The sequence below is a fragment of the Macaca fascicularis genome, chromosome 3 (assembly GCF_037993035.2).
Source record: "Macaca fascicularis isolate 582-1 chromosome 3, T2T-MFA8v1.1".
Taxonomy (NCBI): domain Eukaryota; kingdom Metazoa; phylum Chordata; class Mammalia; order Primates; family Cercopithecidae; genus Macaca; species Macaca fascicularis.
The window spans coordinates 74968824-75113002 of record NC_088377.1 but is presented as its reverse complement, the minus strand read 5'-3'; the positions used below and the strand labels follow the sequence as shown (position 1 = coordinate 75113002).

At 43.3% G+C, this 144179-nt stretch overlaps 1 protein-coding gene and 2 long non-coding RNA genes across 4 annotated transcripts in view; 2 read left to right on the top strand and 1 right to left on the bottom strand.

Annotated features, from left to right (window-relative positions):
* Nucleotides 1-4559, bottom strand: part of LOC123572381 (uncharacterized) — a 19771-nt gene extending 15212 nt beyond the window's left edge. The window contains exon 1 of the long non-coding RNA XR_010585244.2: nucleotides 4225-4559. This is a non-coding gene — a long non-coding RNA (uncharacterized lncRNA). The remainder of the gene's footprint in view (nucleotides 1-4224) is intronic.
* Nucleotides 4560-44956: 40397 nt separating this feature from the next.
* LOC141409857 (uncharacterized) lies at nucleotides 44957-53282 on the top strand. Its single transcript, XR_012432455.1, has 2 exons — nucleotides 44957-45197; nucleotides 53119-53282. It is a non-coding gene; the product is annotated as an uncharacterized lncRNA (long non-coding RNA).
* Nucleotides 53283-76057: 22775 nt separating this feature from the next.
* Nucleotides 76058-141622, top strand: LANCL2 (LanC like glutathione S-transferase 2). 2 transcript variants are annotated; one of them, XM_005549557.4, is made up of 9 exons: nucleotides 76058-76265; nucleotides 101794-101911; nucleotides 107916-108123; nucleotides 109442-109589; nucleotides 110702-110848; nucleotides 119468-119650; nucleotides 133269-133445; nucleotides 136311-136383; nucleotides 139122-141622. In XM_005549557.4, the coding sequence occupies exons 1-9, from the start codon at nucleotides 76062-76064 to the stop codon at nucleotides 139214-139216; spliced, it is 1353 nt and encodes a 450-aa protein (XP_005549614.1). In that variant the 5' UTR covers nucleotides 76058-76061; the 3' UTR covers nucleotides 139217-141622. The 2 variants fall into 2 exon arrangements, with proteins under 2 accessions (XP_005549614.1, XP_065398012.1); XM_065541940.2 differs by lacking the exon at nucleotides 76058-76265 and adding an exon at nucleotides 89700-89886.
* Nucleotides 141623-144179: the final 2557 nt, after the last annotated feature.

The following is a 144179-nucleotide window of genomic DNA, read 5'->3' as shown; positions in this document are numbered from 1 at the left end:
CCCAGCACTTTGTGATGCCGAGGCAGGCAGATCACAAGGTCAAGAGTTTGAGACCAACTTGGCCAATATGGTGAAACCCCATCTCTACTGAAACTACAAAAATTAGCCAGGTGTGGTGGCAGACGCCTGTAATCCCAGCTACTCGGGAGGCTGAGGCAGGAGAATCACTTGAACCCGGAAGGCAGAGGTTGCAGTTAGCTGAGATCATGCCACTGCACTCCAGCCTGGGCAAAAGAGTAAAACTCTCAGAGGGAAAAAAAAAAAAAAAAAACCTCAAATGGGGTACTTAAAGCCCAAAACAATTTGTAACTGAGTCCTTGAGCTGGTTGCTGGGGCCCACTCTCACCCTGTGGAGTGCTTTCTCACTTTAATAAATTCCTGCTTTCACTGCTGTGTTGCTGCGTTTCATTCCTCTGCTACCTTGTGAGTTTTGTTCAATTCTTTGTTCAAAATGTCAAGGACCTGGACAACTTGTAGCTAAGACCCTCCACCCGTAACAGTATTAGGCATAGCAGTAGAAGTACATTTTATAGATTCATAAGACCTTCCCCCCCCCATCTTAGACTTGCAAACTCTTGATAACCTGTTTCATTACTCTGGCAGTTGTCAGCCAAATAGCTGTAAGTCTGCATATTGAAGGAAATAATTCGTAGGTGAAAAATCAGCAAAATTTACATCTCAAGGTACAGAGAGAAAAAGTCTGGTGGTGCTAGAGGAAGATTACAGATGGATGCCAAATCAAACAAAATTATAGAAATCTATCATAGGATTGTCTAAGGAGACTAATTTATTTAGATACAGACTACGTATATTTTAAGGATCTCTGAGCTCTGGGCAGAGCCGATACTGGAATCCTGAGTCTCCAAAAAGGGAGAATTGTTATGAGTCTAGACTACATGATGCTTTTACGGTACACTTAAAAATCTTTTAAAACAAAAACATTTATAAGTGTCTAAACTACACTATTCCTTAAAAACACAACAGTAGTCTCTGTTGCAATAACTATTTTAGTAAAAATCAGGTAACACAATACAAAAGCAAGCTGTTTAAGAGCTGAGATGAACTTGTCTATTTACACTCTTGGGGTTCCATAAGGAAAAACAGAGATTTCTCCCCAAAAGGGAGTCTGGCACCTTTTCTATTTTCTTTAAGGAATCCCAGTCTACTAAAACTATTTTAGGTCCCTCATGCAACAGAGGGTGCAAAAGAAAGGGAAGTAAACGAAGAAAACAGAATTCATTCAACTGAGAAGAAAAAACTTCTGCTGAAAAAAAACAAGGTCCTAGGAGAAAAGAACAAAAACAAAAACATGGAAGTCTTTTAAGTACAAACACCACACACACACACACACACACACACACACACACACACACGAATCTTGGATGTTAGCTTTTAATTAAGCTGAACTTTTGTCCAATTGAGCTCCTTTAAAGAAATCTTTTAAAATCTCATTACCATATTTCTGCTAGGACAAATTGCTGCTATTTCAGAAGTACCAAGTATCAAATGAGAAAGGGCTTAATTTGGGAACCAAATCCAGGCTCCTGTGCTGAAAACAGAAGGCAGAACTTTAGCTATGGAACTGCAGTGCAGGGCGACAGCCACTGCTCTTTCTGTTTGGCCTGGCTAGCAAAAAGGTGGCCTTGTCACATGAATAAAGACCCTTAAGTATTCAAATTTAAAAATCTTTCCTTTTTTTTTTTTTTTTGCCTTTACTGGCCATCTTTCTCCCCCCACCTCACTACCTTTTTGTGTGTGTGAATGGGAATTTAGCCACTTTGGAGGCCTCATTCCCATAATTTGGAACTTTCCTTCAGATTTGATCAAGTCAAATAGAGTTGGTCAAACCCAATGGGAGAAAGACTGAAACAACAGCAACAGGAAACCACCAACCAACAACAACAACAAAAAACAGTTAAGCAAAACAAACAATCACACAACTTATGCTATTACTGAGCACTCTAACAGTAAGGAGAAATTAAACTTTAGCCAAGATAAACCCCAATTCAGTTACTTACCTAGGGACAGGTCTCAGGCGGAAGACTGCTCTCCACCATCGTAGATGCAGCAAAAAACTTAAACTTGTCTTCCCTGTTGGACGAGAGCTCAAACTCCACAAAGGAGTCCAGAAGAAGCTTTCCTTCAATATCAAAGCAGGAAAACTTGCCTTCCTTGTGTTAGAAGCAAGTAAAACTCAAAGAAGTGGGAGTCGTACGGCAAAATGAACTTTAGATCTTGACTAAATTTTGGGAAATCAGGAATTCTCCAGAGGGGGTACTTCCAGGCCTCAGCAAATTGTCTTATTGGTTTGAGCCATAAAGATAACTCAAATTGATACCAAGAACCCACAGGAGATTTGTCAAAGGCCAGGGGCACCTCCACTCAGAATCCCTCAGTGGTTACCAAAATGTGAACCCCAAATATCCAAATATCTGACACAGGTCTCAGGTAATTTAGAAAGTTTATTTTGCCAAGGTTGAGGATGCGCACCTGTGACACAGCCTCAAGAGGTCCTGACAACATGTGCCCAAGGTGGTTGGGGTACAGCTTGGTTTTATACATTTTAGGGAGACATGAGACATCAATAAATATACGTAAGAAGTAGATTGGTTCCATCTGGAAAGACAGGACAACTGGAAGTTGGGAAGAGGCTTCCAGGTTACAGGTAGGTGAAAGACAAAGGGTAGCATTCTTTTGAGTTTCTAATTAGCCTTTCAAAAGGAAGCAATCAAATATGCATTTACTCAATAAGCAGAGGGTTGACTTTGAATAGAATGAGGCGCAGGTTTGCCCTAAGAAGTTCCCAGCTTGACTTTTCCATTTACCTTAGTGATTTTTGGAGTACCAAGATTTATTTTCCTTTCACACTGTAAATGAGCCAAATGTACCAATTAAAAAGCAAAGGTTTTCCGACTGAATTTTTAAAAAGGCAGACATAACCGTGTGAAGCCTATGAAAAACCTATGCTAAATATAAAGAGAGTAAAACGATGGAAATAGATACAGTAAGAGTAATCAAATGAAAGCTGTAGAGGCTCTGTCATTTTAAAAATATTATCTGAGAACTTCCAGGGGAAATAATAATGCAAAGAACAAAGAGTGACTTATAATGACAAAAGTGTGAATTCAACAAGAGGAGGGCTAGGTGTGGTGGCTCACGCCTGCAATGCCAGCACTTTGGGAGGCTAACGCGAGTGGATCACTTGAGGCCAGGAGTTCAAGACCAGCCCAGCCAACATGGCAAAATCCCGTCTCTACTAAAAATATAAAATTCAGGCAGGCATTGTGGTGCACGCCTGTAATCTCAGCTATTCAGGTGGCTGAGGCACAATAATCACTTGATCTGGGAGACGGAGTTTGCAGTGAGGCGAAATCATGCCACTGCACTCCAGTCTGGGCGACAGAGCAAGTCTCTGTCTCAAAAAACATAATAAAAACATTGCCGGGTGTGGTGGCTCACACCTGTAATCCCAGCACTTTGGGAGACCGTGGTGGGCGGATCACCTGAGGTCAGGAATTCAAGACCAGCCCGACCAACATGGAGAAACCTTGTCTCTACTAAAAATACAAAATTAGCCAGGCGTGGTGGCACATGCCTGTAATCCCAGCTACTCGGGAGGCTGAGGCAGGAGAATCCTTGAACCCAGGAGGCGGAGGCTATGGTAAACCAAGATCCCGCCGTTGCTCTCCAGCCTGGGCAACAAGAGCGAAACTCCATCTCAAAAAAAAAAAAAAAAAAAAAAAAAAACCTAAAAAAATAACAAAAACTAAAACCAAAAAAGGGGCCATAACGATCTTAATGTTTATGTTCCTAGAATTTCAAATTACATGAAGCAAAAACTGATAACACATAAAGAATAGGCAAAACAGTAATTACAGTCAGAAACGTCAACACCATTCTCTCAATAATCAAAAGGACAAATGGTAGTAATCAATAGGAATGTAAAAAAACTTGAACAGCATTTTTATCCAATCTGACCTAATTGACATTTATAGACCTCTCCATGCAACAACAGCAAAATATACACTCTTTCGAAGTATACCCAGAATAAACCATATTCTGGGTCATAAAGCAACTACTGGTAAATGTTTATAAACCCAAATTCTATCAAATACGTCATTCAAATACAATCGAATTAAACTAGAAATCAACAATATATTAAAGATTAAAACATAACATACAAAGAAACAAAAGATTTTTGAAAGTGATGAATATGTTTAGTACCTTTTGTGTCCAGAATTGGTGGGTTCTTGGACTCGCTGACTTCAAGAATAAAGCCGCGGACCCTCCCCCTGAGTGTTACAGCTCTTAAAGATGGTGTCCAGAGTTCGTTGCTTCTGATATTCAGACGTGTGAGGAGTTTCTTCCTTCTGGTGGGTTCGTGGTCTCGCTGACTTCAGGAATGGAGCCGGAGCTGCAGCCACAGCCACACACCTTGGCAGGGAATATTACAGCTTTTAAAAGTGGCACCCACCCAAACAGTGAACAGCAACAATATTTACTGCAAAGAGCAAAAGCACAAACACCACACAGCATACAACGAACCACAACTGGTTGCCGCTGCTAGCGCCAGCAGCCTGCTTTTATTCCTTTATCTGACCCCACCCACATCCTGCCGATTGGTCCACTTTACCAAGAGCTGATTGGCCCATCTTACAGAGAGCTGATTGGTCCATTTTGACTTGATGCTGATTGGTGCATTTACCAACCTTGAGCTAGACACAGAGTGCTGATTGGTGCATTTACAATCCTTTAGCCAGACAGAAAAGTTCTGCAAGTCCCCACCAGATCCAGAAACCCAGCCGGCTTCACCGCTTAATGGCACTCCCTGCGGGACTTTGCAGCACCTAGCCCGGCCACTCTGGCAGCCCAGAGGGAGCTCCTACCCCGATCGAGCTTAGCAGGTGCCAGCTGGCTGCGCCGAGTGCGGGGCTCACCAAGTGCACCTACCCGGAACCACGCCAGCCAGAGAGTGCCACGCAGCCCTGGCTCCTGCCGGCGCCTCCCCACCCTCCCTGCGAACAGAGGGAGCTGGCTGCGGCCTCGGCCAGCCCCAAAGGGGGGTTCCGCAGAGCGCAGCGGCGGGCTGAAGGGCTCCTCGAGCACGGCCAGAGCGGACACTTAGGCAGAGGAGGCTCTGAGAGCGAGCGAGAGCTGCTAGCACGTTGTCACCTCTCAGCTTGATTATGGTGATGGTATTATGGGTTTGAACACGTCTGTTTGAACACGTATGTTCAAACTCATCAAAGTGTTTACATTAAATATGTGCAATTATCTGTATATCTAAACATATTCGGTAAAGCTTAAAAGTAATAAAATCTCAAATAATGAAAGTTACCTAGATAATCTCCAAATATTTGGAAGTAAAATAGCACATTTCTTTCTTTTTTCTTTTTATTTTTTTTTAATTTACTTTTTTTAATTTGGGACAGAGCCTTGCTCTGTGGCCCAGCCTGGAGTGCAGTGGCATGATCTTGGCTCACCGCGACCTCTGCTTCCCAGGTTCAAGCAATTCTCGTGCCTCAGCCTCCCTAGTAGCTGGGATTTACAGGCATGCACCACCACGCACGGCGAATTTTTGTATTTGTTAGTAGAAACGGGGTTTCACCATGTTGGCCAGGCTAGTCTTGAATTCCTGACCTCAGGTGATCCACCCGCCTTGTCCTCCCAAAGTGCTGGGATTACAGGCCTGAGCCACTGCACATGGCTAAATAGCACAAGTCTAAATAACACATAAGATTAAAGAATAAATAAAAGAAGAAATTAGAAATAATTCTAAGTGAAAATTTAAAGAAAACACAAAAATTGTGGGATGCTCTTAAAGTAGCATTGCCCTCTAGGGCACGTTCATAACATTAAACACCTATATTAGAGGAAATCATGGGTCCAACTCACTTTAAGATCCTAGGGAAAAAAGAACAAATTAAACCCAAAACTAAGCAGAAGAAAGAAAATAATAAAAATTAGAGTGGAAATCAATGGAATAGACAGAAAAAAATATAGTCAATGAGATCATGTGCTTTAAAAAATTCTCATGTGCTTTTTTAAAGCACATGAATAAAATTAATAAACCTCTAACCAGACTGATCAGGGGAAAGTAGAGAAGACATAAGTTACCAATATTAGGAATAAGCAATATATCATCATTACAAATTCAGATATTAAAAGAAAGTATTACGAGTGATAATGGAAGAGCCAAACTCTGTAAAATATTTTGAAGAGGGAATTCTGCACCAACACCAGTGACCACAACCGGGGGAAACACAATCTCAAAGAGTCCTGAAAAAGTGTGTCCACAGTAATTGGATTACAGTTTGGTTTTATACATTTCAGGGAAGCAGGAGTTATAGGCAAAGATACACATCAACTCATGGAAGATATACATTGGTTCAGCCGAAGAGGCAGGATTCAGAGATTCCTTAGTTTGCAATTGATTAAAGAAGTAAGGTTCTGACTAAAAGTTGGAGTCAGCAGAAAGGAATGTTTTACATTAAGACAAGGATGCCATGTAGCAAGATTGACAGCCTGCAGATGACTTAACCCTTGCGTCACCTGGCCTTAGATCTTATTTTTAATTTGGTGTCTTATTCACACAAAGAGTGTGTTCTGTCAGTATTAAGATCTCTACTTTAACACTAATGCTGCTCAGGTGTTGTGCCTAAACTCCAGAAGGGATGGCAGGTAAAAAGGTGTGTTCGACTTCCCTTCCCATCGAGACTGGGAACTCAGTTTTCTGAGGTTTATCTGGAGTCTCCTTTGGCCAACAGGGGTGTCCATGCAGTCAGTGGGGGACATAGGATTTTATTTTTAGTGTACATGAGCAATAGTATAACAATCAATTTGACATATTTATATAAAGTGGACACAGTGCTTGAGAGACACAAACTATCAAAGCTCATTCAGTCAAGAAATGGGTAGCCTGAAAGCCCTTCCAGGAGAGAATTCTCCAGGGCTGTCTTGCGTTTCTGTATGTCTCGCAAGCAGAGGCTTTGTTCTGGATGGTCTTCTTGTGACCTACAAAAGGGTCGGGTTGCTAGCTGCTTGTACAAAGAAGTTAAAATAACAATGAGTTGTAGAGGGAATGCAGGGGTTTTTAAAGAAAGGGTTTGGAATGCAGAAGAGGTGAGGGGTAGGAGTTAGGGTTGGTGATTAGGAGGTGCCAGGCAGCAAGACCCACTCTAATGGCTCATCTTGAATTATTGTTCAATTTGGTAAAGGGACTGGCATCATCGTGGATCCTACCAGGTTGCAAATTAATCACAGTTCATCTTGTATCACTCTTCATCTGGGAGTGGGTTCCAACCTTGAAGTAATCTTTTGTTGGAGAGAGAATTCCAGAGGTGTCTAGTCCCTATGAGGATCCCACTCCTGAAGCCTCTAAGAAAATAGATGGCCAGATAGGTGAGCATGGTATGTGCTTAACAAGCATCTTGGTAAATAAGTGTGCATAAGGCATGAGGGCATAGAATGGAAAAGGATGGGAAGTAGAGGTTACAGCACATTCTGAGGCTGTGGTTCAAGATGAACATATACATAGCTCGTTTCAAAATCATATCTTGAGACAACAGGGTGGGGGAAGAGGAAAGGGGAAAAAAGAAAGTTTTAAAGTGTGGTTTAAGGCTCAGCTGCTAAGCTGCCCAGTTACATTCTCAAAGATGTTTGTATATGAACAGCCATGGAAGATAGTGATGGTGTCTCACTCTGGAGCACAGAATAGTCACTCTGTCCAGAATGATAATGTTTCCTTGAAGGCAAGGGTCAGATAGGTTTGCTAGCAGCCTGTATAATAAATCAAAAGAAAAGAAGGAGAGAGTGAGAGAGAGAAAAAAAGAAGAAGAAGAAAGGAAGAGGAGGAAAGAAAGAAAGAAAGAAAGAAAGAAAGAAAGAAAGAAAGAAAGAAAGAAAGAAAGAAAGAAAGAAAGAAAGAAAGAAAGAAAGAAAGAAAGGAAAGAAAGAAAGAAAGAGAAAGAAAGAAAAGAGAAGAGATTAATAAATAAAAGATTTTTGTTTGCTGAAGTAGAAGTTCTACAGCTGTGATGCAAATCTGGATGCCCTCGACATGGGGGTTCTGACCCCTCCTGTGATTTTCAGCTTGGTCTTTCTCACTATAGGGCCGTCTTAAGGGCATCTGAAGGTAGGTTTACCAAGGCTTTGTAAAGACAAGGAAGACACTCTTCTCCCTTCCCTTTCTCCTCTTTTTTCTTTTGTCATTCTCTTTCCTCCTCCTCATCTGACTGTCTTCTCTAAGTTTTTTAGCAGCCTTGCTGAAATATTTCCGTACCACAAAATTCCTCCATCTAAAGGGTTTTACATTTTAAGTCTAGTAGTTTTTAGTATATTCACAGAGTTGTCCAACCATCACCACAATCTAACTTTAGAACATTTTTATTACCTCCAAAGGGAACACTATATGCAGCAGTAGTCAGTTCTCATTCCCACCCCACAACCCCATCCCGGACAGCCACTACTTTACTTTCTGTCTCCTTGCCTATTCAGGAGATTTTGTGTAAATGGAATTATATAAAAGGTAATCTTTTGCATCTGTCTTCTGTAACTTAGCATAATATTTTCCATGTTTATGTTGTAGCATGCATCAGTCTTCATTATTTTTTATTGACAAGTAATATCATATTGGATGGATATTAAACATATTATTCATCTATTCAGCAGTTCCTGGATATTTGCCTTGTTTACACTGTTTTGCTATTGTAAGTAATGGTGCTGTGAATATTTGCATATGAGCCTTGGTGTGTGCGCATGCTTTTCATTTCCCTTGGGTACATACCTACGAGTAGAATTGTTGGGTCATATGGTAACTCCACAGGAACTGCCAGACTGTTTTCCAAAGTGGCTGCCCTATTTTATAGTCTCATCAGCAGTTCAGGAAGGTTCCAATTATTCCATATTCTCACCAACATTTGTTATCTATCTTTTTTGATTACAGTCCTAGAGGGTGTGAAATGGTATCTCTTTGTGATTTTGATTTGCATTTCCCTAATGACTAATGACATTAAGCATCTTTTCACGTGCTTAATGGCCATTTATATATATCCTTTGAAAAATATCTGTTCAAATCCTTGTCCATTTTTAGTTGAGTTACTTGTCTTTTTATAACTGAGTTGTAAAAATTCTTTATGTAGTCTGGATAAAAGTACCTAACCATATGTATAATTTGCAAATATTTCCTCCCATTCCAATTGGGAGAAAATGCAACAAAAACAAAAATAGACCCATGTGACATAATTAAACTAAAAGCCTACACAGCAAAATAAATAATCAACAAAGTAAACAGATAACCTATGGAATGGGAGAAAATATTTTCAAATTACACCTCTAACAAAGGACTATCTCCAGAATCTACAAGGAACTAAGATAACTCAACAAGAAAACAAATAAACAACCCCATTAAAAAGTGGGCAAAGTACGTAAACAGACATTTCTCAAAAGGGGACATACATGTGGCCAACAATCATGAAAAAATTCTCCACATAACTAACCATCAGAGAAACGCAAACTGAAACCACAATGAGAATGCAAATATACACTGTTGGTGGGAATGCAATTACAGCCTCTATGAAAAACAGTATGAAGATTTCTCAAATAGCTAAAAATAGAATTACTGTTTGACCCAGGAATCCCACTACTGGGTATCTACCAAAGTAAAAGAAATCATTATACAAAAAAGATACCTGCACTTGTTTATCACAGTACCATTCACAACAGCGAAGTCATGGAATCAGCCTAAGTATCCAATAATTGTGGACTGGATAAAGAAAATGTGATACATATATACCATATAATACTATGCAGCCATGAGAAAGAATGAATTCATGTCCTTCGCAGCAACATGAATGCAACTATAGGCCATCATCCTAAGTGAAATAACTCCAAAACAGAAAATCAAATGCCACATGTTCTCATTTATAAGTGGGAGGTAAACAATGAGTACACATGAACATAAAGATAGAAATAATAGACACTAGGGAAAAATAATAGGCAAAAAGTGGGGAAGGTAGAGAGATAAGGGTTGAAAAACTATTGGGTATAAGGTTCACCACTGGGGTGATGGGTACACTGGAAGCTCAAAGTCCCGGCATTACAAAATATACCCATGTAACAAGCCTGCACATGTACAAACCTTGAATCTAAAATAAAAATGTTTTTAAATGTCTGAGTGAGAAGGGATTGTAAAAGTCCCATAACCCCAAATTCCTCTGATGCCTGACCTGTGTTTATCGCATCCCAACCAAGTGGTCATCTGGCCAGTGCTTGAATATCTGCAATGACAGAGATACTCTCCACCTGCCAAAGCAGACAATTTCATTTTGGGGTCAGTTTGATTTGGGGGCAGGTCTTCCTTGAAGCTCTCGACAAATCATTTCAGTATCAACCTCTTAGGATCATACAAAAAAGTCTTCCGTGTGACATCTAGCCCTCTATAAACTTGAAGACATATTTTGTATCCCCCAAACCTTTCCTCCTGAAGGTGAAACATTCCCTAGTCCCTCAGTGAATTCTCACTTTGGCGTGTTTTTAGTTTCATCACCTGACTCATACTTTTGTGTTCCAGATTATTTTTAGCTTTCTAAACATGTGGCTTCCAGAAATGAATGCACTATTCCAGGTGTGGCTAGCCAGCACAAAGTAAAGTGGAGCTATCACTCTCTGCCTGCTGACTTCTATACTTGGATTAATGCAGTCTGAGCTCATTTTTTTTGGCAGGTACCTCACAAACCGATGACTCACACTGAGACAACTTTTTAATAAATGCACTAAAAATCTATACGTTGATTTAGCAAAAGATGCCACAATCCTCATTCTGCATTTGAGCAAGTGGGTCTATGGATTAAGATCAGGATTTTTTCTGCTAACTTCTACCTGTTACTGTCTTCATGAACCCTGGTTTTGTCCCATAGCTCAATATAATCTATAAGTGTGACAACCATGTAGATTTTGTCAGTCATATCTCAGAATTGGAGCATGAGGTGTGATGCTTCATTAGAGCACCCTGGAGCAGGCAGGGTCAAAGAGGAAGCCAGGACCTGAAATGATTTTTACCAGGAAAGGAGGTGAGGCCCAGAGGATGCAGAGCCAGGAGGAGCAAGTGAGATGCATAACCCAAAGAACATGGCCAATTTATCCATGGATTTGGCCACAGATGGCCCTGGTATTTCTCAAGGAAGACCATGGAATCCTGTTCTAGGGGATTGTGAGGGAAGGAACTGAGAATCTGGTGGACAAGAAGCCACGGCCCAGGAGAGCTCTCTTAGGGGTTACAGTTGTTTGAAATGTGGAAAGAAAGGGCTTAGTCTCTGGAAGAGGAGTTAGCGAGAACAGGATGGGAAGTACAGTGGAAACCAGTCCTAGCAAACTGGAGCCCAGAGAGCTTCCTCTGGACAAACTGGAGCCCAGAGAGCTCCCTCTGGGCAAGGCGATGGGATTACAGACTCCGCACTTTCTGATCAGAGTCCAGGAGCAAGCAGTTGCTGATGAGCTTGCCTGGAGGGGATTGGTCCGGAGGTTGGGAGGACAGGGCAGCCTCGAATCCAGCAGGAGGTAGTGCAAGGAGTGGAGAAGGCAGAAGCTAGGAAATGAGACTGGGCCTGAGATATACCATCGTTGAAGTCCCCAGTGAAAGTGTGGAAGAGGCCTTCACACACACTATTGAAAGTCCACCACACACCCATTCTCTTCTGTTTGAATTTCCCTTCTATGTAATTTTCTTCATTTTTTCTTTAAACTATTATTTTCTTGAGAGCAATTTCCCTGTACTGTTTTCCCTGAGGTTCTCTGGACCTTAGATTACCTTTTGAGAAAGACATGCACTTAGACTTTATTGCTCAACACTCATGCCCATTGCATCATTGTCTAACCTGCATTTCCCTCTCATCCAAAGGGGCAATGTGGACAAAACAAAGCAAAAAGATCAAATGCCGGCCGGGCACGGTGGCTCACACTGGTAATCCCAGCACTTTGGGAGGCCGAGGCAGGTGGATCACGAGGTCAGAAGATGGAGACCATCCTGGATACACAGGTGAAACCCCGTCTCTACTAAAAATACAAAAAATTAGCCGGGCATGGTGGTGGGCCCCTGTAGTCCCAGGTACACAGGAGGCTGAGGCAGGAGAATGGAGTGAATCCGGGAGGCGGAGCTTGCAGTGAGCCGAGATGGTGCCACTGCACTCCAGCTTGGGCAACAGAGCGAGACTCCATCTCAAAAAATAAAAATAAAAAATAAAAAATAAGATCAAATACCTTGCTGAACTTCAGTGTCAGTGTTGCTCACTCTACCAATCTTTTGATCTTAAAACTGGGTTCGAAAGGAAATAAGCTACTTTGGAGCCAGGTACAGTGGCTCACTCCTGTAATTCCAGCACTATGAAAGATTGAGGCAGACAGAGACTTGACCCCAGGAATTCGAGACCAGTCTGGGCAACATGGCAAAACCCTGTCTCTATAAAAAATACAAAACTTAGCTGAGTGTGGAGGTGCACACAGGCAGTCCCAAGTACTTGGGAGGCTGAGGCAGGAGAATCGCTTGAGCATGGGAGGCCGAGGCTTCAGTGATTCGTGATTGCATCACTGCACTCCAGCCTGGGTGACAGAGCAAGACCCTGTGTCCAAAAACAAAAAAGAAACAAACAAAAAAGCTGGTTTGGCATAGTTTTTCATCGAATCCAATGCCAAATTCCAGCCACTTCTTACTTTTCTAAGCACAGACAGGCACTTCATTGCTAAACTATTTTACAAACCTCCCAACTATATTATATAAAGTCTATCTTCCTCTCTTATCAAGGGAAACACTTGTTCATCTTTGAGCAACTCACATACTCCAAATACCTGCAGTGTTGAAAGCCGTCTGGTCATTAGTACATTCAGCTGCTCAGTGTCTGAAATTCCTTTGGGCCAGGCCTCTAGAGCAACCAGATAATCTCTCAGTGGCAGTCACGGGCTAGCAAGCCTTGTCCGTATCCTATCATGGTCTGGCAACCCTGCCAAAGTAGCAAAGCAACTTTTACTTTTACATCTTGCCAAAATAACAAGACAACTTTGAATTTATTGCCAACACTGAACATTGAGGACCTCATATAAAATCAGGATTCCCAGCTGCTTTTGAAAATTTGGAAGTTGTGACCCTGCTGGGCCCACATTCCCCAGAGTGTTGGGTCTCCTGGGCTCAGCAGCTGCTGCCCCTGAGGGAGGCACATATCTCTCCTGCGTAGGTTTCCACCGGGCCCACTGGCTTGGTCATATTGGCTTCCTGGCCTCTTTTTGCATGTAGTTTGTGATCCCTGATTGTAGGTTTCATCATTTATCCTGGGCTGTTTCATCCTGGGAGTTATAATCTTCCTAATCTGAAGCTGAAACTCCCCCAAATGCAAGCTAAACATGAGTTGACAGTAATGGCTAATGCCTAAATAGCACATACTGTGTACCAGGCCTGAACCACTAACTCATTTCATCTTCACAACAAGCCTATGCTGTGGGTGCTGGTTACTGCACCAGCCCTGAACCACCAGCTCATTTCCTCCTCACAAGCCCATGCGGTAGGCCCTCGTTACCACACCAGGCCTCAACCACCAACTCATTTCGTTACCACACCAGGCCTGAACCACCAGCTCATTTCCTCCTCACAAGTCCATGCGGTAGGCCCTCGTTACCACACCAGGCCTCAACCACCAGCTCATTTCCTCCTCACCAGCCCATGCGGTGGGCCCTCGTTACCACACTAGGCCTCAACAACTAGGTCATTTCATTACCACACCAGGCCTCAACCACCAGCTCATTTCATTACCACACCAGGCCTGAGCCACTAGCTCATTTCCTTCTCACAAGCCCATGAGGTGGGCACTCATTACCATACCAGGCCTCTACCACCAGCTCATTCCATTACCACGCCAAGCCTCAACCACCAACTCATTCCATTACCACACCAGGCCTCAACCACCAACTCATTCCATTACCACACCAGTCCTCTACCACCAGCTCATTCCATTACCACGCCAGGCCTCAACCACCAACTCATTCCATTACCACACCAGGCCTCAACCACCAGCTCATTCCATTACCACACCAGAGCTCAACCACCACCTCATTCCGTTACCATACCAGGCCTGAGCCACCAGCTCATTTCATCCTCACAAGCCCGTGCAGTGGGCGCTCATTAGCCCCATTTTACAGGTGAGGACACTGACACTCAGAGACTTCAGCCCACTTGTCTGGAGCTGACTGCCTCCACCACACCTTCTGTGTGATTCACACTGACACAACTGGACATTTCCTACCACGAACCTAATACTCACCCCAGTTTTCTGCCTTGACCTCTACATTTTTGGCCCCCGCATATTTGGGCCTCAACCTTCCAACACAGTTCCTCCAGTTCTGTTAGAGTCCTGTGCTCTTCCTCCCATGCCTTTGGTGCTCACACTAAGTCAGGGCTCAGAACACTCCTTCTGTGACTTGGCTGCTCTGCTTTGTGAGCTTAAGAAACCAGGAAGCCTGTTAAACACGCCACCAGGAATGCTGAAGAATTAAGATTGTCCAATAAAAGTCAGCGTCGAAAGAATGGAGAATGAAGTGTGGATAGGAACTGTTATTTCTCAGGAGTGAGGGAGCATCTAAATTTGCTGTCTGAAGTCAGAGCCATATAAAATGCCCAGCTGCACTCTGGTAGTAGTGGTTTTAGCACCTTTACTTGTCATTACAAATAAATTTGAAACCTAACGAAAGTGAAGAAACACCTCTCAGAAGAGCATGATGCTTTTGACCTGGTTTGCTAGGACAGGAACTGGACACAGATTCAGAAAATCTCATTCATTCAAGTTGAATAAAATGTAGACGCAAGGATGTTTACATAGTCAGCCATTCCTTAAGGAACGCCTACTGTACTACTGAGTGCCTACTGTGTACCAGAAGTGGTATTCGGTAGGTACCACATGTTTCATTCATTTGCTCATAGCCCTTTGAGGCCCGACTAGGTGGAAGCCCCACACTAGGCTCTGGGGATACAGCTCTGGGGATTCGCATAAGATTCAGACTTCCAACAACCAATTACACTACTAGTTAATTACAATTATAGTGCTGCAACTAGGTGTTCCCAGTCAGTCAGTCTGGGAAGTGAAGAAAGGCCTCCCTGGTGAGAAGGTCTCTGCAGTGAAATCTGTAGGAGCTGGAGGAGTAGGGTGAAGGGAGGTAAGGGAAAGTGAGAGCCTTCCAGGCAAAAGGAAGTGGAAGCGCCAATGACCTGCAGAGGGAGGGAGCCAGGGAACCGAAGGAGGCAGTCACTAGCACTCCTAAAGCACAGGCAGCCAGAGGAGAGAGCCACAGGCTGGACAGTGACCTTGGCAGGGGACACACCATGCAAGGCTAGTGAGCCACGTTCAGAATTTTGAGATTTATCTTGAAAGCACTGGGAAACCATTAGCATTTTAAGCAGAATGGTAATATGGTCAAATTAGCATTTATAAAGGCCCTGTGAAGGAAGGTCAGAGGTGTAGCAAGAATGGACGCAGTGTGTTGGTTATTGGGTGAATTCGCCAGGCAAGTAAGAAGGGATGGTGTAGAGCGAGGCTTCGCCACAGCCACACTGGTGACATTTGGCATTGCATTGATCTTTGCTGTGAGGGCTGTACTTTGCACAGCAGCGTGCTTTGCGTCCCTGGCTCTGCCTGCTGGATGCCAATAGCTCCCTCCCCCAGTCATGACAACCAAAAATATGTCCATTGGACATTGTCAAATGTCCCTTGTTGGGGGAAATCACCTATAGTGGAGAAGCACCAATTTAGAGTAAAGTGGGGACAAGGGATGTGAAGAGATACGGACAGATTCAGAATGTGTCTTGGAGCTGGAATCAAGAGATATTAGTGACATGTTTGAAAAGGGATGGAGGGCATGAAGTCAGGGCTGACTCTAGCTTGAGGTGCTAGGAGGATAACATGGCGACCATTGCTAGAAAATATGAACGAAGGCAGGATTCAAAGGAAAAGATAATGAGCTCCATCCTAGGTATTTAATTGGAAAGTTGAAAAAGCTGCCTGTGCCTCGTAAGACCTCCAAGAAATACACAGACACACACACACACACACACACACACACACACACACACACAAAACAAGGTGAGGAAGGCCCTAGAGTCTAGGAAGAGACTAGCCAATGCATTAACCATTGTAGTGTAATGGATTAGATGTTACTTTATGTTCACAAGTTGGACACACACACAGGGAACCAGATTAAATTGGAGGGGAAGGTCAAAGTCAGCTTCCCAAAGGAACTGAAGCTTAGATTGATTTTTAAAGGCTGAGTTAAAATAAACTGGGTAAAGATTAAGAAGGAAAGAGAGAGAGGGAATCCCTGTCTTGTATCAGGATGATGCCATCTCACACCAGTTAGAATGCAATCATTAAAAAGTCAGGAAACAACAGGTGTTGGAGAGCATGTGGAGAAATAGGAACACTTTTACACTATTGGTGGCACTGTAAACAGGTTCAGTCATTGTGGAAAACAGTGTGGCGATTCCTCAAGGATCTAGAACTAGAAATACCATTTGACCCAGCCATCCCATTACTGGGTATATACCCAAAGGATTATAAATCATGCTGCTATAAAGACACATGCACACATATGCTTATTGCAGCACTATTCACAATAGCAAAGACTTAGAATCAACCCAAATGTCCATCAGGGACAGACTGGATTAAGAAAATGTGGCACATATACACCATGGAATACTATGCAGCCATAAAAAAGGATGAGTTCGTGTCCTTTGTAGGGACATGGATGCAACTGGAAACCATCATTCTCAGCAAACTATCACAAGAACAGAAAACCAAACACCACATGTTCTTACTTACAGGTGGGAATTGAACAATGAGATCACTTGGACATAGAAAGGGAAACATCACACACTGGGGCCTATTGTGGGGATGGGGCAGGGATAGCATTAGGAGATATACCTAATGTAAATGACAAGTTAATAGATGCACATATATACATATGTAACAAACCTGCATGTTGTGCACATGTACCCTAGAACTGAAAGTATAGTTAAAAAAAAAAAAAGAAGGAAAGAAAAAAGCAAATGTAAAATATCTGTGCAGCATGAAGCAGCAAAATATATTCAAAGAATATAAGAAGCTGAAATGAGGGCCTCAGCTAAGAGTGGGAATGTAGACGGTGACATAGCAATGCTGAGGTAGGCTCCCCAAGACCGAGGCTGGCTTGTTGCGGGGAGAGGGGAGGGGTACTCTAGGATGATCTCTGGCATGAGCAACAGGTAATGCAGTGGCAGGACATGGTTGAGTTTTACATAACATTTGTTCAAGCAAATATGGGATCATTCACTGAAACGGAGAATTCAAAGTGAGGTCTAGATTTGGTGGGAAGATACAACTGATTCGAGGTTAGGAAAGGAGAGATGGAGAAACAGCAGGAAGCGGCCTCTCATCTGTGAAGCCTGAGTTCCTGAAACTCTTGTTTATTAGGGAGGGAAGTGTGGCGAAGCCATGGCCCTTTGAACATCTTCCTCTTCCATCCTCTGGGTTCTGCATTTCGTGCTGATCTTTAATACATTTCAGATTTTCCAGATACGTCCACACCTCACCCTGGTACACTACTGGCTGGAAGGTCACTTCCTTCAAGCAGGGGCTTGACATCTCCTTGTGAAACTAACTAGCCAAGCTCCAGAAATTGTAGCACCTGAAGATGACAGCAGCCTTCCTGGGTGCGGGGCAAGGCATTTCATCTGCCTGTCTGCAGTGGAGCAGTTTGAGCAGCTCCCCAACCTGGTGCCACACAGCAGCATCATGTCCAAAAGGTCTTATTCCAGGTGAGCCTTACATACCATGTTGTCAAAGGTGCCTACTGGGCCTTTCAGGGGTGCTGCAATTTCTCTCTGTGCCCATTTAGTGCAGGTTTCAGAGCATTCGCAGCTGGATCTAGGGGCCAGCGCTATTCTGAGGTTCCCGGGAACCTCTTACGTTGTAGACATCACTCACTGTGTTCCCAGGGACCAAAGAAATTGGTAAAACGGCACAAGCTGGCTACGTGTGAAATGGAGAGGAAACGGGTCAACTGGAAAACTTATAAAACTTCTAAGAAGGCTGGGCATGGTGGCTCACGCCTGTAATCCCAGCACTTTGGGAGGCCGAGGCATGCAGATCACAAAGTCATGAGTTTGAGACAAGACTGACCAACATGGTGAAACCCTATCTCTACCAAAAATACAAAAATTAGCCAGGTATGGTGGTGTGCACCTGTAATCCCAGCTATTCAGGAGGCTAAGGCAGGAAAATTGCTTGAACCCGGAGGCAGAGGTTGCTGTGAGCCAAGATCACGCCATTGCACTCCAACCAGGACGACAAAGCATGATACCATCTCAAAAAAAAAAAAAAAAAGGAAAAACTTCTAAGAGGCCCAGCATGGTGGCTCATGCCTGTAATCCCAGCACTTTGGGAGGCCAAGGTAGGGCAGATCATTTGAGGTCAGGAATTCAAGACCGGCATGGCCAACATGGTGAAACCCCGTTTCTACTGAAAATACAAAAAGTAGCCAGTCTTGGTGGTGCACACTTGTAATCCCAGCTACTGGGGAGGCTGAAGCAGGAGAATCTCTTGAGCCGGGAGGCGGAGATTGCAGTGAGCAGAGGTCACGCCACTGCATTCCAGCCTAGGCCACGGAGTAAGACTCTGTCTCAATTAATAAAAAAATATAAATACTTCTAAGAAGAGGCTGAGTGCAGTGGCTCACGCCTCTAATACCAGCACTTTGGGAGGCTGAGGTGGGCGGATCACAAGGTCAGGAGATCAAGACCATCCTGGCTAACACAGTGAAACCCCATATCTACTAAAAATACAAAAAATTAGCCGGGCGTGGTGTTGGGCGCCTGTAGTCCCAGCTACTCGGGAGGCTGAGGCAGGAGAATGGCTTGAACCCGGGAGGCGGAGCTTCAGTGAGCTGAGATCCTGCCACTGCACTCCAGCCTGGGCGACACAGCGAAACTCCTCTCAAAAAAAAAAAAAACACTTCTTCTAAGAAGAAAATGCAACTTGTTCTCCATCATTACTTAGCAACAGTGTATCCCATTCCTTTCATCAGCCCGAAAGACCACACAGCTCATAGGCTACCTGTCTTGTCTCTTGGTCACAATTTAATTGGAAAGTTGAAAAAGCTGAAAAGTTACATATGAAGTAGGGTGCCAGATAAAATACAGGCCATCCAGTTATGTTTAAATACCAGATAAGCAGCAAATAAGTTTTTAATGTAAATATGTTCCAAATATTGCATGAAACCTACTTACACAAAAACTTACCCATTGTTTATCAGAAATTCAACTGAGTGTCCTGTATTTTTATTTACTAAATCTTGTATAGAACAACCCTTGTATAGAACAGCCTGAAGTTTGACCTTCAGCTTCCTAAAAGGGATATTTTAAATGTCTTTATTAATGTATTTAACAGGTCCTTCCTTGTTCCATGAGGCATTTGAAGTAGCTGAATAAAGTTGTGCTCAATTTTGGCTCATATATTGACTCAGTTGCCAGTTTGGGCTCATTTATTCTGTATCACTGAAGGTGGTCCTCAGACAGTGATGAAGGGCCCTCCTCAGCCAGAAGCAGAGCCTGGCAGGAAAGGGCAAGTCAGCTCCTGTTGTGAGGCCCTGGGCACCACGCCACCTCCTCCTGAGCGTCCTCCCCCGCTCACCCCACAGGGTGTCCTCAGGGCATCGCCTTTCCCATCACAGCTGGAGGGGAATTTACAGCAAACAGGATGAGGGCAGGGAGATCTGTCTCACCTTGTAGCTTACCTGCTTGCCCCATTCTTGAATCCTAAGGAAAAAGCCAAACCCTTACTTATACACACACCTCCAGCTCACTTGGAACCCCGATGGCTGTCCAGCTGGTCACAAAGAGCTGTCCTTTGGGAGCCCTGCTGTCCTGCCACATGCATCAAATATAGTGTGGAGCCTGTGTCCTGAGCCAATGCCAGTTCAGCCTGAAGCGGCCCCTGGGACCAAATAAAAAAGGCATCCTTTTTATTTATTTATTTTATTTTTATTTTATTTTATTTTGAGACGTAGTCTCACTCTGTTGCCAGGTTGGAGTGCAGTGGCACAATCTCAGCACATGGCAATCTTCGACTCCTAGATTCAAGCAATTCTCCTACCCCAGTCTCCTAAGTAGCTGGGATTTCAGGTGCCCGCTACCTTTTTAGTAGAGATGAAGTTTCACCATGTTATCCAGGATGGTCTCGATCTCCTGACCTCGTGATCCACCTGCCTCAGCCTCCCAAAGTGCTGGGATTACAGGCATGAGCCACTGCGCCTGGCGAGGGTATCTTTTTTAAAGTGACATCATCACGACAGTAGGGTCAGCAATCACGAAGGCGCTGGAGAAGTCAGAAAGCAGTTGAGGGAGCGCAGTGCTTTTTGAATGTGCTCAGGTACTGAGCTGAGCCAACCGACAGATGACCCTTGCCTCAGCCTTTCAGGCCTCAGAAACTGGCTGGACGCCAGGTAAGAAATACCACTGCAACTAAAAGGGAATTTTTTTATATGTTTTATATATATATATGCATATTATATATATACCCTGTGCACATTAGTTTTTTGCATTGCCACATTTGCTCTCTTTTTCTCCTCAATAGAGATAAATAACAGATATCATGATATTCCTAAATAATACAGCATAAACCTCCTAAGAACACATACATAACCACAGTAAAATTATCATACAAAAGACGTTTAATATTAATATGATTATCTAATTAAGTCCATATTCAGATTACCCTGTTGTCCAAGTAATGTCCTTCATAGCTTTTTTTGTTGCTATTTATCCAAAATCTAATCAATTGCACTTAGTTTTTAATGTTCTTTTAGTTTCCTTTAATCCAGAACAGTTCTACAGCTTTGTGTTTGTGTTCTACAACGCTGACATTTTTTAAAAATTGAGGCCGATATTTTTGTGGAATATCCCCCAAGTTGAATTTGATTGTTTTCTCATGATTAGATTTAGGTGCAATATTTTGACAATCATACTAAGTAGATGATGCTGTGTCTTCAGTGCATGATATCAGGAGGCTCTTGATTTCAGTCAGTCCCACTATTTCTTTTTTATATATATACTTTAAGTTCTAGGGGATATGTGCACAACACGCAGGTTTGATACATAGGTATACATGTGCCATGTTGGTTTGCTGCACCCATCAACTCATCATTTATATTAGATATTTCTCCTAATGTTATCCCTCCCCCAGCCCCCGACCCCCAGACAGGCCCCGGTATGTGATGTTCCCCACCCTGTGCCTAAGTGATCTCATTGTTCAATTCCCACCTATGAGTGAGAACATGCAGTTTTTGGTTTTCTGTCCTTGTGATAGTTTACTGAGAATGATGGTTTCCAGCTTCATCCATGTCCTTGCAAAGGACATGAACTCATCCTTTTTTATGGCTACATAGTATTCCATGGTGTATGTGTCCCACATATTCTTAATCCAGTCTACCATTGATGGACATTTGGGTTGGTTTCAAGTCTTTGCTATTGTGAATAGTGCCACGATAAACATATGTGTGCTTGTGTCTTTATAATAGCATGATTTATAATCCTTTGGGTATATACCCAGTAATGGGATTGCAGGGTCAAATGGTAATTCTAGTTCTGGATCCTTGAGGAATTGCCACACTGTCTTCCACAATGGTTGAACTAATTTACACTCCCACCAACAGTGTAAAAGTGTTCCTATTTCTCTACATCCTCTCCATCGTCTGTTGTTTCCTGACTTTTTAACGATTGCCATTCTAACTGACGTGAAATGGTATCTCATTGTGGTTTTGATTGCATTTCTCTGATGACCAGTGATGATGAGCATTTTTTCATGTGTCTGTTGGCTGCATAGATGTCTTCTTTGGAGAAGTGTTTGTTCGTATCATTTGTCCACTTTTTGATGGTTTTTTTTTTTTTTTTTGTAAATTTGTTTGAGTTCTTTGTGGATTCTGGATATTAGCCCTTTGTCAGATGGGTAGATTGCAAAAAATTTCTCCCATTCTATAGGTTGCCTGTTCACTCTGATGGTTTCTTTTGTGGTGCAAAAGCTCTTTAGTTTAATTAGATCCCATTTGTTAATTTTGGCTTTTGTTGCCATTGCTTTTGGTGTTTTAGTCATGAAGTCCTTGCCCATGTCTATGCCCTGAATGGTATTGCCTAGGTTTTCTTCTAGGGTTTTTATGATTTTAGGTCTAATATTTAAGTCTTTAATTCATCTTGAATTAACTTTTGTATAAGGTGTGAGGAAGGGATCCAGTTTTAGCTTTCTACATATGGCTAGCCAGTTTTCCCAGCAAATAGGGAATCCTTTTCCCATTTCTTGTTTTTGTCAGGTTTGTCAAAGATCAGATGGTTGTAGATGTGTGGAGTTACTTCTGAGGCCTCTGTTCTGTTCTATTGGTCTATATGTCTGTTTTGGTACCAGTACCATGCTGTTTTGGTTACTGTAGCCTTGTAGTACAGTTTGAAGTCAAGTAGCTGATGCCTCCAGCTTTGTTCTTTTTGCTTAGGATTGACTTGGCAATGCGGGCTCTTTTTTAGTTCCATATGAACTTATAAAGTACTTTTTTTCCCATTCTGTGAAGAAAGTCATTGGTAGCTTGATGGGGATGGTGTTGAATCTATAAATTACTTTGGGGAGTATGGCAATTTTCACAATATTGATTCTTCCTATCCATGAGCTTGGAATATTCTTCCATTTGTTTGTGTCCTCTTTTATTTTGTTGAGCAGTGGTTTGTAGTTCTCCTTGAAGAGGTCCTTCACATCCCTTGTAAGCTAGATTCTTAGGTATTTTATTCTCTTTGTAGCAATTGTGAATGGGAATTCACTCATGATTTGGCTCTCTGATTGTCTGGTATTGGTGTAGAGGAATGCTTGTGATTTTTGCACATTGATTTTGTATCCTGAGACTTTGCTGAAGTTGCTTATCACCTTAAGAAGATTTTGGGCTGAGACGATGGGGTTTTCTAAATATACAATCATGTCGTCTGCAAACAGGGACAATTTTACTTCCTCATTTCCTATTTGAATACCCTTTATTTCTTTCTCTTGCCTGATTGCCCTGGCCAGAATTTCCAACACTATGCTGAATAGGAGTGGTGAGAGAGGGCATCCTTGTCTTGTGCTGGTTTTTAAAGGGAATGCTTCCAGTTTTTGCCCATTCAGTATGATATTGGCTGTGGGTTTGTCATAAATAGCTCTTATGATTTTGAGATACATTCCATTGATACCTAGTTTCATGAAAGTTTTTAGCTTGAAGGGCTGTTGGATTTTGTCAAAGGCCTTTTCTGTGTCTATTGAGATAATCATGTGGTTTTTGTCTTTGGTTCTGTTTATGTGATGGATTACATTTATTGATTTACATATATTGAACCAGCCTTGCATCCCAGGGGTGAAGCTGACTTGATTGTGGTGGATAAGCTTTTTGATGTGCTGCTGGATTTGGTTTGCTGGTATTTTATTGAGGATTTTTGCATCAATATTCATCAGGGGTATTGGTCTAAAATTCTCTTTTTCTGTTGTATCTCTGCCAGGCTTTGGTATCAGGATGATGTTGGCCTCATAAAATGAGTTAGGGAGGATTCCCTCTTTTTCTATTGATTGGAATAGTTTCAGAAGGAATGGTATCAGCTCCTCTTCATACCTCTGGTAGAATTTGGCTGTGAATCTGTCTGGTCCTGGACTTTTTTTGGTTGGTGGGCTATTAATTATTGCCTCAATTTCAGAGCCTATTATTAGTCTATTCAGAGATTCAACTACTTCCTGGTTTAGTCTTGGGAGGGTGCATGTGTCCAGGAATTTATCCATTTCTTCTAGATTTTAGTTTATTTGCATAGAATTGTTTATAGTCTTCTCTGATGGTAGTATTTCTGTGGGATCGGTTGTGATATCCCCTAAAAGGGAATCTTTTCTCAACTCCATTTGGTCTTGCTGGGAGGAAAGAGATACAGGGATATGAAAAGCAGACACGGGCAGGATCATCAGAGCTGCCCCTGAAGAGCCTGTCCCAAACACTTGGCCAACATGGAGAAACCCCCTCTGTACTAAAAATACAAAATTAGCCAGGCATGGTGGCACATACCTGTAATCCCAGCTACTTAGGAGGCTGAGGTAGGAGAATCACTTGAACCCAGGAGGTGGAGGTTGCAGTGAGCCGAGATTGCACCACTGCACTCCAGCCTGGGCAACAAGAGTGAAACTCTGTCTAAAAAAGAATGAAGGAAGGAAGGAAGGAAGGAAGGAAGGAAGGAAGGAAGGAAGGAAGGAAGAAAGGAGTGAGAGAGAGAGAGAAAGAAAGAAAGAAAGAAAGAAAGAAAGAAAGAAAGAAAGAAAGAAAGAAAGAAAGAAAGAAAGAAAGAAAGAAAGAAAGAAAGAAGGAAAGAAGGAAAGAAGGAAAGAAGGAAAGAAGGAAAGAAGGAAAGAAAGAAAGAAAGAAAGAAAGAAGGAAAGAAGGAAAGAAGGAAAGAAAGAAAGAAAGAAAGAAAGAAAGAAAGAAAGAAAGAAAGAAAGAAAGAAAGAAAGAAAGAGAGAAAGAAAGAAAAGTCTTGAATAGGCATGGAAATTACCTGCTGCCCTGCTGCAGATGGCTCAGGGCTCTTACAGGCCATTATCACATAAATAAAGCCCGACTCGAAGCAGCAATGCATGATAAGTGGGTTAACTATTATCCTTCTTTTTATAATATAGAAACAGAGGTACCAAGGATACTGAGGATCAAGCCAAAGACTAGTAGTAAGATCTCTAACACTGGCCAGGAGCGGTGGCTCATGCCCATAATACCAGCATTTTGGGAGGCCAAGGCAGGCGGATCACTTGATGTCAGGAGTTTGAGACCAGCCTGGCTAACATGGTGAAACCCATCTCTACTAAAAATACAAAAACTAGCTAGGGATGGTGGCCAATGCCTGTAGTCCCAGCTACTCAGGAGGCTGAGGCAGGAGAATCACTTGGACCCTGGAGGTGGAGATTGAGGTGAGCTACGATTTCGCCACTGCACTCCAGCTAGGTGACAAAGCGAGGCTCCATCTCAAAAAAAAAAAAGATCCCGATCAAATGATTTCCATTTCCCATTTGAAATAAGGATTATTAAAAAGCTTAAACATGGCCCAGTGCAGTGACTCATGCCTGTAATCCCAGCACTTTGGGAGGCCAAGACGGGTGGATCACCTGAGGTGAGGAGTTTGAGACCAGCCTAGCCAACATGGTGAAACCCTGTCTTTACTAAAAATACAAAAATTAGCCAGGTGTGGTGGTGGGTGCCTGTAATCTCAGCTACTCAGGAGGCTGAGGCAGGAGGCGGAGGTTGCAGTGAGCCGAGATCGTGCCACTGGACTCCAGCCTGGGTGACAGTGCGAGACTCCATCTTAAAACAAACAAACAAACAAAAAAAACCCTCAAACACAAATAGAGAAAAGAGTATAGTGAGCCCTCATGTACCCATCACTGAACTACAATTAACAACCCATAGCCAAGCTTATTTCATCACTCACTCTATCCTCTTCCATATTATCTTAAAGCAAATCCTAACCATTATGTCACTTCATCCAGAAATGGTTTAGTATGAACTCTGAAAGATTAAGGGCACTTTTCACAAAAAGAATAAAATACCTAGGAATACAGTTAACAAGGGAAGTGAAGGATCTCTTTAAGGAGAACTACAAACCACTGTTCAAAGAAATCAGAGAGGACACAAACAAATGGAAAAACATTCCATGCTCATGGATAGGAAGAATCAATATGGTAAAAATGGCCACATTGCACAAAGCAATTTATAGATTCAGTGCTATCCCCATTAAACTACCATTGACATTCTTCACAGAATTAGAAAAAAACTATTTTAAAATCCATATGGACCTAAAAAAAGAGCCTGAATAGTGAAGACAATCCTAAGCAAAAAGAACAAAACTGGAGGCATCACACTACCTGACTTCAAACTATACTACAAGGCTACAGTAACCAAAACAGCATGGTACTGGTACAAGAACAGACACATAGACCAATGGAATGGAATAGAGAATCCAGAAATAAGACCACATACCTACAACCAGCTGATCCTCAACAACCTGACAAAAACAAGCGATGGGGAAAGGATTCCCTATTCAGTAAGTGGTGCTGGGAGAATGGGCTAGCCATATGCAGAAAATTGAAACTGGATCCCTTCCTTACACTATATACAAAAATTAACTCAAGATGGATTAAAGACTTACGTGTAAAACCCAAAACTATAAAAATCCTAGAAGAAAATCTAGGCAATACCATTTGGGACATAGCCCCCAGCAAAGATTTCATGACGAAAATGCCAAAAGCAATTAAATGAAAGCAAAAATTGACAAATGGGATCTAGTTAAACTAAAGAGTTTCTGCATAGCAAAAGAAACTATCATCAGAGTGAACAGACAACCTACAGAGTGGGAGAAAATTTTTGCAATCTATCCATCTGACAAAGGCCTAATATTCAGAGTCTACAAGGAACTTAAACAAATGTATAAGAAAAAAACAAACATCTCCATTAAAAAGTGGGCAAAGGGGCCGGGCGTGGTGGCTCAAGCCTGTAATCCCAGCACTTTGGGAGGCCGAGACGGGTGGATCACGAGGTCAGGAGATTGAGACCATCCTGGCTAACACGGTGAAACCCCGTCTCTACTAAAAAATACAAAAAACTAGCCAGGCGCGGTGGCGGGCGCCTGTAGTCCCAACTACTCGGGAGGCTGAGGCAGGAGAAGGGCGTGAACCCGGGAGGCAGAGCTTGCAGTGAGCTGAGATCCGGCCATTGCACTCCAGCCTGGGCGGCAGAGCGAGACTCCGTCTCAAAAAAAAAAAAAAAAAAAGTGGGCAAAGGACATGAACAGACACTTCTCAAAAGAAGACATTCATGCGGCCAACAAACATAAAAAAAGTTCAACATCACTGATGATTCGAGAAATGAAAATCAAAACCACGAGATACCATCTCACACCAGCCAGAATGGCTATTAAGAAGTCAAAACAAAAAACAAACAAACAAACAAAAAAAACGATACTGACAAGGTTGTAGAGAAAAAGGGATGCTTTTACACTGTTGGTGGCATGTAAACTATTTCAACCAATGTGGAAGACAGTGTGGTGATTCCTCAAAGACCTAAAGACAGAAATACCATTTGACCCAATAATCCCATTACTGGGTATATACCCAAAGGAATATAAATCATTCTATTATAAAGACACATGCACATGTATGTTCATTGCAGCACTATTCACAATAGCAAAGACATGGAATCAACCCAAATGCCCATCAATGATAGACTGAATATAAAAAAAATGTGGTACATATATACCATGGAATACTATGCAGCCACTAAAAGGAATGAGATCATGTCCTTGGCAGGGATATGGTTGGAGCTGGAGGCCATTATCCTCAGCAAACTAACGCAGGAACAGAAAATCAAATACCCCATGTTCTCACTTATAAGTGGGAGCTGAATGGTGATAATACATGGATACACGGAGAGGAAAAACACACACTGAGGCCTGTTGGAGAGTGGGGGGTGGGAGGAGGGAGAGCATCAGGAAGAATAGCTAATGGATGCTAGGCTTAACACCTAGGCGATGGGATGATCTGTGCAGCAAACCACCATGGCACATGTTTACCTATGTACAAACTTGCATATCCTACACATGTACCCCTGAACTTACAATAAATAAGTAAATAAATTTTTAAAGCATTAAAAAATAAAATAAAAAGGGCACATTTTTTATAATGTAGTCATGTTACCAATGTCATACCTTAGAAAGAATTAATTTCTTCAGTAGCATCAAATATCCAATCAGTATTTAAATGTCCAGTTATCTCACAAATGTGATAAACATGTTTAAATTTGTTTGAATTAGGATCCAAATAAGGTTCAAATGTTCAGATTGATTAATATGTCTATTAAATCTATAAGGTTTCCCTTCATATTGTTTTTCTTTGACATTTACTTATTGAAGAAACCAAGTCTTTCATGTTGTCATGTTCACCTTAGTATGGATTTATCTGATTCAATCACTGAGGTGTCATTTAATATATTTCTCTCTCTTCTGTTATTTCCTGCAAATTGGTAATTGAAGGCTTGATCCACTCTTTTGCAAACTTCTTCATAGGTCGTGCTGTGTACTTCCAGGAGGAAGATATAATGTAGGGCTCTCTCTCTCTCTCTCTTTCTCTCTCTCTCTCTCTCTCTCTATATATATATATGTATGAAGTTATCTTCCATTAATATGCAAAGCCTAACTATCTTAATTCATTACTGGCATTACTGGTCATGAAAAGGTAACATTCTAATTCAGTCTTTCCTTTTTCTTTCTCTGTCACCCAGGCTGGAGTGCAGTGGCCCAACCTCAGCTCACTGCAAACTCTGCCTTCCAGGTTCAGGCCATTCTCCCACCTCAGCCTCCCAAGTAGGTAGGGATTACAGGCATGTGCCACCACTCCCAGCTAATTTTTGTATTTTTTGTAGGGGTGGGGTTTCACCGTGTTGCCCAGGCTGGTCTGGAACTCCTGACCTCAAGTGATCCACCTACCTCAGCCTCCCAAAGTGTTGGGATCACAGGAATGAGCCACCGTGCCTGGTCTCATTTTTCATCTATTAGCTGACATACATCCACAAAAAGAAAATGTTCTCTTTTGCTGTCTGGGTTGCCCATTGCTGTAGTACACAGAAAGAAGGTAAGTTAAGGATTTGATTATTTGATTCTTTTTTTTTTTTTTTTTTTTAAGACGGAGTCTCTCTCTGTTGCCCAGGCTGGACTGCAGTGGCGCTCTCTCGGCTAACTGCAAGCTCCATCTCCTGGGTTCACACCATTCTCCTGACTCAGCATCCCAGGTAGCTGGGACTACAGGCGCTCGCCACCACGCCCAGCTACTTTTTGGTATTTTTAGTAGAGACAGAGTTTCACTGTGTTAGCCAAGATGGTCTCGATCCCCTGACCTCGTGATCCGCCCGCCTCAGCCTCCCAGAGTGGTGGGATTACAGGTGTGAGCCACTGCGCCCAGCCAAAGGTTTGATTCTTTCATTTTTGTAACGCTTTTTAATGTGCCACTTTTCAAAATAATGAGTTTATTCACTAGCATTCTCCAATAGTAATTAAGTTTTTGTTTGTTTGTTTGTTTTTTGAGACAGAATCTTGTGATCTCAGCTCACTGCAACCTCCGCCTCCTGGGTTCAAGCGATTCTCCTGCCTCAACCTCCCGAGTAGCTGGGATTACAGGCACCCACCACCATGCTTGGCGTTTTTGTTTGTTTGTTTGTTTTGTTTTTAGTAGAGATGGGGTTTCACCATGTTGGCCAGTCTGCTATCCAACTCCTGACCTCAGGTGATCTGCCTGCCTCTGCCTCCTGAAGTGCTGGGATTACAGGGGTGAGCCACCGCACCCAGCCAGTTTCTTTTTCAATGTTGTCAAGACCATCAATTTAAACATATTTAATAGATGAAGGAGACATAAAATTAGAAAGATATAGAATACTTTAAACTTAATTAACATTTTCTCCTGTTTCTGGGGACAGAAGAAAAAAAATAACAAGCTTGCATCAATAATTGAAGAAAATATATTTTTAATTGAAAAATAATTCACATACGATAAAATTCATGCTTTTAAAAATGTTTTTTATGTACTCAGAAAGTTGTGCTCTCCAATTCCAGAACATTTTGTCACTCCTAAAAGAAATCCATATCCATTAGCAGTCATTCTTTGTTCTCTTCTCACCCCACCTGCACCCCGCCCCTGGCAATCACCGATCTATTAATACTTTCTGTTTCTATGGATTTGCCTGAAAAATACATTCTTTTTAAGCACATTTGTAACATTTGAGAAAATGTAAACTAAGTCTGTTTCTTTAAATGTAAAGGAAATAAAAGCCAGAAAGCAAATTCCAACAACATTCAAAGGATTATTATATTGTTCACATTATTTGACAAAAATACAAATAAATCTAAAATAAATAACAAATAAAATTATGCCGCAAAATAATAAAATAATACCACATTGGAAGATGAATAATACATTTATTTGACTCATGGATTAGAGACCATGGATCATAATGCCAATATCTGTACTCTGTAAGATATTCCCTCCTTTATAGTACCTATTTAAACCTAAATTTAAAAATATTAAGTGGCAACTTGACGGTATTCAAGAGCATTTAAAAATCTTGTTATGGAGTATGGAGTGTGAAAGGAAGAGAGGAAGAAAGGGAGGAGAGCTACTGGTCTAAAGAGTCCCTGAGAAGACTGCCGGGGCTGACCATGCTCAAGGAGACGACGCTCGCCTGCGCCCAGGTGGGCGGCAGGGAGAGGTGACATGTGGCAGAGCTGGAGTTTCAGAACAGTGGCCATGCTATGAGTGCTGGTACTGTCCATTAGGGCCAAGAGCTTTTCTGCTGGGAGTGAGAGGCCTCATGACTCGGAAATAGGAGCCCCCTCAGTCACGAGAACACAGGTGCATCTCCTTTGCATCAGATCCCTGCAGCGGTGAGGCACATCCCCGCTGCTCTTTCCATTTACATCCACCAATTGATGGTCACTCTGCCGGTTGAATGATGGATAAGAATCCCTCTCAAATGTTAAAGGACTTCTAGTCATCCAAATTTCTGATTTTACATCAACTTGTTCAGATGTCACAAACCCTGCATTTCAAGTCGCCCCAGCATTTTCACCCTGTAGTACCTTTGGCAACATCACTGCAGTGCTTTCTGCCGGCCAGTGTGGATCAAAACTGCCAGCAGAACATACTATTTTCTGCCTTGATTGGCAGAAAGCAGGAGCACAGGAATGGAGTAAACAGATTGGACGGCACTTGGCAAGCTGAGGAAACCACACTTACTTGGCCCTGTCTGGCCCCTGGGACACATCCAACTCTGCCATATTAGCGACTGTGATACTGTACTCTCCAGAATTCCAAAGTATGAGCTATTTCTGAGGGAAACGGGGCAAGCTGACTCAGCCTTTATGCAGTTGCTGAACAGAGCTCCAGTCAAGAGACGCCGCAGGGAAATGCAGCAGGAACATCCGGGCCTCGTGTTTTGCTAAGGCCGGTGGTCTTGCCAGAGTAGGAGGTACACACAGGGCACTACTTGGGGGCAGTGGCAGGAATTCAGCACCCACAGCAGGATGCAGACTCTGGCTCCCCACAGTATTGGCAGCAAATTCCAGAGACCCGTGATCAGTAGGCATCTAAGGCTGCTAAGGCACTCTTTGAGCAACAAGAATAGTTTGTGGGTCCTGTACCCACAAACCCAGATCCCTCTCCTCTCACTTTACCAGGAAACAAAGTGGAAGGAGGAGGGTGGCCTGGGCTTCCAATAGTGATTGGCTTTGTCACTAAGAAAAGCAATTCATTCCTCTTTTCGTTATTGTCTTTTCTTAGACTGGTGGCCAAGAAACAATAGTCACATATGAAACTTCAAGTTGTTTGAAAATTTAACGTGAAACAGTAGTTAGTGAGTTTTCCTTCATGCCAAACTGTCCCGCTAAAACAAACATCAGGTGGCCGTCACCTCAGCCAAGATGTAAGGGCTCACAGACAGCCAGCCATGAAGCCATTGGCCAAGGGCCCACAGGACATCTGTTCTGGGTCTGCCACTGAGTGTGAGCCAAGAAAGTCAGATCTGAGAATAAAATATTTCCAAATATTATTTTCCTCTGGACCTGATTTACAAAGTATAACACAAGCTGGGGAAGAGGGAGTTTTTCCAGGATAAACAACCTGGAGTAGGGGGAGGTTATGTTATTTTAAATGTGAAGCTCGTACAGGGGAGTTCCTGGTCCCCAAGATCAGGGAGCATTCGCCGTGATGGTAATTTTCATTATTTTATGCTAACTCTGATGCATAGCATTCCAACATAAGTCTAAAACAAGGCGCTCACTAGAGGAAAGTGAGCCAGCAAGCACCTGTCCTCCACGGACATTTGGCTCCGCCACAGTTAGAGGGAAGGACTCCTCCAAGAAGTCGGCTCCTGCTGTTGCCTTCTCTTCCATTTCTACTCTCCCACGATTTCTCCCCAGGAGAACATACACACAGGCATTGACAAGCAGATCTATTATGTGACATTATATGCAGACTTCAGGGTAAAATTGTTGGCACAGCTTGTATAAATTACAGATGCACATTTTCTTGATCAACCCAGGCTCTATACATTAATTGTATAGATCTTCCAATTCAGGCTCACCTCCTTTTTTCTTGAATAATGCAGCAGTTGTTCTTTAAAATATAATAATAATACATGCTGATTATCAAAAGCTTAAGAAATAAAAAATTCAAATTGACAACAATCCTACCACCAGCGAAACCTACTGTATTATAACACCAAGTATAATACACATGTACATAAATATACATACGCACACATGCACACTGAAATCTTGGCATTCATGGGGTAAACATTTGCAATTTCAGTTCTTCCTCGGTAACTCCAGCTTGCACCCCTGCAAGGCACAAATCTCAATCTGGTGTGTGGGAGAATATTGCTAAGCTAATGAGCAATCCTGCAGAAGTTCCTGCCATGATGCCTAGATCTCTGGATGTCATAGATAATGCACAAGTGGATTTGAATCCAATCCAAGTCAATAGATTTATTTGAAAATGCTACTGATAGTGACAGAGACCCGTTCACACTGAGCATGTAGAGGAAGTGGGTGGAGTTAATAAACAGGCTATCCATATATGTGGGTGGAAACAAAGGGAAATACATATGGAACATACAAGGAGTAGAAAGGAAAACCAGGGAGGCAGACCAGGACCACGTTGTCTCCCCACTGCCTGAGGGATTTCCTCACCTCTACTTGCTGCTTTCTGTGCCTTCCACCCCAGTTATCTCTGCTTCTTCCACTTTCGAATGCCTAAAAATGACCATTTCAGCCCCCCAGAATAAATGAATCTTAGTCCCATTTCCCCAAGAAACTGAGTTTCTCAGTCTGAATTTCAACATTACTGGGATATAATCAGATTGGCATGGCTCATGGTTGATTGCCAGGCCAAGGACTGCTAGCCAGGCTTTGGAAGGACTGTCCTGGAGGCCAAAATACACCCTGACCTCATCAGCTGGTCCTGTGGCTCTCAAAGAATAGCCTTTCTCAGACAGGGCATGAACTGGTTGGTATACAGAGCCTCAGACTGCTCAAATCTGGCACTTTGTCTTTAATGTGACAGGGCAACCTTCTTTCTTTGCCACTATAAAACAGATGCAACTTTATTTCTAGTATTTTCTACCCAAGTTTTCCACTTAGTGTTAACACTCTTAACACATTTTGTAAAAATTTAAATACATTTTAACACATTTTCTTAACACATACTTAACCAACCTCCTTGCTACACTCTTTGCCCACATTAGAGTTCAACTTAGTACAACATAGCTCATCTTTTCCTCCATATTCTGTACCTATTTGTGTACTAATGGTGGCCCATTCTAAAATCTTTATCACTGGGTGATATAGTTTGGATAATTGTCCCTTCCAAATCTCATATTGAAATATGATCCCCAATGTTGGAGGTGGCGCCTGGTGGAAGGTGTTTGGGCCATGAGAGCAGATCTCTCATGAATGGCTTGGTAACCTCCCTCCCTCCCTATGATAACAAGTGAGTTTGGGCTCTGTTAGTTCACACAAGAGCTGGTTGTTTAAAGGATCCTGGCACCTCTTCCTCTCTCTCTCTTGCTCCCTCCTCACCATGTGACATACTTACTCCCCATTTGCCTTCTCCCATGGCTGGAAGCTACCTGAGGCCTCACCAAAAGCAGATGCTGGTGCCATGCTTCTTCGTTTTTTGTTGTTGTTGTTTTTATTTTTCTGTTTGTTTTTGATACAGAGCCTTACTCTGTCACCTAGGCTAGGGTGCAGTAGCTTGATCTCAGCTCACTGCAACCTCCCCCTCCCAGGTTTAAGTAATTCTTGTGTCTCAGCCTCCCAAGTAGCTGGAATTACAGGCACGTGCCACCATGCCCGGCTATTTTTGTATTTTTAGCAGAGACTGGGTTTCACCTATGTTGGCCAGGCTGGCCTCAAACTCTTTACCTCAAGTGATCCACCTGCCCCGGCCTCCCAAAGCGCTGAGATTACAGGCAGGAGCCACCATGCCTGGCCTTCCATGCTTCTTGTACAACCTGCAGAACTGTGAGCCAAATAAACCTGTTTTCTTTATAAATTAGCCAGCCTCAGGTGTTCCTTTATGGCAACACAAAATGGGCTAATACACTGGGTGAGCCCAGTATCTCTGTATGTGCTGCTCTTGGTTTTATTCTCATTTCTAATGGTAGAAATGGTAGGATGGCATGGAGTTCAGAAAAGTAAGGATTTATGTTAACCTCTGTATAGATACAGGACATTTTGACACCACTATTTTCCAGCCTGATGGATTTTTGACTCTGTGATTATGAACACAAATATCTTATTGAAAATTATAGAACTATTGATAAATTTTACTTCAGAAAACATTTACCAAAGCAAAATCTATTGATCTATTTCATTGATAATTTATTTAACACATAAAATGTTTCCATCTCTTTGTTTTCATTTTTATTTCATGGAAAATATTTTATTTGGAATGGATTATTGTGAATAGTACATTTGTTTTTCTTCTGTACATCATATTTAATCTGCTTCAGTGCCTCATGCAGCCAAAATGGAAGTACCAATTGAGGGTTGTATGAGTTGGGGTCCTGATAGGGCACACATTGCCTCTCAGCCAAGATATTTTCCTTTTTTGCTTAAGAGATTGCTGCTTTGGATTTTATTATATATTATTCACAAAACAAACTAAAGTTACACGTCATTACTTGAATTTTAGTAGTTTCTGAGCTTTGACATGTAAAAGTGATTGTCTTAGTTCTTTGGATGGCTATAACAGAACACACAGACTGGGTAATCTATGATGAACAGATACGTATTTGGTTTACAGTTCTGGAGGTCGGGAAGTCCAAGAGCATGCTGCTGGCATTTGTCAAGGGCCTTCCTGTTGTGTCATTCCATGGTGGAAGGCAGAAGGGCAAGAGAGGGTGATGACAAGCTCAATTCACATCCATCACAAGCCCACTCTGGAGATAGTGAATCCACTCCCTGGATAATAACATTAATCCTTTCAGGAAGGCCCTCATGGCCTAATCATTTCTAAATGGTCCCACCTCTCAACACTATTTCATTGGGGATTGTGTCCAACACTTGAATTTCGGAGTACACATTCAAAGTATAACGGTGATGAAAAATCTTTTTTATTGTCTCAAATGTCACCAAAATCTCTAGCCTTTTCCTTTATAGTCAATAAAAGTGTAATTAAATACATGAAAAAAATCTCAAGTTTTGTTATTTCAAACTCCATTTAAATTTGACTGTTGGCTCATAATTCAGTGAGCTACCCTTTTATCAAATCACTGTCATTAGAGAATCCATGGTTAAATAAATACATCCAATATTTGTTGTCATTGACAGTAATGGTAAAATTTTGTTTGTGGGAATTTTGGCTAAATTAGGGTTCTTACATAAAGAGGCATTCAGAGGTCCAAACATCATGCCACTGCAATTCAGCTGGTTTCTCATTCCTTCCTTTCCTGAAATAACATTTATTTTTCCTAGAGAAACAGTTAATAAAATTTCTTTTCAATATGCTTCATAGAAATCAGAATGTTTTCCAATAAAAACAGCTTCTCTCTGTTTTTCACTCTGGTCATCTTAGCTCTGCATAGATACATTGAGTTTATTTTAGGTGTCTAAATGAATGTGCTGCATACTGTAGAGAAGGAATAAATGCCCTAGTTTTGAAGACATAATTTCCATTTTTGCTCCATTGCTTCTCCATGAGAAAGAAAGATTGCTTGCTTGGTACCAATTTCTACAGAGAAAGCACAAAGGATCATTGGTTTAGAGGAAGTCCTGTGATATGACAGCTCTCACAGATTCCCAAAATATCCTTTAGTTTTAAAGCAGGTAAAGGCAGGTAGACAACAGCCAAGCATACAAAGAATAATCATGCTTTGAAGATTTTTTCCTTAATGGCCAAGTTTCTTTCTAGCATAGCAGTGGTGCCATCAACGCAAGCTGATCCACTTGTGAGTGATGTGATCGTGCCCTTTAGAAGTCTCTTCAGGTGGAACCCAGTGATTTCACTCAGGGTTTATGCCAGTGATTCACAGTCATGTGGGATTTTTGAAGACGCTTTTAAATGAAGGGAATGATTACATAGACTGGGCAGAGTTAAGGGACACAGAGGGTATGGTATCGTGGGAAGCTTGATCATCCCAGGCAATGGTGTTACCAGACCCTGGGTGAAAGCTAAAGTTCTAGAAGAATCTACCCATAGAGGGTGCATTCCCTGCCAGAACCATGCCTAAACAGGAAGAAAGAAAAATACATACCCAACTTCCCTCTCCTCCCACTCTCTGACCCCCTGTTAGCCAGTGCCTCACCTCGGCCAAACCCTTTGGGAAACCCAAGGACATGAGAGCAGGAGGGACAATGTCTGCAGGAGGCAGCATCCCGAAGCACAGAGGAGAAAAACAGAGGGTGGAGAGTGGACTGAGGGGTTGGGTCGAGAAGAACAGAGTATCACCAGCACAGGTAGCATCCCCTCTACTCAGATAGCACAAATGACCCAGATCATTCCGGAAGAGCCCATTGGTTTACAGTCTACCCCCGTCACTCTGGCTCTGAGAAGGTGGGCGTTTCCTCTGCTTTCTCCGGTGCTATGGAGTTCTTGCTCAGGTGGGGCACCTTGACAGCTCTCCCACATCCATTCTCCCCATGTGCACCCTGTGAATGCTCCCCTCTGAGCTCCTGCCCATCGTTCAGGGAAAGAAAAGGCTTGGAAGACTGGCCCTGCTATTTAAGGGTCTACAAATAAAATAAAACTAATCCTTCTCAGTTATTTGGGGTATAAACTTTTTTTAAACCTGATCATGAAAAAGTTTATTTCCCACATGCTGTTGTTTAAATGCATCCCCCAGAAGTTTCTGTTTTGGAAACTTAATTGCCCTTGTAACAGGATTAAGAGGTAAGGCCTTTAAGGGGTGATTAGGCCATGAAGTCTCCATTCTCATTAATGGACTAATGCTGTTATCACAGGAGAGGGCTCCTGACAAAAGGATAAGCTTGGCCCCTGTTTTCTCTCTCTCTCACGGTGGGATGCCCTTATACCATGGCAAGACTCTTGCCAGATGCCGGTGCCATTCTCTTGGACTTCTCAGCCTCCAGAACCGTGAGTCAAACACACTCCTGTTCTTTATAAATTTTGTAGTTTGTAGTATTCTCTTACATCAACAGAAAACTGAAGACACATTTTAAAAGAAAGTGAGTCTTTGTGACAAAATCTAGAAATTCAGAGTTCACCTTTTGTTGCCAATTTCTACAAAGTCAAGACTTACAGAAAAATCACAATTCTTCCATCAGTTCTGGAAAATCTCTTTTTCTTTTCTTCCCCCCTCCCTCAGTTCTAGAAAATCTCTAACAACCATTTTTTATGTGCAGTTTTAATATTTGCCAGTAATTGTTGATTTTTTCTGCTGGTGACATTTGTAATTTGGATTTAAGACTGATACTTTGTATTTTTTTCTTGAATAATCTATGAGAAATTGTTCATGGTTTTGCCCAGGAATTCCAGAACTGCAATTACTAATGTTTGGTCTATTGTTTTGCTAGCTTAGTTCTTACATATTCTTCTCTTCTAAAAGAACTTATTACAACATATGGCAATGTTCTAATTATCTATCCAAAAAGCCCAAGGAGACAAAATGCTTACTTTTTGCTTTTGCTTCATCAAATCTTTTGTCCCTTCATCAAATGTTTAGCTTTTACCATTGTTTTGCAGCTATTATCTGCTTTTATAAAAATGAATATAGATGCATATCCTGACTTTTACTCATAAACATTTCACAATGAGCATTTTCCCAAGCTGGGCTAGTCTACCAAATGTGACTTTAGTCATTGTGTCATATTCCTTCTAATGAAAACACTTCAGAAGAATTTCCCAATTTTGGGGCCAGGCACGGTGGCTCATGCCTGTAATCCCAACACTTTGGGAGGTCAAGGTGGGCGGATCACCTGAAGTCAGGAGTTCAAGAACGGCCTAACCAACATGGTGAAACCCCATCTCTACTAAAAATACAAAACTTAGCTGGGTGTGGTGGCAGACGCCTGCAATCCCAGCTCCTTGGGAGGCTGAGGCAGGAGAATCATTTGAACCTGAGAGGCAGAGGTTGCAGTGAGCCAAGATGGCACCACTGCACTCCAGCCTGGGCAACAAGAGTGAAACTCAGTCTCAAAAAAAAAATAAATAAATAAAAATAAAAAGTAATTCCCAGTTTTTGGACTCTTTTCGTGTTATTACTAAAACTTGGAAAACATTATTTGTAACTCTTTTCCCGTCTAATTTTTCCTCTGTAAGTCTTCCTATAAGTACAATCAGTAGATCAAATAACATGAAATTTTAAAGGCTCTTGAGCCAGGCATGGTGGCTCATGTCTGTAATCCCAGCACTTTGGGGGGCTGAGGTGGGTGGATCACCTGAGGTCAGGAGTTGAAGATCAGCCTGCCCAACATGGTGAAATCCCGTCTCTACTAAAAATACAAAAAATTAGCCAGGCATGGTGGTGGGTACCTGTAATCCCAGCTACTCAGGAGGCTGAAGCAGGAGAATCACTTGAACTGGGAGGCGGAGGTTGCAGTGAGCAAAGGTTGCAGTGAGTCGAGATCACACCACTGCACTCCAGCCTGGGCAAAAAGAGGAAAACTCTGTCTCAAAAAAAAAAAAAGGCTCTTGAGTCATTTTTCCAGAAGATTTTCCTCAAGATATAATTATGCTTCTGCTCAAACACAGAAATAAAAAGAGAAAAAAACCCAAAGTCCTACCATAAGCTTTGTAGCTTGAAAAATGTTTAAAGCTGACGTACAAAAGTCTCACTTAAACCATTAAAAAATTAGTGTAAACATCACATCGAACAACACAAGTTTTTTTTTTTTTTACTTTTTAGATTGACACATTAAACCGCATGTATTTCTTGTGTACAACATGATATTTTGAAGTATATATACATTGTGGAATAACTAAACCTAGCTAATTGACATATAAAAAAATAAGGGAATCCTGTCACCCAAGACAGCATAGATGAACATGGAGGACATTGTATTAAGTGAAATAAGCCTGGCCCAGAAAGACAAACACTGCATGGTCTCATTCATATGTAGAATCTAAAAAGTTGAACTCACAGAAGTGAAAAATAGAATGATGGATACCCGGGGTTGGGTGGTTGAGGGGAATGGGCTGGAAAGATGTCTGTTCAAGGATATAAGGCTTCAGTTAGACAGGAGGAAAAATTTCAAGAGATTTACAGTCATTAAACCAGTTTCAATGTACGAACATGATTAGATCCAGGATTTTTTTCTTTAAAGCTTTAAATGATATATTTGAGACAACTGGGGAACCTGAATACGGTGTTGTGGTTATACAGAACATCATTCTTAAGAGAAGCATGTGAAGTGACATGACCTACACATTGTTCAGCAGTTTTTAACATATAATATAGATAGACACATATATGCATATAAACAAACACACTTTGAAATAAAAATAAATCTTGGGACCCCCAAATCACTAAGCCAAAGGGAAAAGTTAAAATGGGAACTGGTTAGGGCAAATCTGCCTCTCATTCTATTCAAAGTCACCCCTCAGCATACTGAGATAAATGCATATCTGATTGCTTCCTTTGGAAAGGCTATGCACTCAAAAGAATGCAAGCATTAGTCTCTTATCTACCTGTGTTCTGGAAGCCCCAACACAGCTTCAAGTTGTCCCACCTTTCCAGACCGAACCAATATCTTACATATATTGACTGATGTCTCATGTCACCTTGAAACATGTAAAACCAAGCTATGGCCCAACCACCTTGGGCGTATGCTGTCAGACCTCCTGAGACTGTGTCACACGCAGGTCCTTAACACTGGCAAAATAAACTTTATATATTAACTGAGACCTATCTCAGATATTTTGGGTTAACAATACATACAAACATACACACTTTCTGCTAGTGAAAAGGTGGTAAAATATTAACAGCAGGTGAAGTTAGGTAATTGTTATTTAGATGTTTAATGCTAGCTACAGAACATTTATGTTTTGAGCACTACTGGGAAATATAACTAGACCCACAGCAGCGGGGGCAGAATGTTCAGTCAGCAGTGTCTCACGTAAACATGAAGACTTCACATCCTCAACTTCAATCACAGCCTGTCACACAGCAGGCTCGTGTCCATGCGACTAGTTCCCTATGAGGACTCTGGACGGCAGGATTCAAGTGGATGTGCCTGGGTGGACACAGGTGTCTGTGGTTTGCCTCTGGAGAGCAAGCAGCAGAGGGAGGGTTTAGAAGCCTGTGCTGGCCTTCCCTAGTCTTCCTGCACTGGAAGCTGTGCTGCAACCCAGTTTAACCAACAATATAACTTTCTCTTGGGTCAGGTGAAGCCTTCAACAAGGCACCCAGCTAGGAATGGGACCCCAAAACAAAAGGGCCTGTGGGAGCCTTCTCAGGTTCTGGTGTAAGGGCAACGACAAATGTAAAAAAAGAAAACTTGAATTTTCTCCAGTACAAGAAACAAAAGAGACCCCCCTATTTCTTTCTTTAGAGGATTTACTTAATTTTTTTATTTTTTTACTTCAATAGCTTTTGGGGTATAAGTGGTTTTTGGTTATGTGAACCCAGAAAATCTGAGACAAGTCTCAGTTAATTTAGAAAGTTTATTTTGCGAAGGTTGAGGATATGCATGTGACACAGCCTCAGAAAGTCCTGACGACATGTGCCCAAGCTGGTTGGCGCACAGCTTAGTTTTGATATTGTTTTATATTGGATATAGTTGCAAAGCTCTATATGAGATATGAGGCATCAGTCAATACATGTAAGAAGTACACTGGTTCTGTCGGGAAAAGCGGGACATCTTGAAGCAAAGGTAGGAAGACTGGAAGCAGGGAGGGAGCTTCCAGGTCACAGATAGGTGATGCACAAACGGTTACATTCTTTTGAGTTTCTGATTAGCCTTTCCAAAGGGGGAAATCAGATATGCATCTATCTCAGTGAGCAGAGGGGTGACTTTGAGTAGAATGGGAGGCAGGTTTGCCCTAAGTCGTTTCCAGCTTGAGTTTTCCTTAGTGATTTTGGGGGCCCAAGATATTTTCCTTTCAGTTACATGAATGAATTCTGTAGTGGTGAAATCTGAGATTTTAGTGCAAAGGGCAACCAAGTTGTATTCACTGTACCCAATATGCAGTGTTTTAAGCTCACCCCCCACCTTCCTCCTTGAGTCTCCAAAGTCCATTATATCACTGTATTCATTTGTGTCTTCATAGCTTAGCTTCCACTTGGAAGCGAGAACATATGGTATTTGGTTTTCCATTCCTGAGTTACTTCTCTCAGAATAATGGCCTCCAGCTTAGAGGATTTATTTTAGAAAATGCCTCATCATAAGTTCTTTCTCTCTCCTTTTCAGATAGATTTATGCAAATCTTTGCCAGTCTTACAATCCAGGGATGCTTTTCTCAAGTACCTGGGAGCCATCTCTTTGAAATGTAAACATCAAGGAAGAGAACCAACCCCCTATCCCCAGAGTCCAGGGGAGGGCAGGAGTCCAACTTCAGCAGGCACCTGGCTACACATTTTATTTTCTTTTGGATAAAGGCAATTAGCAAGCACAAGTGACCACTCCAATTACCGGGTGAATATGAAACAGGAGAGTTTCCTGATCCCCCTCACAGGACCTGCAGCAGGGGTGTGGCTCATATGTTAGGCTACCACACCCTCAAACCCCTTATAGGAGGGGGAGCCCACAGACAGGCAGGTGCAGGAGCCAGGGTGAGCACTTTTGGGCTCCAGCCCCATGGTAGTGCCTAGGGGTGGGTGCCTGCAACTCCCGAAGTTCCAATGGGCATGTGACAGTGCTACTTTAGCTCTGCCGTCCACAGACGGCTTACATGTTAACCAGCTCAGTGCCCTCTTGGTACCCAGGTCCTTGTCCAGCATCCAGAAAGAGTCAGTTCACACGGACAAATTGAAGGATGCTAAATGAGGAGGATTTTGTTGCCAGATGGAGGTGTCTCTCAGTGGGATGAATGGGGAGTTGGAAAGGGGATGAAGTGGGAAGCTGATTTTCCCCTGGAGATCGTCCATCCTGCAACTGACCTCTCCAACCATCCCCAGCTGAACTCCTCTCAACCTTCAGAGGCTCCTTCTCTTCTCTCCTTCTCTGCAACTCTACCACTCTTCTGTTCCCCTGCTCTTCTGCTTACGGAGCCCGGTGTTTTGGGTTTATATGGATACAGGATAGGAGGGTGTGGTAGGCCAAAAGGCAATATTTGGACATGAAAACAGGAATGCCTGTTCCCATTTAGGGCTTTCAGTTTCCAGGCCTGAGGATGGGGCCCTTGCTGGGGAACCTCCCTCTTCTACCCAGTATTTCCCTGCCTCCTGTCCATATCAAATGTAGTATGAACTATATGTGACAAATGGTGCTGCCAAGTTCTCTTACATAAGGACTAGTTATTTTTCTTGAGAACAAGTATGCGATGAGTTGTATCTGCCAGGTTATATACATGGTTGATTTCTTTCTATCTTTGCAATCTCCTTCATGGATTGCCTGTGATATGTGTCACATGAGTTTAGTGTGTATTCAATGATGAAACTGTTTTCTTTCTCTTCTAAACTTGTGGAGAGGCTTTCTGGGTTAGCAGGAGAATTTGTTTTCAATTCCATTTCCTCAGTACTGGAAATGTCTGTAACTTGAGCTAGGTGGTAGTTACATGAGTATGAACGTACGTAAAACTTCTTTAACCTTTGTGTGTATCACTCTAGGTAAATTCCATGTCAATTTAAAAAGAAAGAAAGAAAAAAGACAAGAAAATGCCAATTCAGCCACTGCCTTTTGCCTTCCCACAGGTGAAGAAGGGACACAGGGCGTGCTGCACGGAAGCCTCTCATTTCCAACTCTGACCACCAGCACCTGAAAACACAGTGGCCTCCACCTCACTGCCTCCACCTCGCTGCCTCCACCTCGCTGTCTCCACCTCGCTGTCTCCACCCAGAGCGCGTGCCCAGAGCGCGTGCCACTTCCTACCCAGCAAGGGGTCCGAAGGATGTAATCTGAGCTTTGTAACTATATCCAATATAAACAGGATGCAATGAAGGTTGAGAGAACAAATCCAGCTATCTTCTGTGATGATTGTGCATACCTCGGGCCAAGTCACGTTGTTAGGCAGATTGCTGAGTTGGGTGAGTGCTTGCAGCAAAATATCAAACTAGCAGGTGGTGACGGGATATCACCCACTTATTAGAGAGGAGGAACTGCCTTTGCATGAAGAAAAAATTACAAATGATCAAAAAATATGAGAAAAAAGTTTCATCTTTTCAGGGTAAGAATATGGACAAAGACAGGTAGAATGGGTATTTATTGTCTTCAATTACAAGCAAACTACCAGGGATCAAGGAAATATAAAGATAGTTTCTTCCTCCACTTACAAAACTATCGGTAGGGCCCAACCAGACAAAACTATACAAGCTGGCCGGGCGTGGTGACCCACACCTGTAATCCCAGCACTTTGGGAGGCCAAGGCGGATGGATCATCTGAAGTCAGGAGTTCGAGACCAGCCTGGCTAATGAGGCAAAACCCCGTCTCTACTAAAAATACAAAAATTAGCCGGGTGTGGTGGTGCATGCCTGTAGTCCCAGCTACTCAGGAGGCTGAGGCAGGAGAATCACTTGAACCCGGGAGGTGGAGGTTTCAGTGAGCCGAGATCGCACCACTGCACTCCAGCCTGGGCAACAGAGAGACTCCGACTCAAAAAAAAAAAAAAAATTATACAAGCTTAGAAAATGCAGTTAGAGCCAACCTGCCAGGCATCCTTGCATACTTCAGACCAGGGACCCTTGTCTGCATGCTTTGCTTGGGCCCATCTCTACAGCACTCTTCTGTCTGCAGAGATTGGGGCAGGCACCTTGGGATGACTAATCACTGAGCGGGGCTTTTCCATGTGTCCCAGAGTTAGTGACAAAGTCCAAAGCTGCGGACGGAAAACACTCAGTACCCTCACCAAAATTAGAGAAAGATAGCAGTCCCAAAACCTTGGATTGAAGAAAGAGGCTCAACCACACCCCTCCACCTGCCTTACCAGAAGGAGTGGAATGAGGAAGGGTGGGGGTGGGGGGTCAGAGTTACCCTGTGGTTTTGCCCAGTTTGGTAGTGAGAGGCTTCTCTCTTCTCTTTCTATGGAAAAGAAAGAGGTGCTTCTCTCACCCACTTACTCAAAGCCAAGAGAGGAGAGGGGAGCTAGAGGAATCATTTATGGAGACTGCAGGTGCCTGGAAGAAGGACTGGCCTCTTTCTACCTGGCTGATCCTTTCTGCAAGTGGGAAAGTTCACTAGAGGAACCCAGGCCAGCATGATGAGAAGGGTCCGCTGTGGGGTGTGCCCAAGAGCAGGAGGGATTTGCTTCTTCGTCTGTCCCAGGTCTTGGAAGCTCTGAGGGCATAAGCCACCACAGTATGAAGAGCAGATGCTGGAGGAGGGCACAGGGCCAGACAGGGCAAGCCCCACAGTGAAGAGATGTTGTAGATGTGGATTACTGTGTGCCTAAAGGGAGACACAGCAGCCCCTTTTTGAGGGGATATTCTGTGATAAAGGGTAGGTTAGGGGGGAAGCTGAACACTGTCCCTCCCCACAAAACACATACACCATCTACATTTACACAGCAAAACACAGAAGCCACCAACCAGCACCAAACCGAAACAATCCAAGCCAAGTAGGCCCAGAAGGGGAGGGCAGAGGGTAATAAAGGAGCAGATGGTAGCCCTGTTCTCACTCCAGGGATTGCATCAAATATGACTGCAGCAGATTTCCTTCAGGCTTTTTTTTTTTTTAATAAATTTTTGTTGAAGGGAAACACAGAAAGTGCACAAATGGTAAGACCACAGTCCAACGAACCATCACAAAGTGAGCACAGCCCTGCACCTAAATGACTGAACGTTACCAAAGCCCCAGAGAGCTCTCATGCCCCTCCCGGTCGCTGCTCCTCTCTGGAAGGTGACCACCATCCTGACTTCTAATAACAAAGATGAGTTTGGACTACCTCGAACCTTGAGTCACAAAGATGAGTTTGGACTACTTCGAACCTTGAGTCACTGGAATCACATGGTAGGTTCTCTTTTGACTCTCCTTTCTTTCATTCAATGTGACTGTTTTCAGATTCATCTGCGCTGTGTGTAGAGTACTTCATTTATTTTTAGTTGATTTTTTATTTTTATTTTTTTATTTTTATTTTTTTTTTTTTGAGATGGAGTTTCGCTCTGTCACCCAGGCTGGAGTGCAGTGGCGCCATCTCGGCTCACTGCAACCTCCACCTCCCGGGTTCAAGTGATTCTCCTGCCTCAGCCTCCCAAGTAGCTGGGACTACAAGCGTGTGCCACCACGCCCGGCTAATTTTTTGTATTTTTAGTGGAGATGGGGTTTCACCATGTTAGCCAGGATGGTCTCAATCTCCTGACCTGGTGATCCACCCACCTCAGCCTCCCAAAGGGCTGGGGTTACAGGCGTGAGCCACCATGCCTGGCCTATTTATTATTTACACGCCACTGCATGGTGTATGTTTTCTATGTTTGCTATAACATATTACTACAACCTCAGCTGCTTAAAACAATGGAGATTTATTTTCTCACAGTTCTGGAGAGCAGAAACGTGAAGTCAGTATCACTGGGCCCTAACCAGGGTCCCAGCAGGGCCACAGTTGTCCAGGGGCTTTAAGAGAGAGTCCTCACTTCCAGGAGCTTCTGGGAGCTGCCAGCAGCCCTTGTCTTGTGGCCAATCTCTGCTTCCTTGGCCACATTGCCATCTCCTCTTCTGTATTAAATCTCCTTCCAGCTCCCTCTTATAAGGACACATGTGATTGCATTTTGGGCATTCAGGGCCCCTCTGGATAATCCAGGATCATCTCCCTCTCTCAGGATCTTTAGCTCAGTCACAGCTGTGAAGACCCTATGACTGAGGTTTAGAGTGAAAGTTTAACAGGCCAAGGAAAAAGAGCTCTCCCTGCTGCAGAGAGAGAGGTCCTGGAGAAATGGGCTGCCACTTCCAAGGTGAAATGCAGATGATTTTATAGGTGAGCTTGAGGAGGCGGTGTTTAATTTACATAGGGCATGAAAGATTGGTTGAACCAGGTGTGCCATTTGCATAGTGTGGGAAGAAGCTGGCTGCCCCACCCCAATATTTTATTATGCAATGGATTTTTTTTAACATGGTTGGTGCCATGTTGCCTGGTTTTTGTTTTGTTTTGCTTTTTTGAGACACAGTTTCACTCTTGGTGCCCACGACGGAGTGTAATGGCACGATCTAGGCTCACCACAACCTCCACCTCCCGGGTTCAAGCGATTCTCCTGCCTCAGCCTCCTGAGTAGCTGGGATTACAGGCATGTGCCACCACGCCCAGCTAATTTTGTATTTTTAGTAGAGACGGGCTTTCTCCATGTTGGGCAGGCTGGTCTCAACTCCCAACCTCAGGTGATTCACCCGCCTCGGCCTCCCAAAGTGCTGGGATTACAGGCATGAGCCACGGCGCCTGGCCGTTAACCTAGTTTTTGTGGTAACAAAAAAAAGGGTGGGGGGAAATGGAGCCTCCATGTTGAACACACCAAGCCCCAAGTCTATTGGCAAGCTGCTAGCCTTTATCCATGCAAGCTTTCAGCTTCCCTAGCTTAGTGTGCCCAAAATAGGGAAAGGAATATGCTCATTAAGGCCCACTGTTTTTACTGGGACTCATTGTGTTTAAGTGGAGTTTGGTGATTACTCAGAAAGCTCCCCCTCTGTGCCGAAGTGCTTATTCATGTTTTATAGCCCAATCTTCCAGACGGCTCTTTGTTAGAAAAAAAAGCAATTTCTTTAAACTGTGTGTTTTTTAAAAGAAAGTAATTTCTAAGCTGCTTTTTGTTAAAAGGTAAGTTTTTGTCAGGGACTCTTTCACCCTATCAACCTAAATAATTTATTTCCACCTCCTGTATCACAGGGATTAGGACCTCATGTCTTTGTGGGAATCATTTTCCAGCTACATCACACATGTTTATACTACAGTTTATTTACTGTCCTAAAATTGATGGATATTTTGGTGTTTTCAGTTTGAGGCTTTACAAATAATGATGCTGTGAATATTCCCACGTGTGTTTTTTGGTATGTGCATGCATTTTTGCTGCATCCATACTTAGAAATAGAACTGTGGATTATAAGATACGTGTAAATTTAGCTCTAGTAGCTACTGTCATACAGTTTACAAAATAAATTATGGGTCTGTGAGGCGCCGAGAGGCCGTGGGACAGACCACGCTCCTCTGCTCCACTGGCTTCTTCTGGACCATGAACTGTCCCTACTGCTCTGGGGCTCCTGGGGACCCTGCCCACTGTCCTACAGCCACTTCTGACATGGGTTATGACCCCTATAACCCCCAGCTGCCCAAGCCCCATCCCAACCTCGCCCAGAGGGAGAAAGGAGCCTGGGCCTGGGGGAGGGCCCTAGCCTGGACTGGAGCTGAGGCTGGAGCTGGGGCTGGAGCTGGAGATGGGGCTGGGGCTGGAGACGGGGCTGGGACTGGGGTTGGAGCTGGAGCTGGGGCTGGGGTTGGAGCTGAGTGCTGGGGATGGAGCTGGGGCTGAGGCTGGGGCGGGGGCTGGGGCTGGGGCTGGGGCTGGTCCATGGAGGCCATGCGCTGTGAGGGGAGCTGCTGAAGACAACTGCAAGAACGCTGGTGACACAGTGGGCCTGGGTCAGGACACCTTCCTGCTGGCCTGTGACTACAGCCCTGGCATCTGTGGCCTGTAAGTCCCTGCCGAGCCTGGCAGCAAGCACTTGCTGGCCTCCCTGAACAGGGGTCAAGGCAGAGGCACAGGGGATGCGATGCCATGGAGTGGGTCCTCAAGGCCATGAGCCAGCCCCCACAGCACAGCTGCCCTGTCCCCAGTGGCATCTAGGTGATAGACAACTCCGGGCCGCTCTCCAACTACTTGGCCTGGCACCTCAGCCCGGCCAGCTCTCGGGAGCAACGGGCCACCAGGCGGCCCTGGGCTCCCCCAGCAGTAAGCCCTCTACTCTGCTCTCAAAAAGCCCTGCCACCTCTCTGGTGGCTGCAATGCCGCCAAGGAGCCCACCATGGCCAGCCCTGCTCAAAGCCAGGGCCAGCCCCAAGAGCCAGGCCACCAGGCAGCCTTCCTCCAGGGAGGATCTGGAGGCTGAGGACAGGGCCTGCAGGAGAACAAGGAGACAGCCCTGCAGCTCCATGTGGGGGACCTCGGGCTGCTGGGGAGTCCCCGCCCACACGCGATTCCCCAGGCCTGGCCTGGCAGGATGGTGGCTGCCTCAAGGAAGGGAAACCCGAGGAAGAAAAGCGGGACCGCAGTCGTAAAGATGGTGCCCAAAAGGAGGACAAGACCAAGGACAAGGGTTGAGGGCGGCCCCGGGAGATGCCCGGTGTGGACAAGAAGGGCCTGCAGGCCAGCAGCCCCTGCTGCAAGGTAGAGCGGGGGAAGGGACCAAGAAGCAGCCATTTTCGGCCACTGAAGTCCATTTGCTCCCCCAACCCTCCCAGACAGGAAGTGCACGAAGGCCCCTGCTGGTGGAGTAGAAGGCCTGCTTGCTGGATGCCTCGAAAGATGCCCCAAGCTGAAGAAGCATGTCTTGAGCCACCATGATCTCCTTGGAGATGAGAGTGAGGACGAGGCCCCAGAATCTGTGGCGCTGAGGGTGTGGGCCCCTGCCCTCCCAGCCTCAGCTGGCTCTTAGACTCAGTCTCCAGCCTGGGCTTCGGGGAGGCTCAGGGACTGTCCAAGCGGCTCAAGGACTCCCTGCCCCACTCCCTGGCCCACCCTACTCTTCCTCTTTCTCCTCCATCATGGGCAGGATGTGGACTACTCAGCCCTAGAGAATGAGGTGGACTTCACTCGGACCCCCTGGTGGCGTGCCTGTGGATCTTCAACGAGTCCACTAGCATCAACACGGAGGACAAAGGTTGACTGGCCCTCAGCCCCCCAAGGAAGAGAACTTCGGGTCTGACCACTCTGTTCAGAAGAGGATGATCTCATCTTTCCCAGGAAGGCCCGAGGCAGAGCCCTAGACAAGGAGTCCTGTGGTGCCCCACCTGTGCACTGGCACAGGACTTAGTTGGTTACCTGCGGGCCCAGCAGGTGCAGGGGAAGTAGGTGAGCTGGCTGCTGGCTGCCCCCAGGCTGGCGGAGATGCCTTCCTCCCTCCAAGAGGATCATCCATGCCCCAAAACCAGCTTGGCTACAGCCCTTACAGGTGCCAAGAAGACCCTCGTGGTGAGCGGCAGCCAGAGCCCCTCAGCCAGCTGCTTGAGACCCGCAGGTGGTTGAGGATGGCATCCAAGACCACCACCACCATCACCCCTAAGTGACTCGCCCACAGTCTATCCTTACAGAATGTAAAGAGACCCATTATCCCTGAAGAGTTTAGGGGTGAAGTCGCCACTGTCATCCGCCAGTGCCATCTCAACCTGTTCATCCAGAAGTGTTTCAGGTTCTGCGCCTCCAACCAGGAGGCCGTGGAGAAGTCGCTGAATGAGGAAACAATGACCTGAGACCAGCAACCCCAGGGAGAACCTCTACCCAAACTGCCACGAACACCCTCCCCGAGCTCAGCCACCTGTGAAGCCCCGGAGCCGCAGGATGTGTCCCAGGAAGCGGAGTTGGTGGGCAGGCTGGCCCCCGGGGCCAGCTTCTCGTGCAGGTACTGGAGCAGCCCCCGGTAGGGAACCTGAACTGGGCCGCCCTGTGCAGCCCTTGGAAGAGCTCATGCTAACCCAGGCCCAGCTCCAGAACGGCTCCCCATCCCACACCAACTGCTCAGTCTTCTTCACGGCCCAAGGCCCAAGGACGACTCCTGCGGAACCTGCTGTCCCGAGGCACTGAGTCCCGAGTGTCCTCCTCCAGCGCTATGTCTGCAATGAGGAGTTGCTGCCACTGGGGGCGGCTGAGAGACCCATGGCTGCGTGGCACCATCAGGTCGCTGAGCTCACCTGCTGGCGGGAAGAGTGCCTGGAGGGCTTCGTGAGGAGGTTTGAGAAAGCTCTGGGGGACACCTCCCCACTGGGACCCACGCCCTGGACTGTTGGACGCCCTGCACCACCCAGGGCCTGGAGCTGGCCCGGTAACCATGGCCATACAGCCTTGCACGTGGTGCGTGACACCTTTGTCAAGACCCATGGCTTTCTCACCGACATTAGCGTCAGCTGCAGGCCGTCCCGCTGAACATGTTCCACTCGGCACCAACACCATTGTCACCCGCACTGCCTGGAGAGTGACCTGTGACCTCAAAGGGTTTCTGCAGCAGACAGGTGGATGAGTCCCCGCTCTCCTCAGTGCCTAGGTCTCCCCTACAAGTGCTCCCTGGAGAGCCTCACAGTCGACCACCTGGGACACATCACCCAGAGCTGCCTGTACAGCACAGCTCCCGTGGGGGCATGGTGCCTGCATGCATCAGGCGATCTGGAAGGTCCCAGAAGACCAAGCACTGGCACCCGTCCACCTGCCTACCTGCCTGCCCGCCTCTCCTCCCACCCTAGGCCTCTTCCAAAACAGCGCCATACATCTCCACTAGGCCAGGGCGCCAGGCAGCCCAGAGCAGCTGAGAACGTGACGCCCAGCAGACCCACCCAGCCCAGCCCAGCCTGCGCCCTGCCCTGGCCTCTGGCATGTGTCCCCGCCCCCAGCTCCACAGCCTCCAGCCCCGCAGCCCTAGGCCGTCTCCGCCCCTCAGCCCCACAACCTGCAGCCCTCTGCCTTCTCTGACCAGCGTTTAGAGTAGCCTGGAGACCCTTCCACCGGTCCCAGGCTCCAGCCAGGCCCTCACTTCCGCTCCAGTGCCTAAGACGCTTCAGACACTTATGCAACGTCTGCATGAGGCAGACACTCCCAGAGCAGCCATTTTAGAGGCCTGCCCCTGGGAATGTATTCTTTTCCCAGGGCTGCTGATTATTAATATTCCTTCCTGGAGAAAGAATTCAGCAATATTTCTCTTACCACTTTTTGGCAATAAGAGAAATATGACTCTGTCCTGCCCAGCTCCCAGGCAATCAGACCTAATGGTTATCTCCCTTGTTCCCTGAACATCACTGTTATCCCGTTCTTTTTTCAAGGTGCCCAGATTTCATATTGTTCAAACACACACGCTTTACGAACAATTTGTGCAGTTAATGCAATCACCACAGGGTCCTGAGGCAACATACGTCCTCAGCTTACAAAGATGATGGGATTAAGAGGTTAAAGACAGGCATAGGAAATTATAAGAGTATTGATTGGGGAAGTGATAAATGTCCATGAAATCTTCACAATTTATGTTTAGAGATTGCAGTAAAGACAGGCGTAACAAATTATAAAAGTATTAATTTGGGGAACTAATAAATATCCATGAAATCTTCACAAATTATGTTCTTCTGCCATAGCTGCAGCTGGTCCCTCTGTTCGGGGTCCCTGTCCTCCCACAACAGACAGGGATCTTCACAGTGCCTATTTTATGCAAATAACCGATTAGGTCAGGGGTCAATCTTTAACTACCAGGCCCAGGGTGTGGCCCTGAGCTGTCTGCTTGTGGATTTCATTTCTGCCTTTTAGTTTTTACTTATTCTTTCTTTGGAGGCAGAAATTGGGCATAAGACAATATGAGGGGTGGTCTCCTCCCTTAGAATCACTTCAGGACTCTTCCCCGTTTTTTTCCACTGTGTTGTTTTCTCCTCTTTAATAAGAGCAGTATACATTCTAGATAAAAGCCTTGGTCAGTATAAGGTGCTGCCAATATCTCCTCCCAGCCTGTGGCTCACCTTTACACTCAGAAGTGGTGTCTTTTTTAGTCCATAAACAAATTGTATTTTTATTCACTAGCAACAAACAATTACAAACAGCCTCAAAAATTCAAATGCCTGAGAGTAAATTTAATGCATGATATGCAAAACCGCTACACAGAAAGCCACAAAGCAGTATTGAAACAAAACTTAAAAGTTCTAAATAAACATATAATTGGAAGACTTAGTATTATAAGAATGCCAGTTTTCCCAAAAATGATCTGTAGAGTCAAAACAATCCCAGTCAGAATCCCAGAAGGTTTTTTTTTTTTTCCTCCCTTTTTTTTGGAAACTGACAAGTGGATTTGGACATGTATGTGGAATTGCAAATGACCTAGTATAGCCAAGATAATCTTGAAGGAAAAGAACCAAGTTGTGGGAATTTTCCACCCAACTTCAAGACTAAGTGTAAAAGTACAACAGTTGAAACAGTATTGGGGTAAGTGCAGACAAATGGACCAAAGGAAACAATTCAGAACAGAAACAGACTCCCCTGGGTACACATACTTGACTTATGAAAAAGTCGGCACTACAGAATGATGAGTAAAGGCAATAATGCTGGGCCAGTTGGATAGTCAACTAGAAAAAATGAAAATTATCCCCTCTTCATGCTGTGCACATAAATAATTCCTGGTAGGTTATAGATGTAAATGTGAAAGGTAAAATAATAAAGCTTCCTGAGGATAGCATGTGAAAATATTTTTATGGCTTTGAGATAGGCAACAATTCTTCATTGTTAAAGAGCACTAACCGTAATAGGACTACATTAAGATTTGGATTGCTTTTTGGGAGGCCAAGGCGGGCAGATCACCTGAGGTCAGGAGTTCGAGACCAGCCTGGCCAATATGTCAAACCCTGACTCTACTAAAAATACAAAAAATTAGCCGAGCGTGGTGGTGGGTGCCTGTAATCCCAGCTACTCAGGAGGCTAAGGCAGGAGAATCGCTTGAACTGGGGGGGCAGAGGTTGCAGTGATCCAAGATGGCGTCATTGCACTCTAGCCTAGGCAACAAGAGCAAAACTCTGCCTCAAAAAAAAAAAAGATTTGGATTGCTTTAATGTCTGAAAGTAGCAAAAAAAAAAAAAGTTGCGGGAAACAGTTTGCATAATATACTAATAATATCACTAACTATAATTTATTGAGCATTTGTGATATACTGAGCACCCTACTGGGTTTCAAATGTCTTATCTCATTTAACCATTACTAATATTATTATTTTACAGATAAAGAAACTGAGGTATGGAGTGTTGAAGTAACTTGCCCAAGGTTATTCACACCACTGGTAAGTGACAGAGCTGCTCTGCAGACCAGGCAGTCTGACTCCAGAGCCAACACTCTTAATGACTCCACCTGACCCCATGGGAGGCATTGGATTTTATATAATGAGGGCATTTAACTTATAGACTGATACTAGACCTGAAGAGGGCATGTAGGATGCCTTTTTGAAAACATACCAGGAGCCCCTGGTATGTTTCTCAGTGCTACATATCACAAAATGCAAAAGATAGCAAGAAGTAGTTATGGCTGAAGTTCCTAAGGATAAATATTTCAGGAATCAGGACAAAATCAAACTAGTAAGCTCAATCTTCATGTCTTTTAATTATGTTCCCACAGCTTGTCCAAAGGTGTAGGTTGTTATGGTGATGGGAAAAGGTTTTGCAAACTTATGGGAGTATTTTTTCAGATTTAAATAATGCCTTGTCATGATGTACAACCTTAGCTAGCCTTGCTCCTCCGTGCTACCCACTTCAGTGATATCAGCAGGTATTATGTTGGTGTTAGATGGTAAAATGTCTGAAGAATCTGTGAACCCAAAAAAGCCATGGGTACCCTCTTGGTGGTGGTAACAATAAATTTTATTTATTTTTTTTTTTGAGATGGAGTCTCACTTTGTCATCCAGGCTGGAGTGCAGTGGTGCAATCTCGGCTCACTGCAACCTCCACCTCCCAGGTTCAAGCTATTCTTCTGCCTCAGCCTCCTAAGTAGCTGGGATTACAGGTGCCCACCACCATGCCCAGCTAATTTTTGTATGTTTAGTAGAGACAGGGTTTTACCACGTTGGCCAGGCTGGTCTCGAACTCCTGATCACAGGTGATCTGCCCGCCTCAGCCTCCAAAAATATTGGGATTACAGGTGTGAGCCACCACCCCCGGCCACAATAAATTTTACATATGTGAGATCCATGGTGGCCAACCTATCACTTTTCTTTTGCATGTTACTTTATTAATCTGATTGGTTGTTTCAAGCTATTTCGCTATCTTTGATTTTGTTACCCAGGTACTAGAAGGAGGGTAAATCCACATTTGACAGGACCCAGTATAGATGAAGTCAATCTCAGTTAATCCTCAGTTCTTCCTAAAAACTCATTCTGGGTATGTAACATTTACTAAAAATAATAATAAAATGCCATAAAGAGAAACTTTTTGCCCAAGCAGATAGAATGTCTGTGGTGTTCATATTGCCAGGGAAATGACACAACACTAGAAGAAATTATCATCGTATGACTCACCACTACCCTTGCCAGTTCTTTTGCTGACAGATGGAGAGATAAAAGATCTAAAACTGTGTCTATGAGGGATTAACGTTCTAAAACTGTGGTCGCTCATAAGAATGCAATATCAACACTCATTCGAAAAGACAGCAGCACATCGAGGGTTTTTCTTATGGGACCCCAGCTGGCCCCACCCAGAAGACAGGGCTCAGTAACTCCAGGAGTCCATGGGAGTTACTTCCCTCCCTTCGTTTTTTCCTTCCCTTCTTTTCAGGCCTTCTTTTCTTCCTCTCCTTTCCCCTCATTCCTTCCTCCCTTCTCTCTTTTCTTTCTATTTCTCTTTCTGTTTTGTTTTCTTTCTTTCTCTTTATTTCTTTCCTTCCAACAGACAGGATTTTATTTTTATTTTTATAATCCTATGTATAAAATTTCAGTCAAAATGTTATCCTAGAAAGGAGTGTAAATAATTTTTTTTGTCTCATTATATCTAATGGGTTTTCAACCTAACTAAGAATCTCTAAAATATCCAGGTCAGCAAAGAAACTGTAACTATGTGATTTATTATGGAGATGCCTTCTCTTCTAACACGAGCTCTACCCAGCGGGAAGGTTTTCCTAAATTTAAATCAGCAGTAAAGCATATTCTCCTCTTCTAGGCAAGTTTTTGCAAACACCCTGTTGCCAAGCTGCCGTCTCTGTGCAGGGAGGCTTACACAATGTCTGCCAATTGACTGCAGCAAGTACTGAGAGCAGTGGAGGAAGAAGGGGCCAGTATGATCGGACATGGGAAAGGGATCAAAGGGACAAAAGCACTGAGCACTAAGCTCTGATTTTTTATCTTGCCCAAATTCCTGCCTAAGGGGCCTAGGGAGTCATGCCCTACAAACCATAAATTCTCATCAGATGGATTTTATTGGACCCTATATATTGTGACTTACTTTTCAGTCTGACTCTGGCATAACATTATGAGACAAGGAAAAAAACATTTAACCACGAAATATATTTCCTTGCCATACCTTAAAATTGCCCTGCAAAATGTCTTGTGGGAAGAATCCACATTCTATGCAGAAGCCCCTTCCCCCTTTGTTTTTCTTCCTTCCTTTCCAGATCCAGGAGATAATCAACTAAGAGCCAGGCACCCTTTTAAGTTCCATAAAAAACAATTTACAACCCTCTGTCTCTAAAGTCAGCTATGTAAGAGCCTCCTCTGCACAATAAAACTTGGTCTCCACAATCCTTTATCTTTAACCTGAACATTCCTTTCTATCTATCGCAGGTCTTCAGACAACCTCAACCAATTGTCAACCAGAAAATGTTTAAATTTACCTATAGCCTGGGAGCCCTAGCTTTTGTCCCACCTTTCTAAACCAAACCAATGTATTTCTTAAATGTATCTGATTGATGTCTCACACCTTCCTAAAACACATAAAACCAAGCTGTGCCCTGGCCACCTTGGGCACTTGTTCTCAGGACCTCCTGAGGGCTGTGTCGTGGGCCATGGTCCCTCATATTTGTCTCAGAATAAATCTCTTAAAATATTTTACAGAGTTTGACTCTTTTCATCAATAGCACCTAGGCACAAAGCAGAAATGAATAGAAAAAGAAATGCATGTAATCCATGCTTCCCTCAGCAACACCAGGTTTAGATAGACTATTTGTGACAAATAATTAGGGCATGACTAATAATTTCCATGTTAACAAGAAATTATTTGGTTCTGAGTCTTCAACTCACGTTTTCACTGGGATCCTATAAGTATCAGAGGTGTTTGAAACACAGTGACTCCATCTTGAACAGCGCTGGGTGAAATAAGGCTGAGACCTTTTGGTCTGCATTCCCAGAAAGTTAGGCATTCTAAGTCACAGGATGAGACAGGAGGTTGCCACAAGATACAGGTCCCAAAGACCTTGCTTATAAAACAGGTTGTGGTAAAGAAGCCAGCCAGACCCCACCAAAACCAAGAGTGACTTCTGGTCATTCCCCACTGCTCACTGCATGCTAATGATAATGCATTAGCATGCTACAAGACACTCTCTTCAGTGCCATGAAAGTTTACAGGTGCCATGATAGTTTACAGATGCCATGGCAACATCTGAAAGGTACCCTATATGGTCTGAAAAGGGGAGGAGCCCTCAGTTCCAGGAATTTCCCACCCCTTTCCTGGAAAACTCATGAATAATCCACCCTTTGTTTAGCATATAACCAAAAAATAACCATAAAAATGGCCATTCAGGCCAGGCTCAGTGGATAACGCCTGTAATCCCAGCATTTCAGGAGTCCAAGGCAGGCAGATCACCTGAGGTCAGGAGTTCGAGACCAGCCTGGCCAACATGGTGAAACTCTTTCTCTACTAAAAATACAAAATTAACCAGCTGGGCATGGTGGCACGTGCCTGTAGTCCCAGCTACTCAGGTGACTGAGGCGGAAGAATCGCTTGAACCCAGGAGGCGGCAGTTGTAGTGAGCCGAGATCGCACCACTGCACTCCAGCCTGGGCAACAGAGTGAGACTGTGGATAAAAGAAAGAAAGAAAGAAAAAAAAAAAGTCCAGAAGCCCTCGGGACTGCTCTGCCTATGAAGTAGCCATTGTTTTATTCCTCTACTTTCTTAATAAGCTTGCTTTCCCATTACTCTATAGACACACCTGGAATTCTTTATTGCGGAGATCCAAGAACCCTCCTTGGGGTCTGGACTGGGACCCCTTTCTGGTCACACAAGCACTTCATGTCCTCTTTTTCCCTGATAGGGTCCCAGGGGCTGCTAGCCATGGCCTAGGATGGTGCAGCACAGGGAGCACCACACACATCCTCAGCCGTGCTCCCAGGAATGCCTCCTGCACAGTCCAGAGTGAACAGCTGCCCACAGCCATGCAGGGCAGTGTTACTCCACACAGGCAGTTGGCAGCCACCTGGTAGCTATTGAGATCTTCTTGCTTTTCATTATTTACTAAAACAAACAGAAACACTTATATGTCTAACAATAGGTAAAATAAATTCTCGTAGATCATACAATGGCATATGAAGCCAATAAAATTATGTTACAAAAGAGTATTTACTGACAGAAAAACATTCACGATTTATTGCTAGATAACACTGACAAAATTTGAATATAATAGGTCAAAAGACAAAAAAATGTATAGTGTGAAATAAAATTTCAAGACCTTCTAAATGTATTTTGCCGAGGAAGGAGATTAAGCTCTGGAGACAGTAGCATGTTTGCAATGTTGCTTCTTAGATTATAGCTTAACTCTCTTCCTCATTGCTGTTGCCCTGTAAATGCCTAGGAGAGACCAGAGACCAGACTTTCCCCCTTCCAATCACTGATCTTTGTTATAGATTAACTATCTTTATTGTCCAGTTCCTAACTCAGACCAGATGGCGCCCAACACCCCATGACAGTCACATCTTCGGGGTGGAATGTTAAATATACCTTTCCCTGAAAGAAACATACTACCTACACTAATCATATCATTGTACTTTAACTACACATTAAGTCTTCCATAGAAAGATATTGAAATTCTGTTAAAGCGCCCTAAGCTTTGTCATGTAAATGATCCCAAACTTCTACACTCTGGAGCACTGACTTCCATTCTCTGAAATTTGGGCTTCCTGGATGGCCTGTCCTCAATCTTTGCACTTGAATAAACTCGATTTAAACAAGAGTCTGACCTTTTTATTATTATCATCATTATTATTATTTTAGGTTGATTACAGGCATTGGAGCATGACCAAAAGCAGGCAGTAACTAGAGTGGAATCAGGCCATGAGAATCAGGAACCACACTGCGTAAGATTTGCCATACGCAGCATTTGGCCTGCAGGTCCTCTCCAGTTCACAGAGAGCTCAGTGCAGCTGGAAACCTCAGTCTTACTGGCTTGATGTGTCAGATGACAAAATTTAGACTGGCAGAACAGCTGGAAAGTCACGAAGAAATCCTGGAAAGGAGAAAACCACAGAGGGGAGAAACCCTTACATTTGATTATAAACTCCACCTAAATTCTGGGCTGACTTGATAAACTACAGTCAACGAAAAGAGTCAAACTCTGTAAAATATTTGAAGAGATTTATTCCGGCCAAATATGAGTGACCATGGCCCATGACACAGCCCTCAGGAGGTCCTGAGATCATGTGCCCAAAGTGGTCGGGGTACAGCTTGGTTTTACAGTTTTAGGGAGGCATGAGACATCAATCAAATACATTTAAGAAATACATTGGTTTGGTTCTGGCTGGGCACGGTGGCTCATGCCTGTAATCCCAGCACTTTGGGAGGAAGAGGCGGGCGGATCACGAGTTCAGGAGATCGAGACCATCCTGGCTAACACAGTGAAACCCCGTCTCTACTAAAAATACAAAAAATTAGCCGGGCGTGGTGGTGGGCACCTGTAGTCCCAGCTACTCGGGAGGCTGAGGCAGGAGAATGGGGTAAACCCGTGAGGCGGAGCTTGCAGTGAGCCGAGATTGTGCCACTGCACTCCAGCCTGGGTGACATAGCAAGACTCCATCTCAAAAAAATAAAAAAGAAAAAGATACAGGATTGTGGGCCAGGCTTAGTGGTTCATGCCTATAATCTCAGCACTTTGGGAGACCGAGGCAGGCAGATCACCTGAGGTCAGGAGTTTGAGACCAGCTTGGGCAGTGAAACCCTGTCTCTAATAAAAATACAATAATTAGCCATGTGTGGTGGCGTATACCTGTAATCCCAGCTACTCGGGAGGCTGAGGCAGGAGAATTGCTTGAACCCGGGAGGTGGAGGTTGAGTGAGCTGAGATTGCACCGCTGCACTCCAGCCTGGGTGACAGAGCAAGACTCTGTCTCAAAAAAAAAAAAAAAAAAAAATAGCCGGGCATGGTGGCACATGCCTGTAATCCCAGCTACTCAGGAGGCTGAAGCAGAATTGCTTGAACCCGGGAGGCAGGGGTTGCAGTGAGCCACGATTGCATCACTGCACCCCAGCCTGGGTGACAGAGTAACACTCCATCTAAAAAAAAAAAAAAAAAAAAGAGGATTGTGGAGACCAAGTTTTATAGTACAAAGAAATCTCTCAGATAGCAGATTTCAGAGAGACAACAGGTTGTAAAATATTTCTTATTGGACCTAAAAGGGTGCCTGGCTCTTAGTTGATTATCTCCTGGATCTGGAAAGGAAGGAAGGAAAACAAAGGGGAAAAGGGATTATCTATAGGATGTGGATTTTTCCCACAAGAGACATTGCAGGGCAATTTTAAGGTATGGCAAGAAAATATATTTTGGGGTTAAATATTTTTTTCTTGTTTCATGATGTTATGCCAGAGTCAGACTGAAAAGTAAGTAACAATATATAGGGGCAAAACCCATCTGATGAGAATTTATGGTTTATAGGGCATGACTCCCTAGACCCCTTAGATAGGAATTTGGGCAAGATAAAAATTCAGAACTTAGTCCTCTCTACATAAACACAGGGAAGATCCCTGTAGGGTCAGCAAAAAAGTAACAAATGAAAACTAAAAGAACAGATATTTCATCTACTTCCTACTGCAGGTTGTTGAAGAGAAACGAGAGTTCGACAGTAGTTAAAGCAGTAAAGATTTTATTCAGGAACTACTGCAATAGGGGAAAGGAGCCTCAGAATAGAACTGGGCTCAAGTCTGAATACAGCAAAGACAAGCGTGAATTTACAGCTGTAAACTAAAAATTAAAATTATAAGCCCCCCAACTATCTGAATGAACCCCTCTTCTTAGCCAAGGGCATTCCAAAGTTAACCTGAAAATGCAGTTCAGGCCATGAAGGGAAGGGGGGATTTGACGTGCCTATTACCTTCCTCCCTTTGGAATTCAGGCACAACTGACCAGCATTAACATTAAAACAGAGATCTTAATACTTTTTGTAGCAACAAGATACCAAATCCCAGCCTGTCTCTAGTATAGCATCAGCTGACCCACAGCAAGCCATGAAAGATATTGAAGTATTTTACCGTAAAATATATTTCTTCGACATATCTTGAAATGGCCCTGCAAAGCTGTCTCTTGTAGGGAAAAATCTACATTCTGTAGGGAATCCCCTTCCCTTTCCAGGTCTTTGTCCTGATCCAGGAGAGAATTAACAAAGAGTCTGGCGGCTTTTTTAGTCTGATAAGAAACATTTGTAATCTAGTCTCTGAAGCCTGCTACCAGGATCCTTCATCTGCATAAGAACCTTGGTCTCCACATCCCTTCTCTTAACCCAGACACTCCAGGTCTTTAGATAAACTGTTTCAACCAATTGCCAATCAGGAAATCTTCTTTGAATCCACCTGTAACCTAGAAGCAACCCCCTTCTCTACTTTGAGTTGTCCTGCCTTTCCGGACAGAACAAGCGTACATCTTCCATGTATTGACTGATGTCTTATGTCTCCCTAAAATGTATCAAACCAAGCATTAGCCAAACCACCTTGGCACATACTGTCAGGACCTCCTGAGGCTGTGTCACACGCATATCCTTAAACTTAGCAGAATAAACTTTTAAATTGATTGAGCCTTGTCTCTGATACCTTTTGGTTTACAGAGCCAAGGAGCAGGGTGGAGGTCAGTGGGTGGAAAAGTATTAAGAAGAAACATCAGGGGCAAGGGGGTTCTGGTTACAGAGGTCTAACAGAACTCCTACTGAAGGCAGGCCAGGGTGATCAGAGGTCACCAGGAAGTTGGTGGAGAATGAGGAATTTGATCAGCTATTGAAGGTGACAGTAAACTGACTTGAGATTCTTGATACAACTGAGCTCTTGAGGACAAGGCCCAAGGACAGGTCTTAGTCCAAAAACAACTGAGAGGAGCCTATCTAGAGTTTGGGCAGAGACAAGATCTCTGTCAAGGAGACACCCAGGTTTGGAATTCTTTTTTATTTTATTAATTTCTTTAGAAGACATGTTTAGGCTGGGTGAGGTAATCCCAGCATGCCTGTAATCTCAGTACTTTGGGAGGCCAAGGCAGGCAGATCACCTGAGTTTGGGAGTTTGAGACCAGCCTGACCAATATTGAGAAACCCTGTCTGTACTAAAAATACAAAAATTAGCCAGGCATGGTAGTGCATGCCTGTAATCCCAGCTACTCAGGAGACTGAGGCAGGAGAATTCCTTGAACCTGGGAGGCGGAGGTTGCAGTGAGCCAAGATCGCTCCATTGCACTCCAGTCTGGGCAACAAGAGGGAAACTCTGTCTTAAAAAAAGAAAAAAAAGACATGTTTAAAGATTATAACAGTGCACTGTAATGTTTATAACAGGTAGATGTTATGTATATGCTAACAATAATGCAGTTTATAGGAGGTGTATATTAAGCTATATGCCTTTATTTTATTTATTTATTTGTTTATTTATTTGAGATGGAGTCTTGCTCTGTCAACCGGGGTAGAGCGCAGTGGCGCAATCTTGGCTCACTGCAACCTCCACCTCCTGGGTTAAAGTGATTCTCCTGCCTCAGCCTCCCTAGTAGCTGGGATTACAGGCACCCGCCACCACGCTCAGCTAATTTTTGTATTTTTAGTAGAGAGAGGGTTTCACCATGTCAGCCAGGCTGGTCTCAAACTCCTGACCTTGTGATCCAGCCGCCTTGACCTCCCAAAGTGCTGCGATTACAGGCATGAGCCACCGTGCCCAGCCTATATGCCTTTATTTTATGTGAAAGAGGACAACATTAACTTGAGTAGACCATGTTAAACTAAAGATGCATGCTGTAATCCTCAGGCATTGGTTCTCATCTGATGGTGATTTTTCTCTCCAGGGCAACATTTGGCAAAAGATATCTGAAGACTTTTTTTTTCTTATTGTCACAACTGTTGGGTGGCGGATTTAGAGGGGAGGACATGTTACCAGCATCTAGAGGGTAAAAGCCAGTAATGCTGCTAACTATCCTACAAGGCATGGACAGCTCCTCACAGTAAGGAATTATCTAGTTTAAAATGTCAATGATGCCAAGGTGAGAAACTCTGTCAAAAAACAAGCTAACAAAAAACACACAGAGGCATAGCTAAAAAGCCTATGGGGGAAATTAAAATGGAATACCAAAAAAAATAAAAATAAAAATTCAGTTAACCCAAAAGAAGGCAAAAAAGGAGGAGCAGAATAACAAAAAGTAGAGAAGACAAAAACAACAAAATTTTATACCTAAATCCATTCATATCCATAATTATACTAAACCTAAATGGACTAAACATTCCAATTAAATGGTTGAGAATGGATACAACAGCAAGGCATATAAGCGACACACTTTTATTTTTTTATAAGTTTCAGTGGTTTATTTCATACAATACATAATAAAGTACAAACTTCTTGGTATGCCATATTAGATCCTAATAATCTGCCCACCACTTATTTTCAGTATGTTTACAAAGATAATGGGAAACAACAGTGGATCTGGCAATTTAATTAAATAGAAGTCTAGCAAAGAGCCCTACTAAATGTTTGTTTTCTAATTGCAACTAGTTAAAGGCATTGAGCTATATGTATACTGAGTATACACTATACGTATATTGAGTATATTCACTGTGATAGCCCCTAGCACATTTTGCACAGTACCAAGGACAGAGCAGTTGTTTGACAATATGTGATTGAAATGATCTAGTCCAATATCCTTTATTTATATACGGCAATACAAATAGATTGAGAAGTCAAAGAATTGTCCCAAAGTAGGCAAAGAAACCAGAACTAGAACTCAAGTCTTACAAGAGACATACTTTATTTTTATTTCTTTATTTATTTAAGATGGAGTCTTGCTCTGTCGCCCACGCTAGAGTGCAGTGGCAGTGCATCTCGGCTCACTGCAACCTCTGCCTCCCAGGTTCAAGCGATTATCCTGCCTCAGCCTCCTGAGTAGCTGGGATTACAGGAGCACACCACCAGGCCCGGCTAATTTTTGTATTTTTTTTAGAGATGGGGTTTCACCATATTGGTCAGGCTGGTCTCAAATTCCTAACCTCATGATCCGCCCACCTCGGCCTCCCAAAGTGCTGGGATTACAGGCGTAAGCCACCACGCCCAGCCAAGACACACTTTAAATGCAAAGGACACAATGATTGAAAGTCAAAGGTGAAAAAAGACAGGCTATGTAGAAAACATTAGAAAGCTGAAGTGGCAGTCACAATATCAGACAAAATAGACTTTGAGTCAAGCAATATTTCTAGAGACATTTCACAATGATGCAAGCATCAATACATTGGGAAGATATAACAAATGTAACTTTTAATAGCATATATATGCTATTGTATGTACTTCTTATTTATTTATTATGTATTTCTTTTCCAATATTTTTCCTGTACATGTATATTTGCAAATTTGGGGTCATATTATATATGTGTATCTATACTATGTGTAGGTCATAGTATATACATATATACTATGTGTATGTGTATATACTATGACCACAAATTTGCAAATATACATGAACAGAAAAAATATTGAAAAAGAAGTACATAAATTTATTAAGAGCCCCATATTTGCAGGGAAGTAAAGATAATCACAATGTGGGAAAAAATTAATAAACTGAGTATATTTGAAATTGGTTTGCACTCACTCTTCCCTCCCACCTGAGCTTCTGTCCCCATCTTCTGTCCCCAACATCTTCACAGTCTAGAGATCCACTGGCAGAAATTACCGAAATATTCCTTTTTTTTTTTTTTTTTTTTTTTTTGAGGTGGAGTCTCGCTCTGTCGCCCAGGCTGGAGTGCAGTGGTGCAATATTGGCTCACTGCGACCTCTGTCCCCCGGATTCAAGCTATTCTCCTGCCTCAGCCTCCTGAGTAGCTGGGACTACAGGCGTGCGCCACTATGCCTGGCTAAGTTTTTGTATTTTTAGTAGAAACGGGGTTTCACCGTGTTAGCCAGGATGGTCTCAATCTCCCGACCTCGGGATCTGCCCACCTTAGCCTCCCAAAGTGCTGGGATTACAGGTGTGAGCTACTGCGCCCGGCTGAAATCTTTCCTATGGAATTCAAAATACAAGTAAAATATGGTAGACTTAATTCAAAACAAAAATTTAATGTGAATGAATCCTGCTTGTACCAGGAGAAAATAGCATGAAGGACATGGAGTTAAAGAAACATATACTCCAGTGAAGAAACAGCTACCCTGTTTTATTTTCGTTTTAGTTATGATTTGTTTATTGCTTTTAGTTTTCAAAATTTTTAAATTGACATATAATAACATATACTTAACAAGTACAGTGTTATATTTTGACACATGTATATACAATGTATAATGATCAAATCAGTGTAATTCACATATTCATCACCTCAAACATTTATCATTTCTTTGTGTTGGGAACATTCAAAATCTGCTCTTCAAACTGTTTGCAAATGTGCACTAAATTGTTGTCAAGTAGAGTCATCCTACAGTTCTGTATAGACCACTAGAACTTATTTCTCCCATCCAGCTGTAATTTTATATCTGTTAACAAACTTCTTCCCATCTCCTCCACACTTCTCAGCCTCTGGTAACCACTATTTTACTCTCCATCCTCCTGAGATCAACTTTTTTAGCTTCCACATAGAAGTGAGAAAATGCAGTATTTGTCTTTCTGTGCCTGGATAGTTTACTTAACACAGCGTCCACAAAACTTGTCCATGCTTGTCCATCCTGAATGACAGGATTTTGATCTTTTTTTGGCGGCTGAATAGTATTTCATTGTGTATAGGTACCATATTTTCTTTATCTATTTGTTGATAGAGTGTGGGGCCGTATCTTGGCTATTGTAAATAGTGCTCCAACAAACATGGAAGTGCAGATGTCTCTGACATTCTGATTTCATTTTCTTTAAATATATACCCAGTAGTGGGATTGCTGGATCACATGGTAGGTATATTTTTAGTTTTTTGAGGAATCTCCATACTGTTTTCCATAATGGCTGTACCAATTTACATTCTCACCAACGATGTATACACTTATAAAAGCTCCCTTTTCTCTGCATCCTCACCAGCATGCTATTTTCTTTTACTTTTTGGTAATAGCTATTCTAACTGGAGTGAGATTGTATCTCACTGAGGTTTTGATTTGCATTTCCCTGATGATTAGTGATGTTGAGCATTTTTTCATATACCAGTTGGCCATTTGCATGTCTTCTTTTGAAAAATGTCTATCCAGATCTTTTATCCATCTTAAAATTGGATTATGTTGTCTTTGGCTGTTGAGTTCAACATATATTCTGGATATAAATCTCCTGTCAGATGAATAGTTTGCAAATATTTTCCCCTACTCTGCTGGTTGTCTCTTTGCTTGGTTGGTCGTTTTTTCTTTGTTGCCTATGCTTTTGAGGTCTTTTCCATAAATCTCCACCAAGACCAATGTTCTGAAGTGTTTCCCCTATGTTTTCTTCTGGTGGTTTCACAGTTTCAGGTCTCATATTTAAGTCTTCAATCTATTTTGAATTTATTTTTGTATATGTCAAGAGGTAGGGGTCTAGTTTCATTCTTCTGCAGTAGCTATTCACTTTTTCCAGCATTATTTATTGGAGAGACTGTCCTTTCCCCAGTGAGTGTTCTTCGTGCCTTTGTCAAAAATCAGTTGACTGTAAATGTGTGGATTTATTTCTAGTTTCTCTATTCTATCCCGTTGGTCTAGGTATCTCTTTTTATGCCAGAACATGCTGTTTTGGTTACTACACTTTGTAGTACATTTTGAAGTCAGGTAGTGTGATGCTTTTGACTTTTTTTTCTCCCTCAGGATTGCTTTGGTAATTTGAGGTCCTTTTGGGTTCTGTATAAATTTTAGTTTTGTTTTGTTTTTTTTAAGAGTAGCATGGTGTTTTTTATTTGGAAGACAAATGGTTACATTTAGTGGAAGGCAGAGGTCTTATTAAACAAATGCTCATACAAAGTAGTTCTCAAACAGGATGGAAAGAAATTTTTCCCAGGCTCTCCACCAGAATACAAAATCAAAGTCTGTAGTGACTGTGCAAATATGACAAAATTTCATGTATTCATAGACTCATGTCTGAAGAACTTTTATCTAGGTGAAAAAAGATAAAAATATTTTTCTTATACCCTGTGTCTCAAGAGAAGAACTATTCAGGCCGGGCACGGTGGCTCACGCCTGTAACCTCAGCACTTTGGGAGGCCAAGGCGGGTGGATTACCTGAGGTCAGGAGTTCAAGGCCAGCCTGACCAACATGGTGAAACCCCGTTTCTAAAAAAAAACTAGCCAGGCATGGTGGCACATGCCTGTAATCCCAGCCACTTGAGAGGCTGAGGCAAGAGAATCACTTGAACCTGGGAGGCACAGGTTGCAGTGAGCTGAGATTGTGCCATTGCACTCCAGCCTGGGCAACAAGAGTGAAACTCCATCTCAAAAAAAAAAAAAAAAAAAAAAAAAGCCAAGATTGTTCGTATGCATAAGGTGCAAAATGTTGCTGGCAAGAAGAAAAATCAGCAAAGGCTTGCTCAGGAGAGATGTCTTGGGAATCTGCTGTTTTGCAGGTTGATCTGTATTCTCAGACAAGTTTGTCTGAGGAAGGAGCAGCCCACATGGGAATCGAAGCCTGAGAGGGAACGGTTGAAAGGGAAACTCTATCCAGGAGATGCAGCATGCAGCTCTGGTAAGCAGTTTATAAAGGAGGCTTGCTTCCAGCAACTTCAGTGCTGTCAAGTGGAGTCCAAGTATCCCTCAGAACCCAGGATCGTCACGGTACCCAGCCATCATGACTGCATGCCTTGCACCGGGCCCTTATGTTGACCCTCACTCCTGAAATTGTTACAAGCCCCCAGGTGTCTACTCCTGGTTTTGAACTGCCTAAAAAATTGTGCTCACTGATGGAAATGCAAATAGTGACACAAACTGAAGCCTTTGCCTGAAGAAGAGAAAATAAATTAAATAGGATAACAAAAAAAAATAGGCAGCAAAAGAAAAAAAATTTAATATCAAAGAATTGAGAGGGCTTTAGAAAAACTTTTAAAGGCCTCATATACTTTGCACAATAGTCTTAAAATGTGCAGCTCAAGTGTGAAGTCAAAGAAGTCTTATGCTGCCATACAATTATGCCAAAGAACACACTGAGCTCATCTTTATTCATTCTAGGAATTAGAATGTAGCTGCACTTACTAACACCTTATGTGAAATATAACATAAACAATGTATTTTTCACAATTTTTAGTTTAACTTTTTATGATACAGTCTCTATCAAACAATTGATGATGAGATTTCCATCCCAATATAACTGAATTTATTTTCGGTGGCCTTTTTCCAGTAGGAATTCTCCTTGATATTGTGAATCGTCTGAACATCCAATATCAACAGGAGGTTGTGTCAAATTGGTAGAATTACGGATGTCTTCTATTTGCTTCTTGTGCATTTCTATCTTTTTCAAATACTTCTTTATAAACACATAAACACTTATAATCAGGAAAAATATAAATAAGCAGTAGGCAAGCAAGCAAATGTTTAATTTGACTTGCTGAAAATAATTAAATCCACCTGATTTAAAGCACAGCTGTGGCTGCCCACTTGTTGCTTCCCCTCGAAGCCTCCTCATCACCGCTGGGACCCATGAACTCCCACACAGTAAGCGCCTTTGATGCTCCTAATGCCAAGCATCACATAGGAGGGAGGGAGACAGTTACTGAGGGGTTTAGAACCAGCAGGGCTTTGACTGTGACAGAGCAACTGGGGTAAACATGCTCTTCTTCCTTCCCCACCGGCATTATTTCTGAAGTCGGGAAAAGCAAACCCTGGGCTGTGTAGGGCCTGGTACAAATAATGTTTCGCAGGGTGGCTATTTACATAAACAATTTGAATCACCCCAAGTCATTGTGACAGCACCATTCTTGTGGCTTAATCTCTCTCTGGGGCACTCTCCTGGAAAACCCCACAAGTTCCAGCCACAGATACCCCAGAAAAACTCCAGAGATACAAGTCCTAGAGCTCCTGGGGTATCTGTAGGCTAGAATGTAGAGGGTTGGAGAGTTCTCCAAAGGGAAGAATTGGGAATGAACCCTTGTATGTCCCATAGGGCTTGGGGCACCCCATCCAGTTGACATTGCCAGACTTGGCCAATCCCAGGGATGGGAGAAGAACTTGGACATTGTTGAGGAAGAGCCTAGAGTGACATTATGCCATCCATGTCTGTTTCTCTTTATCCTTCTCTCTTTCTTCCTCTGCCCAGCACACTAAGTCTCATGGGGACAAGTCACAGCACATTTGAGGGAAGCATCCAATGCTCACATCCAAAGCCTTCTTTTGTGTCCTCTAATTAGTAAAAAATTTATGTCCCAGTGTGGAGCCCAGGTGTTTTGAGTCTCTCCACCTCATGTGGTATTATACAAGCTAGATCATTCATTTTTTCTCCCTGTATTGTTTGATAGGCAGATCACAGCACCCTGCTATCTAGGTACTGGTCATCAGTCCCTTGATTCAAGTGTATGTGTAACAGCTTTAATGAGATATAATTCACATACCATATACTTCATTCCTTTACAGTGCACAAATTCAGTGGCTTCCAGTGTATTCACAGAGTTGTGCAACTATCACCATAATCCATTGTAGATAATTTTCATCACTACAAAAAGAAACCCCATACCTCCTAGCCTTCGGTTCCCAACCTCCTCCCATCAGCTCCTGATATTGACTGTTTTTCTGTCTTAATAGATTAGCCTATTCTGGACATTTCATAGAAATGGAATCATGCAATGTGTGATCTTCCGTGACTGGCTTCTTTCACTTAACACAGTGTTTTCAAGGTTCATCGATGTTATCACATGTATCAATACTGCATTCCCTTTTATGTGATAAAATAAACATAACATAAAATCCACCATTTTAAATATTTTATGGTGTACAATTCAGTAGATTTTGTTCACAATGTTGTGCAGCAGTCACTATTACCTAGTTCCAGAACATTATCATTCCTAAAGGAAAATCCTGACTCGTTAATAAGTCACTCCCCATCTCTTCCCTCTCCCAGCCCCTGGTAACTCCTAAGCTGCTTTCTGTTGCTATGAGTTTGCTTATTCTGGACATTTCATATAAATAGGATCAGACGATATTTACCATTTTCTGACTGGCTTCCTTGTCTAGTATGTTTTCAACATTCATCCATGTCATAGCAAGTATCAATACTTCATTCCTTTTCAGTGTTGAATAATATTCTCTTGTAGAGACATACAGTGTCACATTTTATTTTTCCATTCATCAATTGAGGAATGTGTGTATTGTTTACCCTTTTTGGCTGCTATTAGTAATGCTGCCATGAACATTCATGTACAAGTCTTCCCGTTGACTTATGTTTTAATTTATCTTGGGCATATACCCAAACATGGAGCCTCTACCTTTTATATTCTCCTAGGTGGCTTAGTGGGTCCTTATGAGAATGGAACAATTTAGGACCTACACTCACAGGACAGCTTCTTAGGAAGTTTAAGGAACACACTGTATCCTTGAAATAACCACGACAGATCCTCCAAACATGAAAATAAATGGAGAAACACCACATGGGGAGGGTAACTGGATCTTGTGTCTCCAACTCCTGTTCCCCAAGATTTACACCCTCTTGGGTTTTCTTTTTTTTTTTTTTTTTTTTTTTTTGAGACGGAGTCTCGCTGTGTTACCCAGCAGTGCAGTGGCGCGATCTCGGCTCACTGCAAGCTCCGCCTCCCGGGTTTACGCCATTCTCCTGCCTCAGCCTCCCGAGTAGCTGGGACTACAGGCGCCCGCCACCACGCCCGGCTAGTTTTTTGTATTTTTAGTAGAGACGGGGTTTCACCATGTTAGCCAGGATGGTCTCGATCTCCTGACCTCGTGATCCACCCGCCTCGGCCTCCCAAAGTGCTGGGATTACAGGCTTGAGCCACTGCGCCCGGCCTAGTTTTCTTAACTTCCATGGCTGTCCCCTGCTGATGGCAGACTGGGCACAGCTCCCTCCCTTTGATGCTCTGACCCCAAATGGGCTCCATTCCTGTGATATGAGTGAGCGCAAACTGAAATTGTTAAAACAAGACTTTAGTAAGGCTTGTATTAGTCTGTATTCATATGCTACAGAGAAATACCTGAGATTGGGTAATTTATGAAGAAAAGAGGTTTTAATTGGTTCTCAGTTCTGCAGGTTGTACAGGAAGCACGATGATCTGCTCAGCTTCTGGGGAGGCCCTGGGAAGCTTACAACCATGGCAGAAGGCAGAGGGGGAGCAGGCATGAGATATGGCCAGAGGAGAAGATAGTGAAGTTGGGGGTGGGGTGCTGCACACTTTTGAACAACCAAATCTCATGAAATCACTCACTATAATGAGGATATCACCAATGAAATGGTGCTAAACCGTTCATGAGAAATCCACTCCCATGATCCAATGACCTTCCACCAGGTCCCACTTCCAACAATGGGGATCACATTTCAATATGAGATTTGGGCAGGGACATGGATCCAAACTCTATCAGGCTCCAAAGAAAAATGGGAACAGATCAAGATAGCACATACATAATAATGTGGTTTAAAATGCACAATGTATTCCCCTTAAACAGGGGTCTCATCACTTGGATGTCCCCCCAGACACAACTGGATCCCTCCATGCCTGGACCAAGAGATTGGGGCTCTGAGTGGGGCAGGAGTCCCGATTCCTGTCTATATGGTCCAGCTGGAAGATGAGCAAGACTGACATCCACTCACTTAAGGGGAAGTCTCACCCATTCTTAGAGGGCAGCCTTACCCATAGTCTCAACAATGTCAAAATGCCTCACACTAAGCCCGACATCCCATGAGAGATGGACACATGGCAGAGAGGGGGTGGTTTCCGTGCTATTATCTGTTTGGGACACTAGTGAAGGAGCTGGCCAGCACATTCTTTATAAAAGGAGAAGCTGCATCAAATGTAGTCCAGGCTGTGTCAAAAGAAGCCTATTTCTTTGCATGGAGAAGAAGTAAGAAAATAATCATGTAGATAAAGGCAGAAGCAGCAACCTGAGACCTGAGATGGTACCTTATAGCACTTGTTAAGGAAAATACTTTTGTATGTTTTAGAGAAAAGATCTGACCTCTGCAGCTGCTCTTTGTGCCAGGTAAAGCGGATCCCACTAACCTACGAATTTCAATGGCTCATTGCCTGCAAACCAGTCTCCTCCCAAATCTTAACAAGAGTCGTCCTGGTGTCTTATGTGTCTTATGTTCATGAACAAGTCTACTCCCTGAGTGCTGCCACTGTTCTTCAGGGTGCCATACTGTCTCTGTCATGCTGACAGGTATGATGGCCGCAGCACCAGACCCCTCAGAGTCCCCATGTGGTCTGCTGTGTGGTGGTCTGCTGTGAGGTGAGGAAAATGCACCGTTATTGGCAGAGCAGTTCCTTCACTCAGCATGACTACCTTCTCTTTTCCTATCACCCTTCCACAGGTGGTACTGTGGACAGAGACCCTGTTTTCTATTCTTTCATGATCAGTCAGGTGCGGCCACAACGGGGACACAGGGGAGGCACAGAAATCAGTTGACTGTGCTTCCAGGTCCTAGAAAGGCAGTCACTGTGCACCATGAAGGGGCCACCCTGCAAAGGGAGGGGCTCCACCACGTGAGAGGGAGGGGAGCAGAGGGAGTGGGGACCTGTGAGACAGTGCTATCACTGGGGGTCAGGGTGGACACAAGCAAAAAGCAGGTGGGGCTTCATCGGTGTGTTGAGCGTCTCTAATATTACAGGAAAATTATTCAATGTCAACTGTTAAAGCACAGGGTCTTGTTTTCTGTTGCTTATAACATAATACCTGAAACTAGGTAATTCATAAAGAAAGGGAATTTATTTTTTACAGTTTTGGAGTTGGAAAAGTCCAAGGTCAAGGGGCCACACCTGGCCAGGGCCTTCTTGCTGGTGGAGAGTCTCTGCAGAGTCTGGAGGCAGCACAGAGCACCCCATGGCAAGGGGTTGAGTGTGCCAGCTTAGGTCTCTCTTCTTTATATAGAGCTACAGTCCCACTCTGAGACAACCCACTAATCCATTCATCCATGAATGGATTACTGTCACACTGGGGATTAAGTCTCAACATGCCTTTGACAGAGGAAAAACATTCACACCATTCACAGCACACGGCTGACTTTATTGAGGACCTTAATGAGATTCTGCAGTGAGGGGAGAAAGATTGAGCTTAATTCCCAATACAAGTGGAAATGGATAGCCAAGAAGCAAGGTGGGGGTGACTGGATGGAAAATTACTAAGAGATAACATGAGGGGTAAGGTGGGTACTGACTAATCTTACCTAATAGGCTTCTTGCTGAACACAGGCCAGGATGATCCAACATCACCTAGGGGATGGTGAGGGATGGGGAACCTGGTCAAATAATGGGGGTGATCACATATTAGGGAGTGGTTCTTGCTAAAGTGACTTAGCAAGGCTCTTTGCTAAAGCTGGATTTTATAAGGAAGTGTGCAGATGGGCCTTGGAGGAGATTCAGGAGCCTGACTAGTATGGTAACGCAAAGAATCTCTGTCACTAGGTCACAGTGCGGCAGGGCAGGAAGGGGAACTGTGGCAGGGCCAGCTCACCACGCTCGGGCATCTGGCCACCTGGGCGGGGTGGGGGATGGGGGGCTCACTGCCTGTTTTCGGTTTTGAGGCTGCAGGGAAGCATGAAGTTTTGAAATACATAATACAGGCCCCACGTGGTTCTGACCCAGCGCCACGCAGTTCTCAGAACCATATATTCTAGCCCTGCAAGCACCTGAGGCTTGGTTCCCGGGCCAGGGGGTGGTACCTGACCAGAGGAGAGCCGGGGCTGTATGCGGGGCCCCAGGGCTCAGCGATGGCTGAACCCCACAGTGAGAGCCCTCGTGGCCCAGGTTTTCCATCACTTTTCCTGTCTCTCATGTTTGGGGCGCTCCAGATGAAGCTATCCTGAGGGGTGGCGTTTCTCAGGGAGGCGCCCCCACCTCAGCTCCTCCTGTCTCAGGCCCCACTTGGTGGGGAGCGCCGCAGGCGGGGAGCTCAGGCTTGCCCCTGCGGGCAGTCACCGCTGCTCTGTGCCCCGAAACCCCCCTTCCCGCTCCCCAGTGACCTCCCGCCTCTGGGGTTCCTCTCCACCTTGCTGCCTGCTGTGGCTTTAGAAGGGAGCTCAAGCTCAGCGGCATTTGGGGCATCTACTTTAGGTACTGGGAAATGGAAGAGGATGACACTGCTTATTTTGACTCAGATTTTCAAGGATGAACACACCCTCCCCTGATAACCATTTCCGCACCCGCCGGCCACCCCACAGGGCCTTGCCCCGCACCCCGCCCGGTGGCCTCCCTGGAGGGCCGTGACCCAGGCACCGCACCCGGCGGCTTCCCCAAGTGCTGCTCCGCCCAGTGCCCGCAGCCTGAACGGCGCCCCAGATCTCAGCGTAGTGCCACAATGCTGCCCTGTCCCACATCGTGTCCTTTGACTCTGTCTTCGAGAGAAACGTCGGTTGCCAGGGGTCCTCACAACTCCTTGGGTGTGCTTTGGGCCGGAATGTATGTCCTCTTGCCCTTCTCTTACACAGAAGAGTGGGAGGGTGTCCTAAGAATTTGACTTGTCCTAAGGAAAATAAAGTTGTAATTTCAAGGAACTGACCAAGGTCTCTGTACTACTGAAGAGCTCAAGAGTGGCCAGGGGGGAAGATAGCCCTGGGTGCGAAAGGGCCGAAAGGGCCGCAGAAGGGATCCCATGTGTTCTGCATTAAAAAGCCCCCAGGGGACAGGAGGCTGAAGAAAGGGAACCTGCCACTTCTCCATAAAATAGTGTCAGAGAGCTGTCCAGGAGAGCAGAGGATCTGCCGATCAGACAGCATTTAGGAAAATATACCGAATCCTTAAATTGGGTTTCGATTTTTCAGCTTTTGAAAATATTGGTCTTCTTTAGGACAGGTTTGTGTCCTTGCCAACAGTTACCAGTTATCCCCCAGCAGAAGAGAGGAAGAAGAGACCATCTTCACTTCCCTTCTGGGTAGGGAGAGCTCAGAGTTCACTAGGCTTAACCTAACAAAGCCCGCAGTGGACGTTTCTGCTGTACCTGTCCAAGGCGTGATAGTTCCCCAGGCTTTGGGCAACATCTACTGTGGGTTATTTCGTCTAGTTGAATCCCTGTGGTGCGATAAGGATGGCTCCTAAGGCATGTCGGCATCAGTAGTTCCAGGAGTGGATTTTCCTACACCGTGTAGCTATGAAAATTTGATGGGAGAAAAGACCCCAGGAAAGGGGAAAGCAAGAAAGTGGAGCTAAGGGATGCTGCTATAACAGTCATCCTGTCGTATCCGTTCTGCTTCCCTGAACTTTGAAGATACTTATGCTGAATACCCCCTTTAAAATGATTTTCTTCTACACTGTACCTTCCCATGGTCACGTTCTTGGTGGGGTGTGTTTCACATGTCCAGCCCTGTGGGGTTGGGGGGAACACTAGAAGAGGTAGTGGGAAGCCAGACTTTCCCACATCACTCCACTGAGGCCACCTAGGCAGGAGGGACCGAGCCCTCCCTGTGCTCGGCACTGTGTTTTTCTTCATCATGTCACTTTTTACATTACATTAACGTGTATCTCTGCTTGCTTCCAGAAAAGCACCTACATCAGCTATGCTGTAATCCTTGCTTTTCTCACCCAATAACTGGGAATCCCCAGAGAGCCAAAACTATCTTTTTAATCTCTTATTTCTTCATCACCTAGTACCATTTGGTGCTCAATGTTTACTGAGCGAAGACAACGGAAATAAGACATTTTCCTCAAGGAGCAGAAATCATTACACGTATTTGGTTCTAAACAAACAACAAAAATAAAGAGAACCAATGAAGACTGAAGTAAACCACATCACGATTATACAAATGCAAAGATCTGGTTGGTTGTGTCCTTTTTATAATACATACTATGCTCTTTGCTAATTAACACTGGAGGACTCTTTCTGGTCGATAAAATAGTTAGATAATTAAGTATGCTTTCATTTTATGTCCCGGTACCAAAGAAGTCCATTTATTCAAAACAAAGGGACTGAACATAAAACATAAAAAGAAAAAAAAAAAAGGCCTGTGGCTCCTCCTCCCAGACACCCCCCTCCAACAGTGATGAATAGGAGGGACTGTCTCCCTCCCCCTCCCTCGGAGACTAGCCTTGCAGTGTTTTAGGCTGTTTTGAAATTCTGTTCTTTAGAGGAGATTTTTTTCTTCTTCTTAATATCAAAGAACTGCTGCTATTCCTTTGGGCTGGCGCAGCAGGGGCCGGTGAAATGCAGGCTGACGACCGCGCGCCAGGGGCTGTGCTCGCCCCGGTCGGCGACGCGCACACACCTTGAGTGACAGCGACTTCTTCTCTACAGGTTTTCCCCGCGGGAGCGTGGCCCTTGCGGGCGTTCGGTTTTCTCTGGAAATCGCCAAAACGGCTAGCCGGGCGCAGCGATCCCGACCCGGGGACTCCAGCCCCGGCCGTGCGCGTCGCCGCGGACGGGCTCTGCGGGCCACGGGGAAGGTGCAGGGAGGCGCGAGCAGGCTGTGAGCCGCCGGGCGCTCCCGCGTGCCCGCTCCTCCCCGCCTGGAGCAGGGCAGAGGCGCCGGGAGCAGGGCAGAGGCACCGCGCCCACCGCCTCCGCGGCCGCCTGATGTGCCAGCAGCCCGCGACGAGGCAGTCCCAGCGCAGAGGCCCCGCTCCTGCTGCCAGCGCGCGGCCTCGCTCCTCCTAGAGGACGCTCTCTGCGCGGGCCCCGTGAGGAGGCGGTGGCTGGGCGAGCCGCAGCACCGAGGCAGGAGGTTTGTCCCCGCCCGCGCGCCGTACCGCGGCGGAGATGGGCGAGACCATGTCAAAGAGGCTGAAGCTCCACCTGGGAGGGGAGGCAGAAATGGAGGAACGGGCGTTCGCCAACCCCTTCCCGGACTACGAGGCCGCCACCGGGGCGCTGCTCGCCGCCGGAGCGGCCGAAGAGACAGGCTGTGTTCGTCCCCCGGCCACCACGGATGAGCCCGGCCTCCCGTTTCATCAGGACGGGAAGGTGAGTCGGCGGCCTGGACGCAGCGGCGCCGGAGGGGGAGCGCGGCGGTGGTAGCGTCCACCCTCCGCCAGGCGTGACGTCACAGGCGCGCGCCGCGCTTGGGAGGGCCTCGGGCGGGAGGGCGCCGGATGGTAGCCGCTGGCACCTGGCTCCGGGCCTTCGCGGTGAGCGGCGCGTAGGGTTCGTGGGTTTTCAGCTGCGTAAGCCACGTTCCAGCAGTTCGGCCCTCCTGGTCCCGCGCGCCGTTGAAATGCGCGTACAGTGTGCTTTCCTTTTTGGTCCGAGCGGCGGTTGGCGGTGCGGGATTGTGCACCGGTGAGGCCCGCGGACACCTCCCACCACTCGGCGGAGCGCTCTGCCGGCGACCTGCTCCTCACACCTGGCCTGGAGGCCGGCTTTTCTTGGCCATGTCTGGTCCCTGGGCTCCCGCTGACAAAGAAGCATTGTCCATGTAGATTTATTACTGTCTGTGTGCCCAGGAATGGGAAGTGGATGTAAGGGGAGGCCAAACTTCACTTTCTTAGGCTCGCGAGGTGGGCCACAGCGTTACATTGACATAAAACAGATTAACAGGAGAAAAACATACACATCTCTTGAACGTGTTATACGTGAAAAAGACACAAAGAAGTGGCAAAACCCAAATACTTTCATGCTAGGCAGAACCAAGAGCGGCAGCTGTGGGAGAGTAAAGTGTGCGGAGAGGGTAACGGAAGATGGAACTGAACCGCGTCTGGGTAGAAATCTCCGCTTTTCCCGGCTGCGGTGCCGAGTGTTTCTTTGTCCCTGGCGTAGGGAGGCCATCTTTTACAGCTTTATCTCCTTTTAGGAAGAAAAGGGAGCAGTTTAGAACACTCTTCTGGTTTTTCAAGTGCTTTTAGCTTAAAATAATGCTTATGCCAGAGACATATTTTTGGGGTGGCATACCCTGTCAGCCTTCACGGGCTGTCTGAACAAAATCTAAGGTAGGAGGCAAAAAGTGGAAATGAAATAGAAGATTGAGTATCAGCACAACTGTTTTCATGCTTGGTAAAACCGTACCTTTACCAGGTTTTCTTTTTCCACTGAGGTACGTGTTCCAATGCCCACTTCACCTCCCTGGATCCCCATATTTACATATTTGTAAAGGCGACAAGTTGGCTAAAACTAAGAAGGTAATTTTGAAAGAGCTATTGGTCTGAATATGGAATCTAAGGCAAGTGACTTCTGTAAACCTCTTTCTTCTTGAATGTGGTTAAAAACTGGAAACAGGCCGGTCGCAGTGGCTCACGCCGGTAGTCCCAGCACTTTGGAAGGTCGAAGCGGGCTGGTTGCTTGAGCCCGTCAGTTCGAGACCAGCCTGGCCAACATGGCGAAACCCCGTCTCTACAAAAAAAAAAAAAAAAAAAAAAATACAAAAATTAGCTGAGCGTGGTGGTGGACGCCTGTTGTTCCAGCTACTCGGGTGACCGAGGTATGAGAATCGCTTGAGCCTGGGAGGTCGAGGTTGCAGTGAGTCGAGATCTCGCCATTGCATTCCAGCCTGGGTGACAGAAGCTAGACGCAGTCTCAAAAACAAAAGCAAGGAAACCTGTGGGAACAAGTCCTAACTCATGGGGATGTGTCTGAATTAGATGAAGCATATAAATTGCCTAGCAAACTGCCTGATGTGGTACCTTAAGTAGGGCCTCAATAAATGTTAACCTCTTCCCCCTGATGATTTAAGTTACATAGTTTACAATTCATATTCAATATTGGTTTTTCTCTAGATTTCTTCTATTTTTACATACAAATGTGTGTTTCATTTGTGACTTAGTGTTTCATTTTTTAATAACTAAAATAAAAATCTGGCAAGCATTGAAGAAACTGCATCATTCATTCTTGTTACCAGTTGCCATCTCAATACTATCCTTAGAGTAAGTAGGTTACAGCAAATGTTTAGTGAAAGATGAATGAAATGAACTCCTGACATGAGAATAATAATAATGATAGAGACATGGGAATCAGGTGAGTTTCATTTGCAACTTCACAGGAGATAAACACTAATTGAACTCAAAGTTCTGAAATTGCGTATTTTTCTTTTTACCCTTTATATCTGGATAAATGTGATTTTTGACCTCAGCTATATACCTGATTTATGTTGAATAGAAAATTAGACTACAGGTAACTAATGGGGCTTGTGATATCTCTGCAATGAAATGTTAAGTTGGGGTGGGGACCTATGCCAGTGGTTATGAGTATATGCTAAAGAAAGGACGAAATGGACATCATATTGTTGTTGAATGTGAAAATGAGAGGGATAGTGAAAGACTGCCTCTTGATAATTGGAAAGTCATCAGATAAAATGAATATGAGCCACTGTCCTCCCTATTAATATTTTTATGATTGACAGATTAAAATTTTGATTTTAAAAATAAGAATGCAATTTGAGGATGTCAAACTATGCCTTGTTTTTGTAGACATGAAATTTCAAGAAAATGAGAATGTTATGGGTTGAATTGTGTCCCCCACCAGAAAAACAGGTATTGAAGGTTGAAGTCCTAACCCATTGGAACCTCAGAATGTGACATTTGGAAATAAGGTTATGGCAGATGTAATTAGTTAAAATGAGGTTATACTGGAATATGATGGGCCCTTAATCCAATGTGACTGATGTTCTTATACGAAGAGAAGAGAGCCGGGTGTGATGGCTCATGCCTGTAATACCAGCACTTTGGGAGGTCGAGGTAGGAGGATCACTTGAGAACAGGAGTGCAAGACTAACCTGGGCAACATAGTGAGACTGTGTCTCTTTTTTTAAAAACAATTTTAGAAGAAAGAGACATAGGGAGAAAGAAGATGGCCATGTGATGATGGAGGCAGAGATTGAACTTGCCAGTCAACACCAGAAACTAGAAGAGGCAAGGAAGGATTCTCCTCTGTACGTTTGATGAGGAGCATGGCCCTGTTGATATGCTGATTTGGAATTGTAGACTCCAGAACTATGAGAAAATAAATTTATGTGGTTTTAAGCCACCTAGTTTGTTGAACTTTGTGGTACCCCTAGGGTAACTTGTTAATATGTAAGTTAAGCATTGAATAATTTTCTCTCCATGATGTTACCCAGTAAGGATTACAAAAATCTACCAACACAATAACATTTTATTACTAAGTATTCTTTAAGTCATTTACTCTACCTCATTTTAGATTGGCTGCCTAGGTGTGTGGTGTGATCAGTCAATAAAATTAGCCTCTGATTCTGAAAACCACTCAAGTCTGCTTCTCTGAGCCATATTTCCATACATTGGTATTTATAACATTTTTTACATTATTGAGCCAAATATTATGAAAAGCAGTGAACCAATATAGTAGCAGTTGTTTTCAATTATGGAAGGCCTCTGAAGCAGACACTCTTAGTTACTCATCTAAAGCCGTTTCCTCCTTTTTACTTGATTTTGTTGTGACTGTGGACTTAAGGGGAATTGAGCCCAGCTCCAGGAGCTGAATCATGATTAATCTCTGCCAGTGATTCTCAAAGTGTGATTCTTTGACCGGAGCAGCAGCAGCTTTATCCAATGTTCAAGTCCATCCAGGAGATGGATACCATGCAGAGTTTAATAGGAAAAGTTTAACATAAATAATTGTTATGAACTGTGAGACTGGAGTAATGTGAGATTGTCTCATGAGAAGGAAAGAGAACTCTGAAGAGTATAGGAATAGCAGACAGAAGGAGCAGCCCCACCCCTAGGGCTGAGAGGGCACTCGAGTAAAGGCCCCTGTAATTAGCTGTGTTGCTGTGTAATAATTATCCCAACACTTAGCATCTGTATAAACACTTATGGTCTCATGTAGTGTCTGAGAGTCAGGAATCCAGCTGCAGGTTAGCTGGGTGGTTCTGGCTCATGGTCTCTGGAGAAGCTGCACTCAAGCTTAGCCAGGGCTGCTGTCCTTTTAAGGCTTAACTGGGGCAGGAGAATCTGCGCCAAGCTCATTCACATGGTTGTTAGTCGGCCTTGCTAGGTGTTTTCTGGAGGCTTCAGTGTCTAACCACATGGGCCACTCCTTAGGGCTGCCTCATGACATGGTGGCTGGCTTCCCCGAGACTGAGTGATCGAAGAGAAAAGTGTGCAAGAGCACCCAAGATGGAAGCTGCAGTCATTGTATTTATTATGTAATCTCAGAAGTGACATACCATCACGCCTGCCATATTATATCATATTAGAAGCAAGACAGGAAATCCAGCCCACGCTCAAGTGGAGGGATTATACAGGAGTGTAAATACCATGAACTGTAGAGTGCTCAGCCAGGGCTGAAATCTTGAACTCGTTAGAGAGGGCATGGCCATACCTCATTTGCTGGCAGAGAAATTGCTGTGATACTGCACCATTGCTAGAAATAGAAGTGTAGCCTCCTGCAATGAGTGTTACAGTAAGTGACCATATATAAAGAATATCTTGGGGACACACGAGAAGAAAGAAGACATGTTAATTCTGCCCGTTCGCATCAGGGAAGGCGTTTTACATTAAAATGATACTTGTATGGTCCTTGAAAGATTAAGTGGGGGTTTTCCAGGCTCAGGTAGGGAACTCCATGAGCAAGGACTTAAGGGATACCACATTATGAGAATATCGAGGAGTACAGCATGACTGGAGAAGTGGGAACGTGAATGGCACTGGGGGTAATAAGGCTGAAGAGGGTGATTGGAGTTGATGCTGAAGGACTTGATGGATTAAAAGGATTCTTTTAAAATGAGATTTAAAATTATATATTTAAGGTATAGGCCGGGCGCGGTGGCTCACGCCTGTAATCCCTGCACTTTGGGAGGCCGAGGCGGGCGGATCACGAGATCAGGAGATCCAGACCATCCTGGCTAACACGGTGAAACCCCGTCTCTACTAAAATACAAAAAATTAGCCGGGCGCGGTGGCGGGTGCCTGTAGTCCCAGCTACTCAGGAGGCTGAGGCAGGAGAATAGCGCGAACCCGGGAGGCGGAGCTTGCAGTGAGCCGAGATCGCGCCACTGCACTCCAGGCTGGGCGACAGAGTGCAGACTCTGCCTCAAAAAAAAAAAAAAAAGGTATACCACATGATGTTATGTGATACATATAGTTAGTAAAATGGTTTCTGTAGAGAGGCAAATTAATATATTCCCAATGTCACATAATTACCCACTGTTTTTTGTTTCTGTGGCCAGAGCAGCTGAAGTCTATTCACTTAGCATGAATCCCACATCCAGTGCATTTTTATTACCTGTAGTCCTCATGTTGTACATTAGAACTCTAGACTTGTTTGTCCTACATATCTGCCATTTTGTATCCTTTGACTATATCCTCTCCTTCCTCCAACTCACTGCCTCTAGTAACCGCTGTTTTGTTCTCTATGTATAGTTTTGGGTGTTTGCAGGCTAGAATGTAGTGGCATGATTGTGGCTCCCTCCCGAGCTCGAGTTATCCTCCCACCACAGCTGCCTGAGTTGCTGGGACCACAGGCGGGTACCACCATGCCCAGCTAATTTTTGTATTTTTTGTAGAAACACGGTTTTGCCATGTTGCCCAGGCTGGTCTCAAACTCCCGGGCTCAAGGAATTTTTCTCAGCTCATACACTGCTGCTTCATTTTAAGAATTGTTTCTTTGCAGTGCAGAAGCTTTTACATTTGATATAGTAATATTTGTTTATTTCTACTTTTGTGCCATGAGCTTTTGGTGTGATACCAAAAAATTATTGCTATGGCCAGTGTCCAGGAGCTTTTCCCCGTGTTCTCTTCTGGGAGTTTTATAGTTTCTGGTCAATCCAAAGGACTTTACAACTTTTTCCACAGAAAAAAAATCAGGAAAACTTGTCTATAATTTTACACAATCTTGAGCTGTTGGAAATGCTTTAGTTTATGATTATTTAATTTTTGTTTTGAAACTTTAAAATTTGTTTAACATCATAATATATAATGGAAACATAAGGAAATCAGTACTACCCTAATACCCAGAGAAATGTAATTTTTTTCTCTTTATTCAAAATGAACTAAATTGTGTGTGTGTGTGTGTGTGTGTGTGTGTGTCAGGTGGAAGGTGGGGGAATATACTCTACAACTTCTCAAAGTGAGGTTTGTGGATCAAAATCATCAGCAGTTCCTCAAAGATTGTTAGAAATGCGGATCCCACTCCAGACCCAAGGAACCGCAGTCTGCATTTTAACAAGATTCTCGTGCCAGAGTACTCATACATTTGAGAAGCATTGAGGAAAACTGTTCTACATATAGCTTTATTAAATTTTCTTTTAATATGAACTTAACCTCCAGCCGGTTTTCAATTCCTGATGTGGAAAGATATTGATATAGAAGGGTAATGGCAAGATTATGGAGAGGAGACTAAGAAGATATTATACATGAACATTTTCCATCTTTTGGAAATAAATTGTATTATAGAGCAGGTAAGAGCTTTAATAGTCTTGTGTTTGACTCCTACTTTTCTGCCATTTATGACTTGTAGACTTTGAGCAAGTTATTTAATCACACGCTGAACCTTGCTTTTCTTACCTCATCAACTTGATGTAAATGGTTAAATTGAAAGGCTAACTGAGGTTCTTAATATAACATAGTTGTAATATAACGTATTTGCTAAAACTTTTAATAATGTAGATGTAATATAACCACCCCCTCCTCACTGGGTTGTTGTAATGGCTAATTAGGTTAATACATTTAAAACATTCAGAACGGTGCTGAGTACAGTTAGTACCTAGGTACACATAGTTACTGATACATAGGTGAGTAGTAAGAGTTCAGTTAGTGATAGCTATTAACATTATTATAGACGTAACTTATTTGTATTAGAGTATAAAATGTGATAATGAAAAATTTCTGTACATTTTATATTTTCAGTGGAATGCAGAAAAAAAATACATGCCTGTTTTTGCTCCTTAAATAAATGTTTATTCTTGTCTCCTTTTCTTTCTAAGGAAAATATGGTTAGGTGTACAATATTCACATGGATATATCCTCAGACTGCCAACAGTTTCTGGATTTCTGAATTCCATACACATACATTCTTCACTCTCATCATCTCTGAAAGGGGGTGGGAACTCCTGATGATGTGGTGAGATGATAAGGAATAACCAAACCATTTGGAAATGTGGAGGTTGGGAATTCTACCCACAGTAGAACCTACCAGCTCATGCTGTGCACCCTCTGGGCCTCAGCAAGATTGAAAATTGTCATCTATCATAGCCTGGGTCTCCAGATTCATAAGTTTATGCTTGAAACTTCAAAAAGAAGCTCTGAACACTTAATTCATGATTACCAAGGGCTTACTGTAATACATTTCTATTTCTTTTTCCCCACTTTATTCCTTTCTGAGAACAGGAATTTTTTCTTGAGTGTACTTGAGTTATCATTTTTAAATTTTTTTAATATTTATTTATTTATTTGAGACATGTCTCAATAATTTGAGACAGGGTCTTATTCTGTTTCCCAGACTGGAGTGCAGTGGCACAGTCATAGCTCACTGCAGCCTTGACCTCCCAGGTTCAAGAGATCCTCCCACCTCAGCCTCCCAAGTAGCTGGGACTATAGGTGTATTCCACCACACCCAGCTAATTTTTAAAATTGTTTTTGTAGAGGTGGTGTCCTGCCATGTTGCCCAGGATAGTCCTGAACTCCTGGGCCCAAGCAATTCTCTCCTGCCTCAGCTTCCCAAAGTGTTGGGATTACAGGTGTAAGCCATCACACCCAGGGAGTTATTTTTAAACATCCTCACTGCTTGATACTGAAATAGGAATACAGTAGGTAGTAAATGTTTGTAGAATGAATAAATCTATTGAAATTTTAAAAATTGTTATTTTTTATGAGAATCATTTTTTGCATATTAATGATATAATTTTGTATTTTAAAAGCTATTCTGTATCTAGAATGTTACATCTTGGACTCCTGGATGACATTCCAGGCTACTGTAAGTCAAGAACTGTGTAATATGCTTTGGGAGTTCTGGGTGAGGAGTGTGCTCTGTAAGGGCAACTAGCAGTTGACTAAGGCCAGACTAGGTTTTGAGCAAATTTTGCGTGAACGGAATTGCATGTAACAAACTGAGTTTTTCAGAAAACGTTCCTGTCTTTTATAGATTTTAGTTAGTACCATGCAGCAATTGTTTAATCAAAATGAAACCTAACTTTTCACTGAGAGCTTTCCATAATTAAATATAATTTGACCACAAAGTCCCACTATCTCCATGGGTTCCTTGTCCCTTGAACTGTAATTATGTATGTTTTGAGCCCTTGTGTGCAGTTTATTAATATATTGTCACTTAGCAGTTTGTCCTTGGTTCTTTATTGCAATTGTAGACTTCCTTGTGGTTATGCCATATATCCCCTACAGAGCATAGATGGCAGATGAATTTTTATGATACACATCAAAATTGGATTGAGGTGTGTGTGCTTAGGATATGTAATCTAGAATATTTTTCTGTTATATTACTGAGTTTGAAATAAGAAAACAGAAGCAGACCAGATTATTTAAATCTATGACTATTTTTAGCAGAATGAACTATTTTCAAACAACTCTGCAAAATAGCATTATCTTGATAGATTCAGTTTAGGTAAGGACCTGTTATTGAAAATACCACTATTAAAGGTAGATGTTTTCACTACCATCTAATTCTTTACTGTCAGAAGATACAGCTTCTCTACTCCTGCCTCCTTTTCCCATGTAGTAATTAGCTTTGAGGTAGGGATTGGGGGACTTTTGTTTTATTCATTTTGTTTGCAAAATGGAGTGTTACAAAGCAAGCCCACACTCTTGCTAGGTATAACATCACATCATATCTTCATATATCTAACATTACAAGTGATCATTAGCCTAGGAGAGCTGAATTAGGAAATGCACTTCTCCCACCCATACCCCTTAGCAGAAAGGTTTATTAAAATCTTTCCTAAGAAAAGAATTACTTTATGGTATACAGTTTGCAAAGTTTGCACATCATCACATATGTAAAATGTGAGTCAAACAACTATTTTTATCGTCTTTAAAATGTAGGCAAGTTATTTTCTCTTAGCTTCAGTTTCTGCATGCATACCATGATGGTAATGTTGTTTTAGGATTATCAAGAGGATTAAATTAGGATTATCAAGAGGATTATCAAGAGGATTAAATTAGATTAAGTGTCTCAAATACCCCATTTATTAGGAGTGTAGTAATAATAAAACTATCTTTTTTTTTTTTTTTTAAATTAAGCTCTCCTGGTGCATTTCAAGTATTACTCATGCCTAAATGTTCAATTTATGCATAACTATTCAAAATATACCTTTATCTTTTTAGGAGTTAGTTATTATGTACATGTTGAACTCTTGTTTTTAGACTTTTCACTCTCCTCTATTTGTAGTTAAGATCATAATTTTTTACAAGTTAATTGTCAATCTTTTTTAAGTTTTCTGTATTTTTATGTATGGCAGTTTTATTTCCTCAAACTAGCACTAAATTTATCATAAAAAATACAGAATAACACAAGTATTTTAGAAAGAGAATGATTGCATATTCCATATTTTTAAGATGGAATGGCTTGTTTCTTCAGGAATGCCCATGGCTTTCTCCTAAATGCATTTTAAATATCATCTCTGTCCCTCAGCACAGAATGCCCCCCTGCTTTTCATACAGCGAGCTCCTGTCTTTCTGTGACACACCTGTGAGAGGCTTCTTCCTCCAGGGTCTTTCTCAGAGTTGCCCAGGCAGACTCTGTTGCTTGGCCATTCCAAAGCCACTCAAAGGATTAGCTAAGAAAGTTGTATTCTTTTTCCATTGCTGCCATGAATACCACCAATTTTGCAGTTTAAATCAGCACCTATTTATTTATCATCTTTAAAATGAAGTCAGAAGTCCAGGTACAGTCTGGCTCTACTGGCTCCTCTGCTTAGAATTTCATAGGGCCAAAGTCAAGGTGTCTTCAAGGTTGCCTTCTCTCCTGGTCGCTGAGGGTGTATCTGCTTCCCGGCTCGTTGAGGCTGTTGGCCAAATCCAATTCATTGCGGCTGCAGGAGTGTTGCCCACTTCCCTGCTGGCTGGCCTTTGCTCCTCGGTGCCGCCTGAGCCCTGCCCATGCTTTCCACATGGTCCTTCCAGCACCTGCAGATCAAGTCTCTCTCACACTTCACATCTCTCTGATTTCACCTTCTGCCCTATATTTCTGACTTCAGTAGGAGAAGGTTCTCTGCTTTTATGGGCTCATAGGATTAGATGAGCGCTGCTTGGATAATCCAGCATCCTCTCCCTGTTTTGTGGTCTGTGACCTGTTTCAGGTTCCAGGACATCTTTGGGGGCCATCCTGCCTACCATAAAGGTTCCTAGTGCTTGTAGTCTGGAGTGGCTGCGTGGGTCCAAACTCCAGTCTGCCCCTTACTGTTGATATCACTTTTGGTAAGTTACTTTACCTCTCTCCTGTGCTTCATAGTTCTCATAGTTCTCATATGTAAATGGGGTTAATAGTTGTAGCTTCACCATAGAGTTTTTATGATAGCAGTGAAGGGCAACAACAGTCTTAGACAGAGTCAATGCATTCCTTTCATGGGGCTCAGGATCCGCCAGACTCCACATGGACAGCCCTGCAAAGCAAGCTCCTCAGCTTTTAGCCCATTGAGGAGCAAGCTTTCAGGGCCTTCTAATCCACACAGTGCCCCACTGATGATACTCCCTAATCAAAGAACGGGTCTCTTGGGTCCACCAGGAAGCCCCCTAACGGTCTCACAGTGACTGTCGATCTCGTCTTTTCCATCTCGTCTCCACCCTCCTGAATGCCCCAGCTACACACTTGCCTGCCTTTGTGAGCGGGCATCTGGTAACAATCCCAGTAAACTGAATGCCTTACACAAGGGTGAAGTAAGATTGTCTTCAGATATCAGTCTGTATACATTTATATATTTTCTTGAATATACTATATTGCATATTGCTAGTCAGGCATTTATTATATGGAATCATAATTATTTTTACATTTGGCTCATTAGGCGAGGGACATTCTGGGGAGTACCCAATCTTATTCAGCTTTGTGTCCCAGTAACAGTGCCTGGTACATGAAAAGCATTAACTATTTGTTTTTCAAAAGAATAACTAATATTATACTCAAGATTTGCTAATCATCTACATTTTATTTCTTCCTCACCTATTTCAAAGGTATCTGAAAGTTAGAAAAATATATATAGTGCTGGGTATTTTATCATATATGAATTTGTTAATATGCCAATTATGTTTGCTCTGCTTTATTCCGAGATAAAGAAAATTTTATCCTTTATCTTCAATAACGGTTGTTAGTGTTGATATTATCTAAAATATTTGTAAAATTGTAAAAATTTGTAAAATCTACCTTTTTTTTTATATGCAATATAAAATGTAGCTTATGAATATACTGATCTGAACCCTTACAAGCTTCTCTAAAATCTAGAGTTGAGGCAGAGAGGTACAGAATATGTGAATATGTTCTAGCAAATGACAAATTAGGAAATAAATTATTCCCCTCAATTGTTCCTGTGATGTACATTGAAAAAACATCACGAATACAAAGAAAGTTAATTTCTTGAAACGTTTTTCAAGAATATAACTGGTGTAATTTGTATGCTTCAGTATCACCCAGTGTCTGTCTGCCATCTGTTTATGTTTCCCTTCCTCTTTCTCTCTCCTTCCCCTATTCCCCCTTCCCCCTCCTCTTCTGTCTCTTCTTCCCACCCTACCCTCCCCAGGAAAAAAGCTTTTTTATTTGATTCTAAGATTTATTACCATGAAAACATGTGAGGAAGAGAAATAAATCTTGCCATAAATGTGCGTTGTGCATCATTTGGAATAATAGATGCAGTGACACCTCACAAGGCGTTTTACAACCAGTGATTAATATCTACTCCAATATATTTCTGCTTTATAATACACTTGGGCATTCTTGTTTGGGAAAATTGTCTACCCACCATGTAGGAAAAGAACATTTTCTTCCCAATTGCAGTGTAATTGCTAAAAATCAATTTCAGAGTCAAGAGATAAAACCTCCAAAGTTCTTTAACTGCTCCTGCTGTTTCTGGGCTATGTGGCAGGTACATATTTCTATTCATATAGTATGAATGAGTGAAGGCTGTAAGTCCTGCATATCCAAAGGTAAAATGTAAATATAGAATCAAGCAAAAAATTTCACAATAAGCAGAGAATGCGCAGCCCAGGAACTTTAGAAGTAGACAGTCTAGTCAGAGTTTCAAGAGCTTTGTCTCTCATTGTCATGAGACCTCAAGTAAGCCTTGGTTTTCTTACCTAAAAAATGGAATGATGTGAAGATTATTTGAAATATGTAAAGCACTTAGTGCCAAGTACATAGTAAGTGCTCAATAATTGTTAGTTATCTTTATAATACCATTATTGCCAGGTGCAATGGCTCACTCCTGTAATCCTAGCACTTTGAGAGGCCAAGGTGGGTGGATCACTTGAGGCCAGGAGTTCAAGACCATCCTGCCCAACATGGGGAAACCCTGTCCCTACTGAAAATACAAAAATTAGCCGAATGTGGTGGTGCATGCCTATAATCCTAGCTACCAGGAGGCTGAGGCACAAGAATCACTTGAACCCAGGAGGTAGGAGGTTGCAGTGAGCTGAGATCGCGCCACTGCACTCTAGCCTGGGTGACAGAGTGAGACTCAGCCTCAAAAAAAGAAAGGAAAAAAGAAATGTGTGCGCATATATATATATTCACATGTGTATATGTGTGTGTGTGTGTGTATATAAATAAAATACCATTATTAAATGAGACAAACCAGTTAAAATTTCTCCTGGTACAGTAATCTCCATCAAATGTGAATAGAATTAGAGCATAATAAATGTTTTTTGTACATGAGAATTTTGTTCCAGTATAAACAAATTAGAAGCCTCTTTTATGAGAAATAGGAAAAGGGGAACCAGAAAAAGTACCTTATGGCAAAGGGCAGAGAAATTAATGGTTTTTGCAATGAAATTTTGGCAAATATTAAAGGGAATTGGAGAAAGCAATCATAAGTCTTAAAAATATACTCCAGTAGCATTTATGAGGAGTGAAGGGTTAGTAGTATATGCTTTGGAATTAGGTTATCATGATAGAGCTAAGACTGCATATGAGTGTGCATTAGGCCTGGAAAACTCAACTTAGAGGTACTTTAATCAGCAGGCAGAAGGGGAGAAAAGTTAGGGAAGTTCTTTCTTTTTTATCATGAAAAATAAGAACCTCCCAGGACCTCCTAGAAGACTTTCATTTAGGTCTCATTGGTCAGAACTGTGTCATGTGGCCACCCTTGTGCATAACAGGGCCTGGAAAATCAAGCATCTCTTCTGGGGCTGGATGCCCTGCTCTTCTGAATATAATCAGATTTCTGTTAACAGGCAGGAAGGGTATGGGGACTAGATATGGGCCAGGAACTATCTTATGGGTTCTGCTACCGCAGTTATTAAAGAGGTATCCCCATTTATTCCTTCTTATGCAAATGATTCTGCATCTCTTTGATTACAGTAGAAACCAAAGGTCAAGACACAGGAGGTGTAAGTTACTAACCTGGAGTCAAAAAGTTTTTAAGAAGTTGGATGGAAAACCATACGATTACTCTTTTTGGTGCATTCATTAACAGAAGCAAAGTTAAATACATTTACAAAAACATCACCAAAACCATAGGGAATGGCAAATCCAGAAAGCATTGCTAGTAAGTAAAGATTGTTAAGTGCATGTGTTTGTCTAGTTAACTCATAATATCACCTTTAAAGTGGGTGAAATATTGATACTGTGTTTTTTGGTGTGCCATCTTTATCAAATTTATTTAAGTGAGCATAATTATAAAGATTTTCATGAAGCTCTCCTTGGCCTTAGATTTCTAACTCAGCTTTCACTATAAGGGAAGGTATTTTACCACCATGGATGAGTAGAAATTATTGTAATTTACTTATTACTTTGAATAACATTTAATGAAAAGATACAATTTTGAAAGCTAATGCTATATTTTAGTCACTTAATAGAATTTGTTGTCTTGCCTACCTATTTTAGTCTTTGGCAACTAATAAATATAATGTCAAAGGGGAAAGTCGTATTCAGTACCTATATTATAGCAAAAATATATACTTGTAATTATGCATGTTTAAATCCTCTTGGGCACAATTGGTTAGTCTCAAAATAGATTTTCCCATCTCTGAATGCTCAGCTATTACTTTCAGTGACTTAAAAATGTGGACACGGATGGGGGTTTTATGGTATATAATATGCAGCTGGAGTGTAACAAAAGAAAGTATGTATACTGGGGTGTTTTTTTTAACTTAAAAAGTGTTTTAGGGGATTTATACTTTAATGATGGGCTAAGACCCTGCCGGAGGATGCCCTGTATAAAACAAGTATAAGACTGGGATATAATATAAAAAGCAGCTGCTCAAAGGCACTGGAGAATAAGCAGACCACAGTGTAATTGCCTTTTTGTATTATGTCCAGGTTCTATAGAATATGTTACAGTGCATGATTGGAGGAGGAGGGAGGTTCTATAGAGTATGTTACAGTACATGATTGGAGGAGTGAATTTCTTTTTTTGTTTTTTTTTTTGAGATGGTGTTTCACTCTTTTTTGCCCAGGTTGGAGTGCAGTGGCGCCATCTTGGCTCACTGCAACCTCTGCCTTCCGGGTGCAAGTGATTCTTCTGCCTCAGCTTCCTGAGTAGCTGGGATTACAGGTGTGTGCCACCATGCCCGGCTAATTTTGTATTTTTAGTAGAGATGGGGTTTCACCATGTTGGCCAGGCTGTTCCTGAACTCCTGAGCTCAGGTGATCCACCCACCTCGGACTCCCAAAGTGCTGAGATTACAGGCATGAGCCACCATGCCCTGGCGGAAGAGTGAATTTCTATAGGGCTTGTTTTTGTTTTGTTTTGTTTTGATTTGATTTTTGTTTTTTGTTTTTAGACGGAGTCTCACTGTGTCGCCCAGGCTGGAGTGCAGTGGCTGGATCTCGGCTCACTGCAAGCTCCACCTCCCGGGTTCACGCCATTCTCCTGCCTCAGCCTCCTGAGTAGCTGGGACTACAGGCGCCTGCCACTACGCCCGGCTAATTTTGTTTTTGTATTTTTAATAGAGACAGGGTTTCACTGTGTTAGCCAGGATGGTCTCGATCTCCTGACCTCGTGATCCGTCCGCCTTGGCCTCCCTAAGTGCTGGGATTACAGGTGTGAGCCACCATGCCTGACTTCTATAGGTTATATTATAGTGCATTCCCTGTGAAAGAAATTTCTGTGTCCATGTCTTTTATCCTGGAGCCAAGTTTCATTTACGTGGTGCACTCAGTGGTGGCAGGGTGTGCCTGTGGGAAAAACACATTTTGAGGGAACCAGAAATCTAAGATGGGATAACTGGCTGATAAGATAATGGGGAAAGGGAATGAGCCAGAGGAGGGATCCCAAAATCTTGTCTGTGTATATATCCAATCAAATTCTGAACAACCCATGTCTGGAACAGACACAAAGAAGCTTAGCTAAAGACTAAAGCTAAGAATTGAGAGGAGAGCTGCTGCCCCAGAAACATAATTTGCAATTCAATACAAGCAAGAAAACAGTGTACAAATTAATATTCCAGATGCAGGGCAAAGTTACCTGCTCTCTGTAGAACCAGGATCATAGTGTAAGAGAGAAAAATTGTTTTTCCTTTTACCCCTCGGAGTTCTTAGCTGGGACAGACCCCTGTAATAAAAGACAAATTAAGAAGAGAAAAACAAATGAGTGTTTTAATGTGTGTATTTCATATGCACGTAGGACGTACCCAGGGAATGAGTGAATCTCACAGAGATGGCTTAGAAACCCAGCTTATATCTCATCTTCAGGGAAGAGCAGTGCGTTTTTAGAGCAGTGACAAGACAAAGGACAGGGACTTTTAGTGTCTGGGATGCAAATCATAGAATGGCAAACAAATGGGGTTTGTAATGTAGAATTCTGTGGTGCCTTCTTCAGGCTGATGCCTTCCAAAGATTTCTTCCCTGGTTGGGAGCGAAGGAGGGACACAGTTTTTAAGTCCTGCTTTTAGGCAGGTGGGGGAGGGGAGAGAGCTATTCTGACGTCTACTTCTCAGTTGTCTTCAACTCAAATTCATCCTTATGTCAAAAATGCATGATTTCGAGGTGGCATATTCTGCTTTTCTACATAAAATACACATTTTCAAAAGAAAAGAACATTAACTGGGTCCAATCCTGAAAAGAACCAGGTAGTGAAACTAGTATGCAACGATTTTAAACTGACTACTGTAACTCTCCTCCATGAAATAAAACAAAATATGCTTTCAATTCATGAAAAATGAGGAAATCTCAGTAGGGAAGTAAAAACCATTAAAAAAGAGTCTCATGGGTATTTTAGAACTGATAAATACAGTGTATGACAGTTAAAAGTTACTGCATGGCCTTAGCAGGGGAATGAGAAGACTGTCAGTGCCCTGTGAGTTCTGCTTGCCCGCTGCCCACACAGAGCTGCCTTATCAAGACGGGAATCACAACGCAAAGTGTAATTCACACAAAGCCAGCTGAACTGGTGACCGGAGTTTTTTACTCAAGCCAGTCTCCCTGAAAACCTGGACTGGGGTTTTTAAAGGATAATTTGGTGGGTGGGGGCAAGGGAGTGGGAGTGCTGATTGGTCGGATCCTAGATGAAATCTTAGGGGGTCACAGTGGGTTCTTCTTCTTGTCTTCTGTTCCTGGGTGGGATCACAGAACCGGTTGAGCCCGATTACCAGTCTGGATGGCACCAGCTGGTGCATCAGAATGCAGAATGCAGGGTCTGAAAATATATCTTGAGCACCATTCTTAGGTTTTACAGTAGTGATGTTATCCTGAGGAGCAATTGGGGAGGTTTGGAATCTTGTGGCCTCTGGTTCATGACTCCGACACCATAATTTCTAATGTTGTGGCTAATTTGTTAGTTTTACAAAGGCATTCTGGTCCCCAGGCAAGAAGGGAGTTTGTTTTGGGAAAGGGCTGTTATCTTTGTTTCAAAGTTAAACCGTAAATTAAATTCCTCTTGGCCAGCACAGTGGCTGATGCCTGTAATCCCAGCACTTTGGGAGGCCGAGGTGGGCGGATCACTTGAGGTCGGGAATTCCAGACCAGCCTGGCCAACATGGCAAAACCCTGTCTCTACTAAAAATACAAAAAATTAGTGGGACATGGTGGTGATACAGCTCTGATGACTGGAGGAACACCAGGGTCCTTTATTTCTCGCTGATTTAGATAAAATGACACGGACACATGTGGAGTGGTTTTAAGGAGTAGAGAGTTTAATAGGCAAGAAAGAAGGAAGACGCTCTTCCTTACAGAGACAGAGGGAGGGGGGCTGCAAGCAGAGAGAGGAAACCCCATGTGTGGTGGGTGAGGAGGAATGGTCAGTTATATTGGGAGGCTAAAGGAGGCAGTGTCTGATTTACTTAGGGCCCAGGGGATTGATTTGACTAGGTATGTCATTCACGTAGCCCTCGAAATAATTGACCCTCCCATCCTAGCATTTTAATATGCAGTGTGAGCCACTATGATGTCCTGCACAGGTGGAGATACCTGGGAGTGGCCAGGTTGGGCAGACCTAGTTTTAATCCACGTTATCATATCAATACTTGCCAGCCTGGCCCTTCAAGCTGTTTTTCTGCTAGAAAAGAAACGTTTCTGGAGTTGCTTTTATTACAAGAAAAAAAAACTTTACCAAGGACCTTTTATGCTCTCTATCTGCCTAAAATAATTTCTTTTTTTTTTTTTTTTTTTTTTTTTTTGAGACGGAGTCTTACTCTGTCACCCAGGCTGGAGTGCAGTGGCGCAATCACGGCTCATTGCAACCTCTGCCTCCTGGGCTCCCACCATTCTCCTGCCTCAGCCTCCTGAGTAGCTGGGACTACAGGCACCCGCCACCACGCCCAGCTACTTTTTGTATTTTTAGTAGAGACGGGGTTTCACCATGTTGGCCAGCGTGGTCTCGATCTCTTGACCTCCTGATCCGCCCACCTCGGCCTCCCAAAGTGCTGGGATTACAGGCATGAGCCACCGTGCCCAGCCTAATAATTTCTTAATAACTCCTATAATAGTGGCACATGCCTGTAATTCCAGCTACTGGGGAGGCTGAGGCAGGAGAATCACTTGAACCTGGGAGGCAGAATTTACAGTGAGCCCAGATAGTGCCATTGCACTCCGTCCTGGGCAAGAGAGTGAGACTCCATCTCTCTCTCTCTCTCTCTCTATATATATATATGTGTGTGTGTGTGTGTGTGTGTGTGTGTGTGTGTGTGTGTGTGTGTGTATACACATATATAAAATAAAATAAATTCCTCTCAAAGTTAGTTCAGCCAACACCCAGGAATGAACAAGGACAGCTTGGAGGTTAGAAGCAAGATAGAGTCTCTTAGGTCAGATCTCTTTCACTGTCATGATTTTCTCACTGTTACAATTTTTGCAGGGGGTGGTTTCAAGACAGAGGAAAGAGAATTAGTAATTTGTAAACTTGAAAATAGATCAATAGAAATTATCCAGTGTGCAAAATAGAAAAAAAAGAATGAAGGGAAAAAGAAAGGCAGAGTTTTACGGACCTGTTAAATTACATCAAACCGTCCAGCTGTTGGTAATTGGAATCGTAGAAGGGAAGCAGAGGAAGAGTGGGACAGAAAAAGTATTTGAAGAAATAATGGTTTAGGATTTTACACATTCAATGAAAGATAGAAATTTGTAGATGTAGGATGCGCCTCAAAACACCGAGAGGAATAAACACAAAGAAGGCCAAATCAAGACAAAGGTAAAGAGCACATCTTGATAGGAGCAGAGGAAAACAACACATTATATACAGGGAATTTCACTGACGGCTGATTTCTCATTAGAAATCATGGAGACAGAGGAGAATGAAATAACATGAAAGTCCTGAAAGAAACCATTATCCAGAATTTTTTTTTTCAGTGAAAATATCCTTCAAGAATGAAGGCAAATTAAGACATTTTAAGATTAAAACACTTACCACCATCACCACCACCACGTAAAATAGTTTGTTACGGCAGGCTGGGCACGATGACTCACGCCTGTAATCCCAGCACTTTGCGGGGCAGAGGTGGGAGGATTTCTTGAACCGAGGAGTTTGAGACCAGCCTGGGCACCATAGCAAAACCCTGTCTCTACAAAAAATACAAAACTTAGCCAGGCGTAATGGTGCACACCTGTAGTCCCAGTTACTTGGGAGGCTGAGGCAGGAGAATCGCTTGACCCTGTGAGGCAGAGGTTGCAGTGAGCCAGGATCATGCCATCGCACTCCAGCCTGGGTGACAGGAGTGAAACCCCATCTGAAAAAAAAGCAACAGAGGTGATACCTGATGGAAACTGTCATGGGTGAGTGGCGACTGTCTGGGCTGGTGGTGTGGGGGTGCGAGAATTTACCAAGACAGTTGTGAGTACAGAAAGGTAGATTTATTAGAGAAAGAAGGAAAAGATGTTGCAAGGAGGCAACAGGCAGGCCAGTGGAAGAGAAGCTGGCTGTAAGGAAACAAAGACTTGCTGGAGATTGAATTTATAGAATGGTGCTGTGATGTGTGCTGGAGAGCTTTGTGCAGTACCAGTAACACCAAGGCTGCAGTGAGCTAACTTGTAGGTGTCTGGTCATAAGTTGGGCACAGGAGGGCTACGTGTTCTGGACCCTGAAGAAAAACAGACTTTAGCTTATCTGGTTCTTTTTGCTTCCCACTGCTCCCACCAGTGTCTGATTTCTTTTCCCCAACTAGGACTCCACATTTCCCCCACGACAGAGCAACAATGACAGGTCTTTGGCATGTGGGTGAAGGTATCATCTTCCAACTGCTTCCTGCTGACCAGGTCATAGAGCTGGCCCTACCTAGGATTGTTAGTTGGTCGAGAAGTTATGCGCGTTATTGTTTTGGGTTGTGGAACGTGGGATATTGGACCTTGCTGGAGGAAGGGACTTGTTAGAGAGGGGGATTATGTTAGGGTGAAACTGGTGTTCATCTGAATCCCAGGGAAATTCGTAAAGGTAGCAGGCATTATTGGGGAGAGATTGCTATGCCATTTGCAGCATGATTTGAAGGTGAAACTCATGAACTCTAGAAGATAAAAGTTTGGGTACTTTTTAAAACCAGTTACCAAAAAGGCAAAGAAAAACCTTTTACAGTGTGACTTTTCTGATGGGTGTCCATTTAGTTAACCTGGAAGTTAACCTTGATGAAAACATGTTTGAATTTAATTAGACATAGGAAGAGTGTGTTTAGGGTTAGGAGGCTATGAGTATAGCCTGGGAACACATGACTCATAGGAACAGTATGAGACATTTTTGATTACTTTGAGAATTTAGATAAATATCAAGAAAATCCAGGAGTACAGAATTAAATTATGTTAGAGGAAAACATTGGTTAATGTTGACCTTCAAGATGAAACATTTTAGCGTTAGGCCACAATAACAGAACTGGAAGAAAAAGTTACAGAAGCTGACAAAGACTGCAGAAGAGAGTTACTATCCTACGCCTCCTCCAGGGGAGAAAAAGCTGAATGCAGTGGAACACAGCAAACTGGGACGCAGCAAACGTTGAACTTCTGAGATATGCTTCTGAGGATTTTTTTTTTTTTAAAGAAACTTTTATAAAATTCTGAGTAAAACTTTGTGCAGTTTTATTAAGAGCAGAGTAACACCTTAAAAAAACCTTGTTTTAACATAGAGAATTAATGTTAGAAAGACTATACTAAATAATTTTTTCAAATTATACCAACTTAATTACATGCAAATTTCCTTTCATAAATTCTCCTTCATTAACCTTTTCATGACTTACACAGACCATTTACGACATATTGGACTTTGACTTGTTCTAAACATCCTTTTTATAACCTTACTTTAAGATAGTAATTTATCATACAAGATTTTTTCTTCTATAAAATTTCTTTTTATACCCTTCCTTACTAAAAATACCTCTTTTCCTTTTCTTTTTAACTTTAAATGAGTTTTCAGTGTTTACATATTAGTTACACCATAAATAATGAGTCTTAGCACCAGCAACTTAGTAACAGCAGATTTAAAGTAGTTAGGAAAAAAGAGGGGAAGAGAGCTTTAGAAGACTTTACATACCTCTACATTGCAGGTTAACCATTTGAGCTCGGAATTTCTCTTGTAGCTTGCCCATTAGTTTAAAATGTTCACAAAAATGGGCCATAATATGTAATCAGCTGGAGTTTTAAAGAAAATGACAAAATCAGGGGTTAGGATGTTAGAGACTTTTTCCATTTTAAGGCTGGACTGCTGGATTGAACAGAAAAAGAGGAAAAGAGAAGAAAGGAATGGGCTGGGCACTGTGGTTCATATTTGTAATCCTAGCACTTTGGGAGGCAGAGGCAGGTGGATCACTTGAGGCCATGAGTTTGAGACCAGGCTGGCAAACATGGTAAAATCCTGTCTCTACTAAAAATACAAAAATTAGCTAGGTGTGGTGGTACATGCCTGTAATCCCAGCTACTAGGGAGGCTGAGGCACGAGAATAGCTTGAACCCTGGAGGCAGAGGCTGCAGTGAGTCAGAGGCTGCAGTGAGCCAAGATGGTGCCACTGCGTTCCAGCCTGGGCAAGAGAGAGAGACTGTGTTTAAAAAAAAAAAAAAAAAAGGAATGGAGAGGAGTTAAGCTTTACAGGAGGGCTTGTGAGCCAGCCAGTTATTGCAAGGTGTGGGGCCAGCCCCTTTACTACTTTGGTTTATCCTTTATCTCCATCAGTCAGGGAGAGCCTTGACACCCTGGACCTACATGGTATGAGACGAATTTTTCCCACCTTCTCAAGTCACCACTTAAGGTGAGCTATTTTCAACTGGAGCAGGGAGCCCCTTCAGCTCAAGACTTTCAGGGGCTGGAATTCCGTCCTGGGAGCCCTTTGGTCCTCAGGCCTCATTTCCAGTGGCTGAGCTTCTGACAGAAGTCAGGGGCCCCAAACGGAGGGACCAGCTGGAGCTGGGGCAGAAGAACATAAATTGTGAAGATTTCATGGATATTTATCAGTTCCCAAATAATACTCTTATAATTTCTTATGCCTGTCTTTAATCTCTTAATCCTGTTATCTTCATAAGCTGAGAATGTACGTCACCTCAGCACTACTATTGTACAAATTGATTGTAAAATGTGTATTTGAACAATATGAAATCAGTGCCCCTTGAAAAAGAACAGAATAATAGCGATTTTCAGGGAACAAGGGAAGACAACCATAAGGTCTGACTGCCTGCAGGGTCGGGCAGAATAGAGCCATATTTTTCCTCTTTCCTCTTGCTGAGAGCCTATAAACGGACATGCAAATAGGGAAGATATCACTGAATTCTTTTCCTAGCAAGGAATATTAATAATTAAGACCTTCATCTATAAACAGCCGCTCTGGGAGTGTCTGTCATCTGTGGTTGAGATAAGGACTGAAATATGCCCTGGTCTCCTGCAGTACCCTCAGGCTTATCAGGTGGGAGAAAAAAACCTCACCCTGGTGAATTTGAGGTCAGACCAGTACTCTGCTCTCAAACCCTGTTTTCTGTTGTTTAAGATGTTTATCAAGATAATACGTGCACAACTGAACATAGACCCTTCTCAGGAGTTTTTGATTTCGCCCTTTGCCTTGTGATCTTTGCTTTGCCCTTTGCCTTATGAAGGGCCTCAGAAGCATGTGATCTTTGTTCTCCTTTTTTGCCCTTTGAAGCATGTGATCTTTGTTACCTACTCCCTGTTCGTCCACCCCCTCCCCTTTTGAAGTCCTTAATAAAAACCTGCTGTTTTTGCAGCTCAGGTGGGCATCACAGTCCTACCGATATGTGATGTCATCCCCGGAGGCCCAGCTGTAAAATTCCTCTCTTTGTACTCTTTCTCTTTATTTCTCAGACTGGCCAACACTTAGGGAAAATAGAACCTACATTGAAATATTGGGGGTGGGTTCCCCTGATAGCAGAGGGCACAAGTTGGGTGGGGCTTTTCCCATGTATCTCACTGGGGGCAGTTTGCCTTTGGGTAGCTTGGCCGTCTCCACTGGTAGCAGTCATTTGGAGGAGTATCCTTAGGGAAACCTGGAGGGGGCTGGGGGCTTTACAACAGCCAACAGTTGAGCCTGCCTCTGCCTCTGCCTCTTGTTTCTGTTTTTCTTTGTCTTTCTTTTCTATTCTTTCTCTCTCTCTCTTTTTTTTTTTTTTTTTTTTTTTTTTTTTTGCCGTGTCCTCCTTATTCTGCTTTTGCTTATAAAAGACTAAGGAAGCAAATTTTATGTTTTTCTGCATAGGAGCCATGCTGTGTTACACAAGAAAGTTAGATGTTTGTTTTTGAGGATCTGGGGGTTGAATTCGTTCTAGTTTTTAAAAAATACAGCCTAGAGGTGAGTCTGCAGGAACAGATGGGGTTTGTCCCACAGTGGGACTGGAAAAGGTGCCACCCAGGGCTGACTGGACCGCACTTTCTCTTAGGGCTTCCTGCCAATGAAGAGGGTTCTGCTCATGTCCGCTGAGGGACTCTAAGACTATCAGGATAAATTAACGAAAACCTAACTGTGTGCTACACAAGAGATCGACTTTAAATATCAAGACAAAAGTTGAAAGTGAATGGATGGCCAAGTAAGCAAGCAGTGGGCATCTGAAAACTTAGTGACTATGTGTAAAATGTCCCATAAAATAGCTCTTAGGTCGAGCAGGTAAAGAGGGTTTTGATACTTATGTTAATTAATTTTGTCCTGACTATAGCAAAAGGTTTTTGAATCAGGAATTTCTTCCTATTTACCTGACCACAAATAACCAGTGGGCAGTTCCCAGGTCCCAGTTCTTATCTGTGGTACAATGCAGTGCAGGTAGGGTATGATGGCCTTCATTGGCAAAGCCTGTATTGTAGATAAGGAAAGAAGGAAAGTAAATTTTCGGTGCTTTTTATAAAAGGGGAAAAGGCAATTGTCTCCCCTTCCCTTTCTGAGAGTCTCATTAGCAGCATCTTTCTTTAATCTTTTCAGAATGTACATAAATATCTGTATGGAAAAGATGAGCCCATTGTCTTCAGTTTTACAAGTCAGAAATGTCTCCTGGTTTTGGGGCCTCATGCACTTTGAAATGTAAACACGCACATCCAGGGTTGAGGAAACCTCTCTGGGGTTCACTCTCTGCACACCTTAGTTCCTAAGGTTTACTTTTAGTCCAGAATACCAAATTTCAGTAGAATTTGCCCTCAAAGCCTTAATTGTGCAGAACCCACAAGTATTTTCTTTACAATCTCACAGAAGGACATTTCATTATGAAAATGAGTCAGTTTGTCAGGAAGACATACTAGTCATTAATTTGTCTATGCCTAATAACAGAACTTCAAAATGTATGAAAGCAAAAAGAGAGAGAGAGTTAAAGGGAGAAATAAACAATTCCATGGTCATAATGGGAGGTTTCTGACTAATTGATAGAGCAAGTAGATTTTTAAAAATCAGCAGAGGTGGGCCAGGCACGGTGGCTCATTCCTATAATCCCAGCACTTTGGGAGGTGGGTGGATCACTTGAGGTCAGGTGTTTAAGACCAGCCTGGCCAATATGGTGAAACCCCATCTCTACTAAAAATACAAAAATTAGTCGGGTGTGGTGACGGGTGCTTGTAATCCCAGCTACTCAGGTGGCCGAGGCAGGAGAATCACTTGAACCCAGGAGGCAGAGATTGCAGTGAGCCAAGATCTTACCATTGCACTCCAGTCTGAGCGACGAGCGAAACTCTGTCTCACCCCATCTCTCCTAAAAATACAAAAATTAGCCAGGCGTGGTGGCAAGCGCCTATAGTCCCAGCTACTTAAGAGGCTGAGGCAGAAGAATCGCTTGAACCCAGGAGGCGGAGGTTGCAGTGAGCTGAGATCACACCACTGCACTCCAGCCTGAGTGACAGAGCGAAACTGTCGTGCAAAAAAAAAAAAAAAAACAGCAAAGGTAGGAAAGATCTTAACAACACTGTCAGCTACATTATTGAAGAATATTGCATATTTCTCTTGGGAAAGACTGCCAGCAGTGAATAAGAATACCTGTTTTGTTTGCTCTTAGTCTTGGGACTTAATTCTTTTTATATAATACTATTTTTTAATCTGATAAATCCATAGTACTTGTTTTTATTTGCATTTCATTAATCACTGAGTGATCAAACTTGTTTTATGTATGCTTATCATTTGTTTTTTCTTTTGTATGAGGATGTTAATAATTTGGGGTCTAGTTATGTATTATGTTTATTATTGATTTATATCTTATATTCCATGTATTTCCCCTTTGTCATTAACTTTTAAACCATCTTTCTTTTGTTCTTTATCTTGCAGAAGTTGAAATGTTTGTGTAGTTAAATCCATCCATTTTTTTCTTTTCTGTTTTTTTTTAAATTCTTTGATTTCTGCTAGTTGTTTTTTGTGATTCTACTTATGAGTTATAGTCTAAATAGGGTATTATCTCATTAAAAAAAAACGTAACCTTATAAAAACCAAGATGGACTCCAACCAACGATACACTGAGATGGTCCAAGGAAAGTAACTGCTGTCTGTTATATTTGTACAATTTAGACTTTAAAGTGTTTATCACAACATTGTCCCATTCTTGTGCAGTTAAAGTTATCTCTTCTTTTGGATCTCAGATCATTCATAATTTAATAAGACGGATCCAGACCAAAATTAAAGATCTTCTGCAGCAAATGGAAGAAGGGCTGAAGACAGCTGATCCCCATGACTGCTCTGCTTATACTGGCTGGACAGGTGAGACTGATACATTTTATTCTTAGATTATGAGATGTAAGACTTGACTTTGAAATTTTTTTCTCTTTTAAAATGGTAAAGATTTGGCCAGGCACAGTGGCTGGTACCTGTAATCTCAGAACTTTGGGAAGCCGAGGCAGGTGGATCACCTGAGGTCAGGAGTTCGAGACTAGCTTGACCAACATGGTGAAACCCCGTCTCTACTAAAAATACAAAAATTAGCCAGGTGTGGTGTCGGGCGCCTGTAATCCCAGCTACTTGGGAGGCTGAGGCAGGAGAATTGCTTGAACCCGGGAAGCGGAGGTTGCAGTGAACCAAGATCGTGCCAGTGCACTCTAGCCTGGGCCACAGAGTGAGACTCCGTCTCAAAAACAAAAGAAAATAAAATTATAAAGATTTTATACTTTTTTTTTTTTTTGAGACAGAGTCTCACTCTGTTGCCCGGGCTAGAGTACAGTGGTACAATCACAGCTCTCTTCAGCCTTGACCTCCTGGGCTCAAACTATCCTCCTGCCTCAGCCTCCCATGTAGCTGGGACCACAGGCACGTGCCACCACACCTGGCTAATTTTTTTATTATTTTGTAAAGACAGAGTCTCACTATGTTGCCGAGGCTGGTCTCAAATTCCTGGGCTCAAGCGACCCTCCTGCCTCAGCCTCCCAAAGTGCTGGGATTACAGGTGTGAGCCACCATGCTTGGCTGATTTTATACCTTTTAATTGAAGTCTTGCTCTATGTCTTCAATGATGAGATGATTTGGAATTTTATTTCTAAAGAAATGCTTTCTCCCTGAAGTTTGAACTTTAATATCTAGTGTGTCTTTTTTTAATAACATCATTTATTTAACCTAATATATAGCTGTCTATGAAAATGTGTAATTATTAAGAGCAAACTTGCCCTAGGGTCGGTTTTAAAGGATTCTTTGCTGCTCTGGTCATTGTGACAGGCTGTGGTGAGTGGTCTCTCTGTTCTGTGATATAAACTATCTACCCTACTGCCTGTACTTATTTGACTCATTTGTGCACATAAATGTTTTATTTTTATTTTAATGATAACAGTTAAACAACCAATAATATACTTCACATCAAAAAATGTAATTAAGAAATTAACTTGCCTTAACTAATCTTTGCATTCTTGTTATTTTACCCGGTATTCAGAACATTCTAATAATTATTTAGGGAATACAAAGAATATGAAGGATATAAAAGATGACCTTGTTCTCAGGGATTAGACTGAAGTCTGACTAAATTCCTAATGACAATTTATATACACATTTAGAGTGATTTCTTGCTGAATTCTTATAGCTTAATTAATAAACAGCATAGGCCAGCTGCAGTGGCTCAAGCCTGTAATCCAAAGCACTTTGGGAGACCAAAGATGGCAGATCACTTGAGGTCAGGAGTTTGAGACTAGCCTGGGCAACATGGCAAAAGCTGTCTCTACTAAAAATACAAAAATTAGCTGGGCGTGGTGGCATGTGCCTATAGTCCCAGCTATTGGGAAGGCTGAAGCAGTAGAATTGTTTGAGCACAGAGGTGGAGGTTGTAGTGAGCTGAGATCACATCATTACACATCTGGGCAATAGGAGTGAGACCCTGTCTCAAAAAGAAAGAAACAAACAAAAACCAAAAAAAAAAAAAACCCAGCATAGACAGAGGTATACATATTAGAGCCACCATGAACCAAACATGGGGCCCTGATAATATTGTGTTTGTGTTTATATTTACATTCATTTTTATGAACATTGTTTTTGTATTTATATTTGCATTCATTTTTGTGATGCTTATTTGCCTGTTATGCATGTAGCATTTACATAGTGACATTACATATGTCAAACTTCAAACTTATGAACCCAGACAGACATGGAGCCAGTTCACTTACAGGGCCAAAGATGTCTTAAATGTAATAAAATTAGATAATTGTGGTTAACCTGAAGTAAAATACAAAGAATAAGGATATTTTGGAAGGAAAATAGCATAGCTATTAGTCGCACAGGTTTCCCCTAAAAATCTTTTAATTACAACTTTTTTGCTTGTTGAAAAAGGGTTTCTAAACCCCTGATTGTTAGGTTCTAAACTGGCCGTGCATCACAATTACCAAGAGAGCTTTGTAAGAAACTACAGTTCTCAGCCTCCAGCCCAGAACAGTTACATTAGGAACTCTAGAGGTGGGTTCCAGAAATCAGTATTGCTTAAAAAATCCCTAGCTGTTGCTGTCTTTGGGAATCATCATGGAACTATTTTGTTTCAGTGATTTAAATTAATAGGGTTTAGAGGTTCAGGTAGATGTATGGAATCCACCTAGACCCATACCTCCCTAAATTGTGTGTACAATATAAGAAGGCGGCTGGGCACAGTGACGAACACCTGTAATCCCAGCACTTTGGGAGATGGAAGTAGGTGGATGGTTTGAGGCCAGGAGTTTGAGACTAGCCTGGGCAACATAACAAGACCCCATCTCTAAAATTAGCTGGGCACAGTGGTAAACACCCATAGTCCCAACTACTCAGGAGGCTGAGGCAGGAGGATGGCTCAAGCCCAGGAGGTCGAGGCTGCAGTGAGCCATGAGTGCACTGCTGCACTCCAGCCTGGGTGACAGAGTGAGACCCTGTCTCAACAAAAGAAGAAGAAGAATGAATGAAGCACCCACAACTTATCCCTTTAGCAAAACTTTGAGACAGAAAATACACAAGTCATGTTGGGTAAAAACAAGCAGCATCCAGAATGAGTGTGGAGAGCCATGGTGTGCAGGCGAGAAAGCCCAGGGTCCAGGCATGGCCGAATCACCCCGACCCCACCCACCCTCCCAGAAACAACAAATAGCTATTCCAGGCAGGGTGGGCCACAGCCTCAGTGGGAACTTCTGTGGGCACATCCGAGTGCAAAGTGGGAAGACAGTGCCAGGAGAAGCTGGGAATAAATGTGTGGAAAGTGCACAGGTAATGGGGTTGGAGAGCTGTAGAACAGGCATGGCTTGCAGAGAAGCAGGTTGCAAGGTGGAGCGGCATTCTTGCTGGCCCCCGCTGATGGTGTAGAGAAGGAAGGAAGCAGCCGCAATGGGCACTCCTGATACAAGGAAGGGTTTGAGAGTCAGGAGATCTGGCCACCAGGCTCCTCGTGTATTCCATACACTGTTCATCACTTAGCAAGAGGACACCGTTGGGATAAAAGTTGGGAAAGCTACCCTAACCATTTTCCCCTTCCAGGGATTTGTCCTATTAATAGTTGATATAGAAAAATTAAATTTTAAGAAAAAATATAATTATTTTATCCATAATATAAGGAAGAAAAATAAAAATAAAAATTTCTCAATGGAGGGAGAAAACCACACCAGGAAGATGTCACTACAAAGTGGAGAAAAATTGGTGGTACTTTCAGCATTCATTTTGTAACTTAGTTAAGCAGTGAGTTCACAACGCAGAGGTAAAGACACTCAGAGCAGAGATGGCTAGACGGTAAGAGCACGTGAAATAAGAATTGACAGACCAAGAAAAGAAATTTAAGGAAAAGATAAAAAATCATTTCAGAAATGAGACCAAAGCGCAAGGAGCCAAAGAAAGAGCTGACCCCACAGAGAGCATGGGGGCAAAGTGTCCTCGTGTCTAGGAAGGGTGTAATAAATGTTTGCTTAATAAATAAGTTTGACTAAATGAAACTATCAAGGAAAAAATGCAAAGGAAAAGCAAGATAAATTAAAGAGACACTTCAGTTTTCCAGTCTAGCGTTTAAGGAGTTTACAAGTCACCAATGCATCCTAGCAAGTAAAAAGCTTAACAGAGTGAAAACTCAGCAGCTCTTCTTAGCTCCATCAGAGAAGTGAGGTCAAAGGGGCAAACAGCTGCACCAAAAACTGGCGAAACAGGTGAATGCCGAGAACTACAGTTGTGCATCGCTTCACATCATGGATGAGTTCTGAGAAACACATCACTGGGCAGTTTCATTGTGCAGACATCATAGAGGTGCTCACACATACCTAGATTGTGTAGCCAACTACACCTCTATGCTCTATGATATAGCCTGTTGCTCCTAGGCCGCAAAGCTGGACAGCATTGCTGCACTGAATACTGTAGCAATTGTAACACAATGGTGTTTTTGTATCTAAACATAGCTAGATATAGAAAAGGTACTGTAAAAATATGGTATTATGATTATGATCTTATGGGACTGTGCGTATACAGTTTGTTGTTGACCGAAACTTTGATGATGAATTACGGGGGCTGAGTGTGGACCAGCCAGAGAGACTTAAAAACTCGATGGGCACCCAGTCATAGCGGGCTCTCACACTTTTGTGAACTTTACCTCTAGGAGCTCCACCAGATCTTCATGGTGAACATCAGGGAAAACTCCCCTCATGCTTCTTGTAGGTTCAGGGGAAGGCATTCCAGCCTGGGCAACAGAGTGAGACTGTGTCTCAAAAAAAAAAAAAGCAAAATGAAAAATAATAAAAATCAGAGTAGGATATTAGACAAAGACTAGAATATTGAAGAACCTCAACTTAAACATGAAAGAAATGTTTCATTTGGCCTTTTCACCAGCATGTCATGTCTGCCAATACTTGTTCCTATAAAAGACTTTAGTAAATACATATTTATGCTGATTCTTTTTTTTTTTTAACTTAGCTGTCATATTGTCTTCTCAAACCCAGATATACGAACATGCTTCTTTAAGAAGCCATATAGGCCGTTCTCTGGAGATTCTCGGATTCATTTGAAGATCTGAGTCTGTTCTTTATCCAAAATGGAAAGGTTGGTGGGTGATGAACACACACGCCCTTTGTACTGGTCGCCTTACTCTGTACTGTGTGGCTGCTCCAGAAATGGCGAGTTCACTCACCAGTTGGTTGGTCAGTTGTAGGGTTGTTCACTAAAGAACATTGAAAAACTGGGAAAAATAGGCCGGGCACTGTGGCTTACGCCTGTAATCCCAGCACTTTGGGAGGCTGAGGCCGGCGGATCACGAGGTCAGGAGATTGAGACCATCCTGGCTAACACAGTAAAATCCCATCTCTACTAAAATTACAAAAAACTAGCCGGGCGTGGTGGTGGGCGCCTGTAGTCCCAGCTATTCAGGAGGCTGAGGCGGGAGAATGGCGTGAACCTGGGAGGCGGAGCTTGCAGTGAGCGGAGATCAGGCCACTGTACTCCAGCCTGGGTGACAGAACGAGACTCCGTCTCAGGAAAAAAAAAAAAAAGAAAGAAAAATTGGGAACAGTAGGAAAAAAAAGGAAGAAGAGAGTATAAAGTTCAGAAAAGCAATCATTTGGGATAACATAAGAGAAATGATTTTATGAGAAGTAAAAAGAAGAGGATCCATGTTAGGATCTACAAGGAAGAATGAATGCAACTTTGGAATGAATGAAAATTAACTGAGGATGAGTAGGAAGTGATGTATCTTCTCTTGTCTGTGAATAAGAGGTATTACATCACTATGCCAGGACAAGCACCAAGCTAACATGTACAAACTTGGTTTCTGTTCTTTCCTCCCTAATTTCTCTGTCTTGGTTTTGTTTTGTTTATTCATCTTACAGAAATGTATGATATGGGGGCCGGGTGCAGTGGCTCATGCCTGTAATCCCAGCACTTTGGGAGGCCAAGGCGGGCAGATCATGAGGTCAAGAGATTGAGACCATCCTGGCTAACACAGTGAAACCCCGTCTCTACTAAAAGTACAAAAAAATTGGCCAGACGTGGTGGCGGGCACCTGTAGTCCTGGCTACTCAGGAGGCTGAGTCAGGAGAATGGCGTGAACCCGGAAGGCGGAGCTTACAGTGAGCCGAGATTGCACCACTGCACTCCAGCCTGGGTGACAGAGCAAGACTCTGTCTCAAACAAACAAAAAACAAACAAACAAACAAACAAAAGAAATGTATGATATGTATTGTTTTGGTGTCACCCCTTTGGAAACATAGATTTATGTAGAAGGTATTTCATGTGATTACAAATAATGTCCTGAAGATAAAAGGAAAAGATAATAATGCTTTTCTTTTGGGGTGGGAAATTATTCCAGGCATAGCCCTTTTGTACCTGCAGTTGTACCGGGTCACATGTGACCAAACCTACCTGCTCCGATCCCTGGATTACGTAAAAAGAACACTTCGGAATCTGAATGGCCGGAGGGTCACCTTCCTCTGTGGGGATGCCGGGCCTCTGGCTGTTGGAGCTGTGATTTACCACAAACTCAGAAGTGACTGTGAATCCCAGGAATGCATCACAAAGTGAGTTTTAGAACTGGAAACATTTTCTCCCAATTCCCAGTGAAAGCTCTTGCTGTAGAAAGATTCAAAAGGGAAACTGTTTTTAATTTCATCCATTGCTGTAAACAGATCGTGCCAAACTGTTAATCTTGAGCATAGTGGTGGGATCGTATGCCCTCTTTTTATGCAAGCATGTGTGTGCCTTAATTTTGGGAAAAATAAATATATTTCTTGATTTTAACCATCTTTCCTAAGCAATTTTTAGTTTTCTTCAATGCATGAAAATTAGCTTACATGCTTTAGATTCACCATAATAACTAAACCGATTTTAGGTTCAACCCTTAAGTAACTGATTAGATATGCTAATGATGGAACAATTAGGGAATGTAAGCTTTTATTGCACCTATTGGTTTATAGTCTTTCTTGAAGAAGCAGAAATCACGGCTCATTCCTAGGGTCTGGTAGAGTATCTGGCACGTGCTAGTCAGTTAATGTTTGTTGAAAGACAGGGTGACGCTGGGTATGGCGGCATGCGCTTGTAGTTCCATTAACTTGGGAGGCTGAGGCAGGAGGATCACTTGAGCTCAGGAGTTCAAGGCTGCGGTGAGCCACCATCCTGCCACTGTACACCAGCCTGGGCAACAGAGCAAGACCCTGTCTCTAAAGAAAAAGAAAGAAAAAAATAAAGAGAGAACGACAATCTAATTCCCAAGCATTGGTGACATTGCAGTACCATTTTTTTTTTTTTTTTGAGATGGAATTTCAATCTTGTTGCCCAGGCTAGAATGCAATGGTGCGATCTCAGCTCACTGCAACCTCTGCCTCCTGGGTTCAAGGGATTCTCCTGCCTCAGCCACCAAAGTAGCTGGGATTACAGGCATGTGCCACCACACCCAGCTAATTTTGTATTTTTAGTAGAGATGGGATTTCACCATGTTAGTCAGGCTGGTCTTGAACTCCTGACCTCAGGTGATCCACCTGCCTCAGCCTCCCAAAGTGCTGGGATTATAGGCATGAGCCACCGCGCCTGGCTTGCAGTACCATTTTTATTTAAATTTTAAATCACTTTCTTTTACTTCTGGATTTCAAAATAAAATTTTATGGTTTAAAATAGATGTAGAGATTAACAAAGATGTTTTATTTTTAATTTTGACATTCAAAAGGAGACTAGTGAACTGGAGACATTTTTGTTGTGTTCTGGATTTGGGAATATTTTTTAAAATCATAGTTTTAAATTTAAAATAAATAACAGGTAATTCCTAAAGCAACAGGTTTAGTGTTTCAGGAAGAAGTACTTTAGAATTCCTCTGGGAAAAAATTAATTTTTCTTATTGGTTAGACTTTTGCAACTCCAGAGAGCGGTTGTCTGCCAAGAATCAGACCTTCCTGATGAGCTGCTTTATGGACGGGCAGGTTATCTGTATGCTTTACTGTACCTGAACACGGAGATAGGTCCAGGCACCGTGTGTGAGTCAGCTATTAAAGAGGTACTGTGGGATATGGGCAACTATGGGCATCTCTACCATTCAAACCTGTTTGCTAGTATTGAGTCGTATTAATAGCTGGACTCTGTTTCTAGGTAGCATTACTTTTTAAAGTAAGAAATACTGAAGTATTTCTTAAGAAGTACTTTTTTAAGTACTCATCAAAAGTAAGAAATAGCCCCTATTTTTTTCTAGGAACATTAACAAAAAAAACCTTACCTCTTTCATCTTTTATTAATTCATCTGTTTTTACTGGAGCTAAACAACAGCGGCTTTAGAGAGTTAGAATGTTTATTTATCTTTCATGAGATGTCTGAGCTGGTAAGCATTTCAGGCTGGTACGAGTGGGGACCAACTTCTTATGTCTCATTCTGCCTTATCCTAGGGGCATACCCTTATTTGCAGGACCAAAGCTAGTTTAGCCCCTCAACCTATGAAGGGGAAAGAGGAGGTGGAGGTGACACAGCTTCCTTGTTAGGGACTCGGTTTCCAAGTTGCCCACTTTACTTCTGCTCCCATCCCAGTGCCAGAACTTCATCAAGTGTCTGTGTTCAGCTGTCTGTAACTAGGGGGCCAGATGCCCAGCTAAAACTTGGAAGACTTTCCCAAAAAGGATGAGAGGAGATAGACGTGAGGAAACCGTCATTCCAGACATGCTATGCTTTTGATCTAGCTGAAATCCTTCATGCCAGAGCAGACCTCATATCATTAGTCTTTCATAAATAAAGCCAGTTCCTCCAGCCTTTTCTGATAGGTGTATGTGCTGCTCTTTTGGGAAAAGCACTGCAGCTATGGAGCAACTAAGAAATCCAAAACAGTTTTTATAAGACGGTTTTCTAGATTTTTGGTTGACTTTTTATACAAAGAATTTTTTATTTCTTAGACTTACTATCTTTTCCTACTCTAACATTGGCTCCTGATTTCTTTCTGCCTGCATTTATTAATTTATAAAAGAAATATAAGTATGTTAGCTGCTAACTACTTAAAGACTTTTAGGTTAAGTTTTCTGCCTCTCTCTATATATGTGTCATATATATATATGACATACTGTTAATTGAACTACAGCAGGGTACATACACAGTTTTAGATTTATATTGGTCTCGTTCTCTCTGTAGGTAGTCAATGCTATTATTGAGTCGGGTAAGACTTTGTCAAGGGAAGAAAGAAAAACGGAGCGCTGCCCACTGCTGTACCAGTGGCACCGGAAGCAGTACGTTGGAGCAGCCCATGGCATGGCTGGAATCTACTACATGTTAATGCAGGTAGGTAAGAATTCTCTTACACACTACAGTATATTTGATCAAACATGAAATGGGAAATGAATCCTGCATACAAACAATCCTGCAGGCTGGATTGAAATACCCTACTTTGAATCGCAGATGCGTAACTCTGCCTTATAAACCACAGGCAGTGGATTTCTAAGAGTCCAGTGAGTTCCTGAGTACATTTGGTATGGAGTCTTAGAGCAGATTAGTTATCTCTTCCCCACACTTTTTTTTTTTTTTTTTGAGATGGAGTCTCACTCTCTCGCCCAGGCTGGAGTGCAGAGGCGCGATCTCGGCTCACTACAACCTCCATCTCCCAGGTTCAAGCGATTCTCCTGCCTCAGCCTCCCAAGCAGCTGGGACTAGAAGCGCACACCACCACCTCCAGCTAATTTTTGTATTTTTAGTAGAGACGGGGTTTCACCATATTGGCCATGCTGGTCTCGAACTCCTGACCTCGTGATCCACCCACCTCGGCCTCCCAAAGTGCTAGGATTACAAGCATGAGCCACCGTGCCTGGCTTGTCCACCCTTTTCTTCTGTGCTTGTCCTCCTGCTGATTCCAGTAGGAACTCTTAATGGGGAAAAATCTTCAGGGAGCAACAGGGCCTGCAGAACCCAACTGAGGCAGTGACTTTGTCACGTCCTGACAACCTCGCTTGCTGTCAGTTGTCTTCTATATTTTTGATGAGTTTGTTGCTGTGGTTATGATTTTGTCTCTCAGTCATCCCTGACACCTATTAAGTACTGACTCTTCTATCAGGCCAGTAGAGACCCCACACTAAACATTGCTTCAGGCTGTGTTTGGCTTGAGCATAAGCCTAGGACTTCAGCCTAGCCTGTGGCCTATGTTCTCTTCCCTGCAAGGCATAAAACCGCCTCCTCCTCCTCCTCCTCCTCCTACTCCTCCTCCTCCTCTCCTCTCCTCTCCTCTCCTCTCCTCTCCTCTCCTCTCCTCTCCTCTCCTCCTCCTCTCCTCCTCCTCCTCCTCCTCTCCCCGCCCTCTACCCTCTGTCCTGCCCACTGTTCCCTCCCCACCTTCTCCCTCCACCTCCCCTCCTTCTCCTTTCTTCTTCTTTTAAATTAAGCTTTCTTTATTCTACAAAACTACAAAACTAGTAAGTCAAAGGATGTGGATTAGAATTTAGATATCTTAGACTGGAAAACCTATATATTACTTTTTTAAATTTTACTTCAGATTCTTTTTATGTCTAATCTACTATATCATGTCCTCACTCACTAAAGGAAACTAGGAAATTCATGTCTACACAGGATTAAAACTTTTTCTAGGTATTATTTGTCTGTCTTTATTGTTGTAGAAAGTAAAACATGTATATATGCATATAGTTCGTTTTCTGAATTTACTTTTTTTTTTTTTGTTTTGAGACGGAGTCTCGCTTTGTCGCCCAGGCTGGAGTGCAGTGGCGCGATCTTGGCTCACTTCAAGCTCCGCCCCCTGGGTTCACGCCATTCTCCTGCCTCAGCCTCCCGTGGAACTGGGACTACAGGCGCCCGCCACCAAGCCTGGCTAATTTTTGTTTTTTTTGTAGTTTTAGTAGAGACGGGGTTTCACCGTGTTAGCCAGGATGATCTCGATCTCCTGACCTCGTGATCCGCCCGTCTCGGCCTCCCAAAGTGCTGGAATTACAGGCGTGAGCCACCACGCCCGGCCTTTTTTTCTTTTTTTTTTTTTGAGACGGAGTCTTGCTTTGTTGCCCAGGGTGGAGTGCAGTGGCGCCTTCTCAGCTCACTGCAACCTCTGCCTCCTGGGTTCAAGCCATTCTCCTGCCTTAGCCTCCTGAGTAGCTGGGATTACAGGCATGCAACACCACACCTGGCTAATTTTTGTATTTTTAGTAGAGATGGGGTTTCGGCATGTTGGCCAGGCTGGTCTTGAACTCCTGGCCTCTGGTGATCCATCCGCCTCAGCCTCCCAAAGTGCTGGGATTACAGGCATGCGAATTTTCTTCATGATGCAGGTACATGCTTTCAAAGTAACCAGAATTCCATATCTCATTTAAAAATGGCACTGTTATTTTGAACAGTTAGATTTTGTATATGTGTTAGGGTTCTCCAGAGAAACAACCAATAGGAGATAAATACTATATTTGAGATGGGATTTCTTATAGGAATTGGCTCGTGCAACTATGGAGGCCCAGAAGCCCCACGATCTGTCATCTACAGGCCTGAGACCCGGGGATGCTGGGGCTGTAACTCCACTCCCAGTCAGAAGACCGAGCCCCAGGGGAGCCAAATCCCAGTCCAAGGGCAGGAGGAGACTGTTGCCCTGGTTGGAGCCAGCAGGCAGGAAGGAGCAGATGTTTTCTTTCTCTACCTTTGGTCCTTTCAGGCCTTGGATGGACTGGATGAGGCGCACCCACTTTGGGGATGGCCATCTGCCTGACTGAGTCCACTGTTCAATGCTAATCTCATCTGGAAACACCCTTTGAGACACACCCAGACGCCATGTTTAATTTGACACATAAAATTAACTATCATAGTGTATTCTGTATTTTCCCAGAAAAATGTTTTAACAGTGGTTCAGGAACTTTTTTTTTTTTTGGTGAGACAGGGTCTCAGATTGCAGTGGCACAATCTCAGCTCACTGCAAATTGCATCTCCCAGGTTCAAGCAATTCTCCTGCCTCAGTCCCCCAAGTAACTGGGATTACAGGTGTCCACCATCACGCCTGGCGGCAACTTTTTTTTTTTAATGCTAATTCCCTTAGGGGAACATGGTAATGTAAGAACCACGCCAATGTCGTTCATGTGTTTAGGCCGATTTTGCTGTATATTAGGGACTTCCTTGGGAGGAATATAAATCATAAAATTTTCCATTGATCTGTTTTTAAAGTGAAGAACGTGGAACACTATGTAGTAAGTACTTGACTTAGAGATTGAGCCAGGTTTTCTTTCAAGATTCTTAGGCAGTGGTGTGGTGGAGCCTGCAGGGAAGCTGCCTGCATCTCTTCCCTGATGCATGGTTCGTGGCTGTTGTCAGTGCAGAATGATGGTTCAGAAATGTGGAAAGGAGGGCTTTGTTTCTCATACTGGGTTGCAGCCTGCAGGGTGGCCATTCTGATGGCTAATGGTAGCCTTGGGCTAGAAGCCAGAAACAGATATTCTGAGGGAGTGGAAAGGGAGCAGGAACGTATGCCAAGCCAGGTGGCCGAATGTATGTGTTCGGTGAGCTGCAGGAGGCGTGGAGTATTTGCTAGAGAAGTGTGTGTCTGCACAATTGGGCTTCATGCTCCTTGAGACCCATGTTCAGAAAATGGTGGCATGAGCAGGATCTGAGGGTAGCGTTTTCGGCCCTCTGAGTCAAAAGGTGAAGCAGAGGAACAAAACCCCTCCCTGCGTGTCCTCCATAGGCTGGCCTGAGCCTCCCTGGCGCCTTCTTAGGGGCAAGTGCTGGCTGCTTGGTTGTTGAAGCCGCAGAAGATGGGGGAGCAGTCAGGTGGTTGTCACTGCCAGTGCAGTCTGCTGAAAGGGCTGGTTTCCGCTTAGTCCTTAGGGCAGAAAGTCTCATGCGGTCAGCACGGGAGGGGCAGAGCAGGGTGAGCCCCACCTCTTAGCCTGTCGTGACTGGTAGCTTAGTTTCAAGGTTGCCTCAGGCTTCCTCGGCCAAGAAAGGGTCTGCTGAGTGAGTTGGGGGCTTAGAATTTGGTTCTTATTTCTCACTGTCTGGTAGTTTAGTCATGTAAAAGTAGTAGTTTCAACTGGAGGGTGTCGTTGAAAGGCTATCAGAACAATATATGCAGAAACTCTTAAAATATCGCTTAAAAGGAACTCCACTTTCATGACAGAATAAAAACAGTTCTCTTGAAAATCATCTCAAAACAGCCAGAAAAACAACAAAAGAGAAACCAAAGTTCTTTGATGAAGCTAGGGGACATCTGGAGCTCCAGCTGCAAACCTGTAAACTGAAGCAGATGAAGGAATGACAGCTGACCTTCTGGGATGAAAGATGGTGTCAGTGCCCGAGGGGGAGGGTGCCCACAAGAAGCAAGTCAGTTTGTTCCACAGAACCCCAGAACTCAGGAGGGGAAAGTGCCATGTCCCCAGTAGGCAGTGCCACACATGGGCTTAGGTGGCGCTCTGGCACAAAAGGCTTCTTTGAGCATGTGCAGTGGTTGGACCTCTGTGAGAACCTACACCCAGCACAGGGAGGGAACTGCCTATCCTTCAACTCGTGCTGGAGACAAAAGGAGCTAGGTCTGGAAAAACGGACTAGGCTCTTTTCGATTCAGGAAAGCCAGATGTAGAAGAGAGCTGGAGTGAAGCACAGAACTAAAAATAGGGGGGAGAGAATGAGTGTCCATGGTCTAGGGTGAGACTGCCTCTCTGTCACCTCCAGCCTCAGGCACCATCACCTCTCCTTCACCCCAAGGGGCAGCGCCACCTCCACCCCGCTCGGGACTTGAAGTCACTTCTGGAGAAACAAGTAGCTAAGATAAAAGTTTCATAAGTACAGGTATTTGAAAACCCCCATTAAAACGTTAGTCTGCCATCCATGATGGTTAATTTTATGTGTCAACTTGGCTGATCCCTGGTGCCCAGACATGTGGTCAGACATTATTCTGGATGTTTCTTTGAGGGCGTTTTTGAATGAGATTTACATTTAAGTTGGTGGACTTTGAGTGAAGCCAGCTGCCCCATAGGATGTGAGTGGGCCTTGTCCAGACAGTTGAAGGTCTGACTAGAACAAAATGCTGGACCCCTAGGCAAGAGAGGATTCTCCAGCACTCTGCTTTCAGACTCCAACTGCAGGTCCTTCCTGAGTCTCCAGCTTGCTGGCCACCCCAGGCAGTTTGTGGACTCATGAAGCCTCTGCAGCCAGTTCCTTGGAGTGAATCTCTTTCTCTACTTCTATACATCCTGTTGGTCTACTTCTTTGGAGACCCCGGCAATCCCCCATCCAGCCACTCCACACTGATTCCCACCATTCCGCAGCCCCTCCTGTGCACTGAGGGCAGCGAGGAGCTGTGCCTTGTGTGTGAGCACAGACCGGTAGCCCATGAGCAGACACGGCAGAAAAGCCCCAACTTGAAAGGTGGAGACCTGAACAAGTAGAAATAAAAACAAAGAGAAAGCAGGAAGTGGAAGAAAGCTTTGAAGAAATAATAATTCATAATTAATATCTTCAGGGAAATAAGAGATGCTGTTGCATCCAAGAAACAGGCAACATTTGATGGAAAAAGAGAGCTCTTGAAAATAAGTATAATGGCTGAATTTTTAATAAATTCATGAAAATGTTTGGGAATCAAAGTCATATCTTAGAAAGCGGGCAGAAATAAGACAATGGGAGAGGAAAACGTAAGAAAGCAAGAGGATTAATCCAGGAGGTTCAGCATGTGACTGGTGGGAGACCTAGTGAGGGAGAACACACAATAGGAGGGAGGAAAATAACACAAGAATATGCTCTAGAAATGAGGGACATAGGCTGGGTGCTGTGGCTCGTGCCTATAATCCCAGCACTTTGGGAGGCCAAGGTGGGCAGATCACTGAGGTCAGGAGTTTGAGACCAGCCTGGCCAACACAGTGAAACCCCATCTCTACTAAAAACATACAAAAAATTAGCTGGGCATGGTAGTGGGCACCCATAATCCCAGCTACTTGGGAGGCTGAGGCAGGAGAATCGCTCGAACCCAGGAGGCAGAGGTTGCAGTGAGCCGAGATCACACCACTGCACTCCAGCCTGGGCAACAGTGCGAGACCCCATCTCCAAAAAAAAAAAAAGAAAGAAATGAGGGACATAGTTGCATATTGGAAAGACCTACCAGGTTCCTACACAATGAATGGAGACAGACAAATCCACATCATGCCCATCATTGTGAAAGCTTAAGATAAAGGGATAAAGAGACAGTGCTTAAAACGTTAGACAAGAAATAGCCACGTGTAGCGGCGTGCACCTGTAGTCCCAGCTACTTGGGAGGCTGAGGCAGGAGAATTGCTTGAACCTGGGAGGCAGAGGTTGCAGTGAGCCGAGATCATGCCACTGCACTCCAGCCTGGGTGACAGTGAGACTCCGTCTCAAAAACAGAAAAAAGAAAAAAAAACTTTAGAGAGAAAAAGGTTATGTACAAAGTCCAAAAATGGCATTGGACTTTGCAACAGTTTCACTGAAGCTAAAAGATAAATGGAAGTGACTTCCAAGTTTTGAGTAAAAATGATTTCCAACATTGCATTCTGCCTAGAAAGTTACCAATTAAATGTGGAGTAGAGCAAAGACTGTTTAAAACATCCCGTTCCCCTGTACTCCATCTCAGGAAGCTACCAGAGTGTGGTGTCTACCACAACAAGGGAGTGCTCTAAGAAAGAGGATCAGATCCAGGGAAGAGGGGCTACCCAAACAAGAGAGGGAGCAGAATCCCCAGGAAGTTGACAGGTGCAGGTCCCAGGACAGCAGTGGCACAGAAGACCTGGAAAGCAGCTGATAATGGAGAGTCGCCTCCAGGGAAAACAAAGTCATAGTAGATTTGACCATGTGGAAAATCTTACCGAGAGACTTTTTACGGAACTGTTGATGGGTATGAAAGAGCTTAGGTACTGGTTTAAAGAAAACTAAGCAAATAAAATGTTAGAAAGTTACTCCAAGAAAAACTAAAAGGTGTAAAAGAATATCTAATTCAGTATATTTACTGTTTCAGGAGCAAATAGTATTTGCATAGCATAGTCTGTAAAGAACACAGGATTATGGATGGTGAGCAGAGTGAAATTCTCTTGGGAAGATTAGAGGAAGGAAAGTGTCCCTCATCTGCCACAAGGGGAAGCCTAGAATCAGTGACTCAGGGCACAGCCGTGCATGGATTGTTTAGAAATACCGTGGTAATGTGAATAAGCAGCTAACAACCACCACAACAGAAAGGAACTCAGTTGTGTCCTAGGAAGGACATGGTCTGTTGGTCTTTGAATTAAGCTCCTCAATATTTTTTGACTTTTTAAAGTGGTTCAGTATTTATTACCTGTACGAAAGTAATTTTAAAAGTATCATGTAGCCTTTTGGAAATAAACTTCATGACCTATAGTTTTTAAAAAGCTAATACAGTCTCTAAGTGTGTATCAGGAAAAACACCTAAAGATTTTCTACTAAATATAGTTTTATTTCAATGAAATTTAGAAGTATTGATATTCCTTAAATTATCTTTCCTTTATTTTTAATAAAATTAACTTTTTGTTGAAGAAATGAGGTTTTTTATTCTGTAGGAGAAGATGTCATGTTGTAAACGTTGGTGCTTATGGAATGATGAGAATTTAAAGCAATGCAATATTTTATTTCAGTTTTGAGAGTACTTTACATCACCCCGACATTTGCCACCAAAGCCAAATGAAAAATCGGTGGCCAGAGACAGGTTCTCTATCTCAGACTTCACCAATATGCAGATTTATGTGGTGCTAACATGTCACTTTAAAGATATTGTGTGGTGTTAACATGTCATCCTAAGACGTTCTGTAGCGCTAATATGTCACCCTAAGACGTTTGTGTGGTGCTAACCCGTCACTCTAAAGATGTCATGTGTTGCTAATGTGTCACCCTAAAGAGATTGTGTGGCATTAACATGTCACTCTAAGGATGTCATGTGGTGCTAACATGTCACCCTAAAGACGTGAGGTGTTAACATGTCACCCTAAGATGTTGTGTGGCGCTGTCATTCTAAGGATGTCATGTGGTGACATGTCACCCTGAGACGTTGTGTGATATTAACATGTCAGTCTTAAGGCATTGTGTGGCATTAACATGTCACCCTAAAGTCATTTTGTGGCATTAACATGTCACCCTAAAGACATTGTGTGACACTAACATGTCACCCTAAGATGCCGTGTGGGCTGGCATGCCACCCTAAGACGCTCACTTAGCTCAGCCTTGCCATCTGACTCTTCTCACCAGGTTTTTTCGTGGGAATCTGTACAGTAACTTGAGACTATTTGAATGTTTTAAGTCCTTTTAAAAAAACAATGCCTCAAAATTTGCAAATATTTTCCAAATACGTTTTCCAAATACTTAGTCCCTGTAGTGAAACTTAAACACAAATTCAATAATGAATTCTAGTAGGTAACATTTAATGAGTGCCTTCAGTTAGTAAAAGCCAGTATCACCACAAATTGTTGGATGAAGGAGTGAGGCATGCATTTTTTTCTCCTTTGTTCCTTACAAACGTCTTAGGTGTTGAGTACTATGATTATTCTATTTTAGAGATAAAGAGACTGAGGTTAAATAATTTGGCTGAGTAACAAAGCCAGTATATAGATTTGGGAGAAGGGGGTACCTGGCTTTCTAGAAGGTGTGAGCCCCATGGAAGGATATCAAGTATTCGTATTTTAACAAAGCAAAGCAACAAAACAAAACCTACCTACTCCTAGGTTCACTTGCCATTTAATCATTTCCTTTACTACTCATCCACCAAAGAGGAGACAAAATACATTATAACCCTGAGATTTCAAAAACTTGAAACAAGTTCTGCCTAAGTCTTAAATAACCAGATAGTTGAATTAATTCTAATTTTATGTGCTCTTTCATTTTCCATGTAATTGGTGTTTTATTTTGTAAGCCATGATACAATGTAAAAGAAATAACTTCAGAAAAAATAATTTGTGTTTTATTTTTGTTTGTTTAAAGCCAGCAGCAAAAGTGGACCAAGAAACTTTGACAGAAATGGTGAAACCCAGTATTGATTACGTGCGCCACAAAAAATTCCGGTCTGGGAATTACCCATCATCGTTAAGCAATGAAACAGACCGGCTGGTTCACTGGTGCCACGGTGCCCCAGGGGTCATCCACATGCTTATGCAAGCGTACAAGGTCAGTGCTTCCACTGTCACGGCCATCCCCTGTGTGGGGAGCCAGGTTTCCCTGTCAGGTTTTTGGTCTTGCTTTGGTAAGGCCATTTGACTGTACACTAAAAACCTTTTAGAATGAATGTTTTTACAAAATAAAGTCTTTGTATTTTACCACTCATCACCACTGCCATTAGTGCTACAAGTCTGTGTGTACGTATGTGATTGTGTGTGTTAACAGGGTTTATATTCATGTGTAAAAGAAAACGTAGATGACAGAGCAGTGATGAGATGATTTTCGTTCTAATGAGTATGGGTATCCAGTAAAGTAGTGGATAGGATTATAACCAAAGTGCTTTTTTGTTCATTTTCACATCATTTCATTTTCTTGCTTGAATAAGCCTTTATTGCTGGATTATTAATAATAATAATGATTGTCTAAGAGCTTTTGAGTTTAAAATTGTTATATTATTCTCAAGACATAGGTGGTACTCAAATTTGTATACATCTGGGATACTATAGGAAAATAGGCTGAACCTTCACTGATTAATTCTAATAGGCTTTAAATATGTTTGGGCATAATATTAAGAACGCTATTGATTTCTTCCTGGACTAAGATTTATCATATAAGTTGAAAACCAGTGATGCTTCTTTTGTAATTTTATTTTTATTTAATACATCTGTATTTGTAATAATTGATGTTGGAGATTGTTGCTCATACATCAGAGTATACAACTGTAACACAATGATTGCTCTGTTCAACACAGCATTTTGGCCAGTTCTCTTTGTTTAGGATAGATAGATGGAATTAATGGAGCAGAACTCATATCTCTACCTGGAAATAATAAGAACTGATACCTGAGTCAATTTTATTTTTTCTTTACGGCCACCATAATAAATTACTCAGAAAAATTATGGGGAATTATCTCTCATGATTTAGGCTAATTTGTCAGAAATTTTTAGTCCTCCTACAACAACACCAAAAAAATTCAAATCATATATAAGATATGGGCATTCGAGACAACAACTCAGAAAGTTATGACGTTTGGTCAGAGTGAAACACGATGAAATGTATTTTTTGAAAATAACATGTATCTTCCTAACAGTACCCTCACTTTTACATTAAAACATAATTCTGTTCAAATCACTGCCTCCCTTTTTTAGAGTTTTGGAGCAGTTGTAACTTCAGTGTCATAGAGAAACATCTGTAATATGTCCAACAATAAGGTGTGAGCACAATATCGACTGTACAGACAGGGGCCCTCTGATACTTAAAACAGATGTATAACTGCTAAAACGTGGAGGCTCCTTTTTGTCAAACTCCTTTTCCCTTCACGTGAAAGAGGCTCAGCCGACACAGCTGGTTGTTCTTAGTGGCTGATCTCTGCTGCCGGGTGTACCTTTCCAGTCTGTTTCAACAGAGCCCTGTGGAGAGCAAGCAGGTGCCAGGAACCAGGCTATCCTGTGAGGACCCTTCCTCCTGGGCCGTTTCATTTTCATGAGTTCTGCTGACAGTGGCCACCATCTGTTTTCACCACTGCTGGCCCCTTGGGAGCAAGCCAGCACGGCTCTGCCACTGACAGGCTGCAGGTGGCTGCGGCCAGCTCCTCCTGGCAGGGCTTCTGCACAAAACACCATTCAAACACCTTGCCTTGCCCTGTTGGTTCCAAAACAAATTTCTCTCCTCCAGAAAGCATAGAGCCAAAGATGTCAAGATCCCATACTTAGTCTTTAAAATGTAATTGTGTCCTCTACATTAAGATTCTTGAACATGAGGAACAAGGAGGAATATCAGAATCTTCTGGGGGTAGGAAGGCATCAGTGGTAATTTGAAAAAGCATATATATTTTATATTTCAAAATAGCTAGAAGAGAAGATTTGAAATGTTCCCAGCATAAATAAATGATAAATGCTCAAGCTAATGGACATCCTGAATACCCTGACTTGATCATTACACATTATGTGCATGTATACCACATGCACCCATAAATATGTACAATTATTATATATCAACGAAAAATTTAAAAAGGAAAAAGCATGTGTAATATGGTCTTACAATTGGGGGTAAAAGTATATCCTCTTCATAGTATAAACTACAGAAAATAAGTGTAGACTGAAAGTCTCTGCCAGTGGGGAAACAGACCATGTGCTGCGGAGTCCGCACATCTGTTTGCATCCCTGAGTGGAGGGTGGGGTTTGTGTTTGACCAAGGCAGGGTGGGTGCGGTGGGGGAGGCAAAGCTAGGGAAGCACAGCTCCACACTGTTTTCTCTCAAGTTACAGTTACATTGAGAGAGCCTCCATTTATTAAAGCCGTCTCTTAAAATTAGGTAGGAAATGTTCAAGTTTTTTGTAATAACAAGTGCTAACATTTTCTTCTCCTGGCATATGAAGTCCTGAGTTGTTCAGGTGTGCTGATGAAGGTGTAAAGTGTTCAAGTACTTGAAAAAATATTATTAATTATCCTTTACAAAGAAAACTGTAAGTTCAGTCCAGACTCACAAAATTTGTTTTCCCTCCCGGTAGATGCTCATCATGTGTTAGTATTTAGTAGGGTATACTCTTCTATGTAGGAACGTGTATTACTTGTTAATTTAAAGTTATATGGTATTTTAGATGGCCTTAAAATGTAAAAGTTTGGCCAGGCGCCATGACTCACACCTGCCATCCCAGCACTTTGGGAGGCCAAGGCGGGAGGGTTGCTTGAGCCCAGGAGTTGGAGACCAGCCTGGGCAACATGGCGAAACCATGTCCCTACTTAAAAAAAAAAAAACAAAAACTTACCTGTGTGCGGTGGCACGTACCTGTGGTCCCAGGTACCTGGGAGGCTGAGGTGGAAGGATGGTTTGAGCCTGGGAGGCAGAGGTTGCAGTGAGCTATGATCATGCCACTGCACTCCATCCTGGGTGACACAGCAAGACCCTGCCTCAAAAAAAAAAAAGAAAAAAGAAAAGGGCAAGATTTTAACAATATTCTACATTGTATTAGGAATTGTATTAATTGTGAATGATTTTCTAACAAATTACATCTGTGTACATCCAGTTACAACTGGAAGCTATTTTGATGAGTAGTTACAGCCAGCTCTTGATTATCTGACCAAAAAAATCATGGGTAACGGTGGCAAATTCTTCCTTCTGTTCACGTTTTGAGCCCTAGGGCATTAGCAATTTGTGTGGGTTTAGCCACTGTAAACAAATACATTTGTTAAATGAGATTGTATTTGGAAAGATAAATGTGATGTCCAAAAAAAGCATGTAACACCCCCACCAGAGTGACACCAGTGCAGTCCTTAGATGCTGAACTGAATTTGGCAGCAGCCACAGCATCACTGTTTACGCCCACACGCCTGCCCTGGGAAGCCCCAGATAGAACTGCATTGAGAGTGCCCCCTGGTGACCAACTATTGTATATATGTCAGAAAATGCTTTCATACAAATTCTGTTCTTGAAGCTTGTTTGCAAGTTGCTTATTTGAAACATGGAAAGTTTTTTAACGGGTATCAGAATTACTTGAAAATATTTTTCTGAACTATACTTTTTTCCCCCTTACTCAAGATTCTGATACCTTCCTAATTTTAAGCATCACTTAAATAAATGTACCATAGTTTATCATTGTTTTTCTTTCTTTTTTTTTTTATTTGAGACACAGTCTCACTCTTTCCCCAGGTTGGAGTGCAGTGGCGCAATCTTGGCCCACTGCAACCTTTGCCTTCTGGGTTCAAGCGGTTCTCGTGCATTAGCCTCCTGAGTAGCTGGGATTAGAGGTACACGTCACCATGCCTGGCTAATTTTTTGTACTTTTAGTAGAGACAGGGTTTCACCATGTTGCCCAGGCTAGTCTTGAACTCCTGACCTTAGGTGATCTGCCTGCCTTGGCCTCCCAAACTTCTGGGATTACAGGTATGAGCCGCTGCGTCCGGCCAGTTTATCATTGTTTTTCATTAGTTTCCAGGTTTTGGCTGTTAGGAACAAGCTACTATGAACATTCTTGCACAGGTCTGTCTGGAGACACATGTCTTCATTTCTTCTGGGTTAATATCTAGGAGTAGAATCACTGGATCGGAGGGTAGGTGTATGTTTAGCTTTAGAAATTGCCAGACTTTCCCCACAAGTTCTGGTTGTTCTGCATCTGCCAGCACTTGGCGTTGAAAGTCTTTTTAATTTTAATTATTTTGGTAGGTTTTCATTGTGGTTTATTTGTATCTTCCTGATTGACCAGGGTTGATTCATTTTTGCATGTGCTCGTGGGTCAATTGTGTATCTTCTTTTGTTGAGTGTCTCTTCATATCTTCTTCTTCTTATTATTATTATTATTTGAGACAGGGCCTTACACTGTCACCCAGGCTGGAGTGCAGTCGTGGATCTTGGCTCACTGCAGCCTCGACCTTTGGGGCTCAGGTGATCCTCCCACTTCAGCCTCCCAAGTAGCTGGGACTACAGGCACGTGCCACCACACCTGGCTAAATCTTTTTATTTTTTGTAGGAGTCTTGCTTTGTTGCCCGGGCTGGTTTTGAACTCCTGGACTCAAGCAATCTTCCTGCCTTGGCCTCCCAAAGTGCTGGAATTATAGGTGTGAGCCACTGTGCCCAGCTTGTCTCTTCATGTGTTTTACCTACATTGTTTTGTTTTATTTTTGTCTTTTTGCTATTTTTGTAAGAATTCTGTATATGTTCTGGTTAAAGTCCCCTCTGTCAGATATATATCTTACAAATAATTTCTCCCTGTCTGTAGTTTGCCTAATCATATTCTTTATGGTATCTTTTGATTAATAGAGTTTTAAATTTTGATGAATTCTATTTTTCAGTGTTTTCTTTTATGATAATTACTTTCTGTGTTTTGTCTAAGGAACCTTACCTACCCTCAGGTTATATAGATAATACTCTCCTTTAATCTTTATTGTTTTAGATTTTACCTTTAGGCCTGTCATCTATCTCAAATTAAGTTTTGGATATTACATGAGGTAACAAACGAGGTGGTTTTTTCTTTTAATCATAGGGATATCTGATTGTTCCCATACCTTTTGTGGAAAAGACATTTATTTTTCCTGTTTGATTGATTTTGGTTCCTCTGTCAAAAATCAAATGACCTAATAAGCCTGGGTCTGTTTCTGGACTGTATTCAGTTACTTTGGCCTGTTTACCTACATGATATTACCATGTTATTTTTCTTATTCTGCATTTATTGTAAGTTTTGAGATCAGGTAACTTAAGACCTCTAACTTTATTCTTTTTCAGAATCACTTTGAATGTTCCAGGTCCTTTGTATTTTCATATAAGTTTTAGAGTCCATTGGTCAGCTTCTAAAAATGGAGCCTGTTGGACCTGGGACTACAGTCATGCACCACCATGCCTGGCTAATTTTTGTATTTTTTGTAGAGATGGGATTTCGTCATATTGCCCAGGCTGGTCTCAAACTCCCAAGCTCAAGCAAGGGATCTGCCCACCTCAGTCTCCCAAAGTGCTAGGATTATAGGCTTGAGCCACTGTAACTGGCCACAGCTGCTTTTTGTATATTGACTTTATATTCTGTGCTAAATTCATGTATCAGTTCTAGTAGCTTTTTTATAGCTTACTTGGGATTTTCTGTGTACACATATTATATCTGTGAGTTTTCATCCTTTTCAACCTCTGTGCCTTGTATTTCCTTTACCGCTCTTATTACATTGGTTAGGATCTATAGTAGAATATTGAATAGAAGTGGTCAGAGTGGACATCTTTGCTTTATTCACAGTCATAGAAAAAAAATTAAATATTTCCCTATCAAGTATACTTTTAACTGTTTTTCTTAGATGCCTTTTATCAGATTGAAGAAGTTTCCTTTTATTACTGGGTATCATGAAGGGGTGTTGAATTTTGTCATTTTTTTCCCTAGATTTATTCAAATGCTCCTATGGTTTTCCTCTTTTGTTTTATTAATATGGTGATTTTACATTGATTGGTTTTTAAAAGTTGAGTCAACCTTGCATTCCTAGTATAAACCTCACTTGAACATGATTTTTATCCTTTTCTTTTTATTAATATTCCTAGATTTGATTTGCTAATATTTAAAGATTTTTATGTCTCTATTAGTGCATATTTTCTTTTTCTGTAAAATCTTTGTTTTTATTAGGAATAGGGTATCAGGATTATGCTGGTCACATACATGAGGGGAAAGTGTTTTCTCTTATTTTCAGAAAGATTTTGTGTACAATTGGTGTTATTACTTGCTTAAATGTGTGTGGGAAAATTTTTTATTATGAATTCAATTTCATTAATAGAATCATTTTGCATCAACTTTGTAAACTGTGTTTTTCAATATGTTTTCTCATTTTATCTAAGTTGTCAAATGTATTGGCATGTTATTCATATCTCATTTTTTTAATGTTTAATACTGTCCGAAGTCTTTTATTCTTTTCCTTTTTTTTTTTTTTTTTTTTTTTTTTTTTTTTTTTTTTTGAGATAGAATCTTGCCATTCCTGCCAGGCTGGAGTGCAGTGGCATGATCTTGGCTCCCTGAAACCTCCGCCTCCTGGGTTCAAGCAATTCTCCTGCTGCAGCCTTCCATGTAGTTGTGATTCTAGACACGAGCTACCACGCCTGACTAATTTTTGTGTTTTTAGTAGAGACAGGGTTTCACCATGTAGGCCAGGCTGGTCTGCAACTCCTGACCTGAGGTGATCCACCTGCTTCGGCCTCCCACAGTGCTGGGATTACAGGCGTGAGCCACCACGCTGGCCTCCCTTTTATTCTTGATATTAGTAATTTATGTTTTCTCTCTCTTTCCTCAGTCTAGATAGCAGCTTTCTCAAAGTTTTATTGATCTTTTAAAGAAATAAACTTATAAATTTTAGCTTTATTTCCTATTTCATTGATTTTTCTTTTCTTTTTAAAACTTCCTTCTATGGGTCTGGGCCCAGTGGCTCACTCCTGTAATTCCAGCAATTTTGGCCTTCTCTGCATTAATTATTCTAGTTATCAATTCTTCCACTTTTTTTTCAAAATTTTTAGTTTCTTTGCGCTGGTTATGTAATTCCTCCTTTAGCTCTGAGAAGTTTGATGGACTGGAGCCTTCTTCTCTCATCTCGTCAAAGTCATTCTCCGTCCAGCTTTGATCCGTTGCTGGCGATGAGCTGCGTTCCTTTGCAGGGGGCGATGCGCTCTTATTTTTTGAATTTCCAGCTTTTCTGCCCTGCTTTTTCCCCATCTTTGTGGTTTTATCTGCCTCTGGTCTTTGATGATGGTGACGTACTGATGGGGTTTTGGTGTAGGTGTCCTTCCTGTTTGTTAGTTTTCCTTCTAACAGTCAGGACCCTCAGCTGTAGGTCTGTTGGAGATTGCTTGAGGTCCACTCCAGACCCTGTTTGCCTGGGTGTCAGCAGCAGAGGCTGCAGAAGATACAATATTGCTGAACAGCGAGTGTACCTGTCTGATTCTTGCTATGGAAGCTTCCTCTCAGGGGTGTACTCCACCGTGTGAGGTGTGGGGTGTCAGACTGCCCCTAGTGGGGGATGTCTCCCAGTTAGGCTGCTCAGGGGTCAGGGACCCACTTGAGCAGGTAGTCTGTCCCTTCTCAGATCTCAACCTCCATGTTGGGAGATCCAATGCTCACTTCAAAGCTGTCAGACAGAGTCATTTGCGTCTGCAGAGGTTTCAGCTGCTTTTTGTTGTTGTTGTTGTTGTTGTTGTTGTTGTTTAGCTGTGCCCTGTCCCCAGAGGTGGAGTCTACAGAGACAGGCAGGACTCCTTGAGCTGCTGTGAGCTCCACCCAGTTCGAGCTTCCCAGCCGCTTTGTTTATCTACTTAAGCCCCCAGCCTCGCTGCTGCCTTGCCGCCAGATGGCAGACTGCTGTGCTAGCAATGTGGGAGGCTCCGTGGGCGTGGGACCCTTCCGGCCAGGTGTGGGATATGGTCTCCTGGTGTGCCCGTTTGCTAAGATCCTTGGTAGAGCGCAGTATTGGGGTGGGAGTTACCCGATTTTCCAGGTGTTGTGTGTCTCAGTTCCCCTGGCTAGGAAAAGGAATTCCCTTCCCCCTTGCGCTTCCCAGGTGAGGCGATGCCTCCCCCTGCTTCAGCTTTCGCTGGTCGGGCTGCAGAAGCTGACCAGCACTGATTGTCAGGCACTCCCTAGTGAGATAAACCCAGTATCTCAGTTGAAATACTGTCTTCTGTGTCGCTCACGCCGGGAGTTGGAGACTGGAACTGTTCCTATTCGGCCATCTTGCTCCGCCCCTCAATTCCAGCAATTTTGGAGGCCAAGGTGGAGGATAGCTTGAGGCCACAAGTTCAAGACCAACCTGGGCAACATAGACCTCATCTCTACAAAAAATCCAAAATTATCTGGCCATGGTGGTGCCACTGCACTCTAGCCTAGGCGACAGAGTAAGACCCTGTCTTAAAAAACATAAAAAATAAAAATAAATAAAATTTATTTCTATGGACTTTAGATTTACTTTGCCGTTTTCTAACTTTTTAAAGTGGAATCTTAGGTCTTGTACCTTTCTTTTTTTCTAATACAAGCATTTAAAGCTTTACATTTTCCTCTAAGCACTATTTTAGCTCCATTCCCAAATATTTTATGTCTTGTTTTCATATTCATTTAGTTTTAGATAGTCCCTAATTACCCTTATGATTTCTCTTTTGATTCATGGGTTATTTAGGAGTGGGTTGTGTATTTTTCAGATATTTGAGAATTGTATAGATATTTTCATTGATTTCTGATTTAATTCCATTGTTACAAAACATATTATATACGACTTAACGTTTTAAAATTTACTTAGATGTATTTTATGGCTCAGTATTTAGTCTGTCTTGATGAATGTCCCACGTGCATTTGCATGGAATGTGTATTCTCTAGTTGTCAGGCATAGCGTGCTAGAAATGTCAGTTAGGCCAATGGTTGGATGTATCGTTCAGATCTTCAATTACAGAGGTCAGCGAACTTCCTGTAATGACCCGGACAGTAAATATTTTAGGCTTGCGGTCCATGCAATCTCTGCAACCACTCAGTTCTATCATTGTAACACAAAAGCAGCCACAGCCAGTGTGTGAATGAACCATCATGACCACACTCCAGGGAACTTAATTTACAGATCAGACTGTGTGGGCTTGCAGTGTGCTGACCCTCACGGATTTGTCTTACATATTTGTTTCAGCTGTTTGTTTACTTAGTCATGGGAGGAGGAGTTTTACAGTCTCCCAACTGTTTATTTTCTTCTCTTTAATTTTTTTACTGTTTGCTTCATGCATTTTGAGGCTCTGTCCTAATACATGTTTATGATGGTTATGTTTTCCTAATGAATTGACTCTTTTATCATCATGGAGTGTTCCTTTTATCTCTGGTAATATTCTTTGTCTTGAAATCTACTTTGTCTGATATTAATGCAGCTGCTCCAGCATTTTATAATTACTGTTTGCATGACACATCTTTTTGCTTTCAGCCTGTATGGGACTTGTGTCATAGCTAGTCTAATAATCTCAGTGTTTTAATTGGAATTAGTTCATATATATTTAATATAATTATTGATGCGGTTGGATTCAGCTCTGCCATTTAAAAATTTTTTTAATGACATTTTGTGTTTTTCCTCCCTCTGTTCTTTCTTTCCTGCTTTTTTCTTTTTTTCTTTTTTCTTTTTTTTTTTTTTTTTAGGGAGGTAGAGAGATTAGTTGGAAATTTTTTAGGATTCTGTTTTAATTTTTCTGTTGACTTTTTTTTTTTTTTTTTTTTTTTGAGATGGAGTCTCGCTTTGTCACCCAGGCTGGAGTGCAGTGGTGAGATCTCAGCTCACCACAACCTCCACCTCCCAGGTTCAAGCGATTCTTCTGCCTCAGCCTCCTGAGTAGCTGGGACTACAGGCACATGCCACCATGCCCAGCTGGCTAATTTTTGTATTTTTGGTAGGGACGGGATTTTACCGTGTTGGCCAGGCTGGTCTCAAACTCCTGACCTCAGGTAATCCGCCCACCTCGGCCTTCCTAAGTGCTGAGATTACAGGTGTGAGCGCCACCGTGCCTGGGGCTCTGTTAACTCTTTAACTGTATCTATTTGCATATTTTTTCTACTAGTGCTACAGGGGTTGCAATATATGTCCTTAGCTTTTCATAACCTCCTTAGAGTTAACACTGAGCCACTTCACATAAACTGTAAGAAACTCATAGGCAGGTGGTTCTGCTTACTCCAGAGCTTTGCACTCTATCTGCCATATTTATAAAATCTACGAATGTTGTAAACCACTGATATAATGTTAGAATTTTTGCTTTATTTTTAATTTAAAAAATTCTTTTTGAAGAGACAGGGTCCTCACTGTGTTGCCCAGGCTAGTCTCGAACTCCTGGGCTCAAGTGATCCTTCTGTTTCAGCCTCCTAAAGTGCTGGGATTACAGGTGTGAACTACCATGGCTGGCCAGAAATTTTGCTTTAAATAGCCCTGCGTATTTTATCTTAATTGATACAAGCAAAAAAGATAGTTTTGTTATTTATTTATGTAGTGCCCATTTTTAGTGGTCTTTGTTTCTTCCTGAAGATCCTGATTTCTATCCAGTATTATTTCTTTCATCCTGTAGAATTTTACTTAGCATAGGTTTGGTGACAACAAATTGATTTTCATTTGTCTTAAATTTGTTTTTATTTCACCTTTATTCTTAAATACATTTTTGCTGGATGGGGAATTCTAGGTTGACTTTTTTTCTTTTTGGTGCTTTAAAGGCATTGTTCCGTCATCATCCACCTCTGTTGTTTCCAAGTCATTCTCTGCACTGTTCTCTTGTATAGAACGTGTGCTTTTTCTCTAGAGGCTTTCACGGTTTCCTCTTAATTTTTGGTTTTTAATAGTTTAACTGTCACGTGCCTAGATGTATTTGTATTTATCGTGCTTAAGATCCTTTGAACTTGAACTTGTAAACGTGTATCTTTTAGTACACTGGGTGACTGGCTTCTCTTTTCCTGCCGGTTCCTGAGGCTTTTGTTTTCTAGATTTCTTGTTCTTCTCTGTAATTAGGATTAGATGATTGCTATTTCCCTGGTTTTGTATTCACTAATGATTTCTTCTGTTATGTCCAGCCTGCTCGTAAACCCACCCAGCGAGTTTTGTAATTTTAGCTATTGATGTTTTTCTAGGTCCAGAATATCCCTTTGTTTCTGTCTTATTCTGCCTTTCTCTTCTGAGGGTTCACTAATGATGATTATAGTCCCCTTTTCATCTTTGAAGATATTTCTAATAACTGCTTAAAACCCTTGTCTCTATTTCTGATGTTTGAGGCACCTTGGGATCCATCCGTTTTGTAGCATGGGCGCACAGGCCCAGGTCGGGTGCGGCAGCTGACCTGAAGTCACAGCCTGCCGTGGTGGAACAGGGACTCTAGCCCTGTGTCTGACTGACTCCAGAGCCCTCGGGTTTTCCTTCGCATTGTGCTGTCTTTCTGCACTTTCTGTCCTGTACTGCCCAGGGAAACTTACCATTTGGGGGAGGTAATGTGGATAAGTACATGGATTTTGTAGCCCATGTATGATTGCTGTAATACAATGTGGAGAAGATGAATCCGTGATTTAGTCCAGGAGCTCTTTTCTGTAGTTCTGAATTCTCGGATGTCTCGCTGTTAGAAGTAGCTGTTTGCTTAGAGCATGAGTGTATGTGGTGGCAGGAGCAGACATGGTAGGCTGCTGGTGCTGAGAAGCAGCAGTGCAGGCTGCATTGTGGGCATGACTGTAGCAGCCTCAGCCTCGCAGGCACAGGGACGGCATGAAGGAACCCTGTTCGGTTTCCATGTGGACCCTCAGTCACCCGGGTTCCCACCAGCAGGGGCAGCTCTGGCTCACTAATTTAGGGCTGTCCTCACTCTGTGTGATTTCAGGACACAACCTCTCAAACAATATCTTCTCACCCATTAGCTTTGACCAAATATTTCCTTAGGATGGGAAAACATGTTTTCCTTTACAGTTCATTTTCAGAGGCTTAAGATGCAAGTGACAGGATGAAGTATGTGTGCTGGCACGATACCATAGAAAGAGTAATGGTTAATCATAGCCAAGGAATAGCTAGCACTTCCCATGTGCCAGGCACTGTTCCAGAAGCTCCAAGGATGTGATCACATCTTAATCTTCATAGCAAGCCACTGAGGTGAAGGACGGTCATCCTTTTATAGTTGAGAAAACTAAGACATAGACTTTTCAGTGACTTAGCCAGGGTCACACAGTTAAAGGGTGACAGTAGGGACTCAGGTCAGGCTGTCTGACCCCAGAGCCCACATCTTAGCTGCCTTTGTGACTGATAGAGGGGGTCCTGCTTCTGATTCCCTAACAGCCTAACTTTGGGAACATTTAATCTCCCTGGTGATTTGCTGTGCCTTTGTTTCCCACTCTGCCCTCTGTAGACACTGGTCGCAGTTCGTGCCCAGTCCCCCCACCTCCGCCTTTTTCCTGCGACCTCAGAGCCCTTCTCGACTGAGTGCCCAGCTAATCAGTCACAAGTAGAGGGACCTGACCTGCCACCCAAGTAGTGATGACCTTTGTGCCTCTGATCCATTGTCCAAAACCCATTTGCACTGGAATGGGATGAGTTAGCAGGTAGACGTAACTAAGAACAGACTCTGAGGAAAGGATCAGGAAAACAGTATATGGCATGTGAGGAGAAAGAAGAAAATGTACAAGGGAATCTCAGGAGGTGAAAACCCACAGCTTCTTCTTGCCGTCTCTTGCCTTCACTGAGCCTGCCTGTCTCTGCAGCTGACCATATAAACAGCTCAGGGAGGTGATGCTTGCTCCTGGACCCCAGAAAGCTGTGTGCCAGCTTCCTTGGGATGGGTGAAGATGGATCTTGCCAGCCTGGTGGGGCAGGGTCCTCAGGTCCTGTTGAGGTGTACTGACCAGTGTGTTGGACATTCTTGCCCTGCTAACAGGGCCTCACTCTCTCGATTGCCTTCTACAAGAGCAGAAATTTTAGAGCTATGGGATGTACGTGCCAAGAAACAAGAAAAACATCTTACCAAAAAGATATGGCAGCTTTAATTTTAATTTTAAAGACTAAATTTTAGAATTATTTTAGTAAAACTGTAAAACAGAAGGAGGACAAGGGGAATAGGCTGATGCGGGGGTCCCCAGCCCAGCCCCCAGGCTGTGAATTGGTACTGGTCTGTGGCCTGTTAGGGACCGGGCTGCACGGCAGGAGGTGAGCGGCAGCGAGCAAGCGAAGCTTCAACTGTGTTTGTAGTCGCTGCCTATCACTCACATTACTGTCTGAGCTCTGCCACCTGTCAGATCAGCGGCCACGTTAGATTCTCGTGGGAGAGCGAACCGTATCGTGAACTGCTTATGCGAGGGATCTAGGTTGCGTGCTCCTTATGAGAATCTAACTAATGCCTGATGATCTGAGGTGTAACAGTTTCATCCCAAAACCATCCCCAACTCCCCTTCCTGGCTGTGGAAAAATGGTTCCACAAAACCAGTTCCTGGTGCCAGAAAGGTTGGAGACCACTGGGCTAATGAATTGAGATTGTGAGATTCTATGTATGACGTTGCTGCTGTTTTTTGTTTGTTTGTTTGTCTGTTTTTCACCCCCAGTACCATTTCAGTTTTCCTAATATCATGCCATGTCCTAACCAGAAAGGGAAAGTATTTTGCCAGCTCGTCATTGAAACTGTCTTTTTAACACTGCTTTGTTTTTAATTTGCCAAGGTCTTTAAGGAGGAGAAGTACTTGAAAGAGGCCATGGAGTGTAGCGATGTGATTTGGCAGCGAGGTTTGCTGCGGAAGGGCTACGGGATCTGCCATGGGACTGCTGGCAACGGCTACTCCTTCCTGTCCCTTTACCGTCTCACGCAGGATAAGAAGTACCTCTACCGAGCTTGCAAGGTGAGGGTGGCTCTGTTGGAACTGCTTCCGAACAACCCTGAGTGTGCACAGAGTCCAGAAGTACAACTCCTGTTCCTTCTTTTAATCTGTTTCTCCCAACTCTGTAGCTTCCTCTTTTTCTTCTGACACAGCTTTGTCTGTGGCTTCTCTGGGCCACAGTGTCCCTGTCTATAGAATGGGGAGCACAAATGTCAATGGCTTCTGAAGAATATGTGTCCTGGAGTCACTACCTGATGAGAATTACCACCTGTGCCATTTATTGGCTTCATGAGTTTGAATGTGTCTCTTCTTCTAGCCTCAGTTTCCTCATTTGTACAGATAGAAAAAAAATACTACCCACCTCCTAAGGATGTTGCAAGCAGAACTGAGCTAATGTGCAGATCGTCTGTAATCATCCTGCCAGACCCTCCAGCGGCTTCCCATCGACTGTAGATGGAGCCTGCACTCCTCCGCCAGGTTGACAGAGCCCTGTGCACCTTGGCCCCCTCTGTGTCTCTGCCTAGTCTCCTCACCGTACCCTGCCCTCTAGCCTGCCGTAATACAGCCATGCCGCCCTAAGAACGGAGTGTGTCACTCTTGTTTCCGCTGGACCTGTCGTTAACTCTTCCCTTCAGGAGCACTCTTCCTTCAGCATGTGGATGGTGGCTCCTTGCCATGCTGATCTGAACTGTGACATTCTAAGAAGGACCTTTGAGACCCCCAAGTGGATGATCACTCAGTTGCTCATTGTATGTTTTTGCGTGTTTCTTGAGTATGTAGGCTGGTAGAACATAAGCTTCTTGATCTTGTTTGTCTGGGTCACTATTCTACACTAGTACTTGGAGCAGTGTATATCTCCTAGTAGAAACTCAGTAAACATGCACTGGACATGTGAAGATGAATGGCACAGAGCAAGACTCAGTAAATGTTTGCTAGTATTCTTATTATGTACACATTTCACAGAATGTAGTTGTGTGCACACAGAAAAAAGATTGGAAGAAAATACACTAAAGTGTGTACAGTGACCCTTGTTAGATGGAGGCATTGCGGCTGATGTGTTCTTTATACCTGTTGAATATCTGTTACTTTATGAAGCCTTTTCTCAACCCAAATGGAATGGGCCCCACCTTGTTGGTGCGCCGGAAAATGCACGCACATCTGTGGCTCCCCCACTGATGGAAGCATGCAGGAGGCTGTGGAAGCAAAGAGGGCAGGGCCCAATTTGGCATGGCAGGTCAGCAGAAGAAACTGCTGTTCCGAAGTCCCGGAGGTGTGAGCGCCCAGACACTATGGCTGGAGCACGGGGGATGGGGCAGAACAGGAGCCAGCAAGCAGGGAGCAGCTAGATTCCGCAGTCCTGGGCCAGCCTTGATGATGTGATGATGGTAGATGATTATGCAAATATGGACAATGCAGGAGGGTTGAGATGCCGCCGGTTTTTTAAAGATGAGGGGTTTTTCAGGTGGGCCAGGCAGGGGTGGCCTGCAGAGGTGGAATGCAGTTCTGATAAGGAGAATAGCCTGGGCAGAGCTGCAGAGCAGGAACCAGCTCAGTGTGTTCCTGACTCCATAAGCACTTCAGCCTTTAGGGTGCAAAGGGAAGGAAATGTGTGAGGAAAGGTGTGAGGAAGGAAAGGTGAAGTCAGACAGGTGGGTGGAGGCCGGAGAAAGTTAGTCCTTCCCTGTAGCCAGTAGTTCTCAACCTTGTACCACTGGGAAGCTTTCAGATAATGACTGGACCTCACTGTAGACCAGTTAAATGAGGAACCCCCAGCACTAATATTTTTCAAGCTCCCCCAGTAATTTTAGTAATCAGCTAGCATTGGATACCGATTTGGAAGATGGGGTCTCATGGAAGGGTTTGGAATCCATGTTCAGACTCCTCTTTTAGAAAGATCGCTGTGGTCCCAGTAGGAAGAATGAGGCGAACTTGGGTTTCCCTAAATAGCGGTTTAGTAATTAATGCAAGAAATGTTGAGTTATAAACCAAAGCATAGGTTGGGATAAAAAATGAGACATTTAGAAACACGTATGATGTAAAGCCCACAGAATTTAATGCATGTTTTTAAATGTGGAGAAGATGGAAATATCTGAATGTCTTTCTGTTGTCTGACTCGGAAAACTGGGTAGATGGGCCATCAGACAAGCTAAGAGTGAGCAGATTGGGAGGGTAAACGCAGAGTGAGTTTCTTTTTACGTGTGCTGAACTTGATACTCCTCATGTTTATTACTTATGATTCTTAGTGTACAAATGACTCTTCAAATTATGTTAGCTTAGGCACAAAAGGGAAGTTTATTAAAACGATATGGAAATACCCATTGAAGAGGTCTAAGAAAAAAGGGTCAAGGAGCTCAGAGGAGACCACAGGAAGGGCTGAGAGCCAGGGGCTGTGAAGGTGGAGAGACTGCCAAGCAGCAGCTGTGGAGGGGCTGCGGTGAGAGGCGGCGCCCCGGGCAGGGCTGAAGCTGTTTCCCAGCTGGGGCCGGGGGAGCTGGCAGCTGCTGCTGAGGGCCGTTTTAGACCCAGGGTTTTTTGTTCAGGATAGAGCAGGCGTTTCGAGTTGCTTCTAGAATCGTCAGCTGAAGCGGCAGGAGGAAGGTGCCAGGGAGAACAGAGTGTCATTGAGCTGTTCAGTTTTCACCTCAGACTTCCCAGCAGCCGTAAGGCAGACCCCACTCTACAGCTGAGGCAGCCACAAGCAGAGGTGACAAGACTTGCTAGGCCTTGCCCCTGGAAGAGGGGGCGCAGGAGCCCGTGGAGCCCACACTGAATGCCCTACAGCTGGGGGTCCACTTCCCTAATTCCTGTGAAGACATTGCATTCTCATTTATTACCTTTTCACCAAGTAGAAACTCCAGTCTTAAAAAGAAATCCCTTTCTTTTCAGTTTGCAGAGTGGTGTCTGGATTATGGAGCACACGGGTGCCGCATTCCTGACAGACCCTATTCACTCTTTGAAGGTAAGAGTGAGAAAAATGCTATGGTTTAAATGTTTGGGTGAAATTGGTTCTCCTGCCCCTGTGGACTGGCACTGTTCACATTTGACCTGGCTCAAGTAATACTTCCAAACTGTAAAATAAGTCAGCAAATTAGCTTATTGCTGAAAATTATGTTGAATCTCCTCACCTTACCTATGTTTTTTGCTCCTGTGAATGTCTTCCAAGTGCTGTTAGGTTTTTTGTGAGGTGTCTCTGCAGACAGAACGTAGGCGGCTTGCTTTTAGCAATGGAAGAAATAGTTTACTCCTCTGTGTTTCATCTGTAATGTTGCATACTTAATATTGGTGTATTCATGGGAAGCTTTACTAATTACTTAATATATATTTAATATTATATAAAGAAGTATGAATAATTAATATTGGCAATTAGAAATATTGGTAATTAGAAAAATAGCAAAAGTGAATATTGAAGAAAGTTCTGAAAAGAAGAGCACCGCTAGGCAGTCAGTGAAAGCAGCAAGGATTCCAAGTCCACCAAGGGCACAGGGGAGGGAAGACCGGAGCACAAACAGAGAAGCCCCACAGACAGGCCCGGATACTCATTAGATTTATATGTGGGTGTGGGCGTGCTTTCTGTTTGCTAATATTTTGGTAGAGGTTTTTGCATCTCTGTTCATGAAGGGTACTGGCCTGTAGTTTTCCTGTTCTGTGCTGTCTTTCTCTGGTGTTGGTATCAGGGTCATACTGACCTAACAAACTGTGTTGAGAAGTGTCTTTCTTCTCTTCTGTTTTCTGGGACGGACTGTGTGTTAATTGGTGGAAGAATTGGTATTAATGTAACTGAAATGTTTAGTAGAATTCTCTAGTACAAACTTCTAGGTCTGGAGATTTATTTTTCTAGACTTTTAAAAGAAATTCAATTTTTAAAATAGTTATAGGGCTGTTCAAGTTTCATATTGGGTGAGCTGTCATAGTTTGTAATTTTGGGGAAATCGGTTAATTGTGTACATGTGGTGAAATTCATATGTGTACGCTCTTGGTAGTATCCCCTTATCATCCTCTGTCTACATCATCTGTAGTGGTATGTCCTGTTTTAGTTTTTATACTGGTAATATTTTTAAATCACTTTTTAGAAATATGAGCAGAAAATAGAGCATGTGTCACATCTTTTGCAGAAGATGATCTTTTTAATATTCAAAGAACTCATAAGGAAAAAGTACTTATTAGAATAAAAGTTTTAGTCCTCGATGTCATAAAAGTGCAATGCATTTGCATCAGATATAACAGAGTTAATGCCGGCACTCTAAATGGAGTTTATCTAGTTGATAATAGCACCTCCAGAGCCCCAGTGGGTCGAAAGCTTTGGACCCTAAAGGCAGGAAATTCATAGGTCACCTCCTTCCCCTGTGCCTCGCCAGTGCCTGGCAGACAGAACTGTGGGAGACTCTCACCAAATTCCCGTCGGGATGGAGGGATCATTAGTCCATGTGCCTAGCAACGCAGGCCATTGTGGCAAACTGGCTGGCTGGAAGAGCCACTGGGAGGGCTCCCTGGCACCTGGCGCCTCTTCTGGAGGAGCTCACTCCTGCTGGAGCGCGCCGCCCAGTGGATCTGCTGCCCACACACCTGAGCAGGAAAGCCAGGCTCGTCCCCGCAGGGCCTGCTGTGGGGCCTCCTATGCTCGTTATGGGTCCCTGTTTACTTCTCATGGGCACTCCTAGGTCAGTGGTTTTCTGATTTTTTAAATAAGTTTCTGGAACCCTTTCTTTAAACAAACTTACAGAGAAGGCTGGGAACACCCCAGATGACCTTCAGTAGGCAAAATGGGGAAACGGTCTGCAGTGTACTGTTCAGCAGTATGACGGGGCCAACTATGGACACGCACAGAACATGAGTGAACTGCAGGAACCCTGACAAAGGAACCAGATGCAAGGGCTGTACACTGTGGCCATGCTCCTAAGAGTGCCAAAGCAGGCAGAAGTAATCCCTGGTGGACCAAGACCAGGCTGCCGGTTACCCCTGGGGGGACCACAGGGGCTGGAGGGACTGGAGAGGGGCACTTGGAACTTGTGGGGTGATGGAAATATTCCAGGTCTTAATCGCGTTTCTTTTGCACAGGTGTATATGCATTTGTCAAACCCTCAGAGAAGTACACTTTGGATTTGTGTGTTTCATTGTACGTGAATTTTATATCAAAAGAAAAACTGTAAACAAAAACCCTATAAGGGAGGAATTGTTCTGATTTGAGTGGGGACAGGAGACCTGGAGGCCTTGGTGGGCTACTAGCGCCTTCCCCATCCCATACCCTTCCTATGCTGCTGTGAGTCTAGTTGAAAACCCGCTGCTTAATTACTGCAGTGATTTGGGGTGGGGATTTTGACCAAATATCAAGAAGATGTAAAAGCAACTTTGAGCATATACAGGTTCTTGAGGGGAAGCTCCATGTGTAGGAGTATCGTAATTAGCAGCATCCATAAGTTCCATAGCGATTCTATGATGTCACCTTAAAGTTTCAAGATATAAGATTAAAGCCCAGTAACCAATTTTTAAAATATAAGACCGTGAGGAAAGCTGGTATTATTATATTACCTGCTGGGTGCTAAATATAAGGATATCTTTGTTTTTTAATGAAGTCATCTTTAGAGTCCTCAGCACCTTTCCCACATGCTTGCAGCCCCTGGTAAGGGAAATGATTAAAAGTCACTGTCTTAGACACTACCCTTGTGCCATTCGTAAGAGGCTCCTCATTTTACGTTGCAGGCATGGCTGGCGCTATTCACTTTCTCTCCGATGTCCTGGGACCAGAGACGTCACGGTTTCCAGCATTTGAACTTGACTCTTCGAAGAGGGATTAAAAGGTGCAAAAAGACAACTAAAATACCCGTTTGGAACAAAAGCCACCAGATTGCTTAGTGCCTGACACAGAAACAACTGGGAATCCTGAAAGAGAAGCAGACACTGTCACAGGCCCCTCTGTTAGAGCATGAGTGATCGAAGCCATCTCCATCAACATTAACGGCACCCTCATCAGTATAAAATATGACTTCTTCACATACAGATTCTCTGTAGTGTTTGCATGTTTCTTGGTGTTTGTTGTATCCAGGTGTAAGTTGTTTTAAATGGAAGGCCCTTCTATTCCTGGGGGCTCAGAGCTGACCACGCATGAATGTATGGCAGTGTCCACTTTTCTGTATAAAATGTATAAAGTGGGGTTTCTTCCATATTGACAAACGAGGGAACAGGTGATATCTATCTGGTATATCAGAAAGATTATCTAGGGTCTATCCTAGTAATAATACATTGTCAGCCTTTTCTGTGGCACCTTCCAGATGAGTATGAGGGAACCACCACTCCAAGGATGGACAGGAGCAACAGTTCCGCAGGGGCGTGCTGGGGTGGTTTGGGAGGGCACAGCTGAACGCTTCCTGTTTGGATTTTGCACTCACCTTCGTGTTTTAAAGAAGCCTCAGGGCCCTGTCAGGGCCCCATTCCCAGCAGAGGCTTCAGGTGCTTTGTGTAGGGTCCAGGGCAGCCGGAGCTTTGAGGGTGAGACTTCTGGACCCAAAGGGAGCTTTCCCAAGAAGCCTTTGGTGGCCACACTGTAGGCAGCAGTGACTAAGCACTGGCAGTTCCAGAACATTTACCCAGGTGTATGTTACTAAAACAGGCTCCACCTCAGTTTATCAGCGTTATAAGTTACTGTTCTAAGAAGAGTAAATACAGTTCCAGATGGGTTATTACAGATGAACAGAAAGTCACTCAGCTGGACTCATGTCCCTGCAATTAAACTTATTTCAACCTTTTGGAAAGTTATCAAAGTCTAAATTTGGAATGAATGCATTTCATATTTTTTGTCTACTTTTGGGTGATAAGTACTAGCCCTCATTTGTAGATATGAGAAACATAATGTTCTAACCAGCATCATTATGGTATTTGTGTGACTTTTATTTAAAAAAATGTGAGCAGTAATTTGGGTTAGCCTACCTTCATTCATTCTGTCACATAGATTTCAGTTTTTAGAAGGGTTTCTGTCATCCTGGAACAGGTGGTCTGGGACTAAGGACTTCTCATCTTGTGAGCTAAGGCTTGTGTCATGAAAGACAAGTGGACTCTCTTAACAGCCCAGTCTTCGTCTGCAGGGGGCAGCCTGAGCATTTCCCAGCCCCAGTGTCCACACCTCTCAGAAAGGAGAAAAAAGAATGTCAGTTTAGGAGAAAAGCCTCCTTTTTACTTGTGTGATTATGTGTGGAGCTGGCACCCTAAATGTGTGACATTCAGCTTCTAAACGATGCCTGGAGAGTCTCTTTGCTGCAGACACCCTTGCTCCTGAGTCATGATTATTTTCTTTCATGTTAGATTGACGACTTCTGTGAATAAAACTCATCCTGATCCTATTTTACTGACCTCCTGGACCCGCTGATGGGCTTTGCAGGCAGTCCAGCAGCCCAACCTGCAGGCAGGATGCTGTCATCAACGAGCTGAGGGCAGCTGCTTTGCAGAAGACCTCACACGATGTCCAATCACATCCAAGTAACATTGTTCCCATCCTCCCCACCCACCTCATCAAAACATAACACATCACAGCACTCGGTAGAGGTCCTGCCTCCCCGTTTCCCAAGGAAAGCAAGTAGGCAACACAGCCAGCACGGTGCTCTCCAGGGCGGCCCCTCTCAGAGGAGGAGGCAGCTGGTGCAGCCAGGTGTCTGCAGAGCAGCCACGAAGGTGGCCTAGGATCCAGGTGTCTCCCAGGTGAGTCCATCCACACACACATTTAAAAAATACTATTAGTCTTTCTAATACACTGAGGGAAAGATTTTTAAAAATCTGTGGAATAAAGGAGGAGATTTTATTTACAGATTTTTTAAAAAGCCACGTGGGTTGACACCTTCCTCCTTACCCACTAGATGTCAACAGAGGTGCTGTTCTGTGACTCTGCATTAACCCCTGCCTCATGTCTGTCACATGTGCTGCTGTGTGACAGTAATTCCAGCTCAGTCCCTGCAGGCAAAGGAGAAACGGGACTTCACAGGACAGAGGATTGACAGAAGTCAGTTTAAGGGAAGTGTTTGAATCAGACTTTAGTACATCTCATTCATTTCTTGGATTTGTGTTCACAATTGTGTTCTCTAAAATGTGTCTAAATTTTAAAAATATGTACATGCATAATGTCATTTTAAAATATGAAGGAAGGAATTTGATGTCCACAAAAAGTGTTTGAGGTTCTTTGGTTTTGTTAGTAAAAGCCAGTTCTGTGGTGTTGACCTATGGAATCATCATTCATTTTCATTTCTCCGTGTTTGAGAGTGACATGGGTTAGGAGCAATGGCATCTGTTCCGAAGGTTGGATGCTTCACTTAAAAATGTGACAGTTGTGGCTGGGCCTGATTGCTCACGTCTGTAACGTCAGCACTTTGGGAGGCCGAGGTGGGCAGATCACGAGGTCAAGAGATCGAGACCATCCTGGCCAACATGGTGAAACCTGTCTCTACTAAAAACATAAAAATTAGCTGGGCGTGGTGGCAGCCACTGTAGTCTCAGCTACTGGAGAGGCTGAGGCAGGAGAATCACATGAACCCAGGAAGTGGAGGTTGGAGGTTGCACTGAGCTGAGATCACACCACTGCACTCCAGCCTGGAGACAGAATGAGACTCCGTTTCAAAAACACAAAAACAAAACAAAACAAAAAGGCAGTTGCTTGCGTTACAATGTTCTAGTTGCGGGTCTCTTCTTCTTTCTTTTTTTTTCGAGACTGAGTTTCGCTCTTGTTGCCCAGGCTGGAGTGCAATGGTGTGATCTCGGCTCGCTGCAACCTCCACCTCCCAGGTTCAAGCTATTCTCCTGCCTCAGCTTCCCGAGTAGCTGGGATTACAGGCGCAAGCCACCATGCCTGGCTAATTTTGTATGTTTAGTAGAGATGGGGTTTCACTATATCGGTCAGGCTGGCCTCAAACTCCTGACCTCAGGAGATCCACCCGCCTCAGCCTCCCAAAGTGCTGGGATTACAGGTGTCAGCAACTGTGCCCGGCCCTAGTTGCAGGTGTCTATACGTGCATTCTTTTTGATTCCAACAAGGCCTTTGGAACCCTGGGTGAGAAGAGCCGCATCTATCGAGCTCCCTCCTTGTGATGGGCCCTTTGTTTTCACAGCAGCTCTGGGAAGGGGGACTGTTGTAAATACCACTTTCTCACAGTCGAGACAGTGCCGGACTTGCCCAGCGTCTCACAGCCCATGCGTGGGACAGTCGGGTCAGACCCAGGTGCTGTTCATGGTGCGCCACTCCCTCTTCCCTGGGTGCTTGATGCAGGAGGAAAGCCACGGAAACCCCGGAGGGCTCTGCCACGTGCCCATGAGCACATGGCTAGTGAACAGAAAAGCAGGGCGGACCATGTAGGGCTGCTTCCTCTGGCCCTGTCATGTCTCCTCCCCCGCGGCCTTCTAGGTGGGGAGGGACCCTACAGCCATTTGTCGGAATTGAAACTGCTTTTTAACTTAGTATTACTAGGCAGTTTTCACATCTGTTGCTTCATTTGCTAAATTTACAAAAACAATCGTCCAAGTTTAAAGTCCAGGTTCCCTAAGACATCTTTACAAACCATCTCCACTCCCACCCAGGCTCTGTGCTGCGGCTTCTATGGCCCTACCTTTCGTGAGCCTCATAGTTTGGTGAGAGGCTGGATGTGTGATGTGGATGGGACCGTTGGTGGTCCTCAGGAGGCACAGGCCCGCTACATTGCACGCAGAATTCTGCGTGCACATGATTACTGACCTGGAGAGACAGTTCCCAGTTTTCATTAGCGCTTCAAAGCAGTGTGTGACCTGAAAAAGTTGAAGTGTCAGGTTGGGAGGTAAAGAATGTGTGTGGGCCAGCCGGGCTTCAAAGCATGGAGCCGGGGGTGCTGTGGGAGGTGGACATGGCCGCAGGATTGGATCAGGAGGTGCCGTCGCATTTAGGAAGACCCCTCCTGTAGTGGAAGATGCTGCCAGCAGGTCCTGACTTTTCCACATCAGTGTCAAGTCCATCGTGACCAAGGCCCTGGTGCCTGTCAGCCTCTTCTCTGCTTCCCGGACACGGCTGTGGGCATGGGAAGTGGTGGTCCACGCAGCACAGCATGCAGCCCTGAGTGAACCGGCCGGTGGGCTTCTGGAAGGCTATTCCATCCATTGTCTCCTGTCAGAGGCGGGGCTCCTGTATGATCCTGTTTTACCCAGACTGCAGCTCCCCGCAGGCCAAGGCGTAGGGACTCAGATGCCTGCGGCTATCCTGAGATCAGTCAGCTTCACAAATCTCACTGTCCCCAGCTCCCTCTCGTCTGGAGGTGGGAGGTGCGATTTTCTTCCACTCAGCAAATGCTTACGGAGCAGCAGCACTGTGCCAGGCATCGTGCTGAGTGCTGCGAGTGGAACGATGAAAAACCACCCTGGCTCCTGCGCTCAGTCAGCGTCACATCAGGCCTGAGGAACCTCTGCGGCACGGTAGAAGCCGCGGGCTGAGCTCAGACTCAGGGTGCCTCCCTCAGAAGAACCCCGGAGTGTTCCTCTGCAGTGAGGTGAGGACAGCTAGCTTCTGGGTGAAGGATGTTGTACGCCTCTTCCAGATAACAGCAGGAGGCGGACCAAAGGAAAGTGGGGGTCAGCTCGGCCTTGCAGTGTGACACCTGGTGGGCATGAAGGTGAAGGTGGTAGTCCCTGTTGTCAAGGAGTATATGGTCTACAAAGAAAGTAATAAATATATATTTACATTTTACAGCCAAGCCTGGTGTGTGTTAAGAGCAGAGACTCTGGAGCCTGGGAGCTTGTGTTCACCTCTGAGCTCACCTG

What these genes read in the sequence shown, in the direction of transcription:
- LANCL2 (XM_005549557.4), top strand. Translation starts at nt 76,062, where the DNA reads ATGGGCGAGACCATGTCAAAGAGGCTGAAGCTCCACCTGGGAGGGGAG. An exon ending in TGCTTATACTGGCTGGACAG is followed by an intron (nt 101,912 to 107,915) that starts GTGAGACTGATA and finishes AAATTATTCCAG; the next exon opens with GCATAGCCCTTTTGTACCTG. An exon ending in TCCCAGGAATGCATCACAAA is followed by an intron (nt 108,124 to 109,441) that starts GTGAGTTTTAGA and finishes CTTATTGGTTAG; the next exon opens with ACTTTTGCAACTCCAGAGAG.